This window comes from Chaetodon auriga, chromosome 20, assembly GCF_051107435.1.
Source record: "Chaetodon auriga isolate fChaAug3 chromosome 20, fChaAug3.hap1, whole genome shotgun sequence".
Classification (NCBI taxonomy): Eukaryota; Metazoa; Chordata; class Actinopteri; order Chaetodontiformes; family Chaetodontidae; genus Chaetodon; species Chaetodon auriga.
Genome location: NC_135093.1, coordinates 16,057,459 through 16,166,264, shown reverse-complemented (window position 1 = coordinate 16,166,264; position 108,806 = coordinate 16,057,459). Strand labels below are relative to the sequence as shown.

The following is a 108,806-nucleotide window of genomic DNA, read 5'->3' as shown; positions in this document are numbered from 1 at the left end:
GGAATTGTAGTCATTTTTATATATTATCACCCAATTAAAGGAACAGTTCAATATTTTATGAAACTGACAAATTTGCTTTCTCCGAGAGTGAGACGGGGAAATCACAAACAATCCTACCACTGTGAGGTTTAGAGGATTTATTTTTACCCTGTGGCAGAGCTAGGCTAGCTGTTTGCCCCCCTGCCTCTAGTCTTCATGCTAAGCTAAGGCTAACCATGTTCTGACTCGGGCTCTGCACTTCATACATGGAGATGAGAGCGATGTCAGCGTTCTCATCTCCGTCTGGTGGAACATGGAAAAAATGTTTCACAGAATTTTGAACTATACCATTAACATAAATGTAGTCATTATGTTTAATATGTACTTCCAAACCCGTAGCAGTCTGGTCTCCTGCAGTGGAATGGCCTGAAAAACTGCTTTGTTGCCTTGGCTGTACTTGTAAGATAATTGTCCTGCTGCCAGTGTACATTGTTGTGATTTGTGTGTGTGTGTTTCATATAACTGTTGTTTAATCATCAGTTATATGTGACCTAAACATGCAAAATGTTTTCAGCCAAATTCACCCTGGTTTTAACCTGACATCTCACCAAATTGGTGCTAACTGAAACATCTGTCCATGAAAAACATCCAGTTACATTTTAGTCTCCTAGAATATGGGGACTATACTATAAAACGGGACCTTGAAATACCACAGTTTACTAAGACGGTTGCAGAAGAAATGGAACTCTGTTACAGTTGTTAAGGTGCTGTTAATGTTAATTTTGGTTTAGGTAACCTCTATAGAAAAGCTGCTGATACTGTGTAGAAGCTGATTTCTGCATCGTACTTCCGTGCTTAGTTAATAAGGTAATAAGTGGTATATTTGACAACTTTATCTGATTTGCCTTCTATCACTTGCTGCAATCTGATCTGTTTGGATATTTTCAAATTTGAAATTTCCACCATTTTTACAGAGTCCACCTCCTCATCTGTGGCTTCAGAGGATTAGGTTAGGAGAAGGATTCAGGGAGGACCTTATCACACTCCTGGTAGTTTAGTAGCATTAAACGCATCTTGTGCAAGATTCGTGAAGATAAAATCATTGATACTACTTCAGCAAGGCAAGACTAATGAATTTACTCTGATCTTGTCTACAACTGTGATGAGTTCCCCCAAACTCCATGAAATATAGCGCAGTCACCTGAAACTGCATTTTAACCTTAACCCTTTAAATGGAAGTTGGGCACTTACTTTGATTAACGTTGGTATTTTGGCATCCTTAATAGTATGCAAAAGAACGCACACTGCTTCAGCAGAACTCACCAACTCCACCTTAATCTCATTCCTGACTACGAGATTGTTTATTATCTCTGAAAATTGAAGAAATGTTCTACAATATTAATTATTGTTGTACAATAATTATTTTTCATAGTCTGAGCATGGTGGGCAGAGTACCATGTTGTGCTGATGAGGGAAACTTGGAATCCTAGTACCATTTTGTATCTTAACAATACAATTTTTGAAAAGTGTGTCACTGTCTAAATACTTATGGCCTGCACTGAGAATTTAGAAGGGTCCAGCATTCCAGCACGCACTGACAGAAAATGCCTCTCCCTGAGGAAAGCGCCAGGTAATGAACCCGTTTGATCTCTTCTCTCTCTGTCTCTCCCTCTCTCCTCCATCAGCACCTATTGTTGATCACTCCGAGCTGCACCTCTCACCTTTCCTCCCAAGCATTCACCAGCTGGCCCTGTGAACGGCAGCAGAGCTGTGCGACCTGCCAGATAGAGCTGTATTATTCAGAAGGCACTTTGTGTGTGTGTGTGTGTGTGTGTGTGTGTGTGTGTGTGTGTCAGCACACGCCAGCTCAGCTTTGTTGACGGGGGCATTGTGTGTATGCTTAAACCACACACAATCTTGTATTGCATATGTGGCTGTGTGCCTTTGTGTACAATGTTAGTGGGTGGGATAGTGGTGTGTAACTTCCCCTCATTTCTGAGCATGAGTGCATGTTTGTATCAGTGACACCAGCTCTTGAGGACAAGCCGGAGCACTTTGCAGCCCCCCAGCTATGCCTGGGTTTCACCTGAGAAACCTGGTAAGCTATATTACACTGAAAGAGCTCTCACTGCTCTACCCCCAGGGTGCACAGGCTATACGACTACATTTAGGTGGATCTAAAGATAGTCTTTCACTGCAGTTTAGATTTAACCTGCAGATGATAGCTGTTGTTTGCTGTTATGAAAGGGAGTTATTTTCATCCAGCGTGTAAATGATTGATAGCCATTGTGCATGAATTTTTCTTCATTGTGCTTTTGCCTTTTTCTCAAAATTGATTTATTCTTGAGTTTGTCTTTGCATTGCAGCCTTCAAACTTAGCCAAGCAATGACTGTTAGATTTAAAAAAACAATGAGGTCAGGTGTGGCTAAACTAGGGCTGACCTGGGTGTCTTTAGCCTCAGAACAAGGATCAGAGACTTAAAGAGTGAAACATGGTCTAAACGCCGATAGATTGAGTCAAGGACCTGGTTTCACTGAGTCTGACAGATGTGTTACTCAACTTACAAACAGTAATTGTTCATTTTATCGAGTGGATAAATTATCTGTTGATGTATGCTGCTCATAGATTTAAATTTTCTTATGCTTGAACACTAAAATCTGCATGGCTTTCCATTTTCCCAATCAATATGATTTCAAATTACAAAATAAATATATTGATATGTTATTCTCTAGGTAATTTCAACTGTGAAGAATTGATAGCCATGTCGCCAGTCAAGTCTCAAAGTAGAACAAATGCCACAAAGCAGAGGGCAGAAACAGGAAGAAAAGGAAATCAACAGAAAAATGTGAGGCGGAATGGATCCAAAGCATCTCAGCCTCCCCCTAAAGTGCCTGCTGAAAACTCAACGCTGGAGGACAGAAAAACAGGTGTAGTGAAGAGTAATGGAGGGAATAAAGCAGATCAAAGAAAAAAGAGAAATACAGAACAAAAAGGACCACAGAAACAAGTGGGGAGCACATTAGGAAAAAGGACAACTGCCAATGGTAGAACGCAACTTCATCATGAGAAAGATAGTAAGATTACAGGGGGCACGCACAAGACTGCCAAGCTCAAACCTTCACCGAAAATACCCCCAACCACACAAGGTAGGATCAATAAGCTCCCCACCAAGCCTGACAACAAGAGAAATGAGAGAGTGACAGGGAGTGAGACGGAGGAGGAGCAATCAGAGAGTGATGCAGGAAGCTCAGTGGAGGTGTCGGAAGAGGAAAGTAGTAGCGATGAGGAGGAGGAGGAGGAGGAAGAGGAGGGCAGTAACAAAGAGTCAGCTGAGACGCAGAGGAGTGAGGAAAGCAGTGGGGAGGAGGCTGAGGCTTCAGACACCCAAAGAGATACAGAACAGACAACAAACGAGGAATCAGACAAAGAGCTTTCTGAGGAAGTCAAATCCAAAAGTGGCTCAGTGGTTGAACCGGTCACATCAAGTGAAGAGGAGGAAAACAAGAAGGTCGAACCAGTCACATCAAGTGAAGAAGAAGAAAGCGAGAAGGAAGATGAAGTATCTGAGGCAGTCACCAGTGATGGCAATGAAGAGAAGGAGATAACCCAAGAGGACACATCTGAAAAGCCAACAGCTGCTAAAGCCTGCAGACACCGCAGACAGACTCAGCGTCCCTCAAAGCCTGTGCAAGTGTCGAAATGCAAGATGTTTAAAAAAACAAAGGCAGATAAGCAGGCAGAGAAGGCTGAGAAACAGAGGGCCAAAGCAGAGAAGCAGAGGTTAGAAAAGGAAGCCAAACAGAAAGCCAAGGAAGAAAAAAAGAACAAAAAGAAGACACTGAAAGAGGATAAGCCCAATTCTGCAACAGAGGAGATTCAACCACCAAAAGGTGTTTCCCTCAGCAAGGCTGACACAGCAAAAGGCAAGACCCAGTTCGCAAAGAAAACCAAAAATATTAATGAGAAAGATGCTCTAGTAGAAGCTGATCCAGTTGATCCTGATGACGAGGAAGAGGAGGAAGATGAACCAACATTGACCAAAGCCATTAAAGGCCAAAACCGAATAATGCTTCTCAAAGCCAAAGGTAAAGACCTTAAAGCCATTCTGGAACCGGAGGAGCAGCAGGATGCTGGAAGCGTTGTCAAAGGGCGACCACAGGGCTTGCTCTTGGGGAAGGTCAAGATGGAGTCTCTCAGACAGAAAGCAAATAAGATGCTAGCAAAGCCCAGTGAAGAAACATCAGAGGCTGAGGCCCTTGATGGGGAGCCCAGCAAACCCAAGGATCGTTTGATAGCACGAAGAAAAGGTATGACCACTCTTCGCAGAGTGTCTGGTTGGATTCAGAAAAATGTGCCACCGGGATTAAACTTGAAAAAGAAGCTTTCCGCTTGGAGTAAGGCCATCGGAGTTTCCCGCTGGCTCTCCATTCGAGCAATAAAACTGAAACAAGGTCCCAGAAAATCTAAGGGCAATATCCTCAAACATAGGATGGCCATGAGAGTTGCCAGTAAAACCAGCCTGGCCAGTAAGAAAAATAGGAGTTCCTCTGAGGACAAAATTGGTAAACAGAAAGCCAGCCTACAGGGACAGGTAGGGGAGGGAGGGGAAGAAGTAACTCCAGCTGCGGAGAAAGAGGTAGAGGCCAAATATGCTGTGGTACTCCCCAGGATGAACAAACTGGGTAAAGCAAAGACAGCCGAGGTGCCTCAGGCAGCTCCTGGACCTTCTACTCCATCAAGTATCACTAGATCACCAGGAGAACCCATTACATCAGAGCCCAAACCTCCAAAACCAGGTGCCAGGCTCGTGCTTCCAGTCAAACCAGATCTCAGCCTCTTGAAGTCCATCAAGCAGCCCTTGCTAGGAGGGCTAACATCAGGTGGAGATGTGGCAGAGAGGAGCCCCGGGTCCAGCGGTACCCTTGAAGGATCAACCACTACTGACGACAGAAACGGGAGACCTGCCCTAGACAATCAAGATGGAGTCAGTGTGTTACAGGCTGCAAGAAGGAAACTGGACCCCTCCCAGATCAACCTGACCAAGATTTCCTTGTCGGGAGGAACAACAGGTGGTCGACCGACTCAGGCCAAGGGACCAGAGAGAGAGGCTTCTGCTGGGATACCCACCACTCAGCCCTTTCCAAATGGGGAGGCAAACGCAGTCATGTCAGGCATCCGGTCTTTGTATGAAGAGGAGGCAGACAGGGAAGTGGCCCAGCTTATGGGTGAGAGGGGTATATATAATATCACCCAACCAGAGGTGCATTGGGCTGGCAACCCACGGATGAGTGGAGACCCTCAGGTATGTGTTACATTTTTTGTGGTAGAATGGAAATTAAGTTAATGATTCTGTCACTTATAAAGGTACAAGTTTTGGTTGGATAAGGATAGTGGGAACCTCTTGTTGTGACAAAATTTAGCTGAATAAGAGTGATCCAGCACTTATTTTCTGGTCAGACATCTGTCTTTGCTCTCTGTGTGGTTAAGGACTGGCTGCGTGCTGAGACCCTATTGCCCCACCAGACAGTGGAGAAGCTAACCAAGTGGACAGTCTATGATGATGGAGGCCAGGTCAGGACTGTTCCTGCCCACAATGGCAGGGGCCCGTGGGAATCAGAAGACCCCACTCAGGAGATGCTGGAGAGACGACTGGTCAGCACACAGGTATTACTGGTAATAGTAGTAATTAGTTTCCCCCATATCTCTCTCCATTTAGCTATTGTCTCTGTATTCAGCATTCACCGGTTTGAGACATAACGCCTTATTCTCTTATTCGGCTTATTCTCTTGGGAGATATCTTTGCATGGAAAGCTGATACTGAAATCACTGTAATTGATTCTCTGGGGACCATGAAAGCAAATTTATTGGAATCTTAGTTTACAGAATTGACAATTTTGCTTGAGGATGTTTCTAGTGTAAAACCAAAAACTGTACAAAGTTGAAAGGTATCGTCCTTCTTGTTTGATTACAGCAATCCACTCAGTATACTGCCTTCCAGGGAATCCTGCTTATTTTGTCGAAAGTGAGAACTCCTCCTTTGGTGCAGAAAATGTCATCGAAGCAAAGGCAAATGAACCTAACTAGCTGCACTCCAGGATTTGTATTTCACTGTATTTTATGAACATATGCCATCTAAAGGCCAAAGTGAGAGCAACCATGCTATGTCATGTTATTATAACTATGTTTTAGCAGGTGAGTAAACTAAGCTATAGAGGAACAGACAACAATAGCAGTAGCACACTGATCCTTCAGAAGTAAAAATGTGGTTAACTGTACATGTGCCTGTTGTAGTGTACTTTGTTGTCGTGTGTCAGTACATCTGCTTGACCAGTCATGATTGACAGGACTGCCAGCAGCCGTTGTAGGTACCTGCAACTTGTGTTTAGTATCAGCTCCAGATCAGTGCACATATATAGTTCGAGGGACTCCAAAGCAGGTGGTGAACAGGGGAAACAAAAGCAGAACTAGTGGCAATGGAAACATCTTATGTTACATTTCCTCCAGCAGTGGAAAAACCTAAAAGTGGACCAGAGTGTTTAGGAAGAGTTGATCTTGATGTTTACCTGTTTGTGGCACTAGGCTCAAAGAATCATCTTCTTCATTAATATCCATACCACATTTCATAGCACAATGGCCAGCAGTTGTCCAGATAACTTGCTCTGATTCAAAGTGTTGGACAGACAGAATGACCATCTGACTGATCAACGGGCTGGCTGACAAATGTTCCCATGCTTAAACTCTGCAATTATCAAGGAAAGACTGCTTTGGCCATGTTCAGTGTTACTACAACATTCTAGCACTGGTGAGCCTCGGTATGCAGAAAAGTTCAGTTATGGTTGTCTAATGGCTAAGGGTTGGAGTGTCAGCATATCAGTTCTACTTCATCACTTATAGCCGTTGTGCACACAAGACAATAGTGCATAAAAGGCTTGGTGCTGGTTTATTTATTTCCTGATCCAGATACAATAGAGCATACAACACACCACCGCACACTACTATGAGATTGCAGTATATCAGCTATCACACTGCTCCACTGCTGCAAGTGGATGGGTTACCTGCTGTGCCAATAGCGGAGTGGACCATTAGCAGCAAGAAGTACAGAAACAAAACACGGCTTTAACCATATATGGTTCTTGCAAAGGCTTATTCACTTTTTAAAAGTAAATTAACTCAGTGTTAGCAGGACTAGAGGAAGGCTCTGGAGAGAAGGTAAGGGCAAAGTTGTCTGAGGTTTGTGTTCCTGACTGGAGGGATTTTTCGAATGGAGGGTTGTGGCTTTAATTCTGACTCATGTCCTTATGGCTGCATTTTTCAGGTGGTGATGCCTGGCAACAAAAAAGCTGTAGAGGTTGATGAGGTGGACGATCTGTCCCAGCTGGAGTGAGTTCACACTCAACACATGCAGCACACACACACACAAACACACAGTGTACCTACTCTACAGTCTAAACATGCACTTTTTCCACCTGTTTGTCGAATGTTCTTAGAGAAGTGTGCGAGAGCTCTGTGCTTCTGAATCTGAAGAAGAGGTTTCACCGTGACTGTATTTATGTAAGTTTCATTGTTGACCTAACCTGCTAGTATACTGAAACCAGGCAGAATAAAGTGTTCAACAGACTCACAAGAAAATAGTCAAATAATTCAGGTTTAACTTTAACTATAAATTCCACTGATTTTACTCATAAATGTTTACTCGTCTTGGTCATGTGGTGTATGTTTGCCATGTGTTCCCAGGGTTGGGAATAAACCTCCATACTCATGCTGTATAATGTCTTCATTGCTAAAATAGAATTTTTTTCCCCCCAATACCATTTCTTTTAGTGTGCTTATACTCTGAATGCATGTGTCCTTTTTTCTTTCTTCCCAGACTTACATTGGAAACATGCTGCTGTCTATTAACCCCTTCAAGCCCCTTAACATCTACACAGAGGAGCTCAGACAGAAATATCAAGGCAAAGAGCAGCAGAGAAACCCACCGTGAGCAAACACTTCTCACTCTGCCATGCATTATTCTGGCAGCTTTCAGTCCCTTCAGAACACGTCTCCCTTATGTTTTTCATCACTGGTGACTGTTTCTGTTGTTCTCTGCCTCAGTCATGTCTATGCCATAGCCGACGCTGCTTTCAGCCAGTCTCAAGCCTCCACACAGGAGCAGTGCATCGTCATAAGGTACTAACAGGAACACTGATTTCATCAATTTTATCGCCTACTTTTATGTAGTTTTGCGAAATTCTGTGCTTTTTCTTTGCTGCCTCAGGTTTAAAAACAAATGCTCCTTTCCTTCATCTATAATCTGACAACACTAATCTAACAGATACATGTTTTAAAGAATAAGCTGAAAATAGTCACCAACAAATGCACTATTTCGTCCTTTCTAAGGAATGTTTGGTAAAAACTACAGTGGCCAGCTGTCTAGGAAATTACTGAGCCTTTTAAGATTTACGTCTTCAGTAGGAACCAATGGACTTGGGCCTGAAAGTATTGAGAGACGGACTAACACATTGTGGGTTAAAATATTGGCAAGCATCAGCTGTATAATTGAAAGGCAGAGATATAGTACATTTAGACAGGACTCAAGTGTTCTACCACATGCACTACCATGGCATTTCAACAAGGACCCTGTGAAACGTCAGCACCTTAACATGCATTGTGACCATGTTAGCATGTTAGCATTTATCTCTCTCCCCCTCCATTGGCTGTCATCTCTCCACCATCAGCTAGCTCATAGAGGCATAAAATGCACAAAAGATCATTTGAAAAAAGCTGTCATGTTTATTTTTTTGGGTAGTGGACAGAGTGGTTCAGGGAAGACTGAAGCTACGAAGCTCATCGTCCACTACCTCAGCTCCATGTATCAGGGCAGAAACGACAACCTGCGACAGGTAATTCACTGTGGAAAACTCAAAGGAACACCCTCATTGGCGGACGTACCTGTCAGTCATCCCCCCATGTTTGTCTTTGCTTCACTTTTTTCTTTCTCCTCCTTGACCAGCCCATGGAGGTCTTTCCCATCCTGGAGAGTTTCGGGAATGCCAAGACCATCCTCAACGACAACTCCAGCCGCTTTGGCAAGTACCTTCACATCCACATTCTCCAGTGAGTCAACCTGATGTTGCCGTCTATAGAAATACCCCTTGATGTCTCACCAAACAGTTTGCTCCCTTGTTGCTCTCCCTATTGAGACTGGTTGCAGCTGTTTTATTTGTCGACTGTCTCTCATCTTGGTTGACAGTGGGGTTGTTGTAGGGACCTCGTTGTCCAAATACCTCCTTGAGAAGTCCAGGGTTGTCTTTCAGGTGAGAACATTGAGTGGGGTGTGCTGTGTGCTCAAACAGACATCATGAAGGAGTCCATGATGTTACTTTTGCTGTTAAAGGAAATTTAATGAGGTTCAGACAGACTACAAGACACACATGTGGGAAAAACAACACATCACATTGCCTTTGGCACCTACAACGTGAATTGGACTGCTGGACAATTCTTTATTCATATCACATGGCAGATTGAGTTGTCCTGTAGGAAAATGTCTCAGGTTCCTTTTCTGATTGGGTGCTTTTGCACCTTTGAAAATGAAGGATTTGGAGGCTCAGCTTTCCCAGCTTGATAGAGGACACCTCCACCTATAAACCTGATCAAATAGCTTTTCCATCCTCAGTTTTAAGCAATGCTCCTGATGCAGCTCTATTGATGGAAATGTGATTTGATTGGTCTGTATACCACTTTGGTCCAGACTGAAATAAAATTCTTGAAATCTTATATGTTCAATGGATTACTATGAAATATCTCTCTGAATGAAGCAGCATTAAAAGTGTGAGAAGGATTGGCAAGAACCCTAGAGAATGACTCTTAATGACCTTGATCCATGGACTTTTCACATAGTACCACCCACAGTCAACACATTATTGAATGAAATATGTAAACATCAACTGAACAGCTATTCATGGCTAATTAAAGCCTCACGGAGCTGCTAGCACGTCTCTAGTCTCAAGTTACTTTTAACCTTCATTTTTCCACTCTTTCCTCCCAGCCTGGAATGTAAGTTAGTGAATAACAGCCAAAAATTTGTGCGTGGCCGTATGTTTCATGATGTTGTTGTTTCTGGCAAGGTAGTTTTTATGTTCTAAGCAGATGGAAAATCATCAGAGGTCATGAACTTAGTCATTGTCACTGTCTAGTTCTTGCCTCATTTCCCTTGTAGGCCAGCGAGGAGAGGAGCTACCATGTTTTCTATGAGCTGCTGGCAGGTATGAACGACTGGGACAAACAGGAGCTCTACCTGCAGGGAGCCGAGACCTATTACTACCTAAACCAAGTACATCACACATCAGTGAACACAGAATTATTCTCCAGCTCTGGTTTTTGTCATGTTTTTCCTTCCTCTTCTCTCATTATACATGTTACCAATTCCATTTTTCCCTGTCCTCCTCCAGGGTGGTTCCTGTGAATTGAAGGGCAAGCAGGACAAACAGGACTTCCAGCTCTTGGTCCAGTGCTTTGACACCATCGGTTTGCATGCTGATCAGATCTCCACTGTCTGGGCCATCCTTTCCTCTATCCTGCAGCTCGGCAACATGTGCTTCAGCTCGTATGAGGTGTGTTTGTGTTGGAGACAGAGTGAGAATTAGACAGATCAGACATTGATATCATATGTCACTTGGTGTTTTTGCTTCAGAGTGAGTCATTTGAGGTGGCTCGTATCTTCAGCGAGGCTGAGGCCAGGAGGGTTGGCAGCTTGTTACAGATTTCCTCTGAGGCCCTGCAGACCGTCATCACTCACAGAGTCACAGTCAGTAGCCTCGCATGCTCAGTCAGTTATCATCCATATCTCTGCACATGTGCATACTGATACTCTCTCTTGTCTGCAGGAGACAACCTACGACAGGATCTACTGCCCTCTATCCGTGGAAAGTGCCATAGAATCCAGGTAAGAACATTTCTTCAAATGTTGATGCAGGCTGGATGTTGGACTGGCAGGTAAATAGAGCCTCACCTTCACAACAGTGCAGTGCAGTGCCTACATTACTGCTTATGTTGCACCAGTCTGTCTCACTGCTCATCTCACTGGTTAAAATAACCCACTGCCTGGTCTCGTTAAGATCTTGATCTGGCTTGTGTGTGTATTTGAGTTGGAAGTGAGTGAAATAACTTATTTTTAATGCTATTTTTCTTTTTTAAACTCAGCTGTTTGCAGGATGTGTAGGGATGTATATGGAATAATAATAATGAATACAAAATATGTAGCCTTGATGTTTGGCTCGCTTCAGCACTCACCGCAAGGAAGCACCGAGCTCAGCACAGCAGGGAGTGGGGAGTGATTATAATAACTAACTGGTATGCTAACTTTGAATTAGAGTTTGCGAGGCTGCGTTTGTTAATCAGAGAATGCACGGGTGCATGTAAACAGGTATATTGGTGGAGTATTCATTTTCATTAACCATGTAAACAGCTTAGTGGGAATATTGTCTTTTCAGAATGAGAGCAAAAACTGGAATAGTATGTGCATGTTGACGTAGTCGCTGACATCATCAGGAGTTATTTTCACAGACTGACTTGATCTCTCCGTAATGAGTAAAGTGATCTTGATGTGCAGAATTAGTGGAGTGACCTTGAATTTGTTTAACTTGCATTTAAAGATATGCATCCCCCTTCTCCTCCCTGTCCCCTCTCGCAGAGATGCTATTGCCAAAGCCTTATATTCAGTGCTGTTTGACTGGTTGCTGGAGCAGATCAATGACTGGCTGAGTCCCACAGAGATGGACAGCACTGTGGGCATAGTGGACATCTACGGGTTCGAGGTCGGTATGATGTATGGACTTACACCCGAAAGCTTCAATATAATTGAGCATTTGGATGTGACGTCACAGCTCCTCTATGTTCCTCTGCAGGACCTGGGAGTGAACAGCTTCGAGCAGCTGTGTATCAACTTTGCCAATGAGCAGCTGCAGCACTTTGTCAACAAGGCAGTGATCGCCCAGGAGCAGGTCAGTGGGATCCATGAGGATCAGCAGACCCACAGGAACCACTCTCTAATAAGTCACCCTTTATAAGTGGTCTGTGTGTGTGTGTGTGTGCGTGTGTGTGTGTGTGTGTGTGTGTGTGTGTGTGTGTCCTCTGCAGGAGGAGTACAGTGCAGAACAGATCCCATGGTATCCCATGCCACTCAAGAACTTCCACTCCTGTCTGGAGCTGATCTCCTCAAGACCACATGGCATCCTGCGTATACTGGACGACCAGACCTGTCTCCCTCAAGTACACACACACACGCACACACACACCTACACACACACACCAGTAGAAAACAGGTAGATTATTAAACACAACACAACATGAGTGAATAATACAAGCAATAGTAAACAATAATGTGACGCATTATCTGGTGTTTCCTGTTTTTCCCTGGAAGTTGCTATAAAAACCAGAGGAGGTGAAGGGGAATATGACACCATTGACAGGCAACCAAATGAAATGCACCGTTACCTTGAATATGCATGAATGGTTATGATTATTGACAAGTTAGTACTGATTAACAAATTAGAGACCAATCTCCACTGTAGACCATGTTTCTTGCACAAGGAGTTAATGAAGGTGCAAAACTTATATTTCTTGTTGCCCTTGTTTTATTTTACATCTGTTTTACTAAAGTTATTGTTAGAAATATTGTTCAGTAATCTTCTTGACATGAAGTGTGGTGCGTCCCTGGGGTTTTGGACCAGAGTCCAGGACCATTTTTCATTCTGTCATGGTTTTGCTGATATGACATGTGCCGTGGTTATTCATTTTGAAAAAGCAAAATAATCTGAGCTTTCGCATACATTCACAGGAGTGAGGGAGTGTAAAAATGTACCATTATTGGTATTGTTCCTTGGTGTTTTTTCATCAGGCCACGGACCATACCTTCCTCCAGAAGTGCCACTACCACCATGGGAACAGTTCCTACTATGCCAAGCCCAAAAACCCACTGCCAGTCTTCACTGTTTATCACTATGCCGGAGCTGTCACTTATCAGGTATCAGGCACAGCGCTGCTACGTACAGCAAGGCTGTCAAACAGCAGCCGGTGGAGCGAGACCATGTCTTTCACACTACTCAAATGATTCCTTTTCCAGGTTCACAATTTCCTGAATAAGAACCACGACCAGTTCAGGACAGAAGTGGTGGAGCTTTTTGCCAGGAGTCGTTCAAAGGTGAGCCAGCTGGCATTGCACCCAAGCACGGTGCTAAAATGGACCTTTTTTACATGGCATAGCACAGAAAAATGTTATGGCAGCCACAGAGAAAGCCCTTTACCTGAATTGGCTCTGACAAATAATTCAGATCACATTATGTAATCCGATTGCACAACTCTGTTTATCAATCAGTCAATCAAAGTATATAGTGTTAAGTTCATGCGGTTCAAACTGTTTTACAGGCAGTAAACAAGACTCATAAGATAGGTGAAAGATAAATAGTACAACAGTGACTAATCCACACTGAAGCTGAAATATTTCTGTGTCATGTTATGATGACTTAGCATCTCATATTGGAGAAATTGAGAATAATGACAAATGTATATGAAAAGACCAGAATTAGAACATTTGTATCTGTGATAAAACGCTTCCTCTTCTTCTTCTGTAATATCTCTATCCTGTAATTACAAGAAATTCTGAGATAATTATGAATAACAGACTTTCTATGGTGAAAGATCTTCTGCTTTTGAGATATAGATATGAATTTTCTCCTAACTATGAGATACTGGTTATGACTTTGCGGCTCATAATGATGAGATTTAAAAAAGTCCAAAGGTAAATGTTCATCAGTGTTTATTATTACTAACTGTACTTTAATGACGAGTATAACATTTAAAGATACTGTGAACATGAAATATATCAGGTGCTCCAAAGTCATATCCACAGGCTTTTACAGACACAACTACACAGGTGAACCCTGTGAATCTGCCTGACATGGTCCTGTTTGTCAGATGGTGTCAGAGCTGTTCCGGAAGGTTCAGGACGGTTTCATTCAGCAGAGAGAGCTGGGCTGGAGAGGGAGGGGCCTCCGCCAGCAGCCCTCTACTGCTGCCTCACACTTCCTTCAGTCCCTGAACGAACTCACTACCCGCCTGGAGAGGTACCAACACGCTGACCACACTGACTGATACTGAGCTGTCATTAGCAGAGCTGTGGGCTAGAGTGAAAGCCAACAGTGTGTCATTTGAAGTGATACAGTTTCACTGCATGTGTTTAAACTGGGTTTGGTAAATGTCATGGAAAGAAATATGAGAATAATGATAGCTGGCCGCAAGTTCATGATGTTTTCATTTGGTCTGAATCATCACTGAAAGCAATTCTTCAAGAGACGTTGCAGACTGAGACACATGGTACAGAACTGAATGGCTCCTGGAAACATGTCAATGACACGTAGACCTCTACTGGTTAAAACTCCTTCCAACTGCTTTAAGTTGTCGGTTCTCTTCAGTTCTATAAAACAGCTGTATGATGCTGCTCAGCCTTCAGATGCTCATAGGTCGAATGTTAATAATGTTTCCTGATGAATAACCTCAATATTTTGTCCTTTAACTCGTAGATGCAAAACCACTTTTATTCGTTGCCTGAAGCCAAATTACGTCAAGGTAACATGAGATACTTTACGCTGATGCTAATGAGTATCTTAACACCAGCTGTCAATGTATGACCATGTACTGTATCTCACTTGTCTTCTGTTAGCTTCCTGGGATCTTTGATGTAGACTATGTGTCAGCCCAGCTGAGGCATGCTGGGATGCTGGAGACCATCCACATCAGGAAAGACGGTTTCCCCATACGGATGCAGTACGCCTACTTCATTGAGAGGTGCTGCAAACACACGTCATCCCTGCCTGCACAACACTTCTTTAATGTTTATTAATCTTACTATGAGATTAGATTAGATTCAACTTTATTGTCGTTGCACAGAGTACTGGCACTGAGACAACAATGCGCATTTTAGCTTCTAAGCAGGTCAACTTAATTGTGGGAGGCTGTCACTGAGGTGCAGAATTCAGCAAACTGACAGCTGAGGGGAAGAAGCTGTTCCTGAGCCTGCTGGTCCTGGAGTAGAGAGTCCTATAGTGCCTCCCAGAGGAGAGGAGGGCAGACAGCCTGTGCCTGGGGTGAGAGGTGTCCCTGATGATGCTGCACGCCTTTCACATCATCGCTTGTGCTGGACAGCCTCAGTTGCTCAGTGCTACTAATGTGATGGACATTGTCACCACCCTCTGTGGGGCTTTGTGCTCCGAGACAAAGCGTTTGCTATATCATCCTGTGACACACCGTGTAAGGATGCTCTCAATGGTACAGTGATAGAAGATGACCAGAATCTGAAGAGACAGATGGGCTTTCTTGAGTCTCCCCAGGAAGAAGAGAGGTGTGTCTCTTTTGTTGTGCCTTCTCGGTGGCTTGAAGTGTTGAGGGTCAAAGAGAAGTCCTCACAAATGTGGACACCCAGAACCTTGAAGCTGGCGACACACTCAATCCCTGTCCTGGTGATAGTGAAAGTGGGTGTGTATGTGCATGTGCTATCTTTGGTCTTTCTAACCCTGCTTGGGTTAGTGACAGGCTGATGTTGGTCAGGACCTCATTCAGAGGGAGAGCGTGAAGGGGCTGGTGGTCTGTAGGGAGCGCAGCCTTGATGGCTGCCTCCTAGTTGTCCCTGTCAAAGTGGACATAAAGGCTCTGAAACTCATCAGGGAAGGAGGCATTGTTGGTTGGGAGGGTAGTCAAATTGTGACTTCCTATGGAGCGACGCTCTGTTGGAGGTGATGTTGAGGAGTCATGATGCATGCACCAGCATCTGATTTGGAGCTTCGGAGACCAGTTTGAAGATAGCGTGTGCTTCTGTTTCACAGATACGGGGTGCTCCTGGCCCAGCGTTTGAGCGAGGGGTTGGACAGAGAGCAGACAGTGGTTCTGCTGGACATGGTTGCCGCAGAGGAGGGACAGTACCAGCTGGGACTCACCAAGGTGCCTCTCCGCCCATTCATGACACTGATTGGACATTTTGACTGTGAATATCAACATGTTTAGATATGTGTGTGTATCTGTGTTAGGTGTTCCTCAAGGAGCTTCTGTACCAGCAGCTGGAGGAAAAGTGGAGCAGCACCCAGACCTGGGCTGCCATCACCATCCAGAGGAACATCAGAGGCTTCCTCTGCAGGAGGAATTTCAGGTTCTTCAAAGAGAAAGCCATCATCATCCAGAGCCACATCCGAGGACACCAGGCCAGGTACAGAGTGGAGGGGCAGCAGAGAAGAGAGGACAGTCAGGATACATTATCAAGCTGCATCCAGGAGACATAATGTAGCAATTATTCAAGACTGCCACCTCAGAGGGAGCATGTACGCTCAGTGATGCCATTTTTTCTGTAATCTGATACAGAAAATACTGGTTTACAAGTCCTTAAAATTATATCAGCATGCACTTTACATGCACTCAAGTTTCCAAAGGAAAATTACTTACTGTACTATAAAGAAGAGTAGAGGAAACTACTTGGAAAAAAAATGAAAATAGGAAGAAGGAGAGAGGCTGTTTACCAGAGTCCATGAAAAGCCCAACAATAGCAAAACTGAATAAACAGGAAAATAAGAAACTACAGTTCAGTTCAAAATATGAATGAAAAGTAAGTCCCTCCAGTGGTTTAATGTCTCACCTTGCTGCATGTTCGTGCATGGGTCACATTGGTATGTCAGTAGTTCTGATTACGGACACTTGTCCTCATGCAAACTTGGTGAAAGGGCTTCAGGTTTGTGGTGCATAGAGACTGAACACTGCTTCTCAGTGTCGAGCTTGAACTCTAAAGTAACAGTAAGCAGACCATCTGAGAGGTCTGGACAGTTCTTTATGGAGCTGATCAGAAATATAATCATTTTTTCAGTTTTTTATATGCCAGTAGATGTGTTTTAAAATCGGTTCTTTGACAAACAGGAAGCCAGTGGAAAAATCAGTCCAGTTCTTAATGAGTAGGATCCACATTCCTCAGGTCGTTTTGTTGTTGTCTTAATGCAGATGTACAAGATGCTGGAGTACAACATCCAAAATGTGTGTAGAGTAAAAATAGAGCGTCTGAAGAAACGGAAAATTCAAACAAAGCACCGTATCTCAAAACTGTCTGAAGTGCAACACAGTACTATGTTACGATCCAGGCCTGAATGTGACCACGTTCACTCATTTCAACTGAGAGACGGAGTCTCCACATGTTACACACGTTACTATATCCAGTTAAGTATATGACGTAAAGTCACATAGATGAAAACCTGTTCCGTTTCACCTGAAGCTTGAAACGAGCTAAGAGACTCATACCTGGTATACTCAGGTAGACCCCTGAGTGTCTGTGTGTTGCTGCCCCCTCTCTTCCTCTAGGAAGTACTACAAGCGTCTAAGGCAGTCGTTCACCCAGTTCTGGGCAGTGATGATGATAACCAGGAACACCATCAAGAGACGCCATTGGAGGAAGGTATATATGAGAGAGAGAGAGAGAGAGAGAGAGAGAGAGAGAGAGAGAGAGTGTCCTTGGCTGAGTGTCTTGGCAACCTTGTGTTTGCTGATTTTATTGTGCTATAAATCTTTGCTCAAAATGTCTCTTGCACAACAGCACATGAGTGGCGAGAGGAAAAAAACGTCCATGCCCTCTCATTGATAACGCACTGACATCCATGTTTGGGTTCAAAGTGTACTTTTTATTAGGATCTCCATTCTTTCTCATTTCCCCACAAATGACTTCAGCTGTTGTGCTGCCTGTATTGTTAATGGTCTGTATACATAATTCCATGTACTGGCAATGTGTGCCTCATATAGGATCATATTAGTTTCATCGTTCTAATTCTAACTTCTAGAGTCGTATATCTACCAACTCAATACAATGGATCTGAATGGAATTTAATTTGTAGTGCTCATAACATTAAAAAGATGGCATTTAAAGCCACACTAATCAATAAGTTTCATATAAAAATGGAATCATTGTAATATGAAAGAGAGAATGATCATAAGATCCCCTCTGTTCTATGGATCAATTCCTCAATGTCCTCTCCAGCAGCAGCAACAGCAGACAGACACAATTAACATGGCTGGTTGATCATTTAGTTGCTAAAGAATCAGATATTTGTCTCACAAAAACACCAGAACTAAAGAAAGAGTGAATTTTGGACTTCTGGACAGAAACATGAACCGAGTAAACGCCAGTCTTGCTCTGCTGGATGTGGAAAAAGGCAACTGTTTGCTTTCGCTGTACTGAATGAGGCAATGTTACATCAGTGCTGTGCACTTCTTCATAGCTACAATAAAGAATTACATTCTTTATTTTGCAATGGATCAAATGATTGTGTACTATGAACAGTGACAGAAAACCTCCATCAATTCAGCTGTTCCCCTCCAGTCCACAGAGCCTCTTCGGCCTCTGTTAGCCCTTTGTTTTGTTTTGACAGGCTGCAAATTAAACAGCCTCGTATAAACTGATAAACCCACTGTACACTGCTCATCACACCTCAGCGCCTCAGAGTCTCACCTGAACCTCCTCTCCGAATCTGCTGGGTGTGTTCGCTTCTGCACATGCAGCATTTCTTCCCTCACAATATTACAACCGCTGCATTAAACCTCGTCCCTGTCCTTTAGCTTTCTTATCTTGCATTAATCATGTCACCTGGGCACACACACTCGTACCCACACACACATGTACACACGCACACACGCACACACCCTGCTTACACCTCAGCCACACTCCAGTCTTGGACTTCAACCCCTCTGAGTGAAATTTGAAGCAGCCCTGCATCTCTCCTTCCGCCTTCTGAAACCTGTCTGTCTGACTTCCAGCTGCACAGCTCCAACAGGTAGGCTGCTGTTCCTCCTTTACTCCCTCCGCATCAGATCAGATGCAGAGTCTTCAGGTTATTTTGTTCTTTTTTGTTTGTTCTGTTGCTTCAGTTGTATTGCTGTCAGTGTATGTGGTGCTTTTGTTTTATGAGGCTTGGACTATGAACAGAGGTGCTGTCAGGCCCCTGCTCACAGGCGGCTTATGTCAGCTGTTCAAGCCTAGATGGGCTCGTCATGAGCTGTACTTAAGAATAGCAAGTGTTAGCCATGCTCTCGTCTGTCATCTGAATTAACATTTCAGTCTAATTCCACTCATCCATGGATCTATACTCATTCTTAGCTACAGAGTCTTATCGTTACACTTTTCCTGAATAATTCCCTTTTAAGCAACTGATATGTAACATTATGTTATTTTGTGTTAATCATTGGGAAATGGTTTGCACTCTTGGTACATTCATTAATTTCATTAGATTTCACTCTTTCAGTCTTTCGGTCACTGAACATGTAACAATATTGAAATTGCTTTTGTTTTTCTATGTGGTGCAACATGTAATAGACATTCATACAGTTCAAATATGAACTAATATATTAGTATTAATACTGTATTAATATCTACCAGAATTTAAAGTCATTGAAGGAGCATTTCCCCAATTTTACATGTCAATTGTCATACTACTGCTCGGCCTATGAAAACTGTTATAATAATATATAAGATACATTAAACATTAATATTTTTATTTTTAGCAATTGTTATTAATAATGACAACAATCACATGACAGATTTGTGTTAACAGCAGTTTGATTCAATAATAATCAAGTGAGCCAGTTTTTATCATGTACAGATAATCTATCAGTCATATCTCTAGTGGCACAGAGCAACACAGAACATACATTACATCATAAGCATCATTATATCATTTTTATGAGTAATTTGCAAAAGGAGTAGTAACCTAATCTGTTGTAATTTGGCCCATATGTGCTAAGGGAGTATAATCTCTCAGACCCAATCCTGAAACAAGCACTTTCAGCCTGAACTGAAGTCTTACAAGAAATATAAGGAATGAAAGATATGGTAAGATTTTAGGATGGGCTTTCCGCCTCCCTGTTAAAACACTGGCCCATCCAGTCACCGGTGCTGAAACAGCTCCCCCTAATTGCCTCCACGTCATTACTCAAATGAGTTAGATTGTATTTATGGTGTGTACATGTACAGATCCATGTCTCTATTTTCTCTATAATTAGTATCAAATCAAATAGTTTTAGAAAAAAACAGCCTAAAGAATCATTAAGAATCTCTGAGGTACATAACATAAAGTGCCAGGGTCAGGTGTGTGTTCACCTGCTGTTTTCTGTGGCACACTTGTTTGGTTTGGGAAAGTCAGTCGTTGTAAATCCTCTCATGTGGACGCAGAGCTGGGTTGGGCTGCCGGTGTGTTTGTAGAGACCCATTCTCCAGAGTTATTTGATAACTGTGATTATTGAAGTGAGGCCACGATAAAAGTAAAAGAAATAAAGAGTATTTGCTGCATGAATGCATGTGCACGCCCATGTTTAATCTCAACGGCATACTTGACATTTACACTGGTCTGTTTCCTGTATCCAGTAACAGCAGAGTGAATTAGTGACTATGGAATGTACAAATGTTGTAAATACTGGCAAGGACATCTATAGATGGGATGGTTTGATCATCACCACAGTTCTATCTCAGTGACGCTGTCCTGCTGCATTGAGGTGACTCCTTCCTGTAAGCTGTAAACCTCCTGATAAAAACTTTCTGGACTCTTGACACCTGTTATATGAGGTGGGGCTCTTGCCTGTGGGTGTTGCTGAGTATATAACAGGACATGTATCTAAGAATAGGTCTGATTGATTGAACGCGATCCGAGCGAGAAGGAAGTGTAGAGTGTACTTCATTTATGTACCTCCATAACAAGAGGGGAACTCACCTGAGGAGTTATACACTGAATCAGCGTCAAGCTTCAGGTTAAGGACGCCAAGACAAGGACTGAAGGACTTCAAGATTATGAGATGAAATCATGCTGGTGTAGGCAAGCAGTGTGATCAACCGACGGGCCGTGTATATGTGTGTCAATTTCAGGAATTTCACGAGAAGAGCAAAGAAAAGGCAGTGACAAGGACTAAATCTGTCTCTCCAGGAATGGTAAGAGAATAAAATGACTGATCTAAACCTTTATCATAGAGAGCCTGCCTCAGAAATACACATTCAAACCCCCAGTAGACGGACACACTGAACGTTTACTTCACGTTGTTTTCCTGTAAGGATGTGGGGAGGCTGGAGATCCCTGCTGAGCTGTCAGCCAGACTACGCAGCGCAGCAGGTCAGTTTCATAAAAAGCTCATCTGGAGGATTGACTCTGCTACAGTCTGCACATGTGCCGCTTTGCTGTCATACTGTGTTGTCACTTTCTGATCGTTGTCCCGTGTCTGTCCACCAGGGCAGCAGCATGTGTCAGGGGTCACAGAAATGGCACCACCACTGGTGAAGGCAGAACACAAGCTCGCCCTGCCTCCGGATATAGACAGATACCCGTTCTCCCGCTATGCCAAGTCCATATTAAAGGTGAGCGAGGACTCGATCCTAGATTACAATGACTTAACACTCCAGATGGTTGCCCACACACCGCAAGAAGAGACCAGTGGATGAAAACAAGTAACAAAACATTTCCTTCGTATGACCATAAACCTGCTTTAATGGGTTGGTCACTTGCAGGCAGTACAACAAGCTGTAAACACAACACTGACTTATTATCACCCTTTGATCAATTATATCACAGTTATTATGGCAGCAATTATCATCATTTTTTTCAATCATCTCATACCAACATATTTCTGCTCAATAACGCCTTGGACATCAAGGACTCGGCCCTCCATTAAAATGACTTTAAATGGTGTATTATTCTTGACAATAGTCACACAAATACATCCAACAGACTCACACCTGGATGGATTAGAGAAGAGGGATAGCATTTCTTGTCTCTTGTGAGCTTCCTCATGTTGTGGTCTCCTCAGGATACATGGTGCCAGCCTCAGGGACAGCCCCTCCAGAGACCCCTCACCCCTTTGGATCCTGAAGATGCCAGAACTGCTCTGGAGATTTTCAAACTGGTATATGGAAGTGTTGAGATTGGATTAGACTACCTTTATTGTCATTTGTTTCATTGTTCATTTTCAATCTTTTTCTTCTCAGATATTGCGTTTTACAGGTGAGTCAGACCTCAGCGGCTGGCAGGAGCAGATGTTGGGTAACTACATAGTGGAGAAGGGTCAGAGCCGGCCAGCCTTGAGGGACGAGATCCTGGCCCAGTTGGTTTATCACACGTGGGGCCTGCAGGAGGGGCAGAGCAGTCTGAGAGGCTGGCTGCTGCTGGTCTGCTGCCTCAGTGCCTTCACCCCCTCCCCAACACTGGAAAAACCCCTGCTCAAGTAGGTGCTATGCTTTGATTAGCCTTTTACGGGTTGATGGAGGGTATACAGTGCATCTTTATAGGCTAATCTAAATCTTACATACATACATATATGTATGTATAACAGACAAAATAACACAACCTTCCTCTCAAAAATGAAAATTTGAATTCATAAACACACCCTTGTTCAATTCAGCGCAGGCGGGGCTGTGCTGCTGCCATTTCACTTGCATTAACAGTGATTTATGGTGGCTAGCAAACCTTCAATGGTGCTGTTCGATGTCTTTATGAGTCGTCTCTGCTTGCTGTTACATCACATTTTAGCCCTTGATTGTCCCACCAGCCACAAGTTTACTTACTCACTTTAAAGCTCATTATTGTTTCTATGTACAAAATGAAATAAGTTGGTATGATGTGAAAAGGGTTGCTTCTAGCAACAACCCCTCATTGTTTTACAGTTTAGTTTCAGTAACTAAGCTTTGATAAACCCACTGTTACTCCATGGACAAAGGTGGTGCTGGCTCATAAACATTTTCTCAAGAGCTGGTAGAGACCAAAACAGAGTTTGAAGGAGAGGGAATATTTTATTTTGGCACCTTGCCAGGAATTTGAAACCAGTGAATGCTAAAGTTGCTCCACGCCTGATTTGTAAACAGGAAGTGGTTTGCTAACACATTAGCCATCAACTTTACAAGGCCAAAATATTCAAACCATTAGTCTTATGCCTCTGCTGGGTTTCTGAGAAAAATCTTAAATGACAGGAGAGAAGATATGTGAGGGAAAGCACATACTGTACACTGTTACAAGCTTATGATGATCAGCCATTTTGTTACTATACTGTCTGAAAGCCACTTTATCTGTCTGCACATGACTCAGTTGACAGTGTTTTCTGTGCAGGTATGTGTCTGACCACAGTCCAGGGGAGTACCGCTCACTGTGCCAACACAAACTGCTGACATCTCTGCAGCTCCCAGCTCCTACTACCCGAATCTACCCCCCCACCCAGCTGGAGTGGACCACCAACCAGAGGAAGGGCAAAATGCTGCTGGATGTACACACATTCAACGGTGAGACTGACTGAACAGGAACTTTATCATGAAACTGGACCGATTTCACACCTGCTGTTATGATCTCATAATGAGCCTCTGATGCTTTTCCTCAGATGAGAAGCTGGAAACTGAAGTGGACTCATGGACCACAGGAGAGCAGCTGGCCTCATGGGTTCTTCATTTCAGGTACTCCTCTGCATACAGTGTGTGTATCTCCATTTATTTGATAATGTTTCCACATATATGTGTTAGTTTTCATTCCTCTCCTGTACGTTTTTGTGCCTTAGAGGTGTGCTGGAGGCGGTGCAGGGCTGGTCGGTGTCTCTTCTGACTGATGAAGGCTGGTCAGATCTGGCTGGCTCAGACTTCGTCATGGATCTTCTGGCTGGAGCTGAAGCTGAAGTAATGCCACCATCAGGGACTCCTTCCTCTACACGCTCTGACTATCTGTTCAGCAGCCAGGGAGACAGGTAGAGTCGTGAAAAAGTGACTAGTTTTTGGGGCCAAACCTGGATTGTTTTAACAAAAAAAAAAAAAAAAAAAACGTGTTTACACAGTGATCAAATATGTACCCTTTTCTTTACCTCCAGGATGCCCACTACAGATCTTGATGATGTCATCCCACCAGCACCTCCAATGCAAGCTCCTGGGCTGCCTCCTTTTGAGGGACGCCCCTGGGCAAGACATTATCCACAGGAAGGTAGGTGTTCCATTGTTCCATGTTAAGGTGTCAGTATTCTTCAGATTAAGTGGTTATCAGATCATCAGACAGCATCTGAAGCCCCCTTCCACCTCACCTGTTTGATGTTCGAATTTTGAGTGTGTTTATTTGGTTCTGTAGCCTTTAGAGGGGTTCAACACTCTAATGATTAAAGCATACTGAATGCATCTTCATAGTCTTCCCCAGAGGTTACATCCCACTTGGCATGCCTTCCACCTAACATGCCCACAACCTGAGAGTCTGGCCCCGCAAATTTGACTCACCCGTAGCGGCAGGACTGGACTCTTTACCATCCTTGAAAGTTGACACCCCCCAACAAGGCTGATGATGATAATATGTGTCTGGTTGCTGTTCATTGGCCAGCCTACTGCTCTCTTAATGTGGGCAGGTTAGGTTTTATGTTATTTGTTAAATTGTGGATGCCATATCATTATACAGCCCGAAACCAGAAATCATACTCTTCACCCTTGCACGGTGATCTCACAGTGTGGCTCATCTCAGCAGCTGGTCTGTCATTACTCTGGACTCACTTTCACTCGGTTGTGTTCCAAGTGACTGTGCTCACACTGGCTGACCTTTAAGGTCATGTAACTGAGACTGTTTTGAACTCAGGCACAAATGTAATCAAATGACTTTACGTTGTCCCAACTTAAGGCTCGATTACCAACTGTGTAAAGCACATGTGCCCACAGACAGAATGGGTACATCATCTTAGCAGCGGAGCAAGCAGCTACCTAGATACATCCGTGAAAAACAGCATGAGGCTGATGTAGCTGAACAGGTTGTACAGCTATTAAATACATGCAATTGTTCAATTGTCATGAAGAAATTTGAAACCTGCATTAAATGTTTGTTTTTTGGCCACTTGGGGGCAATGCAACAAGCTGTAAACACAACACGTACATATTCCCGCCTTATAAAGTTAATATGACAATCAATTTATACATCCTACAAACACAGAGAAACATTTAGCATTCACCGACCCCCTGGTAAAAATATCTGGTTGCTAGATACTCAACTCTGTTTAGTAGCTAATTGTTAGCTTTGTCTGTATGCACGTGGGGGTAGTGGCCGTGATGGAGAGGGTTCCACCAGTGAATATTTCCGACCATGACCAGCCACATCCTCACGTTGTTCTAATGTCTCTTCTCCACCTGTTTGCAGGCCGTGGTCAACAGATGGATGCCTATGTTGATGACGTGTTTGACTCTGTGCTGGACCAAGGACCTCCAGTCAGTGATGCCAACAAATTTATTTGATTATTTCACCAGTAACTGTGATTAATGTAAAATCCCTCATGTTTTATACCATAGGGTCTATTAAGCATGCTCATTGGTCTCTGATGGGTTTTGTACCTCTGGTTGTATCTTATTACTTAGAGTGTGAAGTCACTGGGTCATGTTTCCTGCTGTTATTCCAGTAACCGTACTCCACCTGTGTGTATGTGTGTGTGTGTGTGTGTGTGTGTGTGTATGTGTGCATAGGACATGGAAAGAGTTTCCATGCTAAACCGCAGGATGAAAGGAGGAGGAGGGATTGCACCCATGCAGCCCATGTATGGAACTGGTAAGAAAACTGGATCTCCTGTTCCATCTCCACAATACTGTCCACACCACCATGTGGCTCATAATCACTTAGTATCCTATGTGGTTGTATATGACAGTGGGAAATTTATTTTATATAAATTTATATTGAGCAGAGAAGATATTTTTTCTAAGCACAAATTATGTTGAGAAATCATTATCACACAAAGAATAATTAGAGAAAAAAAAAACTTATTCTGTGATTATTTTATTTGCATGTATTTTTCATGCAGTAATAATCTCTCTTCAGTTGTGTGATAATAATTTCTTTACAAAAATAATTTATGTGCATGAAAAGGCTGTTCAGTTTTATGTCTGTGCCAAATAGGGCAGGGCAAAGCAAATTTATTTGTATAGCACAATTCATACACCAGGCAATTCAAAGTGCTTTACAGAAGCATAAAAGTACATTAAAATCATACATTTCAAAGAAAGAAAGAAAGAAAGAAAGAAAGAAAGAAAGAGATTAGAAGAGAATAGAAAAATAAAAATAAAATACAGTTAAAGGAAAATTAAAAGCAGCAGCCAGTAAAAGGCAATAGAAGACAATAGTATAGAATATCGTATATACAAATGTAAAGTGCAATAAGGCTAAGTGTAAATGTTACATAGAAAAATTTCTTTTTGTCAGAGAGCATTTTAACTTCTATAGTCTCACTGCAGGATGAAATGTTTCAGTCTCTGATCATTTTTTTTAGGTATACCTATGACAATGCCAACCTATTCTATGGGTAAGTGAGAAGGTTCCTTTGTATTGCCAACAATCAATGTTCTGTGTTCTTGAAGACATTTTCTCAAGCCTTGAATCCTTGTCATTTCAAGTAAGTGGCAGAAAAAGTTTTCAGTTTTCTAATCTTTATGTTTATTCTGCCGGTTAACCTGTCAGTGCCCAACTATGGTGCAACTCCCATGATGCCAGCCATACCAGCCATGCCAGCCATGCAAGCCATGCCAGCCATGCCAGCCATGCAAGCCATACCAGCCATGCCAGCCATGCAAGCAATGCCAGCCATGCCAGCCATGCCAAGTAATGCCAGCCATGCCAGGGAATCCCTCGACATGAATCTTTCATCCAGTTAATTCAGGAAATGCAGAGACAACTCAAAATTTGACGTAGAGCTTATGTAACACTATGTAGATTAAAGACAAAAAATTCCAGGTTATTAAACGTTTATTAAAATCACTGGACTATTAAAACGAAATAATCAACGGCACATTTCTGTGTTCATCCAAACACCACTGTCAGTTGTAAAAAGTGACAGGGAGTGACTCTGGCAAGAAATACTGTGCATGCAAAGAAGGCAGAGGTCCTTTGTTATGGATTTAAACAAAGCTGATTGCTATCTGAAAAACACTGTCTGAAAACAGTATATAATATTCATTCCTACACAGCCATGATGATGCCTCAGGTTCCCATGCCTGTCCCATCTGTCGCTGACCCCATGCAGATGGCAGCAACACAGCAGGCCCTCATGCACCAGCAGGCTGCTCTCATGGTGAGGACAAGCACACTTACCATACTGTTCATATAGTATGATTGTCAATTGCCCATGTCTACCTTCCCTAACTCCCAGTTGGTGATTTGAGGGGTGATGAGGGAGATGCCATCCCCCTTGTTAACAAAATGATCAAAATGCATCCACCTTGTTAACCGACCGTCTCCCCTCTCCATCCTCTAGTGCAGGGGCAGAAGGATTGTTTAGTTGAATATGTTAGTCCGGTCTGCCTGACTCATTGATATATTATCTGACTGAGGTTTGTGCAAGTTAGAATTTGTGACCCTGACCACGACTCTGACATATCAGTAGCCTAACTGTGCTGTTTATTGATGAATTCATGGTGCTGTCAAAGGTGCTGATGAAAGTCACAATCAAAGTGACAAGTAGAAACATGTAGTCGTGCAAGAGGGAGAGGATCATAGAGACACACTGTAGTATTCCTATAATATTCTGTGGTAATGGGTTAGGGTTAGGGCAAAAATATGTGGTGGTTAGTGGATTGGGGGCAGAGGGTGCTTATTTCAGGCCTTCCCCCTGATCACTGACTGCTAACTCCCTTACCTCGCCTCCAACTCTTTGCTCTATTTTTCTGTACTTTCTCTGTATTTAGGCCCAGCAGATGACCATGCAGGCCATGAATATGTCCCAGCAGCAGACACAGGAGCAACAGAAGAAGCAAGAGAAGGAGAAAAAGCACGAGGAGGAGAGGCCTAGGCGACACCGGAGCGAGCAACGGCCCAGGGAACGCTCGCGCTCACCATCCCCTCGATCTGTCTCGCCCCCACGTGCCAGACACAGAGCACCTGCGCGTAAACACACCTCCAGCCACAGGAAGCCTGAGCCACCGGTATGTCTGTATATAGTATATATTTTCATAGTGTACTCCATTGCTGCTTTTTTACGCATCTTTTTTCACTGCAGTCTTCCACACATCTCTGCAAACTGTCCCTGTTTACATTCAGGTCAATACCTTTCCATTTAGTGCTCAAGTTGTATGCTGATGATGTTCCATATTTTCTTGACAAAAACAAACAAACAAACAAACAAAAAAAACAGAAAATGTGTCAAAAGAATCCAATGAAAAGACCAAAAGAAAAGACCAAAATGTGTTAGCCCACATTATATTCTCATACAAGCTCTGAGGACCAGAAATATGCAGGATTAGGCACAAAACTTCCAGGGACTGAAGCAGCAACAGTCTGCAGGACCTACAGGATGGACCTAAAGCTTTGGCACTGTGCTCATTGTTTCTGTGTTCACTGTTGCTGTTCACTCAAACAAGATGCAGGAGGTTTTCTGTGCATGATGCACCTCCAGTGCATTATGGAGTCAAACTCTGAATATTGAGGGGAACAATTCAATTTTCTTTCAGCTTCATACATTGACCCCCCATCCACTGCAATGATTACACACACAATGACACTCGGGTCAACAGTGTGGCTCATTCATATGTTTTTGACAGTTTTAGGACGACAATGGAGCTCATAGCACACAGTAATAAGATATATGGATACGTACGTGCAACGCTTGTTAATATGTTAGTAGGATAGTAGCTGTTTATAGTATAAGAAAACATAGAATACTGCTTCCATACCTTTAATTCCCTACACATGAAGCACTGATCTCACACTGATCTCACTGGGTCTGCTTCCTCCTCATTTGTGTTGACATGTTGTGTGTCCGTGTCCATTTTCTCTTCAGCCAGAAAGTGAAGCGGATGAAACAGATCCAGGTGAACTGCTGTCTTTCAGAGATAAGAGGGAGCGCTTCCAGAGGATTGGTGAGTGGAGCTGACAGGCAATCATCAGTAATAATGGTAGCCTCCGCTTGTGGCCAAACTATCTTCCAAACTCTCAAACTGCTTCTCACAATCCCTTCCTCACAACTTTGACTTTTAAGACAATTGACGAACATGAACATTCTGGAGACAATTTGTGACCTCACACTGCTTTAATTTTAAACACATATAGTGAGTTGTATAGTAATCTAGGGGACTTTCCATTATGTACCCTATATTCAACTTAATATAAGATGTAAATGCAGGAGAAGTCTTCTCAGGAGAATGTCTTTCTGTCTTAAGATGTTTACAATAGTTTTCCAATGTATGTCATGGATTTCCTCATTCCTCACAATCTATCTCCTCTGCTGTCCTCCAGGTAAATCCAAAACCCCAAAGCATCGGCCAGTCACCCCCAGCCCACCCAGACAGCAGCGACACTCCCCACCACCACCCCCTCCTGTAGCACCTAAGCCTGAGGGTAAGAACATGAAAGAGGTTCAAGGGGCTCGATAATATGTCGTGGAATCTAGAAATATTGGGAGGTGAATGTTTGTATGTCTTAAAATCAACATTGTAAAGGCTCAGTGGTGCTAAATTGATATATGGTGCACTTTAAATCATCATGTTTACAATCATTTTCCAATGTACATCATGGATTTCCTCATTCCTCACTATCTCTCTCCTCTTCTGTCCTCTAGGTAAATCCAAAACCCCAAAGCAACGGCCAGTGACCCCCAGCCCACCCAGACAGCAGCAACCTCCTCCCCCACCACCACCCCCTCCCGTAGCACCTAAGCCTGAAGGTAAGAACATGAAAGAGGTTCAAGGGACTCGATAATATGTTGTGGAATCTAGAAATATTGGGATATAGTTTCTGTCTCTCATCTCCCACAGAGGAAAGTCCTGCTGCAGAAGCAGATCCCCCAGCAGCACCACCTATCCCAACTCCCCTCAAGTCTCAGCCTGAACCTACCTCCAACATCCGGGAAATCATCAAGATGTTCAACAGCCGACCCCCACCAGAACCCAAACCCTTTGAGCCTGTCAGGTCAGTCAATGCTGCCCCCTGTGAGGGCTCCACACGTCCCCAAAATTTCATCTGATCTAATATCTGATCTGCTGGATCACCTTTCCTCTCTCACAAGAAGTTTGAATGACAGTCAGCATGATTCTGTGGTTAAAGAACGTGTTTTTTCCTATTCGCAGACCTCCTGGACGGCATTTTATAAAGATAAGAGACCCCAAAGAGGAAGCTCTGGCCAAACTCAGAAACAATGGACCACTGCCACCAGAGAAGGTCAGGATTGTCTCACTGTAACTACAAATAAAAAGCAAATCAAATCTCTTGAGAAGAGAAAAGTGCTACTGTCAGGTTTGTTAGTCTGTCTCACATTGAGTATCTCTGTTTGGAATATGCTGTGTGCTACATCTTCACATTTTCCAAGTCTTCCTGCTTGCAGAACCAGAGTGTGCCTCCTCCGCCACCTTTAAGCAACCCACCCCCACAGTCCTCTCCCCCTCCCACCGAGGGTGGCCGCGTCATCTCCAACAGCATGAAGCATAGACAGAGCACCCTGGAGAATCTGTTCGGCTCGCAGCTCCCCAGGAACCCTCTGCCTCCTCCACCAGACACCCCGCCACCTCCTCCACCCCCAGCACCCCCAGCACCCATCCTTCAGGACATCCCTGACCCACCACTCATGGCTGCCCCGTCTCTCAGTGGGTGCCGCTTGCATCATTCCTCCCAATGCTACCATGAGTTGACAAATACTGCTAAGCATGCTAAGCATTCCACCCAGTGTTTATCCAATGTGAGGAAGTTCATGTCAGTCAGTGACCTTCATCTGCTTTTCATTAACTGTAGACATGATGCCAGATGAGGAGAACATTCGCTCCCAGTTCTATCGATTCACTGCTGGTGTTTATTTCTCTTGGATCAAGATGGTGGGAAAGCTGTTCCTGCGAAAAGAAGTAAGATACAGACACACACACACACCACACATTTATCAGGTGACCAGTGACCTCAACACTCCGTAGTGTTGTGGTGTCTTTAAGTCATTGTTTTGGAATCATGACCTAAAACTTTGCTGTTGTGGTTCAGTCTCACTAACCTCAAGTACCATTTATTTATGTGCAGGTGTTTTACCCCAGGGAGATATTTGACCGGCCTTACATCCTCAATCTGCTCTGTGAGCAGGTTAGTCTATTTACAGGTGCCATCATGCTGAACCTGATATACTGCAGTTTATTGAGCGATCCTATTAACTTTATCGATGGTACCCGCCCATTCGCATTAGCTCCATTGCACTTCAGAGGCAGTAGACAACAAATATTGTCAAACATTGTGTGATGTGTTTTAGATAATGAGGGACACCTACTCTGACAGCTGTGAGAAGATCAGCCGAGAGGAGAGGAGGAAGATGAAGGACCTGCTGGGTGAGCATTTAGATGGATCATCATAAAACTGGATGCTACAGTTGTTACAGTGCTGATTGAAATGGCTTAATTTATTCTCTCCATTATCCCATTTTAACCATTTGCCCTCCATAGCAAATTTCAATGTGGGAACGAATATAAACACCATCCAGAATGGCACCATGAAGAAGAGGATTGTCATCGCTGCTCGAGACAACTGGGAAAACTACTTCTCTCGCCTGTTCCCTGTGAAGGTGAGCAGGACAAAAAGTCATGGTAAAGTAGGAGATAATGTGGGATTTGTAAGTGTAAAACAACTCATTGTCCATTGTTTTATGACATTTCTTGGCAAGGCAGCTTTATTTATATAGCACAAAGACAGAGGCAATTCAAAGTGCTTTACATAGATAGAAAAATTAATTAGCAAGAGCAGAATTAAGCAGAATTATTCAGTGACAAGGTAAAAAAATGTTTATTGTAATAGATGTAATATTTAAAGGGCTATACAGACTGGCATTTCTGGGATTGACTTAATGTCATTATTTGTTGTCAGACCAGTTCGGAACATTAAAATGCATCTCCTCTATGTGTGGATGTGTTACAGTCGGACAGCGGGGACGCTCAGGTTCTTGGTGTGTCTCATCGTGGCATTCGTCTCCTGAAGGTGGTCAGAGCATCAGGCATCAACCCCAAACACCTCCACCTGCTCAGGAGCTACAGGTAAACATGCGGCCTATGTACATTATTTGGCTTTTTAGCTGCTAAATGCTCCATTATGTTTACCAGCTAGTTGCTAACTGTGTCCGTCTGCTGCTTGGTGCTGAGCAGGTAGCGTACAGGTTTTTTCACTGCCCGCTGGAGAGGATGTATGTGGATGATTTTGATGTCATCACTGTTGACAGTGAGCCAAACCAATAAGGTCCATAGAGTCGCAGAACTGAAGCTTTAAACACATTTCTCGAACTGTCATGCTTCATCCTAACGGTTCCTAGTACAGCCTTATTTTCTGTTAGCATTTTAGAATAAGTTGTGATCTCATATTTCCTGCACAGATAGCTAACTCAGCTCTGCATGAATGTAGCTTTGCAGAGTTGCTGTCAGTTGACCTCCAGGGTGCAGAGAAAGTGGAAGTGGAGGTGAAGAATGAGAAGTTGGTCATGCAGTCGTCCAAGGCTCCTCAGATCGTTGCTATGATCCAACTCTTCCAACAGGAGCTCATCAGGGTACTTCTTCATTCGTTCATCACCATCATTCTCCTCTCCATCTTTTAGCTCATGTGACCCAATACTTGTGTCAGGGCCCCTTCAGTTTCAGTCCATATATCATCCACACATCTTTCTCCCTGCTCACTAGGGCTCAGGCCATGTGGTTGCTCTGAAGAGTTTCGTGACAGATGACAAAAGTCTGCTCAGCTTCAACAAGGGTGACATCATCAAACTGCTGCCAATGGAAGGAGTCCAGACAGGTGAGGTCATTATTAGGATGATAGATGTATTTGTGATAGTATCTTATAGCTTTATTATATTTATTGTTTAACACATATCAAAATCTCTTTCCCATCAAATGACATTGTTGTGTGTGTTCCACCAGGATGGCTTTTTGGCACTGTGGGAGGGCGCTCTGGTCTTTTCCCGGATGACCTCACCCAGCCATCCGCGGCTCCGGACTACCACTGCCTCAACCTTGATCGAAGAGATGAGAGGAGGAAAAGCATGAAGGCCACTAAGCCTGCCACCTTACCAAAGGAGCCATCTCCAGGTCCCATCAGCAAACGCACGGACAGCTCTAGTTCAGAACAGTCCAGCAGAGAGGCCTTGATACCGAGATCACTCCAGAGCTCACGCCAGGGCTCGGTCCAGGAGTTGGACATCCAATCTGCCATGGTTGAGTTTGCCATGAAGTACTTTAGGTATGATAGAGGAATAATGATGAATGTTTGGTGCTAATTATGCTCAGGTGGTTTGGGGTCATATAACATGTCATGGCTAATTTTGTGCTCCCATTGTTTGTTTGTTAAAGAGTGGCGAGTTCAGGTCTGCCAGAAAATGAAAGGAATATTTTGGCAGCTGTTCAGTACACAAAGGTGAGACAGGACAATCTCTGACACATCACATGGTTTATAACTGCTCATACTGCAGTTTTTATACACGTACTTTCAGTCGACTACAAACTGTAAGTTCTAAATGGGTTCTTATTCTGGAACAGAGGTTATTTCTGCTTTCAAAACAGAAAAAAAAACATTATACAGGCCTTTATGTTATCTACACTAGATTATGGAGATATCCTCTATGCTCATGCTGTTAAACCAGTGGATGCTATTCATCACAGTGCCATTCCATTCGTCAGAATACCTGTGATAGGCCATGCTGTCTAAGTTGCAGAGATGTTTAACATCATTAGCTGAGATCAAAGTGAACAACCATGACACCAGATGACTGAACTGTCTTGTGTAGCAGCTAATTTGTTCTCATGTCCATCTTGTAAAAGAGGTCTTGATGTCAGTGAGACTTCCTAAATAAATAAAACTTAACTGACTGCATTGTGTTTTTTTTCCATCCAGGTCCCCATCCAGGAGTCCCTCATTCTCTACAGTGAACCTGAAATTAATGATTTATCTGTCAAGTGCTTCATGAGTGAGTGCATCTACAGAAACCGTACTCATACACACTGAGACCGCTCTGTTCCTCTGTCATCCTCCTATTTATGTGTCCCTCCAGACCTCATGCAGTTCATGGGTGACATGCCACTGAAGAGGAACACCACCCAATCAGACTGCTTGAACCACATCTTAGTGGTGAGTGCTCTTCTGTGCCATACATCCAGCTTTGTGTATCTGTTTCTGTGCATCTCTCAATTTGATGCACTTCAGTAGACTTTGATGGGATTCAGGGAGTTTATCTGTTCTGTTCAGTTAGGGAAGGAAAAGGAGATGCTGAGGGATGAAATCTACTGCCAGGCCATCAAGCAAACCACCAACAACCCAACCAAGTGAGTGTGTGTCATTTAATGGAAGGTTTCGGCAGCATTTTCAATCAGGAAATAAATACATTTAAAAAATAAATCAACCAAATATTGGTGTACTCGTTAAGACTGATATTTGATCAACAAATTAAATAGGTTAGAAGCAAGTCACACATCCATCCACCTGGATTTGAGTATGCTGTATAGCTTAAGTGGTTCCCGCACGTCTCCCGATTTGTACACAGTAATTATGATCTGATTGTTGTCTGCACAGATCCACCTGTACCTACGGCTGGCAACTGCTCACCCTGGTGGCCGGGTTCTTCCCCTGCTCTAATACTCTGCAGCCCTACATCACACATCACCTAGAAGACATCTCTCAGGACTACAACCACCCATACCATGGTAGTAGAAACACATGACAATACATACACATCGATTTCAGTTCCAAATAATCCACTCACTGCCTTTACCAATCATTACACTGTGAAAACATGCCAGCTCTATTTCAGATGAAGCTAATGGCTCTTTGAGTGCACGCTCTCTTCATAACATAACATGTGTCCTTAGAGCTGGCGGGTGTGTGTCAGGATAACCTCAAGCGATCTCTCATTTTTGGCGGGCGCCGTAACATCCCCTCAAATGTGGAGGCGAAGGCCATTCTGGCAAGATAACCTACACACTCCAACACATAAAAGCATGTCTTTCAGGCGTATTTCAGTGGTTACATGCCATCATTATCTGCAACTGAACTGATTTTGAGTCTTTGCTTTCTGTAGGCTGGCAGAACATCTCAAGCTATTGCTGTCCAGCTGCCAGGAGGAGGGAATTTCCCCTTCAATATTCAGAACTTCAGTGTAAGACTTATTTATACCATCGTATCTCGGAACAAACCAGCAGCCTTTCTGGTTATCGTCGATATCTCTGTGGATGTATTTTTTTTCTCTTCCTCTAGGTGGCAGCAGATGTGCTAGCAGAGTTTAGTAAAGAACTGGGCATCTCTGATGTGACAGAAATCAAAGAGTTCGCTGTCCTTGCCAACCAAAAGAAAGGTGAATCACACGGATACCGAATCTTACTGATATAGAAAGCACATTTCAAACATTCATTTTTTCGTTAGATGCTGGTTAAACAGATGAAACAGTTAAGCGACAGAGTGTCCTTCCTCCTCTGCTCCTCCTCTGTCAGATGGGACGGTGCGTCCCCTCCATGCTGAGGAGTATCTCTACGACTTCCTGTTGGATGACGGCTCCATCTTCTTGTCCGTGAGAAGAGTGATGTGGAGAAACCCTCTGTCCTTCAACAGTGACCTCTACATAGAGTTCCACTACCAGCAGGTGACAGCATCAGTTCACAGCCGTCAGGAGCAGTAGCAGTGCATTTGAACTGTAACATTTCTAACTCACGCTGTTATCCATGTGGGCTTCGTGTTTGTGTGTAGCTCCTGAATGATTACCTGAGAGGGGAGCTGATGCTGGCTCCTGCTGCAGGTGGTTCCTCGTCAGTCCAGCAGATCGCAGAGCTGTCAGCCCTGCAGCATCTGGCTAAGGGACTGGTGCACCAGCCCTCACTGTGAGTCACGATAAAACAATACTGACCAAGAGAAGAAAACAAATCCAACACAAGCTTTTCACTGAGATACAGAGTACGCAACCGCCTTAACGGCTTAGAAGTCTCAAACAAACCTGTAGACAGCGTCGTCTTTGATGCGTCCATCACTTTAAAAAATGGATTAGTGACATTGTTCGCACATCAACAGTTTCTTTGTCCGTCCAGTGTTTCTGTGAAGCATCTCACGCTGTAGCGTGGGCTGCTGGGTGCAGTCAGTGAGCACAGATTGTGGTCGCTGATCAGGAACAATGATACCAAACCTGGCAACCTCACTGTGATGATAACACTCCACAGACATGCTCACAGTTGCTGCGCCTGGCTGCTCACCAAGAACTCCTTCCAGCGCACAATTTCTTCTAAAATCACAAATCGTAGTTTTTATGCTTTATTCTACCATCTATCCTGTTGTCATCACCTTTTCTATGTTGACTAATAGGCCAAACTTGTGTGTGTACGTTGGCTCTTGGTGATTGTATTTCTCTGCAAGGTCGGAGATAAAGGAGTACCTGCCCTCTCGGGACGGCCTCAGCGGTAAAGTTGAGGAGATTCACTCCTTCTGTCAGGGCCAGATAGCTGCCATGCAATCCCTCAGCCCTCAAGATGCCAAAATAAAATTTGTTGGTGAGTAGTACCTCCTCTCCCCTCCCCTCCTCCTCTCCTCCCCTCCTCCTCTCTAGCTGATGATAACGGCTGCATACTGTCTGACCCCTGTGTCTTTCAGAGTTTATGTCCACCCTGCCTCTGTTTGGCTCCAACGTTTTCTCGGCGCAGAAGGTCAGCCAGCGTGGTTGTCCTTCCCCATGCATGATCAGCATCAGCCAGGAGGGGGTGCTGTTCCTTCACCCCAAGACACAGGTACCGTCAGTAGATTCATTACTTTCTCACTGCCTGTGTCAGAGTAATTGTATCCCAGTTATCCCTCTGGTTTGGTCCAGTTCCTTTTCTGAGAATCAGCATTGGTGTCTGTCATTTTTGCCGCATTCATAATGATCAAGTTGAATCTTTTTCACACAACCATTCTTTGTTATTTTAAGGCATTTGTGTTTCCGGTGAAACGTATCTTTAAGAGTGTCAGTGGGTCATGAGCTGGAGAAGTTTTACATTTTCTAAATTTAAGGCCTCATATAGAAAACTAGACACCCAAATGTTTCTGCTAACACTAATAACGTTCCAGCAGCTGGTCAGCGTCCCTGGCGGATAACAGAAGTGTGTTACACTCATATCCAACATGCAGCTGTCAGTAAAAAGCCAGAATCATCCTTCTGGTGATTTCTGTTTCCTCTGCAGGAGCGAGTGTTTATGATCCCACTGGCAAATGTGCAGTCCATATCCACCATCAATTCCAAGAAACAAAGCAAAAAGCCAGCTGTGGAGCTCCGTTATGGCAATCCAAGCAATCCCCAAACAATCACCATTCACCTCAAACAGGTAACCACAGTTTTTTACAAACAGGGTCTTATTTTTGTGGTTTTGGCAACTGTCACCATGAAAGGGGTAATGTGGTGGAGGCACAAGAGAAACTATCATCATGGTATGATCCAAATATTGATCCTGCTCATAATTTCTCCATTACGTTGTCAGTTAAATTGGATATTTTACAACAACAACAGAAAAATGCTATGATAAGCAGTGGAAAAGTGCCTTTGGAAATAAATAATGGCATGAGCCATCGTGTGAAATATGAATGAATGACTGACAGAGTGTCTCATGTCAGAGTTTATGTGCTATTCATTAAAACAGGAAGAAGGCATTGATTTATTTTAGTGTTCCTTAATGTGTCTATGAAACATGGCAACAGAAGCTGACACTGAAGAACAGCAGCACTTTGTGGCTTGTTGTATAGCGTACCTGGTTAAGTACATAATTAACCCTGACGTTCATTGTTTTATCAGCTGTGTTGTTGGTGAATTGTGATAGACGTGGATTTGGGAGTACTGCAAATATGTACAGTCAATAGAGAATATCAGTCTTACAGGTGTATGTGAACCTCTGACTTCAGCTGTGTATGTTTGTTAATATATGGGTCAAATAACATGAAATATGTCCTTATTTTGTGTAATAAGTGCTTTATGGTCATTTTATCACCTTTGTCAAATGTGCGAGCCCAGCTGAGACAAAAGGGAGGTTTACAGCTTCAATGCTTTTCTATTAACTGTGTTTTGATATACTTCAAATATGGACCATTTGTAATAATTTAATTGAGATTTGTACATCTGATTTCATCTTTTAATGTCCCTTTCAGGCCAAGGCGCTGTGCCACAGCCTTGCTATGATAATGGAAAGCTCTGTCCAGCCGTCAGTCATCAGCTCCGTTTGAAATTGCTTGTAGACACACACACACACACACACACACACACACACACACACGCACACACGCACAGACATTACTGAAGGTTTTGTTGATCAGTGGCTTCTGTAGCAGACTTTTGTGTATGAGCATGCACACACGATATTGATATTCTGTCCAGTGTTATCTGAGAGGAAGTGATGAACTAGTCTGATCATAGAACGTAAGTGAATGCAGGCGCAGGGTTTAGGGTGATTCACCGGTTATTGTATGAAGAAATCATAAATGAAGAAATGGTGAGAGTTTGTTAATCATTATTGTAAGTTTATGTTGTAATGATATCATGTAACATAAGTGAAAAATTTACAAGCATTAAAGAAATATGTTGATTTATTTAATCTCATGAGTTTCTTTTTTCCTGTTTTTTGCTAAAAGGCTTCCACAACTAAACATTATTTCCAGAAAGATGGTTCTCCGTGGTGGTTCAGAGCACAGCGTGACTCCTGAAATGGGCAGCAGCAGCCAGTCGGCATTCCTCCAGAGACTTTTTAAACAGATTAATCAGTTAATTAGAGACTTTCTGTGGAATGGGAAGAAACCTAGAATAAACATTCACATGCCTCCCATTTAGGCCATTGTGGCACTGTCACAGAAGAGAATGCATACCAGTCCAAGGTGTCAGAGCAGTGGTGTTCAATGTCTGACGCTGCATTTAGATACAATTAATTAGATACAATTAATTTTTTTTTGATACTATCATTTGGAATAACCAGCTGGTTACACAATAATAAGCCCATGCAGTGGAAAACGACTGTGTAACTAAACAAATGAGTCACTGTGCAGTACTAATACAACATATTACATTAGTATGTGATATCACATTATTCTAAACATATAAGAAAACATAAATACCGACACATTATGACCAGTCTCCATGACTACTGTGACAGTAACCCATGCTGACCATGCTGCAGGAGCCTGCAGATCCATCTGCTTACCAAAAGTCTGGATGTTCAGAGCAACTGGAGAAACACAACACGTGCAGGTTAGAGACCCTTTGATCCACAGGTGTAGAGGTGGGGTGGTAACCCTGTTCAACTGTAGAACAGAGCAGATTGTGAGTGTGGATGACGGTAGACCGTTTAGGGAAGTCCTCACGTGGATCGCACAGATCTGTGGTCATTGTTCACAGAACATGGACACTTGATTTCATATGGGAGGGTGTGAAGAAACGTATGTTCTGGTCACTTTGCTGAACTGAATCATTTTGTTCATTTCATTCATTCATAGTCACTGACTATGCAGTTCTTTCACTTTTTGAACAGTAATTGCATCACTGTTTAAATTCACTTCAGTGTGTAGGCCAGTTAGTGAACAAATTTGCTTTCCTTTGAATGTCTCCAACTGGTCGGAGACCCCAGGGTTCACCCAGAACGTGTGGGAGGTTATGATTATATATCTAATCTGGCTTTGCGAAGCCTTTGGAATCCCCAGGAGGCGCTAGAAAACACCGCTGGGGAGGGATATCTCTGGACCACCTCGCCTCACCCGCCCCACCATGACCTGACCCCACCTGATTAATTCATGATGTACAGTTTATTAATGCATATACAATATATGAACGGTGTCTTCAAAGTAGGGTCTCTATTCAGACTTGTTGGAAATATGATTAACTTCCTCTCCAGTATTTTTGGCAGATCACTGTTACTGAAAAATAGAGCCAACTTATCTCCTACTCTGTGTTATGAAAAAGATGATGGCCTCTGAGGAACAGTCATCTTTGGAAAATTGGACAGCAGGCCCAGCCACGGCTGACAGCTATTGATTTATCCACCGAGTGAAATTACACTGTGGAGGCAACCAAGCAGCCTGGCCTCAGTTTCTACTGACGCAGAAGTGACTGCAGGGGTGTAGCCTGAAGGTCAGAGGAGGGCGTTTGCCTGTGTGTGTTCGTGTGTATACAGTCAAGACTACCGCAGTCCAAATCAGGTGCAACACTAAGTTAAAACTAATTATTGTCAAATTTCTTATAGTATACTATAAGATTATTGTTAAATGTTAACAAGTCATTTCCTAATGGGTCTTTGCGTATCGCTATATCAAACTGTATTAATATCAATATCAGCATGTCATTAATAAAGGATCACAGGTTTCTCATCTTTTTCTAAACCAACAGAATAAGTTAATGTTAGTGAGTCCTTAACATGGGATTCTTGCAACAATCTAAATGTTCATTAGGGATTTTGCAGTATTTACAGTACACCCCTGTAGCCACGTCAAGTGATGCTGGATGAGGATAAAGACCGACCAGAGATTTTTCACAAACTGGAAACCCCAAAGTGGATTATTAAAGGTGTATAGCAAATATTTTAACACTTTACTCTTTGTCACACTTTTACAAAAATGCTTAAATACTGTATTAACCATTAACAAAGCCATTATTTGCATCCTATAAAGCCTTTATAAAGTGTTCTTAATAAGAAAGTGGAACCAAAACATATATTTTTTTATGCAACTACTACCCAAAATCTATCATTCATAGAGACTATCCTCTTTCCAGGTACTCTGTTGGACAGTTCTCGACCTCTTTGGATTCCTAAGAAATGAGTCAGCTGTGAATACTGGTCATCCTTGGAAATCTTAAATTTTCCATTTCCTGCAGAAAAGTCCATTTTGTCATTTTTAGTAGAATAAGTCCATGAGGAACTTACCTCATTTGCTTTCCCCTCTTCCATTCTCAGGATTTAGCTTTAGGGATCTGCTCCTATTCAGATCCAAAAGCATCAGTCAGGTCCTACGCTGATGTTGGGTGATCAGTCTCTCAGTCGATGTGACAGTTCAGTTGGATGGGGCTTAGGTCAGGGCTCACTGCAGAACAGTCAACGTCTTCCACACCAAACTGGGAAAATCATTTCTTTATGTAATGGCTTTGTGCATTGTCATGCTGAAACAGGAAAGGGACAAATACAAACTGTTGCCACATAGTCTGAAGATCGCTCTTGTCAAAATATCATTGCATGCTGTAGCACTGTGGCAGGGTTTCCCTTGAAATGAAAAACAGACCAAGAACAAAAGTCCGGTATGCGTAGGTATTAAAGTGTTATCAAAGTGTGAGTCTCAAGGACGTTACAGTTGCAGCAGAGATCTGTGCACCATCCAGGGGACTGGATCTGGTTTCCTGGTCTGCAGTGAGCTCTGTCTGCAGTCGTGCCACAAAGAAGCTGACACTCTCTGTCAGCAGTCCCAGTCACACACACAGACTCTGAAGTTACACTTTACTTTCAGTTGTTTTACTTAGGTTTTACTTGCATAAATTTTAACTTGCTGTCACGTGCAGGGAGCTGGTTGAAACTGAATTCTGTTAGTCTAGCATACATTGACTTATGCTCTCTGCGTCTCCTGACTGCAGATTTGAGCAGTATAATCACAAATAAGCAGACCTAAAAGAGCAATCTTTGATAATTAATTGCTAGATTTTAAAGATGTCATAAAAATGTGATCAGGTAATCCTTGACAATGTAACTATAATCTATTTACGTATTTTTTCAATTGAATCTGGTCTGATTATAGTTCTGATCTGATTACGTATTCCTGATTACACCTAATCCCTTACTCTCCAACCCTGCAGGTCAATTTCGTTTTAAGTTGTTGGATAGTTTAACATTACAGTGTATCACATTCAAAACGCTCTTTTCAAACAGTTTTCCTCATAAACGCAGTTCATCACTGCAATTAAAATGATAATATTATAATATTAATAATTTCCATAAACTAAAATGAGTATTTCCACTCGGTTGTCTTTGAGGTGGTGCATTCATGTCAAATGGGACAAACAGGCACATGTGGAACAGGAAATAGGGTAACAACTTTCATTCATTTGTCGGAGATTTCACAAACATCATACTGTCATCGCGTGTTTTCTGGATTTTCGTTTGTGCATGACAGTTCAGTATTCAATATGCTGTAAAACGTTAGCTTCGCGAAATCTTGCAATATGAAGAAGCTGATGAACAACAGACCACAGAAAACGTTGGGCCATTTTCATAGTAAGTCACAGCTTCTTTAGAAAAAATGTAGTGGTGTTGTTATTTCCATCATATTCTTATCAGTACATCATTAAGTTATAGTCGTAATCGCTCTTATGATTCAATATTCCAATGACTTTAAGTGTCGTGAATTAGTAGTTACTCCTCAGCACGTTAGATGTTTCCTATATCAAGATTGAACCTTAAACAATCTTAGAAAATATAGCTTCGCCTACTCTGATTTCAGCCAATCAGAAGACACAGCACTCTAAGCGCCGTCCAATCATAACGCACAATTCCATCTTCTACACAGGGCGCTCCCCAACATGGCTGCTGGGGGACAGTAAATACACAGAAGTACGTTTGTTCTCGAGGAGAAATCGTAATTTTACAAGGATATCAACAACGACCTGAAAATTATGAAAGGTGAGTTCGCAGATTAGTACTGAAAATCGACGGTTTGTGTTGTTATAGCGAATATTGCAACAGTGTAAGTCGAGTTAGGTCGAAGCGGCTGTCAGCATCTGCCTTTGACATCAAGGGAAGGGGACGTATTAGCCGCGATGCAAGCCACTCATATGGAGAAGACAACATAAACTAGTTCCCACTGATGTTGTATCCGCTCTCACAGTCCACTCGTAACAAACATGACTTGCGATATGTTGTCAAGTTAGAGAAGCATACCTATTTGAAAACCTTGACGTTACATCAGACATCAGGACCTGTCATTTTCGACCTCTTCAGCCTCTCCTGTAATTTCACCCAGTCGTTCACCCAAATAAAAATGTAGGTTTAGTGTGACTTAATGGGCAGTAATCTGCGCAGTTGAAGTGTTTTTTTTAATTCTAATGCAGTATCTTTTCTGATGCCATCGTGCAGTATTTGTACGTTAAAAGGTTCAAAAACATTTGACGCTAATTACTTTTGTTGACAGTGAAAGCCTCATCAAATTTATGGTTAATCTTGCATTAAGCTAGCTATTTAACGTATGGACGTTATCAGCTTTACTTTGATACGACGTTTACACATGTTGTATCACCTGTCTGACGTCAGCTAAGTATTACATAAAAACACGCGATTGTCGGAAGTTTCTGCACATTATTTCAGCAACGTCAGTCTTATTGTTTATATCCTGTAACGTAAAGAGCTAAACAAATCCATTGAAAGTCCTTTAGCTCGGCTGACAAGGATTAGCTCGCTAAATGTATTTGGCTAGTAGTAAACCTGTTCGTGAACGTACCACTCAGTAGGTGACAGTTGAAAAGAGGCCACGTAGTAGCAGTATCGTTATCAGGTCTGGGAATATCTGCTTTGTCACCACACAATTATCGGAAATTGATTATTACAGGTAGAGCTAAACGGAAGACAATTAGCATCCCAAACAGAAAGTATTGGCAGGACTCTTGTGTCGCTAACACAGGCCACAAAACTGGAAGCTATTACCGGACAAACAGCGTGCATGACACTGAAGTTGACTTTTCACACCACGATTGGCCCCTTTCACTGAAGGCAGGTCACAGGAGGAAACGTGTAGGTGTACTCTGACATGAATGATGGCTAGATTCCATTTAGCTGCTTCAGGTTGAGGGTGCTGATGCTGCTCATACTGGCTCACTGTCATGACTTACTGGGACGCCTGAATACTGCAGACCCATGGTTAATATTATGAGTAAAATCTAGAGAGGGCTTTGCACAATTTGAAATAGATATTGCTGAAATTCACACCCCATACTGCCCTTCTTTAAGAATATATATAGCTGCTTTTCTTCAGGATTCATTTCAGCCCTGCTTGACTTTGCCTGCGTTACACCTTCACACCCTGCAGTGAGACTGTTTTTGTGCTTCATCTTACTCGAACAGTCTTACTTTGTAGTCAGTGCACCCGGTCACCGTTCGGTCTGTCTGCCTCTTTTCTCCTCTGTTTGGCTGAGCTCTGTCAACTCTTTGCCAATGGAGACTGCTGACTCGGGAGTTCACTGGGCTTTTCATGCAAGAGGAAGCTGCTTATGTGGTCAGAGCGAGTGGCGAGCCTGGTGTCAGTCGATTGAGGGCCTTGCTCTGCGTTTCAATAGAGCTATTATGCTAACATGTGGGTGCTCTCGCGGTAGCCCCCGACACCATACGGCATGACTAGGCTAACCTTAATGAAGCAGCTTGAACTGATGTGGTAAATGTAAGGATATTTAACAACCAGTGTGTTAATTAAGCATGCCCTGCATTGTACTGCAATATAGGTCAGTTGACTTATGTAATTTGTCATTCCTCCACAGAGCTTTACGTGAATGTGATGAAGAGTACCCCTCTGTCGCGCCTGAGCAACAATTAATCCTCCAAGCAAAAACCCCATATCCCACAGTCCCCCGCTTCTCTCTGCTGGTCCATGCAGGTGTGGGTGTGACTCCTGTCACACTGGCAGAGGAGGCGGGGAAGGAGGTGTTGCCAGGTGGGGGACCAAGGCTGCACCTGCCCGCCGTCTCCATCTACCTCCGGCCGGGTCTGACCCACTCGATTCGCAGCTTCCACAGGCAGCGGGCTGAGAGTGGTCCAGCCGGTGCCTCGGGCGCACGCCGTCCAGCTCGGGACATTGCAGAGTGGCACTGACAGGGCTCTGCCGAGTGGCGCTGGCTGGTTGAAGAGCAGAGCATGTGGAGTGGTTGTGGTTGCCATGGAGCAGCAGGATAAGAAGCAGGTGAGTTTGGTTGCTTAGATCAGCATCTGCCTATGCAGCTGTCCCAGAGGTGGAGGCTTGTTTAATGAACAGATATGGCTCCGGGGATATACACTAAGGGGAGTGCTTTGCTATGTTGCAACGTCTCTTAGCATTAGGTTCATGCTTTTTTTGTGGTACTCTTCTGGGGAAAATGTACTTCATTTCTGAAATGTTTATTAAGCCCCTGTGTGCGATTCGGGGCTGTCTCAGCTTAAATAGTTAGTCAGTTGACTAGTAGAATGAAGGGGAAATGAATTGGCTGCTATCCTGATTGATCAGTTCATTGTTTGGTAATTTTTCAAGGAAAAATGCTGTAATATTTGCTGATTTCAGCTGTTTTTCTTTCTCATATGTGGCATCAAATTGAATATCCTCAGGCCTCGGACCTTCGTCAGTTTGACAGACAGGCATTTCATAGATTAATTGATTCATTTAGAAAATAATCCTCAGATGTCACTCGAGATCACACTGTGAGACATATATGCAGACAGACATTTTAGAGCCTTGGAGGCCACAGATGAGCATCATTAGAAACAGTATCTGGAATTTTGGTCCACATTTTGCAGTGTGACTGCTTCTACAGCCAATGTCTACAACCAGCCTGAATCAGAATCTGGTATGAAATTACACTGTGCCAGTGACCTGCAGTGAACCTGCAGTGAAATGGAGTCGCCAGCAGGGAATTTGGAATCCAGTCACACTGAAGGTCTGAAAAAGTTGTGTCAGTCCTTCTTGGTTGCACAAAGAAAGACTCTTCACCTGCCACAACACTTAAATTGTTTAACCTGGAAACTATGACGAGGTAAAGACACTTAAATAACAATTCAGATTATTTTTGATTGTTTTTTTTATGCTGTTATTGAATAAGTGACAGTAGAGTGACAGGAAATGAGGGGAGAGTGAGGGGGCCATGACATGCACTCCAGGCCTCGGTGGGAGACCTTTACAGTTCGTGGTCTGCACCTAAACCCCTTCCACTGCATCTTGCATCCTAATTTTGTAGATTTGACCATAGTTTAAATAATGAATTGTCATCATCACTCATCAGGGGAACTTTGAGGGAACTTGGCTGCGTCAACTTGGCTGTAAAGTCAGACGTTTTTTTTAAAGTTTTAAACAAGCCAAACGTATAGTCAGGTTATCTGAACTACTTTATTTGGGGGTAAAACTGACAGTGAGTGCACCTGCAGTGCGGGTAAACTGTGTGTGCATTCAACTGTGGTAAAGATCTCCGTGTGCTTCAACAAACTGGGTTGTAAGACCACATCTGAAGGCAAAGTGTTCGTAGCTGTTCTGAGAGCGGTGCGTGTAGTCTGCCATCGTGGAGAGCGCCGAGACACAATGAGCTGTTCAGATGGCCATAATGATGTGCACTCGGTGCTGCGCTCTGTTTTACACGCAAAAAGTAACAGAAGTAGCTGCGTAAAGAATGAAAATGGAGAGTTCGAGAGAAGTTCAACCCTGCCTCCTTTCACTCCTCCACATACCTGGACAGTCACTGCGTGCTGTGGGCGTGGATGTTAGACTGTTGGTTTCAGAAATAGTCAGACAGCCTCATTGATTCCACCACAGGAACAAGGCTTCAAACGCTGTTTCAGATTCCAAGAGCACTTTGTCTAAAGCATGCTGTAAGGGGTAATCATTTCACTCTCAGCTGTCTGCAGATGGTCCACATTGTTAAGTACAGTGTCACTCTTAAGTCCCATCCTGACATTTTCACTTTTTCACGTGAACGCTAATTGTCGCTGATCATTTTCGTTTATTTCTGTTGAAGCTATGCGAAGGGTCAAAAGATCAAGCGCCTTTAGTTAAACATTTAACGTTTCACATTTCACAACAGGGCGCCGCTGGGTCAACTTAACACACGTAGGAACGGAAAACATGGCTGCCACTCGCCCGCCTGTTGCTCAACACGCTCAGAGAAGAACTTTTCACCTAATCTATCGTGGTGTTGTCACGTATGTGCTGTGTTCTCCAATCATTAACTCAGAGCGGTGCGGTCAGGAGCATGCCCTCGTTCTGAAGGAAGTCAGAGATGGAGACATAGTCAAACTGAATTTAAAGTTCGGCCCATTTTTTGGGATTGACTGCTGGCAAGTGGAATTGCCCCAGTCAAATCAGAGCACCAGGCACTGCGTAACAGCAATTAATGCCCCCTGAAAGGTCTAAACAGTACAGAAAATCAGTTATCAGGGAATGGCAGGCCTAATAACAGAATCTCCTCTCTGTGTAATGCAATTCAGTCCAAAAGCACTAAATTCTACATCCTGTTTAAAGACCGTATCAAAGCCAACATTTCATAAAATGCAGCGGATTCCAAGCAAACTAATGAAAAACAAACAGAACGAGTTGATGTTTTGTCTGACGTAATGGCTAACATTGGCACAGTTTGATGACTTTATACGTATTTTGCTATAAAAACTCATCATAAGGTCCCGTTTAGTGGCTGTTCTGGAGCTTTTGATTGTGTCAACACAATCTTCCTCAGCAGATCGAGCCTTGAAAATGTAAAAAAAACCAAAAATTTGTAAAGACTTCTTCTCTGTGTTGGCTTAATTCGGAATCTTAAGTCCTGTTCATAGAGTGATATTGTGGTTATGATTTCAACCATATCAACCAATTCTCTTCATTTTTTTGTTCCCATCTTCTCTACGAATACAAACCCCCCCCATCACTGAAAAATATGCGTGTTGGCAAGTGTGGAAAATAGCCAAATCAGGGTTATACAGGGCAGGTTGGCATTGTTCCTCTCATCAAAAGAGCCTCTTTTTCTCCCCCCACCCATTCCTACCCCCCTGTGTAGTCAGGGTTTTGTTGCTCAGTGTCCCAGCCAGCTGCTGAACTGCGTTGAACTGAATGAGGCTCGGCTCACGCCAGAGAGGCCGCCAGACTTGGTGTTTTTGAATTAAAGTCCAGTTGGCAGCGTGCACTGAGGCTGGGCTCTGTTGTCTGCTGCCCAGTGACGAGGGAAATTTGGGTGAGGTTTTGCAGCATCTCCAGGTCTCTCCTAACTGCAGACATGAGCAGGCTCCCTCTCCAGTTAATTCATATCTTGAGAACTGGTTTCTGAAATGTAACCATTCTCGTCACGTAGCACAGCTATCGTTAGAGACTGCCCTTGTAGCCCAGCAGCAGCAATACAGATTTTAGTGAAGCGGAGCAGAGCAGAGCAGAGCAGGGCTGTCATGGTGTTGAAGATGCGAGAAAAGATCTGCCTCAGGAAGAAGAGCAGCGTAAGTTGTCTCTGGCTTGTTTGTGTCAGTCAGTTTGTGGCTTGTTTGCGTGAGCGACAGCGTCAGTCAGATATCCTGTAGCTGAGGCATGTCTTTTGGAGGCAGTAGTAGTGTTTGCGTTGCTATAATGCCCCCGATTTGCTGGTGATCATCCAAGGTTAAGCCAGATCCTTCTCAGGATGTAGGCGTGCTCTACGCTTTACTAAGGCTCCTTGTGTCTCTGCGTGTTTACGTCTGTCTGGAGGATTTTTGTTGAGGCTTTGTTACTCTGGGAAAACGGGGAGATATTTATAGCTCGGCTGTGTGGGATGTGGAGCTTGAAAGCTGAACCCTGTGTGTTTAAGTGTGTGTGAGCTTTCATATTTGTGTATGTCTTTCTGTTTGTGCGTGCGCAGGCCTCTGCAGACGCACACATCCTCGCAGTGACATGGGGAGTGGGAAAGGTTGCTTTCCCATTAATATGAGATCTGGCTGTTTCCCTTCCTCTGTTATAAACATGTCCTTCTCTTTTTTTATGCAGCTGTTCTGTGTAAGCATGCACTAAGCTTGCATAATTTGAGGAACCAATTAGAATGTGTTGGACACTGTGAAGGCAGCGGGGTACTCTAAGTGAAGCAGTTACATACTCTGGCTCGAGCTTCTCAGTAGAATTGGTCGCTTTTCTCTGTTTTATATTATTGTTAATTGGATATATTATTTTTCTGACATTTTACAGATCAAATCTGCTGCAAATATAAGGCCAAATTGATGTTTTTCCATTGATGGTTGTCCTGTTTAATTAAAGTTAAATATCTATAGATAAATAGGTATATGTGGTCTTGTGAAAGCTGCTTGTTTGGAACCCACATGCCGCCAAAGAGTATTTATGAATTGCCGTGCAGGTCAGATCAAACCATCTTTTAGCTGTATCCTGTATTTATTTATTTACTTTTAACAAGGAAAATCAGTTGATTCGGCATGTTTAAGTCTCTCCTGTCGTAATGTCCGGTGAAAATAATTCCTGAGTTAGTTTAGGAAAATATTCCAGCTCCAGATGTTGTTTTTCGCTGCTTCTCTGATGTCCGCCCTCTATCTCACTTCTCTCCGCACTCTGTGAATTAAGGGTTTATCTCAGCCAAACCAGAATTGATGATGATTATTGGAACAGTGAAAAGATGAACTGAGAAGGTTTTGGTGAGTTTTAGTCAGTTTTGAATGAAGTGTGTTTTACGATGATAAAAATCACTGTTTCTGTGAATGGAGTCTGGTGGCTGTGGTGAGAGCGATGTAACAGCTCTTTCTGGTTAAGTGACAAAAGGTCTGACTCTGCAAGGATCCTTTCCATAATGTTGTCAGACACTTATTATAACAATCTGAGCCTGTCAGCGGCAAAAACAAAGACTTTTAGTGGATGCACACTGATGGGTAGATGGATAGATAGAATCCTGATCACCAGACCAGACACTCTCTTCTCCTTGGCTGTACCTCGGAGCCCAAATGTCTGTAGAGAACATGCTTGATTTACTGCTGACAACCCCAGGCTTATTGACAGTAATCGAAAAGCTCTGAATTCAGTTTCCTCTAAAGAAAGAGGATGCTCAGTCCTTTTTTAAGTCAGCACCACGACATCTGCAGCAAATACTGATACTACTGCTAGCTACATTATCTCAGAGGCTCTTCAGCTCAGAGTAGCTTTCATAAATTACATTTAATTGCTTAATGAATTGGTAGCTAACCTTGCATTTTATGCTTCTTGCTGTATCAGTGTGGAAGGTTGCATCCATTTAATTAATTATATCATTGGAAATAATTGTTATATACTGCTTGGATGCAGTGAAATAATGTGATATAATAAAGAATAACTCAAGGTCATGTCATCCCCTCTGGTTTTCCACCATGCTTTCACATTGGCGTGATGGAACAGGTATCAAATTGCATTCAATGTGATATGAAAACAACCTTAAAAGCCTCAAATTTAGCTTGGTGAACCCTGCAGAAATGCTGAATACAGGCGCAGCTTTCAGGATGGTTTGTGAAAGGGGCCCAGGGCACAGAACAATGATGCTGAACTTAAATTCTACAAACAAATAATTTGATTAAGACTTCAAATTGTGAAGACTGGCAGTTATGGTAATTGTACCAAAGTTGGAGGAATGGTGAAGAAAGTCTGTGTTGTTGCAGGTGGAGAATGCCGTGACTCTGGGCCTGTCGACTGGCCAGGCTCTGGTGAAGCTCCGGGACCAGCTCAGCAGCCTGCTGGAGCAGCACCAAAGAGGTGCACGCAGACGAGCCTCTGCACAGGTACACACACACACACACACACACACACGCACATTTCTATCAGTGCTCTTTGATTAAGTACAGTCACTCCTGAATCTTTAATCCTCACCCTGACCTAAAATGCCATTTATTGTCAATCGAACCCTAAACCCAAATGAGCAAAGTCAGATAAGATTTGAATTTTGTCGTCGTCACGTCCCGGTGGAGATGTTTAGTCCTTATACGCGTGAAAACACACAGAAAGCGATGTGTTCCACATGGCCCTGATCCATCCACTAATAGCAGCACAGTTCCTTAATCGTTCTTTAAATACACGTCACATGTTCGATGCCTTACGTAACAGTCTGCACGGCGCTTCGCTCATGCCTCGTGTTGTCTTTTCATGTTTTCATAGGAACAGTGGGTGAATAGCTTTCTTTACCATGGCAACCGTCACTCCTGTCTCCATTGGCCGGGAGCTGCCCTCACTCTCCTGGTGGTGCTGGGACTCCTCTGTTGCCATGGCAGCCAGCCAGAGGGCAGGTAGGTGAACCGTCCTGTTGTGGAACATCTATGATCCTGAGTGCGCAGCATCGGACCTTTATGCAGCCGTTTAGCATTTGTATTTATTATTATATTATATTATTATACCAGATCAGACTCAGAAGGCTTGCTACTGGCTATAGTTATGGTTCATTGTGTGTAAAAACAGCCCCCCCCCCCCCAATATATAACAGTGAAAATGTGGAGGCAAAAGTTGTTAATTCTGTCAGTTAAAAAGAACAAGCTAAGGACAGTTTTGCTCATCTACGCGTCCGCTTCATTTCATTATTCCCCTGAAAAATAATCAACATGTTGAAGATGAACAGAAGTGAGAAATGGTGACTAATCAGCAGCGACACAAACACCAGCTGCGGCCGTGCTGCTGTGTGCCAAGGCGATCTCACACTCGCCTGGACTTTTCTTCTTTCTCACACACAGCTTGATTAAACGAGTACACTAACTGGCCACTTTAAACACCCATTTGGTTTGAATTTGGATGCATTTGCTGTGATTGTGGAAGTGATGGTTTCTCAGCGGGCATCACTTAAAATTCCTGTTAGAAATGTTTCGCGAAGCTCCAAATGAACTTTTCTGGACCTGTTTGAGACTGAATTCCTGATTTCCTTTTCACCTCCACAGTTCTGGTATCGAGCTGGTGAACGCCGCAGCTCTCCTCCTCCTCTTCCTGTTGAACCTGCTGCTGGTTGGACGTCAGGAGAGGCTGAAGAGGAGTGAGATGGTCCGCCGCCTCAAGGGCATCATCACACAGCTCAGTGGTGAGTCAGGCTTGTTGGCTGGCAACTGGAAATGTAAAGGATTTGTACTTCCTGTAAGAGATGATCTCTGTTTATTTATGCTTGGGAAAATTACTCCTCCTCACTTAACTTTTTTTTTTTCATCTCATTTGTGGTGATGTCTGTAATGAGATTGGTTGCAGCTTCCTTGCTGAACTGTTGTTTGTTAGTTGAATTGTCAAATACTATTAGAAATACTGTGTATTTTCATTACCTTTCCATTGCCTAGCAAAAAAAAACTTGTAATCACAGAATTAACAAAAATGATGCCAATAAAAGAACCTGAAAATACAACTTTTTTTAATTGAAACCCGATCAGACAACATAAGCTACTTAAGCCCTGATATGTGGTACCAAACCACAGTCCATTACGATGCACCGCTGGACCTTGTGTGGTAATGAATTTTGATATCCATCCCTCAGCAGGGGATGTTGAAGTAAATGTGAATAGTCTCTTAATGAAATGGTTGACTGTATAATTAATTGTCAACTGCAGGGATGTCTGGGGTCGATCTGTGAGAGTGCTGTCATGGCTGATCGAGGCGTTTTTGAATTGATTGGCATCAGCGAGATCAAGCTCATGGCGGCTGTTGCACAGCTCTGGATGCAGCAGCTGTCGAAAATGACCTGCTGCTCTCTGTTTACTCTGGAACGTTTTCTTCATGCGTGGTGTTGGAAGCAAGTGAACCGTGGAGCAGCACAAACAAATAAATAGCAGCCACCAGCACCCTCACTCAAGTCATTTTTCAGTCTTTAGCGCTGAATGTTTGGACAGTGATGCTAGACTGTCGCATGCTGTATCTAAAGCACTGACCAGATTCTGACAGTGCTGAGAGATGATGCATCAAACTACGGCAGTGTGCGTTTCCAAAGTTACACTAATCAGTGTACATGAAATCATCCCCACATTCACGCTCTCTCACCCTACGCCTCACTTTCTCTGCCTGTTACTCCAGACCATCTGTCAGGCTGTGTGGGCGACGCTCGGTGGTCTCCATCTCTATACCCTGATCTGTACACGCCCACGTCCCCATCGTGGTCCCTTCACTGGACCTACCGTGACTCCCAGTTGGTGAACCTGCCTGTCAGTCTGCTGGTGGAGGGAGACGTCATTGCTCTGAGACCTGGCCAAGAGGCGTTTGCGTCCCTCCGAGGCATTAAGGTGAGTGTGTGTGTGTGTGTGTGTGTGTGTGTAGATACACATATATGAATATACACATATTGAATTTTGTTTTATGAAATCTAAATCCTACAAATAGAAGTCCTTGACACTCATGATCCTGCAGCTGACTTCATAGCCTCGAATTATTGCCACCTTAGCGGACAGAAAGCGTGCTCTTCTCAGTCCTGCTGCCAAGTAAATAATTCATGTTGACCGCTGAGGTAAATAGTTACATATGAAACAGTCGTGTCAAAGAAAATTTCCACTAAGCCAGGCAGTCTCACGTTGTGAGAAAACCAACTGCACAAGCAAGAAAAAAAAAAAAGAAAACCCAGGGTTACAGTTTATTATATTTCTTTCAGTAAATATTACAGTTATGTATGGATATCAGCACTGTGCTGTGGTGGGGAGATACAGCAGAGGGGACTGTTAAGTTAAATATGGAACCCACAGAGCTCACAAGGCGTTCAAGTGATCGTGCGATAAAGGATAGCTTTCATATTTCACAAGTGACCTGCAGACATTGAGAAACGCCATGTGTGTTCGCTAAGTACAACGTGTAAGATATAGCCAGAATTATAGTTAAAAACATTCAAAAAAATGAGCTTAGCCTAATTAGGTAACAGCAGCTAGTAGCTACAGCCGAGGACAGCTGCAGCAGAGCGTGCAGTGAAGAGCAGTTAGCCTTTACTCTGGTGATGCGCTGCCTCACGCTGTGTTTGCTGTGTAGCTGTATTGATGCTAATTAAGAAACAGAGGGGCCTCATTGTGTGGGATCAACCTGAACACATACTTCCATGGATGAGAGGTTCACATATCCTCTCATATGATTTCTCGAGTCTGCAGGCGCAGACAGAACAAGCAGAGCACAGGCATCACATTCATATGTTTCCCTTATTGTGCCACGTTATCGGTCCAGCTCTTTACAGCTTGTATAAGATGGGTGTTTAGAGCATTTTCCCATTTGGTAAATGATTGATGGAAAAACGAGTGAACTGCAGTTTGTTGTTTATGGACGTGGTGTATTCCTTCTGCCCTTCATTCAAGTGCTTTGTGTTAGATAGAAATGTAGATGCTGGAGCCATCTTGGGAAGAAGCTGCTCTGTGTCATTGCGGTTAGGTTGTGGCTTCCTCCATACTGTCATCCCAGACCCTCCAAACACCCTGAACCATAATCTCTAAGCGTTTGCCCGATGAGACTGTTGATCACTTAGCACAGAGTTCAACCTGAACAGCTTCATCTGTTTCTCTCTCCTCAGGATGATGAGCACATTGTGTTGGAGCCAGGAGATTTATTCCCTCCATTCTCCCCTCCTCCTTCCCCACGGGCCAATGAGAAGAGAGGACCCCAGAGCCCCCAGCAACACCGTCTCTTCAGAGTGGTCCGGACCCCTGTGCTGGACATAGTCAGGTAGTCATTTTGGGTCTGACAATTGAGCACTTGTCTTTGTCACTTACAGTAGATCAGGGCTTTACGCACATTGCACAGATGTTACAGAGGTAGAAAGTTTTGTATCAAATTAAAATGTTTTATTACCACAACAACCACAAATATTGCAGTTCATGACTTAAACAGGCATGTGACTGGCAAAGGACATTAATCTTGCACACAGGGAACCATCCAAACCTTAACAAGAAATGTTTTCAGGCAAACATTTTCTTTATATGCCTGTAATGGTAAACTGCAGGGACAGTTTATAACAGCTCTCGTTATCCAGAACGTCCATATATTATGCCTCAAATGAGCAGCACAAATTCACTCATCACACAGATAGATTTTCTGTAGCATGCAGCACATTCTGTATATGTTGCAATGTTCAGCTCTGTATACCACAAACCACGACTGGCAAGCACCTTATGTGCTATCAGCTCCTTATGAGGAAGACAGAAAAAACTGTGTATTGAATGATAATGAACTTAATTCAAAGACTATAATGCATTAATTTGAATAAAAGTAATGTGTTTCTCCCTCGTCTTCTGTTTTTTTTTTTCCCAACAGGAACAGTTTGGAGTTGGCGTTGACTCGGCCAATCACAGTGCTCGATAATGAGAGGTTTACAGTGCAGTCGGTTATCACCAAGCTCGTCTGTCCTGTTGTGCTGGTGAGCAGTTAACGAAGAGCTTCTGAATCGTCTCAGCAGTGCATTTGGGATCACCGAGTCACCTCGTTGGTGTCTTTCTGCTCTCTCCCTTTAGGTGGCGTTCCTGCTCGTGAACACTGTCCGCTATTTTTGTGACGCGCCCAGCCTCACCCCCACCTGCTACAATTTCTTTCAGCTTCAGGTATAATCTTTTAAATCTATGAATGTGCAGTTTTTCAATGAGTTCAGAGTTTATTGGAATTAAACGTTGCAAACTCGTGTTTGCAGTTGATGGGTGTTCTGCCCATCTTGCCCTTGCTCTTCCCTGTCATGTGGGTGCTGCTGAATGCCTTCGGGGAGGCGCGGGTCCTCTCCGAGTTCAGCCGCGCATCACCAGCTGGTCTGGTAAGGAACACACACACACACACACGCGTGCGCACACACACACACACACACACACACACACACACAGTTATAACTTTGTGATGTGCACTGGCAGAAAAGACAGCTTTAGTTACTAACATGGAGGATTGTGTTCTATGTTAACTCATACACACACACACAAACACACACACACACACACACACACACACACACACGCTGTAGGGTTAGACTGGTATCTTGATTTGATTCCACAAGGCCGACACCAGCAGTGGCGTCCTGACATGTGCTTTAATTGCATATGAAACATATTCATCTGTAAATGTTATGTAGGTGTCTTATGGACACTCTAATCTGCTTCATATGTCCACTGGCTGTATTTCAGCAGCTGTCCTCTTAGTGTAAACTGTTCTTTTGTTTTGTTTTGCATCTCTTGTTGTGAATAAGAGGTAGAGAAATCACTGGAGATAATTAATTATTTGTACATTGTAAAAAAAAAAAAAAGTACTATTTTCATAAAAATAATAGTTTTATTGCCACTACGAGTCATGCTAACACAGAGATTAGATTACACCAGCTGCGCCTCCGTGACGTCACATTGTCAATGTTATTGGTTTTTTTTTTTTACTTTTTTTTTTTTTTTTTTTAAACTCAGATTTTCTGATTTGGTCATTTTTCCTTGATATTTGTGCCTTTGCCATGGATAAGTATTAATTACGTTTATTGTCGATGTACAATCGGGAGGCTGCTTTTATTTTGAAAATGTACCATATTCTCTACACTGTTGTGGTTTCTGTTTTATGACGTTCACATTCTCACGCTTCACTGATATGAAGCTTCAGAATCCTAAAGACAGTAAAAAAGCTGCTCAGCTCACATGCCAGTGGACATTGAAACACACTCTGCAGGAGAGTTCAGACGACATGTAGAGTGTGATCTGCAAGTATTTGGACAAACCGCATTTGGCTCTGTATTCTTGCACATTGGTTTTTGCATTCATACAATGACTATGGGTAAAAGCCAGCCAGTCTTTGCCATAGTTTTTCCAGTGTTTTCCTTCTGGTCTTCTTTTCATTCAAAGTGTTTGAGCTGGAGTACAGAGACAAAAAGACAAAACTCTTGTCTAAATGCTTACAGACTGCACAGTACGCTGTTTCAGACGTTTTCCTGTGCTGCCTTTGGTACCATCGATTAGGAGCAATGATAGTGATGTTAAAAGCCCTATCAGTCTAACCTGAACACACACACACACACACACACACACATGCACACACACACAGAGGAGACGCAGCCAGGGTCTCCCTCTGTGTTTTAACTAGACTCTTCTCTTGCCCCAGCTTGCTAAGTTCTCTGAGGACACTCTAAGCAGCTACACCGAAGTGGTTTCCTCCCAGGTATAACCTCTCGCTGTCTCACTCCTCCCTCTCGTCCTCCACTCGCTTGGCTCCCAACTCCACCTGAACCCGCCTGTCTTCACTCGCTGTCCTCGCCCTTTGCAACTCCCTCTCTGGAACCCACGTACACAGCTCTCGCTCCCCTCCCCCACTCCCTCCCCCTCAATCTCATGACATCTTTGATTTGTCCACCGTGGAAATCTTTATGGACATCTTCTGATTCAGATCACCTCTCAGACTCTCCGTGTGTTCACTACCCTTTTTGTTTTTTTGGCTTTAATTCGAGCACTTTACTTTCTGTTTTGTATTCATCTTGCACGACATGTTATTTTCTCTCCTTTGACTCTTTGGTTTTGGTCACTCTTCATCTGTGGATTATCAGTCAACACGTCTTGACCGAGCACCTTTGGATGTAAGTTTACGCTCCAATGCTTTCAGTCATCTTTGACATGTAATCTCAGCAGTCAGTTCTGTCTCTTTAAGATCATGTTCTCACCTCATGGATACTGCGTCTGTTCGCACAACCTCTCACCGATCCTGACCAAACTCAATCATTGTCCTCCATTGTTGCCGGACTGTGGTCCTCAAGGGAAAACGAAGCAAATCAGTAGACTGGCACCGATCTGATTTTCTAAAACCATGAGTGTTTTGTCTCTGGCTTTGGTATTGCTCCAGATGAACGCATATCGAGTGTTAAACACAGGGAAGAGATCATCCTGAGAGGGACTTTCACTCCAATCTGTGCCTGACCTCCACCTCTGCTTGTCTGCCTGCACTGCATGACTGGAAATCAGCCCCGATATGTCCCTGTGCTGTTAATTCTTTAAGGGTTTCCTCTCCACGTGTCCTTCCTTATCTCCTTTGGAATCGCAGTGAAAATATTTTGGACTCGGGCGCAGCATCTGTATTTGGCAGATCAGTTGATAATAGTCAGTCACTGCACTGTTTGTTATCGTTTTAAAATGCTAGCCTTGGGAATGCTTTTGTTTTATCTGCAAACTTCGTCCCTGCCGGACACAGACTGGACTCAGCCAATCACATCCAACATGCGCCTTATCGGTGCCTGTCGCAGTACTCATGGTCGTGGCGTTAACATTCTTCTCCATCGTCTGGATGGTTCGTTTTACCTTATTTGTAGCACCAGTTGCAGTTACTTCAAATGAATTACAGCCTTGAGTGATTGGGGGATGTTACAGTGTGGTGTAACATTGATATTTGTGCAGTATATTATATTATGTTTCTCCCTCCTGATACAATAAGTCTCAGTCAAATCAAACCACTCTGGCATGTTTCATAACCATCAGGTTCAGACAGTTTTCAGTATCAGAGTGATCAAGGTGATGTCTCTATATCCATGTTTACTGTACAAACAGCTGCTGGATACAGCTAGTAGCTTCCTGTTAGACCCCTCATGTACCAGCCCTTGGCCAGAGAGCCAGAAAAATTCATTTTGGATGCTGCCCGATAAAGAGAGGAGGCAAGGAAGGCCAAGTGATCGTTTACAGTTTGTCCCTTGCTGAACCAGTCATCATGGATTTCATCTGAAAAGAATCAAAATCTGCATGGATGTTTTTTTTTTTTGGATCACTCACAGAATGCTGCGGCTTGCACTTGGCTTCACCTCCTCGCCTTGGGCCACTAGCATTGTAGCATAGACGCTTTGTCCTTTTTCTTTCTTTATATCACAGAGCTGATTAAGATTTATTTGTTTGTATAGCTGCTTTGGTGCTTTTACTATGCTGAGCTGTTAAATCAATTTGCTTCCTCCTCGTTGATGAAAGCTTGTTTTTAATAGCTGTATCGCTTTATTTATAACAGTCTCATTACTTTTGAATTCCATTTTAGTAATTTGTACGTACTGACACATCTCAATCCTCTCATGTGTAGCAGAAGCAGTTTTCTGACTTAATCTATATGTCTGTGCCTCTGTGTGCACGTGTGTGTGTGTGTGTGTGTGCTCATGTGTGCAGGAGATGCTGCGTTGTGTGTGGAGACACCTGGTCGGCGTCCTGAAGGGAGAGTCTCCCACACTCTGTTATACTTCCAGCCTTTTACACACTCTGGGATCAGTCACTGTGAGTATCACAAGGCGAAATGATTTGGGAAAGATATGTAATTACAGTGCAATATTTAGAGAAAAGTTAGCTTTCAGTAAACTCACTGTAGCTAGCGTTTTCTAGAAAAAAGGACAAGTTTTGATATATGTTTCCCAGAATGACAGGACAGACTGTCCCTGCAAGTGTCCCTGCAAGAACACATGATTGTATAAAGGATCTTAATACATGAGCTTGAGAACACTTTGTAAAACTGTTGTTGGTAAACAGCAGATTATTGAATTGTTTTGTATTTAGGTTTTATACAGCATCCCAGCTTTTTTAGAATTGGGATGGTTATTGGCTGAGTCTGCCATTCCTGTTCTGGATTCACATTGGCTTCACATACATGAGGCATTGACAGGAAATGATACAATATGCAATTCAGCCTTGCTCTTTGTAATTTGATCTCATTGATATCATCCTCACTCTTTACTGTTGACTCTCCTACAGCTGTATCAGAGCTCCACGAAGCAATGCTAACTCAACATTTCCATCTGCTGCTAGTTCACAGCACAAATGTTCATCTGGTGAAACACATGGTGGCTTTTATTGAGAAGCGTGTTTTGCATGTTCACAGGTGCTATGCTGTGTGGACAAGCAGGGCATCCTGTCATGGCCTAACCCCAGTCCAGAGACTGTGCTGTTCTTCAGTGGACGGGTGGAGCCTCCTCACAACAGCCAGGATGACCTCAGAGATGACCTGTCTGTCAACTCCTACTGCCGAATGGAGACAGATGATGACAGGGATGAGGTGTGTGTGTGAGGCAGTTCTCAGCCTCAGTAACAGCCTAGCTATAATAATAATTATAGTTGGGATGTGGTCTAATATCTTTAAAAGAAGCTGAAATTCGGGTGTTCATTACTTGATAATGCACAGTGTTGTAACCACTCCTGACTAATTGTGACCACTGTGCAGGCCCAGGAGGTGGAGGCTCTGCTCTGTCTACCAACAGAATCCTCCATCCAGCTGGGGGAGGGGCCCGAGCCCAGCGAGACGTCACACGACACCGCCCGCTCCTCTGACAACCTGCGGCTTCTGCGCTCCTGCCAGTCTGCGCACACTCGCACCAAACACCACTCTGGATCCAACGTGAGCTTCAGCCACGACACCGAGGGAGGCGAGGACGACCAGGCCCAGGTAAAAACCGGACCTGAGACTTCTGAAGCGTGTGAAGATTTGACTTCACGGTTTATGCCACGTTGTGATGTTGTCTTTTCATTTCTGTCCCGTATGTGTTCAGGACTTTGGGATGGGCTGCCCAGACGCGGAGGCCGAGGACTTTGTTTGTGACTACCACCTGGAGATGCTGAGCCTGTCGCAGGACCAGCAGAACCCAGCTAGCATCCAGTTCGATGACCTCTCGTGGCAGTGCCACCTGCCCTCCCTCAAGCCGCTGGGCCTCAACATCATGCTGAACCTCTGCAATGCCAGCGTCACTGAGCAGCTCTGCCGCTTCTCCGACCACCTGTCCAACCTGGCTCTGCAGGAGAGCCACGGCACCGTGCTGCCCGTCTACGTCCCCTGGGGGCTCTGTGAGCTCTCCAGGCTCATAGGTGAGCATGGAATGTTTTTAGGGGTTCTGATACAGCTCGGTGGGTTTTCTTTTTGGGTCATATGACAACACATGATTTTACACATGATGTCCAGTTCATTGGTGACAAGAGGCACTATTCGCCATCAGGTGTGTCATGTTCTCTGTAGGTTAGGGGGTCGGTAGGGGGCCACTTTCTTCATCACCCTGATGATATCACAAGGATATCGCTGTTAGTCTTGATTGGGAAAAAAGGGATGACTAAGTTTAACTAATCTTGTGACCTTAATCAAACAAAGACAGAAACCCTTGTCTTTTGTGTGTGTGTGTCTGTGCGTGTGTGTATCAGGGTTCACTCCTGGTGCCAGGGAGCTGTTCAAACAGGAGAACCACTTGGCTCTGTACCAGCTGCCATCTGGAGAGAAGACCAAGGAGTTCACTTCCCGCCGTCTTCATTACTTCACCAAACGCCAGCCTCCCATCTCCCACCTGATCTCCCTCTTCGTACGGGACTCCTCCTCCAGTGAGTCCACACACACTTCACTAATAATATGAGCTAACTCTTCTTTTCTTTTATGTACTTGTTGCACTTTGCTGTGTTAATTGTCCGTCTGTCTCTTCCTTTTGCCCAATTGACCCTGTGTATCGTGACACTTCTATCATAGATAACGTCCAGATGCTGTCACATGGCTCGGCCGACCTCATCCTGGAGGCCTGCACTGACTTCTGGGATGGAACAGATATCTATCCCCTCTCAGGCTCAGACAGGTACAGCATCTGTCACACTGATCATTTTCACTTCATCCAAATCTCTAACAGTCTTTCCATTTGTAACTCGTATTTTTTTGTTTCTCCTGTTACAGAAAGAAGGTTTTAGATTTCTACCAGCGTGCCTGTCTGTCAGGCAACTGCTCAGCGTTTGCCTACAAACCCATGCAAGTATCATTGTCCAGCCAATTGAATGGGAAGTGTGTGGAGCTCGCCCCCGGTCCGTGCCTCTTCTCTGGAGTGGAGCTGCCCTCCACCACCCCCATCAAACACAACTCCTGCAGGAACAGCTGGAGCTCCGATGGTATGAGTTAGTGATAATAATAATAATAATACCAATAATAATAATACCAATAATAATACTACAGCCTTTCCTTTCATTGTCCCTGTCGTGTCTACAGAGGGTATAGGTGAGGGTGTGGAGCGTGAGGACTGTGTTCAGGCCCTCAGTGGGCAGATCTTCATGGGCATGGTGTCGTCCCAGTACCAGGCAAGGCTGGACACAGTCCGGCTCATCGACGCACTGGTCACAGCTTGTATCCGGTTTGTTTACTTTTCCATGGAGGATGAGCTCCGCAGCAAGGTGAACACACACAAGCTTTCATGTGAACTTTTGATTGTATCCAGTTGGTTATCTTGGCCGAAATGAAATATCTGTGATACTGTTCTAAGGACATGAAATGGGCCTTTTAATCTGTTGTCGCTCTCATCCCATTTACACCTGGAATAAAATGGGATCTGTATCCGAATATGTTGTCTTGATGATAAACAATCCAATCTTACCTTTGTGTTTAAACTGTGTATATTTAATGCATTCTCGTTATCCACAGTGTGAGCCAGACTACCTCCAGATGTAGCCTAGCAGATCCAATCACATAACAACAACAGCGCATTTACACCTTGCATTAACGTGTCCTCTTCCTTATCTAGATAACATGTCTGAATATAGATCACATTTTGATACCGTGTGTAAAGGGGGTCTCTGTGTCTGTGCTGACAACACGTTTATTCCATTATTCACCACAATAGATATTTATTTCCCACCATGCGGTTCCAGTCCACAGTCTCAGTCACAGCACCTTCTTGTATTTGTTGTCATTACAGAAATTATTTTAAAAAACAATTAAAACTACAATAATAGCATATGAAAGAGAAATAAATGATTAACATGCATGAAGAAAATTTACAAAAGATACAGTATATATTTGTTGGAAAATGTGTACAAAATATCACAGGTGGTCTACTGCAAGTCAGAAAAAGTGTGAATACTCGTTTATGTGACTGTGTCTGTGCAGGTTTTTGCAGAGAAGATGGGTTTAGAGACAGGCTGGAACTGTCACATCTCTTTGACTCCAAATGGAGACAGTCCCTGTGATGGAGCGCCATCCAGTCCTAGTCAGGGCTCCCTGCACGAAGACCTGAACCAAGGTACCAAACCTGTGTGTGAACAAACTCGGGTTAATATTAGTTTTGTCTCCCAGTTTACAGTGAGCTAGAAAGAAGAGAGCTTACCCTGCAGCTTCCTCCACATCTCTGATTGAGGCTTGACGCTACATTAGCTGCTAACTAATGTAGCACATCTCAATAGCAATGTGAGACAGTCCATGGTAGAGTCTGACAGTGTTATAGGAGTACAATGCTAAATCTGTGGAGGCTCTTTTAAATCTACTCCATATCAGCTTGTGATCATGTCATTGCTCTGTTCATCAAATTAAGTATGAACAGAAGCTCGAGCGAGAGTTAAAAGCCAAAAAAAGCTAAATTTGTTCTTCAAATTCAGGTGGATGTCGACACTCGTTCCTTAAATCTAGCATCAACAAGACTGAAACTGCCTGTTCTAAAATGTGTGAGTTGTAGAGAGTATCAGACAGCTGTCTTCATACGTGACACAGATTCCCGGGATGAAGCAGAAGGTCCACTGCTGCCAGAGGAGGAAGCCCACTCTGACCTGGCCAGCTTCCAGCCCACAGACAGCGATGTGCCCAGCTTTCTGGAGGACTGCAACAGAGTAACAATACCTTTATTAGAACCAATGAAGCCACTGTTCAGTTCTCCCTACAATGGAGGACGTATCAGCATCTGATGTTGTGTTGCTTTTGACTTGCAGCTGAGTTTTGGAATTGGAGTTTGGAATATGTCAGATTTTATTCCTGCCTCTTGCTTTATCAGTGCATTTGCTTTTTAAGCTGATTATTTGTATGTACTGCTCGTTGCTTGTTTTATTATCAAACTTGAATTAGTCCAGTTAATCTGAAAATATTATTTCTTATTTCTGTCTTGTGTTTTTTGTCCCTGCTCTGTCTCAGGCCAAGCTACCTCGTGGTATCCACCAGGTTCGTCCTCATTTGAAGAACATTGATAATGTGCCTCTGTTGGTGCCACTCTTCACTGACTGCACCCCTGACAGTGAGTCTTCCTCCTGTGTTACGTGTGTTGTCTGCTGTTTGTTGCTTGTTGAGGTGGATTCTATTGAGGAAAGTCAGGGTAAACAACCAGTAAGGCCTATTTCATGGACAGAAATGATCATCTGATTTACTGTGTCTGTCCTAGATGTAGTCAGTGTTTGCCCTAGAGTAACACTGATACTTAGAGTGTTTGTTTTTTCACAGCCATGTGTGAGATGATGAAGATCATGCAGGAGAACAGGGAGGTCACATGCTGTCTGGGAAGCTCCGCCAATTTCCGCAACAGCCGCCTGTTTCTACAGAGTGATGTCAGGTATACACACATCAGTACATTACATCCCTAAACATTTTTTCAATGTATAAATTGTTGGTATTGTGTTATCTCATAGCATTAAGTAAATTTGGATTCTTAACATGTGGGAAAGCCTACTGAAAACCCAAACTCTCCCATAGACGACCAGTGCAGTGCATCATACAGATCAAGCAGAAACAGCTCTCCATATCAGGATAGTATACTCCTGATTGGTCCATATGTGAACTGTACATGTCCTCTTTGCACAGCATCGCTCTGGACCCTCTGTACCCGTCCCAGTGTTCGTGGGAGACGTTTGGCTATGCCACCGGAGGAGGATTTAACGGAGAAGCTGAGGGTCTGTCTCCTCTGAGGCTCTCCGGACAGCTCAACACTCTGGGCTGTTCCGTCACCTTCCACCAAGGAGAGAGCGTCAGCATGGTCAAGCTCATAGAGCAGGTGAGTCACACATGAGTCCTCGCACACACTCGGTAAGTCAGAGGGGGGGGGTGTCACATTTCTGAATTAATCTCCCTTTGGCTGAATCTGTTCCAGGCACGACACACAACCTACGGCATCCGCAAGTGCTTCCTTTTCCTGCTGCAGTGTCAGCTCAGTCTGGTCATCATCCAGGTGAGAGTGGAGACTTCGCGTTTACACTTTTATTAGTGTCTTACTTTCCGTGACAGAGAGACATTTATGATACTGAATGGATGAATGAAGTGCACTGGTGTTTGTCTGCAGTTCTTAGCCTGTCTAGCTCAGCTTCCTCCTCCTATGAACACCACTGACATCCTCTGGCTGTCCTGCTTCAGCTGCCCACTGCTAAGGTACAGACACACTGACACACATTAAAACAATCTGAAGTAGCACTTTGGTTCGTGCATGTTGTGCCATGCTAATGGTCCATTTGTGTTGTGTTGACAGTGTGTCACTTTTGGGGAAGCCACCAGACAGTTCAGTCATGACAGTCGCCACAGGGAAGAACCTAGATGCAATTCCGAGGAAGGTAAGATCACATATCACATATCACATTGGAAACTTCTTCCAACCAGATGAATCACAAAAGCAAGACACACTTGCTCTTTCAGTAATACAGTAACAGTCAGTGTGAATTGCAGTAGATTAACAGTATTAAAATCACTTCATCAGTAGAGAAGGAGTAATATTAATGACATTAGTTCATGTCATTGATGTATATATTTTATTAAATTGACTCGAGCCTGGAAACAAATGTAAAAGCCCATAATTTGAACGAGTCTCACCCTCTCATCATGTTGTCTTCTTTGACCAGACCCAGAACTACTTCCTTGGCTGTTTCCTGTTGAAGTTTGGCCTGACAGTGTGTGCCTACCTGTTGGCCTTTGGGTTCACCCTGCAGGAGGTCTGCCTCAGAAGTAGCAACTTCACCTTAGCTGACAACAACACTGTCCCCAGCCTTCATATACTCACAGCCAGGTAGGAGTTACACTGCCTCTGACGGTGTCGCTGCCATAAGGCCACCAGTTGTTCCCTTCATAGGCTCATTTGTTTACAGTAATTTGAAGGCATCACGGATCATTTTAGCAGGATATTGGTGCTGAAAGTGACAGAATTATGTAATCCTCACTGTTAGCGGAGTAAATGCATATTATATTCACTGCTGAATGGTTTTTATGTGTGGCTGCAGCTCTTCAGATGACGCTCCTCAATGGTTCGGTGAGCTGGCAAACGGCCTGCTGCTGACTCAGAAGGTCATGGCAGGATTCCTCGCCTTACACACAGGTAGAATTCACTCGCACACAGACACATAAACACTGCTCTGACTCTGTCATTATCATTCTTCAAACCAATCCCTTTCTTCTGTCTCCTGCTGTCATTTTCTCAGTGGTGATCTCCCTCAGCTATGTCCACCGCTCTCAGCCTCTGTGGAGAAAGAGTCCCTTCAGCAATACCTGGTGGTGTCTCACTGTACCTGTGGTGTAAGTGATCACCTCCTTTGGATAATTGCTAACTTGAATTACACTCTGTTGGTCAGTTGTATGCTCCATACATGTAGAATTCATCTGTGCTTATATATCATTGAGGTAATACAAGTGTCCCAGTTTCACATTTCCAGTTCATTCAAGGTGCTGAAGCCAGTTTTTAGCATCTTCCCACTGGCTACCAAACAGAAAACGTTTTTAGAGGCTGCTTTAGGTCAAAGTGGTTATAGTTCAGTGTCAGATTTCACCCACTGAATCACCGCAGCACAGCACGGATGTATCGTATAGCCAAATCGTATTTTAATTATATTCCCCACAGTGACTGTGTTTACATTCTTTCATTCACTTTGTGATGGTGGGCTACAGCGTGCTTCTAAAACTGGAGTAATCCAAGTAGGCTCCCTTTCATCTTGTCCCACTACTGAAGAGGAGGCTGCTGCCATTCCGCAGCTTTTTCAGTCACACACATGCCATGGCTGTGGTGATCAGGATGTTTGCACTGAAGATGTGTGTTACTGAGAAGGAGAATCTTTTAGCTTGCTTCACATTGTATTTACTGTCAACAGTGTCTGCTGGCATCATGTGGTCTCAATGTGGTATCTCTTCAGCCCTTGAGCCACACTCACAAGCTCCACAGCTACAATGAACGCTCTTAAGGCACAGCTGTGAATGTGAAGCCTCCTCATTTCAGTAAACCAACAAACACCCTTCACTTGGCTCAACTTTTTCTGCAACTCACTGCAGTATCATGTCAACACACTGTGTTTGTCAGAGAAAAATATGCAAGCTGACATTCCCTCCAGATTACTTTGTAACACAAACTGCATAATTCTATTGATTACCTCCCATTTGTCAAAGCAGAGGATATAATGACTGTCACTATGAAATGTCCCAGAGTTATAAAATCCTGTCTAATTGTTTGATTACATGTTGTAGGGTTCATTATGTTTTGGGACATCTGTGCAAACATCTGGTGCAAACATCCACTTGGACTCATGGATGAACTGATTAGACTTTGGGGGTCAAAGCCACTGTGACCTCACACAATACCTTTTTACCATAATTCAAGAGTTCACATGCTACTAACAAATTTCCCAAAAATGTCTCATTGTCTCTCTCCTCCTCCTCTCCTCTAGTCTGCTCAGCCAGGTTGTTCAGGCCACAGTGGATTACCAGTTGTGGCGCCACCAGGGCAGCCTCCTCACCTTTAACTTGCGTGACATACCCCTGCTATCCTGGCTGCTGGTGTCTCTGTCCCCACTGCTGGTGGTAGTGGTCAACGAAGTGGTGAAGCTACACGAGATACGGTATGAAACAGGACAGAAATGACAAAGAAAGCAGTTTTAGATTGATGGATTGTGACGGAAAAGAATAAAGGAAGAATATTGCGACTCAGTGGCTTGGACTCGAGGGAGATTCTCGAGCAACAGATGGCAGAAAGAAGCTGGAAAAGCATCACATCACAGATTTGTCTTGTAGGAAAAGCAGCAGGGACCAGTTTGGATTATTGAGGATTATTTCATGATCAGATCAGTCTTTGATTTTCTCTCATGCAGAACATGGATGTGTTAAGATGGAAAAATGCAGCAGATTATGTCCCTATCTCAATTATGACCTCTAATTTGAGCTTTTCTGTCCCCTTCAGGGTGCGAGTTCGCTACCAGAAGAGGCAGAAGCTGCAGTTTGAGACAAAGCTGGGGATGAACTCTCCATTCTGATGCGTTCCCTCTGAGGATGTTTGTGTCGTGGCAGCACTGGGAACCAGTCAGTCAGTTCTGGAAAGCAAAGGAAGGGCAGAGTGCAAACACTGTAGAACCCTCCGTTAACACTTCAGCCCAACAGCACTGCAACCGTCAAGTGGAGCAGACATCAACCAAATGTCACGGTGGGGCTTTATGACTTCAGTTTTTAAAATCCTGTGTCTGTTTTCTTAAAACGTTTGATATTCTATCGGTTATCCGGAGGGCAGGAAAAGAAAAATTCCAAAGCGTTGATTTCCTTTGAATAGAAACGAGCCAAAAATAGGCAACTATTTATCGTCTGGTTTTAGCTTAAAAGGCATGAGGAATGTTTTGTGAAGAGGTTTATGCTTTCTCACGATCACTTCTGTTCTCCGTCTCTGAGAGACTTGTGCATGGCCGTTCTCATCTCCAGGAATACCCCAGGTCCCAAACAATCCACTACAAGCAGGTTCACTTTCAAAGGGTGTTTCTGTGAACTTCATTTCACTGTCATCGAGGAGACACATTGAATTGTGTCGTATCATTACACCAGTCCAGCATTTATTCAGTTTAACATGATTCAGTGTATCTTCATTAAAAAGAAAAACACATAGAAAAGAACAGGTAGTCTCTAACTATGGAGTCCCAAGTGTTCCAGTATTAGATAAATAAATAAGTCATTATGAAATAGATAATAAATAAATAAATAAATTATTAAGTCTGTTTTTCCCTCATAATGGCATTTTTCCTAATAACACTTACATTCATAATAATGCCACATTTAATCACAGCAGTGTTGTCACCGCCTCTCACCTTTCAGCCAATCACATGGCCCTCTGCCTCTGCAGCTAGCAAGCTCAACAACTCCTACTAGATTTAGCCAGTTAGCTCCTGTTATCTAGAGTAACAAAAGATTTAAAATCCAAATAATTCTGAATCAGCTATTTAGCTATAAATACAGCCAGATCACAGACACAGAAGGCTGCTCTTGCTGCCTTTGTACCTAGCTTGCTAACTTGGTGGCTTAGCAAGGTACAGTGTCAACAGCAGCAGCTAGCGTTAGCTTGTTGGGTTACCTCATTTCTTTATGGTCACTTAAATCAACAGCAGATAGCTAACATCACTCACACTGTCTCTCAACTTTTAATGCTGATGAACAAGCGAAGCTCATAAATCAGCCTACCTAGCTGGCTGGCTAGGAAGGTAGCACTAGCAGCTTTATTAACGCTTCAAAGCTAAAAAGGGTTAGTTTCGTCTGTGTACAGTGTTTATTTACAGCAGCAGCTTCTAGTTGGTTGATTCAGAATTTGTCATTGCCATTGCTCCGGCTAACAGGAGCTAACTGGCTAAATTTGGTAGCAGCTATGGAGCTTGCTAGAGGCAAGGGGTACATGACAGGTGAGAGGCCGGTGCCAAAACCACTGTCCTGAAAAGTGACATCATGAAAGAAAAATGTGACTGGGGAAGAATACCATCATGGAAGCAGACTTTTCAGTAATGTATTTTTAACAATAATAAAAATAGTGTCCATTGAAAACAATGAAACAATCAGTTGGATTTTTTTTTAATTTCCCAAATTGTTGGTTCATTTCTAGATTTTACATAATGTACTTCTTAATGTATTTTTATCTGTTTAATATTGACAGCTTTGGGGCTCCATATGTAACAAGGTATTAGGTCATTGCTTGACATCTTCAGGATAGTGGAACACTACCTCGGGAAAAATGTGACGGAGACGCTTCTCTGAGCTTTCTCTGTGAACCGTTCAGCCTCTGAGCCACATTTTGATCTTCACTGTGGTAGCCTGCAAGTCAAAGTTCTCTATTATTGTAACGAGTCTGACTGTTGTAACACAGTAAGGAATGAAGATTAAGGATTGAATGGGATTGGCCTCGTTTTATACACACATATCCATGTTTAGACATGCACTGTATACACATTGATCTAGCTGAAGAATGTGCCAGCATGCTACTTTGAACCCATGCAGCCCGCCGTGCTGTGATCTAAGCAGGTCCCTCTGTAATTGATGGATTTACTGAATATATAATGATGTTTCTTCTGGTGTGCTGACATACCAGAGTCTTCTGAAAGGTGCTTCATATCATTCAATTGCCTTCCTCCTCGGGCTGTCTGCCTGTTTCAGCTCTCAACACCTCAGCAGACAGGAGCTCAGGATACTGTTAGGTTTCAAGAGTTAATAGTTGAGTAGAACTTCTAATTTGTCAGGATTACCCCAGATTTCATATTTGATCTGATGAACAGCATATTCCAGCGATCATCTTGAAGTGCTCCCGTTAATCTGTTGTGTTCTGGCCTTTTAATTTGTACACTCTATGTGCAGCATCAGCAGCAGACGTCTGTACTACTGACGGTGTTTTTCAGTCAAACCAGCTTTCCGTGTGGTGCTGTCGTTATGTCAGATGGACATGATTTAATATTGCCACTGAATACAAGCTGGAGGGTGGAATTTACTGGTAATGCTTTACTTCAGAAATGAATTCATGCATTTATGTCTTCACATGAATATGGAACAGTGAAAGTCATTCTGCTGGATGAAGCGTCAGGGCCCCAAGTCATCGGTTTCTCATTTTATTTTCTAGAAAATATATCCCAACATTTTTTATTTTATTTTTTTTAGATTATTTATGTGGAAATTAAGTCACATTTACATATTACAGTGCCACGTATTTCCAGTTTTAAATTCTTTTCCTCTTTCCTCTAAAAGAAATAGTTGTGAGAGAGGATTTTGTCCACATCGCCCACCAGCATTCTAAACAAATTTGCAGTCAGTGAAATGGCCACAAACTGATCGACGCAGTGTAAGTGGGGCTTTTGGGGACCCTGAATTTCACAGCCTCGGTTCTTGTCTACTTTCAGTCTTAATCTAAAGATGGCGTCAAACATGGCATCTGGGGTTTAACCTCAGGGCTGCAGCCACCATCGAGGACACTGAGGCCATGGTCTCATTTTTCAGGAAATTTGGAGGTTTATTTTCCAGGCTGATTCCAGACTCTGTATATTTAAATGTGTCTGCTCTCAGACCAGCAATAACTAGATGAATAAATAACTTAACACTTCCCCAGCAGATGTTTTTTTTTTTTTTCTTCAGGTCATGTTGAGCTTTTGAAACCAAATCTAAATGCTCTTTGCAACATGTATTTTGTAGACGAGTGCATGTTAACAGTTAAAAGATAAAGTAGGAAAAATTCAACAAATTTTATGGACTTAGACCCTTGACCTCAGTATCTTTGCTGTCCTGGCTGCAGCCCTGTTTCACCTGTACTCGCTTTTATACTGTACGTGTGCCTGTTTTAGTTCCTAGCTACAAATGCCCTTTTTAAGTTCCACATTTAAAATGGGGATGTGTGTGATCACTTTCTGGACGGACAGAACAGTCAGCATGAAACCACTGACGACGGTTTGAAGACAAACATTACAATGCAAGAAGACAATTGGGATATTATTTTTTTAGTTGGCCCTATTTTATACTCCACTGTTTCATGGTTTCATGTTTTCATGACAAACATATGGACTATGCTGCATGAATAAGATCCAGTGAATGCTCTGTCTTGTTCAATGTACATGTTATCTATAGTTAAACACTCAAAGGACTCAATCAAGCATGGACTTCATACTGTACGTTACCAGGCCTCTGGTACGATGTGCAGAGACGCTGCTCGGCATTTTGATGACATTATCACACACATGCTAGCAGCTGACGCCTCTGCCAGGTGATTTGTCGTGAGGGGACGGGGGTTGATGGACTATGATGTAGTTGTTCACAAGATACATAAATGTATATTTTGTATTTTTTAAAGCGTCAATGTTCTGGCCTTTTGACAAATTTGTTTGTGTATTGATTATGTCATGTTAATAAATATGCTTTTATTTATGAGATTGTGTTGAAATATTGTTTCATGCAAACATTCAGGATGCCTTCATGCAGTTCACAGTTGTACTTTGAGTATGTTGAGTTTTGTTCTCCCTCAATTTGTGAATTATCTCTAAGTTATGTTTTGCTTTTTCAGTGACATACTTTAAAAGACACACTCCACCAACTTTACACATAGTAGTTCATTTTATTCGACATGGATCCGCTGATACTGAGCTTTGGGTGACCTATCAGTCTTCTGTACTCTTCTGTAAAAACAGTCTCTAAGTGAAAACAGCATGTTTCTCACTGGAGATTCGTTGGAATCATACATGCCAATACAGGTCTTCTTATGAAATGTAATTCTAAATTGCTGGAGTACCTCTTTGATGCATTGCCAAACGTTTGCACGTAGAAAACTTATTCACGCTGAGTTGTATTCATTGGTAAAATGGTTTGGCTTTTATTATGTAGGACTGATGCAGTTGTGATGCCCAGAATTTATTTGCAAATCGTATAGATGCCGTATATATTTCCACTAATTTCTCTTTATTTTTGTGGGTGCATAAACCTGTCGCATCCGACGTCTCCCCGGGTAGTTCAGGTGCCACACTCACGATGTACTGAGGAAGTTGCCAACAGAGCGCCAGACACAAGTGTCAAGTTACAGAGAATAAAGAAAAAATATTCCGCTTGACCTTTCAAAGTAAATGTAGTTGCGCTCACGTTTCTGCTTCACAAATGTCACCGCGTGAATTATTTAGAAAGGACCCTACTCAGTGGCAGTTTAGTAAGAAACCTGTTCAGCGGCAATAGCCACGTTGCTGTTTCTCATTGTTATTCATCTTATACGCATGTTTTAACTTTGAATGTAAGACTAGTTTCCGGTTTTCTTCGGATTTTTCCGGTGAGCTTCACAGCTGAAGCAGACAGGGTCGGTCCGAAAGAGAGCGAGGGTTTGTGTGTAAGTGTCATACATCATTATATGGATTTACTGCTTATTGTAAATGACGTTAGACCTTAAAAACATTCAAAGTCTGCATTTTCGGGGAATGTGTGCGTGCTAAGGACCTTTGGTTACCTGTTCCTAAATATTTGACTTGCTTGCATGTGTCAACCCGCTCCTAGCTAATGTTAGCTTGGCTAGCTCAGAGGAGAAAGTGTGTTTGCGGTCGTTTTGGCAGCTCGACAGAAATAAAATAGACATTCTGGTCGTGTGGAGGTTATACCGGCTGGCGGATTTGTGTTGACAACATAATTGGTCCACAAAAATATGGATTAGAGAGAAGAAACAGCCAAGGTTATTCAGCCAGTTGCGTCGATGTTTCATTGGTTTCGAGAGACGTGACGCCGGAATCCGTTTATAAATCTCAACATTTTACGATGTTTTCCTTATTCTCTAATATGGCTAATTGCCGTAACTGTACTATTAGTAGGAAAACATGTTTCATTGCGGTTCGGCTGAACCGCTATACATCAATTATCCAGCTATTACCCAAACGCAACGTGTTTGCGGGGGTACCAAGCAGCAGAAGCACTTATGACACTTGTAACGTGACTATTTTACTGACACAAGCTGCTGTTTGACGTATCTGCACATGGCCGAAATCACCTAAACACCTTGCCAATTTGAGAAAAGTCTTAAGTTATGTTACCAGATACTTGTACGTCTTTCAATAAGAAACACCACGCCAAATTTTTTTTGCCATTTTTTTCAAGTGAGGATCGCCTCAGAAAAAATCGCAGCATAACTGGGCTGCAGCCTACACGCAGTATGCAGACAGGATCCGATTTTGCAAAAGTCAAGAAAGTGATCAAGTCCTCATACACACACGTTTGAAGGTAGACCTGTATGCAGGGCTGCATTAAGTAAGTCTTCACACACACTGACATCAAAGTACACTGTGACTGAGCAGCTGCTGTCATGAAGTGACTTGAAATGCTGAAACTTTCTTCCCCTTCTACTTGTGTGTCAGTAGTCTTGAACTTGGATGTAAACAAAAAACAGAGCCGGGACTGGAGAAGATTTGTGTCATATTGTCACGATTCTTCCGCGATGGACGTTGGAGTGTCCAAGTCCCATGTGTTTCTCAACTACAGCTCCAGAGCCCTCTTCTCCCAGTGAGACACGCATCTGCATGGTGGTGCCGTGTGCTCCTCGGCCCCGCGTGGTGGCCCCAATACTCTTCACTGTTGGCTTACCTCCAGTGCATTCTGTTTCTGAGTTGTAGTTGTAGCAGGCTGATGTTAAAAGACTCAGGACGAATAAATATTTGATCAATAGAATGGCTGGAGGTCGCCCAAATACAGTAAATGGTATTCAGTGTGCGCAGCAGCTTTCAGTGCATTGCGTCTGGCGGTCAGGGTCAGGGCTGCTGCAGTTTGGCCTGGTGCATTTATACGAAGCGACGTGCTGTGTGTGTGTGTGTGTGTACTCCATATATACTAAATGTTTAATCATTTAGGGGACTCTATTGTGTGCATATGACTGCTTCTGCACGTTATTGCGGGCTAATGGTTTTGGCAAGTGATGTAGTCTTAGATAGTGAAAGGCTACATCGTAAGAATCTCCTGCAGTGGTTCTCAAAGTGGGGTTTTGGAACCTCCAGAGTTATGGAGGGACCCTTGGGGGTCCAAGGGTCCCTCCATAACATGTTCACACAGATAGCGAAGCAAATTTTGACCTTGCATTACTCGTGCGAGTTTTACCACGACATCATTTGTGCTTATTGATGGTTTGTGCCAAACGCAGGATGAGCCATGTGGCCAGAAAATCACATCATAGCCAATCTAAATTGCAATCTTTTTTCTCAGTTTTGAAATACCCTGTAGACCATAGTCAGACTCTATGATGCTCTTTTAGCTACTTCTCTCCAGTCACTCCTTTTCCCCTCTGCTCTCTGTATGTTCATGAAGTAAAGCACATGTCCCCTCCAGTCAGCAGTCAGCATGGACAGAGAGACTAATTACAGTACATCACAGCACCCGACAGTGGAGGTCAGCACCTCGGCTGCTCGCTGCTGCAGACAGGTTGAGAGTGAAAATAAATCTGCTTTTTAATCCCAAAAAAGAAACCCTGAGCTCTCCCTCTGCCGGTAAATGGCTCAGGATCAGAGCAGGATCCGGTGTGAGTGTGCAAGGCCCTAGTTGAATATTTACAACGTATTTCCATTGACTTTATTTGTAATCGCATGAGGCAAAAAATGATCTCTTTGCTTTCTGTGTGAGCATGTTCCAATTCACTTTAATTGACACGATCTCAGTTATAGAATCAATACTGTGACATTAAATGTCACTCTCACCAACCGCCATGCAGCTGAGAGCACAGTCTCACCACACGGTCCATTTAGTCGCTGCTCTGTGTATTTCAGTCACATCACATGGTCTTCATCAGTAGATGGAGCGACAGAGGCGTTAAGTTCTGAAAGTGCTCAGAAAAAACTTTTAACGTTTACAGTTTCTTAAGAACTGGGCAAAGGATGAAGATCATGTTATATGATTGAAAGACGCAGAACAAGGGACTATTGGGTGAAGCTGTTTCTCAGATGCTTTCAGGTCAAGAATGAACTTTGAACTTTATTATCTAGGTCCTTGAGATTCAAGTTTTTTTGGTCAAACTCTCGTTACCAAGGTGAAGAATGGACTTTCTTGTCAACTATCATCCACGTTCTGCTGTAACCGAGACAATTACCCAAATCAATACTACGAAATATGTCTCATACATGTCAGTGGGACAGAATCTCATCATTCGAGGTCTAAATTTAGAAGTGGTCCGGGAAATGACGACGTTTGAGAACACCTGACCTGTTTTGAATTCAGGCTGGCTTACGCTTTGTGCTGCATGACTGTACCGTTGCCCATCAAGCCGACAAATTGCTGAGGATTGTACGTGACACCGGCTCATCCATCCTGACTGCGGCGAGGATCATTGTCACATTTTGCTAAAGCGATGATGTGTGAGTGTTGTGCAGACGCTGATGAACAGCACTGAACAGAGAGACAGTGGAAGGAGGCTGATGTCGTGTTTGCGTTTAGGTGGAGCATCCCGCTGGGTGCACGGCGTGTCATGGAGGCAGTAAAGGAGGGTCACAAGAGCAGCCTGAGCTCAGGCAAAATGGTGGCTCTGGCCGCGGGGCTCTCTGTCGGGGCCACAGTGGGCTACATCATCTATCGTCACATAAGTAGCACCGACAGCAGTGAGTATCTCCTGCTGAAGCTTGAGTTAACAACAACTTTTACAGAAATTGTAAGAGTTAATGTTTACTCTCAGATGACCTGTTGTGTCTGTTTTGCCGTTTACAGGTCAGGGGCCCAACACTGAGCTGTTGAAGATGACACTTCCTATAGAGGTTTATAGGAACATATCCAGATACCAAGCCAAGTTTTTGGATACGGTGAGTCGTTCAGGACCTGATGATGACTTATCTGTCTTCAGGAACCAGCTAGCTCTGGCCCATGCGATCTTAATACCACTTTGTACCCCAAGAGGCAATAGTTCAGCAGCATAGCGCACTGTAATTTCACCTGGGAGACGTATGTGAGCGGCGAGTTTGCTACTGTACACAAGTGCAAAATGTCAAGAAAGGAAATATTCTTACAGCTATTCTCCTTATTAAACAGAAAAATACAACCATCTGAATTCAAGTGTTTCTCATTTACCAACACTAAGACGAGCTTAATCGCCAAGTTAATGCATCATAAAACACACTTCATTACAACTAAACTCTGGTTTGGTTCTGGCTCCAGAATCAACCCGTCAGGTCAAATCAGTTTGCTTGTATAGCCTGAAATCATGTGCCACCCTCTGTCCTCAGAGCCTCCATTTAGAAATGTCATCATCCCATCATCTTATTTTTAGCTATGTTCTATTTTCTGCTCCATCAAGAAGACTCGGTTTCCTGATGGAGCTCAGAATTCAATCTAATTTTTTTTTTTTATCTCCATGGAGATTTGATGTTGTCTCAGTCACAGAGGATGGTTTTCAGTTAACAAGTGAACCTCGTCAAGTACCTCGTTTTCTTAAATCCAGCTAGCGGTTGAGTGAAATCAGGGATTTCAGGCTGCCTAATTCTCTGCTCTCCTGCTGCCTCTTTTTCCCTCAGGTGACCCAGAAATCCGGAGCTCATGTGAGGGTTTTGTCAGACTCAGGGGAGCCTGGATGTAAGACGGCTGTATGTTTCCTGCTGCAGGGCTCTAAAGAGCAGGTCTTGCTGGCCCAGTGTGTCCTGGAGAACCTGGCCACCGACTGTGAGCCGGTGACCGAAGCTTTGGAGGTTCCTCAGACCGCCTTTGGACGTATCATAGGTAGCTGTAATGTGTGTTTTTTCATAGAGGGCTGGATTTGGCCCGATGTGCCGTTAGCTTAACCCAAGTGCCTGTGTGTGCGTGTGTGGCAGGCCGTGGTGGAGAGAGTTTGAAACTGATCACCAGGACCACGGGGGCCAAAGTGGATTGTTCCAAGGAGAAGACACACAGTCCCAGAGCAAAGGGCACCGTGACAGTCACAGGATCCAGACAGGAGGTGAAACAGGCAAAGGTGACTTATAGTACTGGCTGATAAATGTTCACACCCATATAAGTCATACCCTTACCTCTTCTCGTGCAGGTCTGGTGATTAGGATTCACACATTTAGACTACCCATGTGTGGTCAGGCCTCTTATTTAAGCATGCTATTGAGAATAAATGTAACTCCACCTTTGCGATCCGTTTGCAGGAGCTGATTCTCGAAAAAGTCAGAGAGGACACGATGGTGAGGACAAAGATCTCTGAGTCGTCTGCCCTGCGGCAGAAACGTGGCCATACTGCTGTGACTCAGAGGCCAGACAGCGCAGAGACTAAAGCACCAGTGGGCTTGAACAACAACGGTCCCTACCCCCAGGCAGAGAAGAATGGGCTCATCCACGCCAACGGGACCACGGGAGAACCAGAGGCCATTTTAGACACGGTGAAGGAGCTGAAAGTCACCGACACGGACGACAAGCAGGAGGAAGAGAGTTTCTCCACAGACTCGCTCTCTGAAATTTCCAAGTTTGAAAGTAGGTGTTCTCCATAATTCAGCCCCGACTGTCCACACTGCAGCTGCCTCACTGTAGTCTGACCATAAGCATAGTCACGCCATTCAAAGTTTAGATTTGCTCTTTGTCTGCGTTGTCCAGTCCCCAGTCCAGACCTGAGCTTCCAGCCTGACGAACATCTTGAAGTTTTTGTTTCTGCTTATGAGAACCCGAACCATTTCTGGATCCAGATCCTGGGGGTTCGCTCCCTGCAGCTGGACAAACTGATCGAGGAGATGAACCGCTTCTACAACAGTGACAACCCCACAGTGAGAACTCCTGTTGTCTTTACTTTTGTCTTTAAACTGTGAAGCACCTCCAGACAATTGAACAGAATAATATAAAGAGTTACATATCCATTAGTATTAACTTTTTTTTGCCAGTGCTGAAGCTCAGAATGTCCCATCAGCATGGCTCCAAGAATGCTCAGACCCCCCTCTGTCCATCCATACACAGATCTACCTGTGTTATAGACCTGTATAGTATAGTCTGAGGAGGGCCCACAGTACCAGAGTTTGAAAACCCTTGCTCTGTGATGTCCAAGTTAAAACACTTGTGTGTAACTCCCCTGTTTTTCTGTTTTCTAGGAGCAGAGGGTGGAGACCATTGTGGTGGGGGACATTGTGGCTGCTCCATACCAAGACCACGGGACGTGGAACAGGGCCAGAGTTCTGGGAGTCCTGAGCTCTGGACTGGTGGACCTTTACTATGTCGACTTTGGTGACAATGGGGAGCTGCCCAGAGACAGCCTCTGCCGTATGAGGTACAACAGATTCCCTTTAACATCCGGCAGAGTTCAAAGGGACTCTGCAGAACCACTGATCGTGGCCTACTGGCCTTCATTTGATGTTTTTTAGATACCTGTGTTGTTCTACATGCTTCCCACGCTGCTTCTCTGTGCTGTTGCTGGCCCCTTTGTGTTACTTGATTAGCTCGCTGACCAAGTCTGTCGCCCTCACTCATTCTTTGGAGGCAGACCATTAAAATAGCAAAATAAAATGGCATGAATTGCGTCCCCCTTGTGTTTTTGTCAAATATCAGGTGTCGAAGGGGCTCACACCTGTCGACATGCCCTCCTCTCTACCCCTCATAGATCATTTGGTCACACTTCAGGGAGCGTAGGCAGGATCTCTGGGTTCTGGTGTGCTGTAGTGCAGCTGCTGAGGGCATGTTATTGTATGTGTCTTCAAAATGTTTCAGCTGTGTTATTAACAATTTTTGCTTTGCCGCGTTAACATTTCAGGAGTGACTTCCTCAGCTTGCCATTCCAAGCTATTGAGTGCAATTTAGCAGGAGTGAGACCAAAAGGTAAAGCCCTTGATAACTTTATCACACAGGCATATAACTAAGAAAAAGATGAAAATCAATAACGTCTTCTGAAAGCTCAGTTGAACACTCCATGATTTTGTCCTTTTTTCCTCAAACATTATGAGTATATATTCTAAATTGTGCTCCTCCGGTGTCTAAGGAGAGGCGTGGACTGAGGCAGCCCTGGATGATTTTGAGCAGCTGACATATTGCGCCTCCTGGAGACCCCTGCAGGCCAAACTCTGCAGCTACTCTCACTCTGAGATGTCCTCCTGGCCCAGCGTCAAGCTCTATGACAACAGTGAGGGCAAGGTCAGCTCGTGCTTCAAATCTTATTATCTGTATGCATCGGTTTGCTTTGTTTCTCATCCTATCCTCCGCTTCCTTGCACACATCTCGTAAAACAGTTGTCTCTCCCAGACTGTAGATATTGGTGAGGAGCTCATACGGCTGGGGCACGCTGTCAGCTTCCAGGAGGTGGTGAACAGGAGGACTGAGGGAGACAATCTTGGCAGTCTGCAGAGGATGCTTGTGAGTCAAATTTCTATTGGCCTCATTAACACCGGTGATGAAAAAGCTTTTGTTTAAAGGTCCAGTGTGTAAGATTTAGGCGGATCTACCTTAGAATGAACTCTTTATACCTACAGATGGAGCAGGTCCTCTTCCTTTCATGTTTTTAGTGGCCACTGTGGGCGAGGAGTATGTAGTTGACTGCAGTCTGTCACCTCACCACTAGATGCCACTAAATCCTACACACTTTAATACCTGTTTCTTTCTTGTCACAGTAAAAGGGGATTTTAATCTAGATTCAAGAGGCACTTTAGGGACACCTGTCTTTCTCTTGAAGCAGGGCTGTACAGTGCAACGTGTGTGCTGCACGTGTTATGAAAAAATCACTCTGTGCTGTGAATGGGATTACAGCAGTAGGACCCATGTGACACAGCTTTGCAGTGCATGTGAAACAGGCTGGAACAATGTTAAAACGCTCATCTGGGCAGAGATCATTTAAGTTAAAACACTGTTTTAAAATTAAGACATTAGTTTGTAAGATGAGAGTTTGTGTGGGAGGTGAGTCGATTGTGTTTTAACTATGTGTTTGCTTAAAATAAGGACGAGTTGTTGTGATAAGACATGATTTCTTGTGCCTCCGCAGGATGACGTGATAGGAGCATCATCAGAGCTAAGTCTCTCCTGTATCAGCTTATCAGGCGAGTACAGCAAACTGAGCGAATCCATGCAGAGTCTCTCTTTACATGTATTACTGTTGTGTTTGGGGGAGGCGTTGATTAAAAGTGCTCTGCAGCAAAGCGAAGTTCGGTCGTCTGAGGGCATCATCAGTGCCATCTGCAGTGCACGCAGATAGTTTTCACACCTTTTCAAGTTTTCCACATTTTGTTATGTTTCAGAGTCATCTTAGAAAGGATTCAGTTCATTTTTCTCATTCCTCAGTACTCCACAAGGACAAAAACCAGGTTTTTGGAGACTGAAATATCACATTTACAGAAGTGTTCTGACCCTTCACTTAACACTTGGTTAAAGCACCTTTGCAGCAATGACAGCCTCAAGTCTTCTTGGAAATGATCCTCCAAGCTTGGCGCTCGTCTCTTTTCTTCCTGGCAGAATCGTTCAAGCTCAGCCAGGCTGGACTGTGAGCGTCGGTGCACAGACACTGTGCCTTGACACAATCCTGGCTTGCAGGTTTGTGTCAGGGCACAGTTCTCTCCACTTGGCTTGCATTCAGTGCTGAACTCGATGAGGCACAGGTGGACTCCAGTCGACCTGTAGAAGCATCTCGAGGACCATTGATAGTTGTAGGATGCACCAGAGCTCTATTGCGAGTGTCATAACAAAATGTCTGAATACACACTGTATGTAAGGGGAAATGTACTAAACACTCCTAAAACCTGTTTTTGCTTTGTCATAGCGGTGTATTGTTCTGATACTTTAGGCTGTTATATTTGTACATATTGACTAAAACCATCCAAAGTATATTTTCGTTATCAAGTATCCAGATAGTTTTATGGCCCAGCCTGACACTCACTGATGTCTCTGTGCCAACGCCGCAAGCTCACAATCTCACAATCTCGCAACTTCCTTCTGCCTCCTCCTCTTCCTATCTGGCGAGTTCTTCGTGCATTTGGGAGTTAACCACTGATGAGATGATTGGGGAAGGAAGCACTTATGAAGGAGACACAGACAATGAAACGTCGAGTCCAAATAGAACCGCAGTTTCAAATGAAAGCAGATGAGGAAAAGCGCAACAGAAATGTGGAATGAAAACATTTATGGGTGAGAGGCAAACAGGATTTCAGCCTGACCTCGCCCTCATGTACAAACAAACTACACAAGTACAGGTAAATGAATTAGAACTCCTTCATCCACACGCTTTGGGTGATTTCTGCAAGAAGTGAACACATTGGTAGGCGTGTGTATCTCTTTCACACACACACACACACACACACACACGATCTGCAAATATTGTAATCCAGATGTGTTTGCTCGGACTCCTTACGGATGGCACTGGTTTCCAGCTGCAGCAGGAAGCTGTCTGCAGAACAACAGACAAAGTTAGAGACTACGGTGACACATTTCAGTTGGTGTCACTTATGTGTAATTCATCACATTGGCATTCTTGATCAACCTTCTGCATGTGGTGGATAAAAAGAAAGCCCAGTTGTTCACGTTGTTGGTATATTGATTGTTGGATAACCAATAAGTGAGGTGTTTTCTTGTACCGCAGAAGCTGCCTCAATCTCAGGAAGCGTCGATGATGTCATAGAGGATGAGCTCCTTTGAGACCAAAGATGCACATAATATCAAGGTACTGTTTCCTGGCTTGATTACCGAGTTAAACACTCTCTAAAGAGTGGAATTATGAACCATTCTGTCTGTAGAAGTAATGTCCTTTCGTCTTATCTTCCAGCGCTGACCATCCACTCCTCTGCATCAGTTCAAATGAGATGAAGGGGACATTTGCTCGTCTGACCCAAACTCAACCGCATAACTCCTCATCATGAAGCCTTACCTACTTGACAAGCGGCAGTTCTTCCAGCCATATTTACTTTCTTGTTGTTACTTCAGTACAAAATGATGTTTTGCTTTATGCCGTTCTGTTGTCACTGATGCCGCTTTGCTTCTATGTGTTGTTACAGTATTTTGTGTTCAACAATTGCAGATAGGTACAAAAACAATGCCAGTATTATTTCTGAAAAGCACTGTGATATGAGTCACTGGAACCAGAAAGCAGCTGGTTAGCTATCAGTGTCTAGTTTGGTTTCTCTACTTGTATGTGTATTAAGATTAAAAGGCCTATATATTGGGCTTCACAAGTTATTATATTTTGGAAATGAAACCGTACGGTATTATTGAATGTGGTCCTCAGTTTTTGTTCAGTATAAAAATGTGGCGTCTACTGTATCATTAACTAAGGACGGAGGAAAGTGGGAGTTCATCTTCAGAGATGTAATAGACTGCACTATATATAATAAAGGATTTATTTATGTTATTTTATGATCTTTTACTTTGAAATGCTGTTCATACCCTAAATGTATATTTCAAAATAAAAGTGATAATGAGCATTGTGTTAAAAATGAAGATCATTTTCCCCCATCGCTGCCTTTATCAGGTACTTAAAGGAGCAGAAGTTCTTTCTTTAGTGTAAATCTGAATTAGTCATTATGTGCATTTAACTAAGCAGTATGAAACTGAAACAAGTGACTTTAATGTAAAACAGCTAGTTTTACGATTAGTATTCCCTCCGTTTACATTGGTGTTGGTTTGACACGGGAGTGATGTGGAGATGTGTTATTCTATTCTTTTACTGAAGAGGCCATTCATTCATTTCCATTACAGAGTCCACTGTTTTGTTTCTGTGTGGGTCGATGACCTCCATTCCGGTTCGACCAATCACATGAAAGTAGGTTACGATCGCACATGCGCAGAAGAACCAGAGTAATTTGTTGATATCCTGCTTGGTAGTATTCATTTAGACTTTGGTCTTTCAAACCCAAATTTATCCCCAGCACAGGGGATTGATTTGCATTGGGCAGCACAGTTAACTAGAACGTTATCTATATGAAGGGCTGATGGAAGACACAAGGGATTTGGTGAGTGAAGCTGAAACATTTTAGGGCCGCGAGCCTCCCATTACAGAGGATTTGCTTAGGCTAGCGCTCCTTTGTTGTTATCTGTTTATGGTAGCTAGCTAGTGGGGTCAGGCAGCGTTAAATATTAGAAAGCTCTCCAAAAAACCTAAAGGTAGAAATAAAATAACCTCGCGCTTTTTTTGACTGCATATGTGCGAGTGCAGGTTCGCTACGGAAATGAAAAGTGTGGTATGCGTTTGTGAATAAAAACGGGAAAAACAGGTTTCCGCTAGCCATCTGTGCTAATGCTAGTTAGCATTAGGAGCTATTTGTAATAAGGCCGACTCTTATTTTAGCGCATATGTTAGCTAGCTCCTCTATTTTGTACATTTTACTTCAAGCATAGTATGTCTTTACTTGCTAATATATTATATTTTTTCTTTCAGAAGTTTGCTGGGTAAATAATTAGTGTTAGCGCAGCCTGTTAAGATGTCACCTGTGATGCTCAGAGGAGGAAGTAGGCAGGCAATGACAACAGTCAATATTTTTACAAAGTTCCGGATGAGAAAGACGTATTGAATGTTTAAATATTACCGGCTGTAATTATAATTAGGTAGGGCTTTTCCGAACAGTTTTTCTTAACAGATGACATTTAAAGAAATTGTAAAATATCCCCTGGCGGTAAATTGAGAATTTATAATACTTAGAAAAAAACTTCCAATAGCGAGAATCAGTACTACGTTGAACAGACCAATATACATTTGACACAGTATGATGCTAATATATGCTGGTTTCTTTGGTCTTCAGCGATAGTAAACTGAATATATTTGGGCTTTGGGCTGTCAGTTGACACATTCAAACATGTCACCTTGTCACCATTTTGGGAAACTGATGGACAATTTTCACTACTTTCTGGGATTTCACTGGCAAAACAGTTAATAGATTACTTCACAAAACAATCATTGTAATTATTAAGGAAGTTAATCATTAGTCACAGCCTTGAAGCATTCGTTTCATTCAGACTTTTTTTTTTGTCCTGTCATTTCCTTGATCGTAAAGGCTGAACGCACCCCACGTTCAGAGCGTAAGCGGAGAGACTCGTACGGGATGTTTGATGGCTATGACAGCTGCAGCGAGGAGTCCACCAGCAGCTCCAGCTCAGAGGACAGTGAGGATGAGGTGGTGCCCTCCATCCCTGCCAGCCTGCCCATCATCAAGAACAATGGCCAAGTCTACACCTACCCCGATGGCAAGGCTGGAATGGGTCAGTAAATGGAAATATACTTTCTGTGCTTCTCAGGAACCTAATCATGTAAATGAAAATAATTGCCAACATGTACAGCCTGATGATATTAACAGATTATACGTGTCTGTTTTGTGATCTTTGTTTCACCACCAGCCACTTGTGAGATGTGTGGAATGGTTGGAGTACGAGATGCTTTCTACTCAAAAACCAAGCGCTTCTGCAGCGTGTCCTGTTCTAGGAGTTATTCCTCAAATTCCAAAAAAGCTAGCATCTTGGCAAGACTCCAGGTAAGTGATCTCTGTTATGCCTGCTACAAGAAATGTGTTGACATAAAAACTATATTATTGCACAAATATTGACATGTGCTTTGATTTTGCAAGGGCAAACCACCAACAAAAAAGGCGAAAGTCTTACAGAAACAGCCTCTTATGGCAAAGTTGGCAGCTTACGCCCAGTACCAAGCAAGTCAACAGAACCAGGCCAAATCAAAAGCCGGTATGTTATCAAAAAGCACCAATGATGTTGAATAGGATCTGTGTAGATATACTCCAGCTTTACACTGTTTCTTGTTTCTGTCAGTGGTCCCTGCAGAGAGCTTTGACTGGGGTCGGTATATCTGTAGCAGTAACATGGCTGGAGCCCCAGTCAGCTGTTTCAAGCATGTAAGTAAAACTTGGAGTTGAGTAGGTTGAAGGGGTGGGTGAAATGACTTCAAATTTCTATCACTGTATTTTTGTTTGTTTGTTTGTTTGTTTGTTTTTTAAAGCGAGGGTATTATGTCACAGAATCCCACAAATAAAAAGGATTCCCTGCTCTTTCTAAGAGTCAGACAAGGGGTAGGATTAGATTTATTTGTCAAAGCCCAAATATATAAGTACAACAGTCAGTGTACCACAGCACATGTCTAACAAGTACATTTGCATACAGTAACAACAGACACACATACTGACGCAGCAGAGGAGGCTTTCCTGTAACAACAAAACCAGCTGAGTTTGTGTTGCAGTATGAGGTGTGGAGATGACGTTAGCTCTGGCGATATGAGACGCCACAAAATGCAGTGTGAAAAAATCTACATCCATGCTACTACTCTTGTAATTTAATAATTGAATTCACTTCAAATGAGGCTTAAAGTTCATAATTTCTCTTGACTGTCCCTCAGTATTAAATCACTGCTACAGTGTGTGGGTCTACAGTAGATGCTAGTAGCCACAGTAGCCATGGAACGGGTCAAATTCATCACACTAACCAGCAAAATAAACAGTAAAGCAACACAAAAATGGCAGAACCTACAGGCTCTGAGTTTATAATGTCTGTATCGATCCATCCTTGAGCTTCAGGGAATCCTGCTTTGGCATTTTGTGGCAGAACGTCCCACTGGTGACTGTGACGAAACCAGTATTCCACCCACCCCGAGTTGGCAGCGACCACTAATTTGTTGCTTTCTCAACTTAATAACTTCACTGCTTCCTCTACACTTCAGGCCCCTATGGGGACATGCTGGGGAGACATAGAGGAAGGAGTGAGGCTTGAAGTACTCAACTCCGATACCAACCTGTCCACTAAAGTGTACTGGATAGCAGAAATCATTAAGCTAGCAGGTAAGACTACTTCTACAGATAGTCAAAGAAAATTTGTTTAAAGAAGAAATCCACCCTAAAAAGCTCATGTATGTTGATATACATCACACATTCTGACAGTGCAATGATACAAAGTATGTTGACAGCCAAAATAAGAACGTACAGTCAATCACTAATATTAGTTAGCTAATGCAGTGTTGTTTTTGTATTGTCAATGTTTCATGCGTCTTCTTTTTCTGCGTCTTCACTTGTTCAGGACCTTTCAACCACATCACACGCTCTTCATCAGCAGATTGAGTTTGCTCAGTGTCAGGGAACTATAGATATTTAAACTTTGCAATTCTTCTGAGCACTCTTAGGACTTGTGGTCCCTGTTCACTTAAAAGCTGGGCTCCACATGCTCACTGGCCGTCTACAGTTCCATGACAAGCAGAGCTCATCTGCTGATGAAGACCATGCAATATGGTTGAAAGACTAGAACATGCAGGTAACGACTGGTGTTCCCGAGGTCAAGAACGAAATATCTAATCAAGTGTGTTTCATGTTGTGCAGGGTTCAAGGCTCTTCTGCGGTATGAGGGCTTTGACAATGACACCAGTAAGGACTTCTGGTGTAATCTCTGTATCCCTGAGGTGCACCCGGTGGGATGGTGTGCTTCAAGCGGCAAACCCCTTGTACCTCCGAAAAGTGAGCCGTTTCTTCCCAGTCTTGTTCTTGAGTGCCTGTGTTCTGGGACGGTTGGTGGTAATTCTTACTGTTATTTTTGTGGTCTCCTCTACAGCCATACAGCATAAGTACTCTAACTGGAAAGCCTTTCTTGTCAAGCGTCTCACTGGAGCTAAAACACTGCCGCCTGACTTTAATTCCAAGGTGAGACCCACAGTGCCTCATCATTTTAATGATACTGTTTTTGATCTCCAGTGCCAATATCTCAGAGCAAGGAGTCACACACACACACACACACACACACATACACACACACCTGTGCAAATATATCTGCAATGGCCGACTGTTGGGCTGATAGTGGTCAGTTGGAATATTGGTGGAATAACCCCACCATGCATCATTTTTAACCATAGGTACATGAGAACATGCAGTTTCCCTTTAAGAAGCTGATGCGGGTAGAGGTGGTGGATAAGAACTACCTGTGCCGGACACGGGTGGCGCTGGTGGAGCAGGTAATCGGAGGTCGTCTCAGGCTGGTGTATGAGGAGAGCCAGGACAGGTCGGATGACTTCTGGTGCCACATGTTTAGCCCCCTCATCCACAATATAGGCTGGTCGCGCAGCATCGGACACCGCTTCAAACGGTCCGGTGAGTTTGGATAAAATCAGTAACACTGAAGTTTAAGTGTTAAGTGTAAAATCCTTATTTTCAGGTGATTATACACATATAACCATGAATGTTATATATTATGTTGTGAAGTTGTTGTTGCCAAGCCAAAGTCAGCATGTCTTATTGACATCATCATGGTCTTCTGAGACTTGGCAAAGCTCCATCAGAGACACTGAAGGCATTATACAACTGACTTTACAGGTTGAGTAGTACAGCGAGTACGGTAGTACTGACAAATATGCTGATGTTGTGTAAAATGAGACCCGTCCCTTTAAATGTCATGTTTGATGATCATACTGTACAGAAACCCTTACGCTGCAGCACTGATTATCCTTCAAATGCCATTACTGAAATGCACTGTGGGTGTTTACAAAAAGGGTTAAAAATCCTCCTAATATAATGATCGCATCATTTGGCTTTTATGATAACAGATGTGGTGGGCATAGTTTTATGAAAGGCTGCTCTATCTGTGAATGAAAGTTATTCTTATGCTCATAGTGAATCCAGTCGTTCATCTCTTTTCTCATCAAACGGCGTTCCTGAAGCTCAGCTTGTTCTCGGCTTCTTCTGTCTGTCGTCTCTAAACCCTTTAATGCACATGGAGCTCTTTGTTTAATGTGAATCACCTCTTAGCTCCGGCTCAGCGAGTCATTTTGATCTGTCTACTTATTTTTCAGATATTACAAAGAAAATTGAGGGTCAAGTTGATGCTCCTGCGCAGTACTTCCAGAAGGTAATACAAAAGAGAAACTCTCTGTGTTTCTTTCTTAACTGCCTATCCAGAAAGAGTCCCGCAGCTGTTGTTTGATTGATATCTGCTGATCCGAGGCCATCACACAGCTGTTGTGCTGTATGATTGAGACCCATATGCTGACTTCCTTAATGTCTCAGTTTTAAACTAATATGTCTGTAACAAATAATAAAATCCCCAAGTTGACTTTTCTCTCTGCATGTGTGCATCAGGTGAAAGATGTGGACCAGAGTGGGGATTGGTTTAAAGATGGGATGAAGTTAGAAGCCATTGACCCCCTCAACCTCTCAGCTATATGTGTAGCCACTGTAAGAAAGGTAAGTGTGTTGCTGGACTCCACATTCTGGTTGTTAATGTGTCATGAGCTGCTGTGTGTCAGGAAACAGACTTTGTAGAGTAAAAGAACGATTAGCTCTTGTTGATTTTAAAAGGCCAGACTAACTTCGACCGTTGTCTGCTGTTTGCTGCAGGTGTTGGCAGACGGGTACCTCATGATCGGGATCGATGGTTCGGAAGCAGTGGACGGATCAGACTGGTTCTGCTACCACAGCACCTCCCCCTCAATCTTCCCCGTCGGCTTCTGTGAAATCAACGACATTGAACTCACGCCCCCTAGAGGTACCCTTGTTTCTCTGAGCCTCTCAGAAATGTAAATGTGCATTTGCTCCCACCTAGAGGACCACAGGCCTACGGAAGATTTAAAATGCCTCGATAAAAAACAAATCAAATGAAGAAATCCAGTTTGATAAATTGCGCATTGCTTTATTTAGTTTTTGTTACATATACATGTGTCACTATTAAATGCATACATGAACTACACATAACGATTTGTGTCGTGTGTCTCGTCATGTCTGTGTTTGATTTGTTATTTAGGCAATTTAAATCTATGCTCTGTTAAATATTTCTGGACAGGTGAAGTCACTGGTTAGAAGTCGTTAAATAACATTATCTTGATAATGGTTTCACCGTGATCTGGTCTCAACACTGACTCTGCTCCCCAGGGTACACTAAACTGCCATTTAAATGGTTTGACTACCTCAGAGAAACGGGTTCAATAGCTGCTCCTGTCAAGCTCTTTAACAAGGTAGGCTTAATTAACGGGTTCTCCACTCTATTTGTGTTCGTATCATTCTGAGTTTTAATGTCCTGTGGTAGATTTTTCTGATTATAAATAACAACAACAGAGTTTCATATGCCATTATTCATAAACCATTATATTGCAATTACATATCAGCCTGCTCTCTAAATGTCGCCTTTTTTTTTGTTACTGTCCTTGCTGCTGCGCCTCTTCCAGGAGGTTCCCAATCATGGCTTCCGACAAGGCATGAAACTGGAGGCTGTTGATCTAATGGAGCCACGGCTGGTATGTGTTGCCACGGTGACGAGGATTGTGCACCGGCTACTGAGGATCCACTTTGATGGCTGGGAGGATGAGTATGACCAGTGGGTTGACTGCGAGTCACCTGACCTTTACCCTGTGGGCTGGTGTCAGCTGACGGGCTACCAGCTCCAGCCCCCCGCCTCGCAGAGTAAGGACACGACACATTTCAGCCCCCTAACCAGACGTTGTTTTCTTTCATCATTATATATATTATATAGACCAAATAGTCAATTAAGCATCAGAATGATTAAACCCACTGCAATCATCAGACCGTCAGTCTCACTCTGTATTAGCAGCTTTGATTCACGCCGACTATCTAGCAAAGCACTTAACAAAACAGATGGTATATGAGCAAAAAGGAATTAAATGAGAGCCACAGCCTGCCGTCTTATTACGTTTAACAAAGCCATGGCACTGTGTGATTGTAGGCCATAATCTAAATAGCCCAATAAATGAGGACTAAATGGAATAAGGGTGCTGCAGGCCTGATTTGAAGAGTGAGAAGGGGGAGGCGGGCCTCATCCGCACAGAGACAAATATCATCAGAGACAGATATCATCATTTTCTAACCGCTGTTCTCCAACAGTGATATAATTATCTAATATTTTTCATTCATGTACTCCCAGCTAATATTCTGGATACATTTTAATTGTGTGTATTGGTTTGTGCTTTTCTCTCTGGGTAGCTAGTCTGATACGTGAACGAGTACTGATTGTTTTCTCGGCTTGTACCTCGCTGTTGCACTTCACTGTCCACTGTCTTATGGTCTTCTCTCAGGTAACAGGGAAATGCCTCAGTCTGTACCCAAGCAGAAGAAAAAGGCCCAGCAGTACAAAGGACAAAAGAAAAGTAAGTCTTTCTTCCGCTGTCCATTTGTTTCTCTCCACTCCCTCCTTCGCCTTCTCCTGTTGTCATTTTGTCGTTCCTCTTCTTGTCATTGGCTATGCTTGCGGTGGGAACTCTGTTGCTCTCTGGTTGGTCACCTGTTCGGTGTGTCCGGACTATTTTCATCTGACCTCTGTCACACTGCAGGATGTTTTTCCCTTTTGAGTGCCACAGCTATTAACACATGCACACTTGGACAACGTAGTGTGTGAGATTTTGTTTTGGTGTTTGAGATACTGCAGATATTTGAGAGCAGACGGCCTGATTTTGCATCCCTATTGAGGTCCCAAGTTTCAGATGGTAAAAGCAGATGCTGATGCTAAATTGGTGCCGGTTATATGGAAGTTTAAGGCTGCCAATAATGAAATGTAATCATTAAATCAAATTTGCACACTATGTATGACAAAATCCAAATTAAACGTGTAAAATACAATTTGCCCTTTTCTGTTCAAGAATGCATAGTTACTGGCATGAAAACCTCACTGACAAATCGTTTTCAGTGTGCTGTAAATTGCACGTAGAGTGGACTTTTATTTTCAGATTGCAACCTAGGACTAAGATAGTTTTGCAATGCTGTGTGCTGATTTTTAGCTCATATCTAATGAAATAGAACCTTTTTGTGGAGTTCATCAGGAGACTTCAGATGTCTTAAGCATAAGTATTTTTTGCAGTTGATGAGCAATACAACATCAACAAGTGAGCCAAGACAGTGCCACACCAAACCCTGAACATGTCCTCTCTAATGAGGTGTATTTATACACCCAATGTCACATGTTTCTCCCTTCCACTCCTCAAATTATTCCCTACTGGGGATATTCTATATCCATCTCCTACATGTGTGGTACTCTACTAGATACTAAATTCTGATCTTTAGCTCCCACTCTACGTACGTATGCCCTGACTTCCACCCCACCAGCTGAGGATGCTTTGAACAAAGTGCTTATTAAAAATGTGAATACTTGGGCAGTTCTCCTTGAACAGGCCTCTGCATATATACACAGTTTATCTATAAGACCTTGGTTACTCTGAGACGGAGCCAGGGTGTGACCTCCTACTTTTTTTTTTTTTTTTTTTTCAAAATCCAGTTTACACACAGTTTAGGTTGCACATTGTGTGCTAATTTGATAATAAAACATTGATTTCTGCTTCAGTGAAATTTTTCTCGACTATTTTCTGCTTAGGCGAAAATCATTCAATCAATTAATTCTTTTGATTTCAGACATGAAAATGAGAGTATGTAATTTTATCATTATTTATCATTTTATCATTATTTATATTATTGTATTGTCATACATCGTGGGCATGAAAATTGAAAATGTATTCAAATAGTGGCAGCCTCAGACGTCCATACCTTGGGTCCAGTTGCTGCAGTCTTGTTTTGGTATCTAATAGTGCATCTGCTTACTTGGGTCTGGCAGTCTGATTACAGCTTACCAGGGGCTTATTCAGATGGGCATATCAATGCAAGTGACAACAGTGTGAGGTTAAATTAAAAAGTTCACCGTTAACCTTTTTAACTGTCCTTCCTAATATACAATCTAAACATCCAGAACACCTTCCAGTTGAATTGAACCCCTGTGTGTAATAAGCCCCTGGTAGCTTACCCGAGTCTGGCTTGGTGTTTAGAGAGGAAGATTCCGGTTGGTCGGCGGCCCTTCAGTCAGGCAGGCAGGAGGAGGAGCAGCTTCTCGGGAGACGAAGAGCAGAGTCCACCCCCTTACCCTGCCCAGGGGCCCACTCGGCCCCGACCCCGAACACACCTCCACCAAACCCACAAATCAGGTAACATCACACTAATGATCAACCCAGCATGGCACCGAGCCTTCTGAGGCCCACGCTGTTTTTAACAGGACGCAGCGGTCTGGGTCTCGCTCGCAGGGCCTCGCTGTGGATCTGGATGCTGCCGATGCTGCATGTTGGACTGTTAAATCAACCTTTGTTTGTACATGTCATTGTTCTCACATAAATATATTTCCTCATGTCAGTGACGGTCCGTGCAGGAGTTACAGTTTTGGCATTGCCAGCGTTTCGCCTCCACTTTAAAGCGGTCGTAACGCATGTTTGTTTCATTTTAGATTTCAAGTAGTTGTCTTGATGCATGTGGAGTTAACATTATGACCTGGGACAAAGGCCAAGGCTCCTCCTGTATTTCATTCAAAGTGAATGAACACAAGTGGCTCATCTGTGCTGCTGTTCTCTCTCTTATCTGTCTCTGTCCCCGTCTGTAGAGTCTCTCCTGCGAATGAAAGAGGAGACGGCAGAGGTGGATGAGTTTACCTTCTCACAGGGCACCTCCGACCAGGAGAGCAACGGCTCGGGCAGCTACTACATCAAACAGGAACCCTGAGGTCACAGTGTCGGGACAGAGCAGGATGAACCGGGTCAGGACACGCCTCTGGAAACCCCCAGCAAGGATCAGGAATGTGGAGTCAAACTAGCCTTGAATCACACTCAGACCAATGCCACAGGCCTTCAATGGAGTCAGTACAGGAGACGGCGAGGACGAGGAGGGGATCATTTTCATTCTTCTGAAAAATCCTTAAGGGAACAATTTTCTAACCTTGTAGCTGTGTGTGCACATAATCACTCACAAAACCTTTACGATTGAGGGGTTGGAAAGCACCCAGGGTCGGGCCTGGGTCACACATGTTTGGGCATTCTCTTTCGTAATGACGCAACATCGTTCTTTTCCTCTCCAGTCTGAAAGAACCAGCCAGACAGGAGACGTCTGGGTGGATTTTAAAAAAAACAAACAAAAAAACAACAACCCTTTTTCGACAGAAACGGGGGTCCTGCAAGTCGACATCAGCCCACCCTGCCTCTGCCACAATCTGGGCCGCGCACAGAGACCTGTAGAAACTGTGAGAACCATTTATTGAGCCAGGTCTTAAGTTTAGTTTTTTGTTTTTGTTTTTGTTTTCAGGTCAGAGTCAGTCACTGAGTGGCCTGAGGAGAGACGAGAGGCTGGCAGTGAGTGGGACATGAGTTGTGCATATTTTGATTATTTTCTTCTGAACAATTTTGCCAGGTGGACTTTTACTTTGTTAATAGTACTTGAAGTTTTTTGTTTTTGTTTTTTTGTAATGATTTTGGAGTTGTTTTTGTCTTAATGTACTTATTTTGCATTTACATTTTTGGTGGCTGTGTGGGAAACTTATGTGCGTTGTTTCATAAAAGTGATGATATTCATATAGTATGTGGAGACCTATTCAAATAGAAGAGTATAGATATTAAGGGTTGTGGTTTGAAGAGAGATGTCAGCACTGCTGCTCAGCATTACTGATATTGATCTCGTTTTTTTTTTGTTTTGTTTTGTTTTTGTTTCTTCCAGTATTGACCAGAAAACTCCACAGCTGCATTCGTTTCTGATTCAAACATTATGGAGCCAAAGTCTGATCCGAGCTCAGCAGTGTCGTTCACACTAAGGCTTTGTGACCACCGCAGCCTGCAGGTTTTGGCCACTTTTAAATTACTAATCACAAGACTGTTGATACGTTTTCTAATCAAGCGATTAATCTACTAATTGTTTCAGTATTAAGTGTTCATTTTTTTGTGGTTAAGACAGCTGTGAGGTGACATTTAACCCGTTTAGCACGTCTCTACTGTGGCGCCAGTTCGTTCATTGCAGTGATTGGATGGAAAATGTGAATGGACGCGGTGCAGCTTTATACAGTAACCCATGACGTGCATTTGTTGTTGAGATTCGTCTTAACCATTGTCTTATTTAATGACAAAAACCCCCTTGCACATTGCATTGGGCTTTCACTAACACTGTATGGTTCATACATCTTAATATGGCTCAGCTATAAGTGGGCATTGTGGGAAATACCTGTTTTTTACTACTTAAATGTCATTTTGAGCTATATCACCCCACCAAAGCTGACTCAAGCATTCCTTCACGGTCCAGCTGGTGAACCTGCCTGTAGGTTACTATAGATTAAACAAACCAGGATAAGCTTAAATAAGAGAGCTTAAGTCTAATGAGGTAACAGTGTCGGGTGGCTTTGATTGCTCAGAGTGGAGCTTTAGGGACCGATCACAGTAATCACAACTCCCACAATACCACTGACTGTGGATTAGAGGCTGCTGGAGCAAGAATTCAGCAATGCCAGTGAGCCCAGGAGATAAGTTTTCCCCCAGCCCCTGCAGAAATGTACGAGGCATCATTGTGAATATACTGGGCGCTTTGTGCTGTAATGGTGAACAGACGTTATGAAGCTGTGGAGATGAAAAGCTGTTTTCAGTTTAAAAGAAGAATCACCTGAGTTTTAAAGAAATACTAAATGAGAAACAAATTTTGCATAGCGTGACTGTAAAGTGAGCAGCAGGGTATGTTGTACACAAGAGAAACCTTACTGGTATGATAGGGTGCAGTCTGACATGTTATTCCCACTGTCCAACGCTACAGTATGTACTTTGACCTTTACAGTTTGGATGTAGCTGCTGTCAGGAAGCGAGCAGTCTTATAATTGGGCAGACAGACAGCACAACTGACCAATTGTTGTGTATTAAAAGGTTGTGGATGCGGGCAGGTGCATCACTTGTCTAAGGTTGCACGACAGCAGTGAGATTCAGATCGCAGATGCTCCTGTTCTGCTTTGGACCACGTCTGCTGCGTCTGGAGTTTGATACCAGACCTTGACTTACCCCACCTTTAAGCTAAGCTTGACTCAGTGTTAAATTATAGTCAGTTCATACATCGGTTCTTTGGGGAATTGGCTGGTTCATATGAACATTTGTCTTTAAAATCTGAATTTGATTTAAGACATGATGCCTCTATGTTGTGCCTCTGTCTGCAGGAGGCCTAATTGGCCAACTGTCATGTGTTTACAGGACTCAAAATCCTTTAGAAATATGATTTTTTTAAAAGGTTAAAAACCCCCAAATACTACTACTAATGCACTTATTTAGAACAGAAGATATATATATTATTGAGGACATATTCACTTTTATTTTGATGCATCCATGTCTAATTGCTTTTAAAACATTCTACATGTATTCATTGACTATAATCCAACACTGAAAATGTGGCACACTCAAAACTCCATACATTCAGCATTTGTAGCATCAAACTTTGGTTTCTGTCATTGAAGAGACGAGGTTGGACTCCTGTCACATTGAGCGAACGGAAGGAAAAATCTGCCTCGGTCAAAGGCTCTCATCATCAGGCAGTTTTGTGCAAACGCGACAAAGAATATGTTCAATATGTTATTAGGTTTAATATGCAAAGCATTAGTGTTTTTCTATTGCTTAGATTGATCTCATGTCAGAGCCATATGTATGCAAGCTAGTTTATGATTCACCTGAGCCACAGAATAACAGGTTTGTTGTTGATAATGAAACATGAACAATGCACTGCTTTTCCAATAGTCTCTGAGGGCAGCATTCACACAAGACGACAGGATCTAAAAGTGGCAGAAATACATAGATTCTATATATACATATACATATATATATATATATATAAAAATATATCCTTCATGACTATGATGGTATGGAGTAACAAATCCTGACTAGTCAGAAGTCCATGCTCGGCCGTGGAAAAGACGAGACTCCTTTCATTCTTCTTAGAGCTAGATTTTTTGCAGCTGTTTATCTACTACCTCCTGATGCTAGCCACGTTTAGCTAAAACAAGAGTATGACATAGACTATGGCAGTGTGTTAGCATATGCAAATGAAAAAATGATTACCGGAAATGGTCCACTTGAAGACTAGGCACCAAACATGGAAGAATTTTATCACAGCACATGAGGTAGTCTTCTAATTTGAATGATGCAATAATAATAGATCCCATATTATTTTGCTATGTTGAATAAAATAAGACTTATAGCACCCTCAAATGTCATGATCACTACATTAATATAATTAACATATGAGATAATTTAACAAAATGGTATTGTATAACTGTGTTTTTTGTGAGCAAGGGTTGATATACAGAGTACTCGGTGTATGGCCAAAGGCTGTATTGAAATGCAGAGCAGATTTAAACTTCTCAGTAACGGTAAAAGATCCATAATTTCTCTTTCTACCAGTAAGGTTCATGATTAAATTCTCAGGAAGTTCGTGTTTCTTTTTTTCGGTTGTAGGGGTCATAAGTACAAATCTGAATCGGCGTCTACATCTTGTGCATGTCGCTGTGGGTGCAGAGAAGCGCTGCAATGAGTAGAATCTTTAAAGCAACTGAAGTAACAGCAGTGAGATTTAAATACCACTGAATTTACAGCTTTGAAATATGTCACTCTGGAAACCAGCTGGATTAATTTAGGTGGTTTTAATTCCCATCTTTGGAATTTCCAGTTCAACTTCCACTTCAAAAATCAGGTTGCTGAAATAATGTGGGTGAAATTCAAACATGCTCATCTGGACTACCAGGGTTACTCAGCAACTCCAGAAAGATGGATTTTTTTTTTTTTAAACTAGCTAAAGATAAGTTGTGTACACGAGAATAAAAAAAAAGAGATGTTTTTTTTGACTTGAATTTTCCATTTGAGTTGGTGAAAAATCAATATTCAGCAATGTCAAATTCAGGTATTCGGTTGCTTTCAGGATTCTAAATATTTGGGCGTTTTTTTGCTTCCATACTATTCAAACAACAAAGGTCTTATCACTTACAGTTTCATGTATTTTTGTCGATTGCTTTTGAACCTGTCTTCATGTTAAATTCTACATTTGAGTGACAAAAATCACATCGATGTTTGTTGCTTTTTTTGGGGTTTGATTTGCTTTTCCTATCTTCCTGTTTTCCTTTCATTTCGAAATGTGATGTGAGATTTTTTATTTTTATTTTTCTCCCAGTCTCCTTTTTACTTTGTCTCCTGATCAGATTGGATACAAAGCTCAGCTCAAACGCTAAGCTTCTCAGACCAAAATGAGCAATAAAAGACAGAGTCCCACAATCATTGGAAGCAGATGGGTTTCAGGTTCGGATCTGTCGCAGGACTTATTTTCCTCTGATGTTGGAAGACAGAAAGAAGCATTAAAATACTTCACGACCAAACTGCATTAATATCTTAGTACAGAAATGAAAGACTGTTCTATGGGCTAACTGCTGCTACCCTCCTCTAGATTAACCCTAAATAATCAAATGCACAATCAACACTGTTTTGGATCTTCTTTTTCTCACTTTTCCTTGTAGATATTAAACTTTCGTGTTTCACCTTGATCCCAAAATCGAAAAATGGAACAAGTTTGACCTCCATCCACTTGTAGCTGTGTTCTTAGAGTGTTTGGGTGTCAGTAGCTGGAGATGGAAGCAATGAGCTGACTTGGGAATGGGTGCACTGATCAGCTGAATGCATGTAGAACAGAACTTGTTGTGCCGATGTCGTGCAGAGCTTGTTTTTTTCTTTCTTTCTTTTTTTTTTTTGTTGTTACCGTCATTGGTTGTTCTTCAGTCTGTCTGTGTTTTTCCTCCTCCACTGTGATCAGAAAATGTATGGGAGCCCATTTCTGCCAAGAAAAAAAAAACTGACGTTAAGTCGAAACTTTGACTAAAGCAAAATTTTAAGTCTGAATTTTGTCTTTCATCATTTTGATCTAAATTTAGGCGTATAATTTCATGATTTTGACTTAAATTTAGACATAATATTTCATGAGTTTGACTTAAATTTAGACGTACAATTTCATGATTTTGACTCAAAATATAATTTTGGCTGAGTCATCAAAACTGTGTTTTTCACTCCATGTTTTGCGTACTATCATGGTTTGTCTAGTAATCCAAAATTCTGAAAGTCCACGTCAACACATCTCATGACCTGACTTGCGATCTCCTAATTTCTTTTTCCGACTTTTCAGCGCATTTTTTTTCCTTCTCTGGCGTTAATGGGCTGGCTTGTAGTTGTGGAGTTCTTCCTGGCACTCGTTCTGCCAGCTGTGGGCAGTGATGAGGAGCAGGCCGGAGTTGGATATTTGTTTTGTTCTTGGATACTAACACGGGTCTTTTGTATGTGATAACCCCCCCTCCCCCTCCCCCCATTATATTAAACCATTATATTGTGGTGCTATATATATTTGATAAAAATGACTAAATGTATCGGGATTACTATTGTCTGAAAATAATTGTGAGTTGAGAGGGTTATGGTGCAAAATTTATTTTGGATACAAATGAAAAAAAAAAATCTATGTTAATAGTTATAAATCTATTGATATTAACACTGACCCCTGAGGTACATTATTAGATTGCAGTTTAAAGTTTGTACATCTTTTTGATAGTGTATACCAGTTTCCTTTCATATGGTAAATTTGTGCTGTGATCAAGCTTTGATAGACTTTGTAAATAAAGCCAAATGTTTGGATCATAATATTGGTTGTAATGAATGGCTTCTTTGTTTACAAGCATTGCAAACTGTTTCCGCATGGCTGTGAAAGTTTATCTGGTGATTTTTGTAAGATCTGACTTTTACACTGAATAAAAAGGCTTATGACTTCAAACTCTGTGGAAATGTTTTGTCAGAGTTCACCACTTGAGTCCTTCAAGGCCACTTGTGAAGATGTTTAAAGGACCATACCAGTGTGTTAGCAAGTGTTAGCTTCATTCATTTTCAGATAAGATACACAATTTTGTACTTCTGGATGCACCATATTTTTGTTCATTCACTATAAAACAGGTTTCTTGAAGTTTGTTTAATTAGTCTGCATTAACTTTGATCAGCATAAGGTTTTTTCATGTAGGCCAAGTGCAGATTTGAAATTCCAGTATTGGAGGAAGTAAACAGATCCTTTACTTAAATGACCGGAGTGTAAGATTTACGAGGACCAGCTGGCAGAAATGGAATGTCATATTCATAAGTATGTTTTCATCAGCTGAAAGAAAATGAATGAGGGCCCTCTTCTGTGGAATCCACCATGTCCTACAGTGGCCCAGAAGGAACAAACCAGACACTCATAGAAAGCACCTTTCATGTTTTTTTGTGAGTTTTGTGGCCAGCAGAGGTTCTCCTACATACTTGAAAAGGGAGGGCTAAGGCGAATGGTATTCAGGTTGTTGCAATCTGGAACCTCACCACTAGATGCCACTAAAACCAACGATCTTGTCCTTTAAGTAAAAGCACAAATACAACTGTAAAATAATCCATTACAGGTTGAAGTCCTGCTTTCATTATCTAGATAAAAGTCCAGATGTATTATTAGCAAATGGAATTAAAGTATGAGAAGTTTGCAGGAACATGAAAAAATATTCTGACAATAATACAGATGCATAAATGCATAAACAGTATTTTACTGATGTAGCTGTTAGGGTGGAGCTCATTTTAAATATCAAATATTAGATAATTTGACCTCTTGGGGTCTAAAACAGTTGTTGAAATGAAACCATGTGAGAAGTTCAGACACAAAGTTACTCTTTGGTGGAACTGCAAACACCTTACAGACTTCTGAGATGTGGCAAAGCACCAAGCAGATTTCCTTCAGGATGTGCACACATGGCATGACACACAATCTGTATACACAAGCTGAATGTTCATCCATTACACTCAGCTATGGAGGCTCCTGGATGCTAACGAGCTTTCACACACAAACACAGCATGTGGTGTTCACAGGGGTGTAAAGCAGCAGAGTAAAGGCTTCACAGTCAGGACGGTGGCTGTCTTTCAACCTGGCTGCATCTCCATGGTAACTGATGCTGCACACCTCACCTGCTCAGAGTTTGGGTAAAAACAGGCTATAAAAGCGTCATCCTTTCTTGAGATCTATGAGCGATAGGGACTCTCAGGTGAGATGTATAAAAACTTGAGTCATGCTTTTTTTTGCCACATGAACCTACATATATACACACACAATGGATTGTAACTTCATTAATACTTTAATTCAGAAAGCGGTCGGTAAGTGCTCATGTTGTGAAAATGCATTCTGGATCTGAAGCCAGTATGAGGCCTCTGGAGTCCTTCACAGGTTTCAGATGAACTCCAGGATGCATTTTTACACCAGTACAGGATTCTGAGGAGACATGATAAACAACAGCTGTCATCTGGCAGCCTGTTGGTGTCATCACAGCACAAAGCACATCTGAAAGCAGACCGCCTAATCTCAGATTATGGCTCCCTCCAATCCTGCCTGGAAGTAGATATGAGCCACTGCATTAAATATGCCATTAACTAATCCCGTCCATTAGAGTAGAGGAGGTCACCTTCGGATCATATCTACACATTAGTGCTGTGTGTAATCCGACCAATGAAGGGAGAGACGGCTGGTATTGTGTGTGTTTTATTGGAAAGCAGATCACCATTTAACAAAACTGACAGTCAAGTCATTAACTGTACATTCAAGGGATGAATGGAATGCTTCTAAAAGGAATGGAGCTCAGGAATGAATCTGGACTGGACCTGGACCTCTGCAGAGACCACATCAAAGTACAGTATGATGATGAGTGGAGGGTGGGAGGGGACGTGACAACTGTGGGACATGAAGAACTTCACATCAGGTCTCCCCTCTAGGCTACGGGCAAAAACAGGAAATCTCGGGCAGAAATTTTACTGGTCTCCAACCAGCGTGAGGACTGCTGCCGAGAGGCTTAGTAGAGCCAGCTGAAGGCACAGCTAGTGTAGCTGACCAGCTCTTCGGGCTTGAACCACAGACCAATCTCGTTCTTGGCACTGGTCACTGAGTCACTGCCGTGGATGATGTTCCTGTGAAGACAAGGACAAAAAGTGAGGAACAGAACATCTGAGAATTCAGTGCAAACTTTGATATCCCAAAAAGCACGCATTACTCACTTGCCGACGAAGATGCAGAAGTCTCCCCTGATGGTTCCGGGCAACGAATCGGCGGGGTTGGTCGCACCGAGCATCATCCTGCCGGTCTTCACTGCACCCATGCCTTCCCACACCTGGAAAACAAGAACAGAGGATGATGGAGATGACGTAAGCTGCTCCATGAGCGTTTCCCCAGTAGGCCTTAAAATTAACACGTTTCACTGACAGTGGTCAAATCACAGGCGTCATTTTCCACAACAGCCAGGCAACGGAGCAGATATTAGGCTTCATACCCCGTCTCCAGGAGCCAGGCACACTACAGTCTTATGCAGTCTGTTGTGTTTTCTTACCATGGCAACCACTGGACCAGAGCTCATGTAGCTGATGAGGGAAGGAAAGAATGGCCTGTCCTTCAGGTCAGCGTAGTGTGCCTTTAGGAGGTCATCAGAGGCCTGCAGCAGGGAGACAGACAGACAGACAGACATCACTGCATGATTCTATTATACACTTAGTATTTCTTCAACTTATTTTCACTACAGAACACATTTAATTTAGAGTTTCAGTCATGCATTGGCTTCATTTGGAACAGAGCATCTTGCTCATTTTTATACCCTAAAATGCAAATTCAACCTTTCTACATGAACAATGTTAGTTTTAATCTTGGCTCATTCCAAAAATGGGTTTTCTCAAGAATCAACTATCGGCACTACAGACAGTTAATCTGAAACCAGTAATCACGAGGGACTGCACTGCTGTCTCAAAGACCAGCTTTAGCATCTACAGTTGAAGGCTCATCAGGTAAGTTGTGGACCTTACTTGGTGTGTTCATTTAGCCTGAAGACATCACAGAACAGACCTGACATCAATCTCTGGGTAGCACCAATCAGATCTGATTGTTTGGTGCCGATACTGACTTCATTAAGCAGATCAGGCACTGGGCCTGGTGTGACCAAACCATATTAAATGATGCTTCTTTGAAAAACTATTCCCAGTATTAGTTACATTAATCTTGTCACAGGTTGAGGCCAAATGAGTTTTTAAAGCTACAGTCAATCCTGGCCCCATGTTGGATAAAACCAATTGATTCTGCCACTGTGAGTTATGCACAATTTAATAAGAGGGAAAGGCCACTGGCATCTGACCAGTAGACTGCATCAGCAGCTACCTGGACGCTGAGAATCTAGAGGAAAGGTTGATGGTGTACGCCTGTCTCCATCATTAGGGAGTTGCGTGCTCCATGCATAATCCACAACCAGCCCTCAGCCCTTTACAGACCACAGTGAGCACTGACCAACAAGCCTCTGGAGAAGACCCCGCCTCCACCCGAGTACCATGTCCTTGACCTTACAACACACGTGGTCACATGGTCAAGACATCCCACTCCAACGTTAAGACTCCAGTCACACAAGTTGAATAACTAGAAATCTTTAAGCAGAGACCTCAACCAATCCGACCACCCTGACGCTGCAGGACAAATGCCCAACTACTCTACTGCAACGCTAATGAAGTCAGGCAGCTCTGACTAATTCACCTTCCTGCCCTGCTGATTCAGACTACTTGGCTCACATTCTGATTTCACTTCCACCACACCAGGAGTTAACAGGAGCAATTAGGGTTAATCTCCTTCACCTCAGTTGTCTGGAATGAGACACATTCTGGATCCTGACTGAGAAAATATTGGATGGGTGATATTTTTACATCAGTTCTTGATAGTGCAGTTTATAAATGAACATGGCTTCATGATGAGGCATCCCACTTTGTCACAGATAAGATGTTAGGAGATCAGGAGACCTCGACTCAGCGCTAATCGGTTATGCTACAGTCAGGAATAGACAAGGAGGCTAATGAGCTCACCGGAGGTCTTAACCATCACTCCGCACACAGACAAGATCATATGTACACACACACACACACACACACACACAGTAGATGGTTAAAATGAACACCAGTGACTGTTATGAAAGCAGCTTTTTCCAAACCCTTTGCCTTTAAGGTCAATAAAAGCCAATGCATTATAGACTGGGGAAAAAAAAAAAAAAGTTTACTTACCTGGATCATCTTCATGCCCACAAGTTTGAAGCCCTTCATCTCAAATCTCTTGATAATATCTCCAATGATGCCCCTCTGCACACCATCGGGCTTGATGGCAATGAAGGTGCGCTCCTGTTCGGCCTCCATGATTCTGAAAGCAGGGAAAAAAGGAGGAGGATGAAGGGACAATAAATACAGCCTGCAGGAAGAACAAGCCTCGGGAGTCACTCACGTTTCTTGGTGGCATTTGGCACAGTCAGCGGTGGGGCCGGCTGCCGAGGGCCCCGACCCCATTGCACAGAGAATGCATAGACGACACACGACTCGGGTTAGCGTTGATCTGACAGTGTGATCGCCTAAACTGGACGACTGTGACTTTGGCTGCCAGCCCCTCCCACAGAGTAAAGACCTTTATCCTCCTATGGTGCACTGGACAGCAACTCGCCTGACAGTTTCATTACTCAAACCTCGTAAATACGTTAGAAGACAAGGTCAACAACTTTAGACTAAATGTAATGTACTTTTCATTACTATTTACTACCAATATCCAGATGATTTCCTAGGAACTACAGAATTTGGGGGGTTTTGTACTTCCAACTGTAAGTGAAATAGAGAGTGCTCAATTGGTGCGCTTCCAATTAATTATTGCTAATCAATTTCTGGTGTAATCGACCAAGGCTACAGCTGGCTTTTTCTAAAGGCAAGCACGAAATTCAGCACAAGCAATCAAGGAATATGTGACTCTTCCAGGAAAGGAGGAAATGTTTGAAAATTACAGCCAGTTTAAAAAGAAAAGATTTGATCAGATCAATTGTTTACTGCAGCCCTACATTGACTAACACACACCACAAGCTGCAGTGCATCATTTTTCTGTGCAGCTAGGCACATTACACCATAATTTACACTGAACCACAATGCATAGCTGAGGTTAAGAGCGCACGATAGTACACACAGTACACGATCGCTGATTCCCAAGGGCGGCTCCTCAGGTATGCAGCATTACCTAATGTGATTCCCAAACAGGAAGAAAAGGGGCCTTTAAGTCTATTAAAAAAACAACAAGAACTACAGATGAACATGGAAACCACTGTCACTGAAGATCACAAAATGCTCTACATGAGTGCATACCAGCACATCCCGAATATGACAAAGGCACAGACAAACTGACACACAAGACTTAAGGTTGTGTTTCCTGGCAACCCCCTCTGTTGTTAATGATAAAATCATATTACTACTTGTTTTCTCTTGGTACTGCAGACAGAATGGCATTTCAAATTAGTCACAACTGCAGCAAGCTGACGTAGCCTCCTTATTGCTGCAGGCCTACTGACACCGCAACTTCAATGATCCTGCACAATTTTTAATAGCGGACATACCCCAATTTCACACAAAAACATAATGCATAACAGGATTTACCAGATCCACATAAAAATGATTGCATGTTCCTGTCCACTCTTTATTTTCTGCTGTTATCCAACTGAATCTCCCCTCTATTAAGCTATCCTGCTAATTTCCCTCCATCGTCATCACTAGAACTGATGAAACTTGTAAATGACTGAACGTGTTAATCCCTGCAGGTCAGTCTTATGTCCAGTCTAGGCCAGTTGTCATTTATAAATTCATTAAACGGGATTGTTGGACTGGTGCAAGGCCGAATTTGAGGCACTGTTACATTAGCATTAGCTTTCCTGACAGCGTTTCCTTGCACGTGCGCTACGTAAAGGAGGACGCAGATGGATTTTCGCTCTGTCTACTCCATGACGTTGATGACGTTTCTCCGGCCGGCTGCACTTGACAGCCGCCCTTAAGCCTGGCCGGTGATCTCCTGCCAGAGAAAAAGCGGTTTCACCCGCCCGAGGCGTCCACTCATTGTCGCCCTGGAAAGTGCCCACACGCCGAAGCAGCCCACTGCTCTCAGGACAGAGCGGCGCTGCACCACGCTGGTCTCTGTAGAGGACTAGGCCTTCAGACAGCCACATGGCCTTTTGTTCGGAAGAATCACTTCCAGCGGGACACGTCAGGGCTGCGGCGCGGAAAACGCTTCACTCCGCCCGACCGCTCCTCAACAGCATAACCCACAGCGTCAGTTATTCCACGTCCTCCTAACATGAACGCGTCACTCAGAAGTTTAAATATGCAAAAACCGAGTAACACATTAACTACGTCCTATTGGACGCTAGCTTAAACCTCAGCCGTGTGAACAACACGCGGAACTGAAAGAGTAATTACATAAATACAAACACACATTATACGAGTAAAAGAAGAACAATACACTCACATTACCTTGACTATATAGCTCCTGTGGTACGGTAGGCAGCGCGTGCTCCGGCTGACGTCGTAGAGACCCTACGAAGAGTAGGCATCCGCGTTTTATTCAGGAAGGCGGAGACTAGCGCGACGGCAACCCAATGGAGCCAAAAGTAAGAAAGCCGTTTGCTTGGACCACGAGACCATCCATACCGCAATTTATATTTAGGATTTCAAGTGTTGTGAATCTGGACTGGAACCTGACAAAAGAGTACATTTTTATACCAATGATACATATGACAAATTTAAGATCCACTCAAGTCATATAACAAATACTCTTTAAATGATGCTTTAAATGATCATTTCGGTCTAGTAGAGTTTTTCAGCAAAAAAAGTAAATGAAAATATGTTTCTAAAAGGTGTCTACTACTTCAACTGAAAATACTATTATTGTGCTGGAGGCTTAAAACTTAAACACATATGTTTAAGTTGCATTCTGGACCATGAATGGCCTCGATACTAGCTGTTAGCTCACACATCATGCTTGTAGGTACACACATTAAACTAGATTAAAGACACAGACAAACTTTCTGCAGAGCCATCAGGAGAAAAAATTCCTGTATCATCAGCACAGAATTCAGGATCAGAAGTTTGCAGAGGAACATTAAGCAAGATTGATGCATTTTGGGAACAAGTAGAGCTTTTTGTTCACAATGAGCAAAGGTATGTTTGAAGAAAGAAGGGTGCAGACTTTCATGAAAAGAACACCTCTCCAACTGTCAAGCACGGGGTAGATTGATCATGCTCTGGGCCTGTGTTACAGCCAGTGCCACAGGGAACATTTCACTGAAAGAATGGATTCAATTCAATACCAAATTCAATAACAAATTCTGGACTCAAACATTACACCATCTGTAAAAAAGCAGAAGATGAAAAGAGGACGGCTCCTACAACAGGATAATGATCTCAAGAGGCACAAGCTGAAGGTTTTGCCATGGCCCAACATCATTGAAAATCTGTGTATAGATCTCAAAAGACCAGTCCATGCAAGACGGTCCAATAATGTCACAGAACTAGAAGCCTTTTGCAGAAAGAATGGGTGAAAATCCCCCAAACAAGTACTGAAAGACTCTTAGGTGGTGACAAAAAAAGCCTTTACAAGGTGTGATACTTGCCAAAGGGGGTGTTGCTGAGCCTGACCATGTGAGGACCCAAACTTTAACTTCTGGACCTTTTCCTTTTTTACAAGATGGAAATAAAAAAGTAATCTTGCTTGAAATATTAAAAAAATGTGTTTAACTTTATGTCTTTTCAAATCAGGCCACCTTTTACTTGATTAGCTATTCACAGGCTAAGGACAAGCTACAAACAGAGTGTGGGGAGCGGTTGAAGTGGACACTTGTCTTCATCATGGTTTATGATAATAAAGCACTTACTGCTTTATTATTCCAAGGAATAAACAGTGTTTTTACAGTGCAGAGAGTCGTCATGTCTGTTGTCAGTCAATCATCATACTCAACATTCAGGCTACTGTTACATAAAAGCTACTCACCAGTGCCATCATGATAAGATAATGCCTTGATGGTTTGCTCACACATGATGCATGTACACATGTACTTTAAGTACACTCTCGTGTCTGCAGGCTGTGGCCTATAAAAGGAAGCTTTGAGAGGACTTAGAGGTTGAAATCTGCAGCTCATGGCTTTTATGTTATGAGCTACATACTGGTCCTACAGTCACTGGGCATTGCATAACATTAATGGACATAACTGTAATGTATCCTGGGATATTGAAGCTGTAAAGAACTGTATCTCTTACCTAAAGCACTAGTATTCCCACCTCCCTCACTTCACTCACTGGAGATGAATGGAGTTTTTCTGAGCCCGACTTCCCAGCAGTATGAAAATATTAGCTATGTGGGCCCAAACCAAATCTCCCTCTGAGATTGAATCTGCTTTGAAACATTAAGTTTTCACCCTTTGCTTCATTGGCTGGCTGCCACTGGCTTTAATGAATACTGAGGTAGCAGCAGTGAGTGAGACCCAGAGGTAAAGTGTCCTCCACACCGGCGCTGTGTGACTCCGCTGCCTGTGATTAACTCTGATTATTAGATGGTTGGAAGACAAAACATTAATTTCCTGGAGACCTACACTAACCCTATTCATAACCACTAGTTAACTGTAACCCTCACCCTAACCCAAGACTTCACCCTAAAATTCAGTGATTTATGTTATGGGGGCTTGCATTTGTCCTGAAAAGGAAGGCGAGTCCCCACAATGTGACTGTGAAAACAGATTTAAGTCCCCACAACTTAGTAATAGATGCACACACACAAATACACAACTGCACACACACACACACAAACACACACACACATACATTATGCATCAGATGCTCTCTCTCTCTCACACACACATATATGAAAGGTGGGAAATTCAATCAAAGGCACAAGTCATTGATGTTTCATTGATGCCTGCAGTCATTGAGTGCAAAAATGAAAGATTTAAAGCCAATGCTGGCAACAGTGCCCCTCCCCTGCCCCCGCCCCATTTTTAGGCACATTGCATAGACTTGAATTCATTTCCTGGAGACCCTAACCATAACCATAACAACCATTTGCCTCAACCCAGGTCTTCACCCTAGAATTTAATAATTTACATGACTTGTATTTTGCACACACACACACACACACACACACACACACACACACACCCATCATCTTTCCCATGTGCTTTCCTTTCCTCTCCTGTTTCATCTTCCTCCACCTCCTCTTGTTTTCTTTCCTTTCTCCTCTTTTACTGCCCTCCTCCTCCTCCTCCTCCTTTCAATTCCTGTCTTATTTCCTGTCCTTTCCTGTTCTGTCCGTGTCCCATTTTCTCCTTTCCTTTCCTTTCCTTTCCTTTCCTTTCCTTTCCTTTCCTTTCCTTTCCTGTCCTTTCCTTTCCTCTTGCACCTCCAGCAGCGGATGCTCTTAGAAAACAAATGGAGAGTTAATCCCTTGGCCTAATCTCCTGCGTTCTACTCCCAGTCCTATTTTTACCAGGGCTTAGGGCCAGGATTAAACCGTCTTCCTTTTCTCCCTCTCTCTCTCTCACCGCGTTATTCAGGAGGATGAAACTATTGACGGTTAAGTGCTGTTCACACCACTCATGAAAGCTTGTTAGCTGGGCGTGTACTGTATGTGTGTTGTCATGGAGTGTTGTGCTGCTGTTGCCATCTTACTACAAAGGCCTCCTAGGGAGCGCAGGCTCGGCACACTGAGGATGCAGCGTAATTGGCGTCGTCTCAGCGTTTTGTGATGTGCTCTTTCTTGTGCTTAATACAGAGGGCAGGGCACATCACTCGCAGAAAAGTGAAGCGGGAAGCTGTTTGCGCTGTAATGGATTGTAATACAGAGTCATTATTTTGCTTTTAGAGGCAGCTCTCTCAGTCTGTGAGAGGGTGAAGCTGTTTTGCCGAATTACTTCGGATGTAAAATGGTGTTGACAAAAATTTCTTGCAGGCAAAAAGGTTGGTTTATTGCCTCAAATTGCTCCTACACAGAGGCAGATGAGTGATTTCAGGTGTCATATTGGAGGTTTTTAGTGGCAGCCAGCCAATGTTCCTCTAAATCCTCCCTGCAGCTTGAAGATGGGTGTCTGGACGAGGCTTCACACCCATGAACACACACCTGCCAACACCTAAACTCACATCTCCACACCTGCCAGCCTTATCTATCACTCCACTGCTCAGGGTGCAGAGTTACACCAGCTTCCAGAGTCTCTGACAGAGATAAAAAGTGTCATTTTTGGCTGGGTTCACTTTTATGAGGCCTGTAGATCTCTGCAGCCTCCACCTGCCCACAGGGGATTATTATACAGCTGAGAATCATTACTGTAATATA

General features: G+C 43.1%; 5 protein-coding genes across 13 annotated transcripts; 4 read left to right on the top strand and 1 right to left on the bottom strand.

Annotated features, from left to right (window-relative positions):
• The first annotated feature begins 2,741 nt into the window (after positions 1–2,741).
• On the top strand, positions 2,742–38,515 carry myo15b (myosin XVB). The gene is made up of 67 exons (XM_076760481.1): positions 2,742–5,282; positions 5,468–5,644; positions 7,296–7,360; positions 7,468–7,531; positions 7,848–7,957; positions 8,075–8,149; positions 8,769–8,862; positions 8,973–9,076; positions 9,213–9,276; positions 10,179–10,292; positions 10,411–10,572; positions 10,653–10,766; positions 10,846–10,904; positions 11,652–11,775; positions 11,866–11,961; positions 12,098–12,229; positions 12,858–12,983; positions 13,083–13,160; positions 13,934–14,082; positions 14,539–14,584; positions 14,679–14,803; positions 15,838–15,952; positions 16,039–16,214; positions 17,348–17,441; positions 20,892–20,954; positions 21,075–21,132; positions 21,250–21,374; positions 21,824–21,919; positions 22,002–22,237; positions 23,116–23,285; positions 23,381–23,453; positions 23,555–23,737; positions 23,858–23,967; positions 25,153–25,220; positions 25,473–25,554; positions 26,270–26,302; positions 26,458–26,598; positions 26,964–27,067; positions 27,681–27,917; positions 28,772–28,850; positions 29,227–29,328; positions 29,549–29,653; positions 29,745–29,898; positions 30,057–30,147; positions 30,311–30,569; positions 30,715–30,821; positions 30,988–31,047; positions 31,211–31,286; positions 31,401–31,519; positions 31,870–31,985; positions 32,347–32,488; positions 32,619–32,730; positions 32,856–33,174; positions 33,285–33,348; positions 33,826–33,898; positions 33,983–34,059; positions 34,177–34,253; positions 34,501–34,631; positions 34,797–34,891; positions 35,006–35,083; positions 35,182–35,278; positions 35,415–35,563; positions 35,668–35,798; positions 36,325–36,458; positions 36,559–36,692; positions 37,125–37,265; positions 38,080–38,515. Exons 1-67 carry the CDS (start codon positions 2,742–2,744, stop codon positions 38,152–38,154), a joined length of 10,080 nt encoding a protein of 3,359 aa, XP_076616596.1. The 3' UTR covers positions 38,155–38,515.
• Positions 38,516–42,461: 3,946 nt separating this feature from the next.
• Positions 42,462–71,358, top strand: tmem94 (transmembrane protein 94). 5 transcript variants are annotated; one of them, XM_076759581.1, is made up of 33 exons: positions 42,462–42,575; positions 44,420–44,838; positions 50,253–50,372; positions 50,746–50,873; positions 51,513–51,649; positions 52,624–52,829; positions 54,089–54,240; positions 54,829–54,931; positions 55,026–55,112; positions 55,199–55,315; positions 56,629–56,685; positions 57,068–57,097; positions 58,656–58,760; positions 59,359–59,532; positions 59,698–59,919; positions 60,023–60,335; positions 60,663–60,836; positions 60,979–61,081; positions 61,177–61,385; positions 61,483–61,664; positions 62,377–62,509; positions 62,974–63,089; positions 63,388–63,487; positions 63,691–63,799; positions 64,048–64,237; positions 64,334–64,411; positions 64,523–64,608; positions 64,706–64,787; positions 65,073–65,236; positions 65,448–65,542; positions 65,646–65,739; positions 66,879–67,049; positions 67,388–71,358. In XM_076759581.1, the coding sequence occupies exons 2-33, from the start codon at positions 44,815–44,817 to the stop codon at positions 67,458–67,460; spliced, it is 4,134 nt and encodes a 1,377-aa protein (XP_076615696.1). In that variant the 5' UTR covers positions 42,462–42,575; positions 44,420–44,814; the 3' UTR covers positions 67,461–71,358. The 5 variants fall into 5 exon arrangements, with proteins under 5 accessions (XP_076615696.1, XP_076615698.1, XP_076615695.1 ...); XM_076759583.1 differs by lacking the exon at positions 57,068–57,097; XM_076759580.1 differs by lacking the exons at positions 42,462–42,575; positions 44,420–44,838 and adding an exon at positions 47,970–48,092.
• An 890-nt stretch (positions 71,359–72,248) lies between these two features.
• Positions 72,249–82,201, top strand: tdrkh (tudor and KH domain containing). 2 transcript variants are annotated; one of them, XM_076760499.1, is made up of 14 exons: positions 72,249–72,298; positions 75,370–75,530; positions 75,637–75,728; positions 76,437–76,638; positions 76,731–76,870; positions 77,049–77,370; positions 77,491–77,657; positions 77,976–78,151; positions 78,632–78,696; positions 78,857–79,008; positions 79,117–79,227; positions 79,850–79,904; positions 81,437–81,517; positions 81,620–82,201. In XM_076760499.1, the coding sequence occupies exons 2-13, from the start codon at positions 75,401–75,403 to the stop codon at positions 81,490–81,492; spliced, it is 1,668 nt and encodes a 555-aa protein (XP_076616614.1). In that variant the 5' UTR covers positions 72,249–72,298; positions 75,370–75,400; the 3' UTR covers positions 81,493–81,517; positions 81,620–82,201. The 2 variants fall into 2 exon arrangements, with proteins under 2 accessions (XP_076616614.1, XP_076616613.1); XM_076760498.1 differs by lacking the exon at positions 72,249–72,298 and adding an exon at positions 73,314–73,455.
• A 421-nt stretch (positions 82,202–82,622) lies between these two features.
• Positions 82,623–92,697, top strand: mbtd1 (mbt domain containing 1). Of its 2 annotated transcripts, XM_076759747.1 has the most exons (17): positions 82,623–82,802; positions 83,841–84,045; positions 84,181–84,314; positions 84,408–84,522; positions 84,607–84,689; positions 85,508–85,625; positions 86,157–86,291; positions 86,386–86,474; positions 86,684–86,918; positions 87,617–87,672; positions 87,903–88,007; positions 88,161–88,308; positions 88,692–88,774; positions 88,985–89,219; positions 89,849–89,920; positions 91,583–91,738; positions 92,185–92,697. In XM_076759747.1, exons 1-17 carry the CDS (start codon positions 82,782–82,784, stop codon positions 92,301–92,303), a joined length of 2,109 nt encoding a protein of 702 aa, XP_076615862.1. In that variant the 5' UTR covers positions 82,623–82,781; the 3' UTR covers positions 92,304–92,697. The 2 variants fall into 2 exon arrangements, with proteins under 2 accessions (XP_076615862.1, XP_076615863.1); XM_076759748.1 differs by lacking the exon at positions 91,583–91,738 and having other exon boundaries at positions 82,634–82,802.
• Positions 92,698–100,141: 7,444 nt separating this feature from the next.
• On the bottom strand, positions 100,142–105,076 carry nme2a (NME/NM23 nucleoside diphosphate kinase 2a). 3 transcript variants are annotated; one of them, XM_076760056.1, is made up of 5 exons: positions 104,960–105,076; positions 102,695–102,827; positions 100,996–101,097; positions 100,667–100,779; positions 100,142–100,579 (listed from the first exon to the last, which is right to left on the bottom strand). In XM_076760056.1, the coding sequence occupies exons 2-5, from the start codon at positions 102,821–102,823 to the stop codon at positions 100,465–100,467; spliced, it is 459 nt and encodes a 152-aa protein (XP_076616171.1). In that variant the 5' UTR covers positions 102,824–102,827; positions 104,960–105,076; the 3' UTR covers positions 100,142–100,464. The 3 variants fall into 3 exon arrangements, with proteins under 3 accessions (XP_076616171.1, XP_076616172.1, XP_076616170.1); XM_076760057.1 differs by having other exon boundaries at positions 104,955–105,036; XM_076760055.1 differs by lacking the exon at positions 104,960–105,076 and adding an exon at positions 102,909–104,780.
• Positions 105,077–108,806: the final 3,730 nt, after the last annotated feature.

Bases quoted from the DNA above. Each gene is read 5' to 3' on its own strand.
- nme2a (XM_076760055.1), bottom strand. From the start codon at position 102,970: ATGGGGTCGGGGCCCTCGGCAGCCGGCCCCACCGCTGACTGTGCCAAA. The intron at 102,828-102,908 runs GTGAGTGACTCC...CCCTGCTTTCAG, and splicing joins GCCAAATGCCACCAAGAAAC to AATCATGGAGGCCGAACAGG. The intron at 100,780-100,995 runs GTAAGAAAACAC...CTTGTTTTCCAG, and splicing joins CTGGTCCAGTGGTTGCCATG to GTGTGGGAAGGCATGGGTGC.
- tdrkh (XM_076760498.1), top strand. From the start codon at position 73,391: ATGGACGTTGGAGTGTCCAAGTCCCATGTGTTTCTCAACTACAGCTCC. The intron at 75,531-75,636 runs GTGAGTATCTCC...TGCCGTTTACAG, and splicing joins CATAAGTAGCACCGACAGCA to GTCAGGGGCCCAACACTGAG. The intron at 75,729-76,436 runs GTGAGTCGTTCA...TTTTTCCCTCAG, and splicing joins AAGCCAAGTTTTTGGATACG to GTGACCCAGAAATCCGGAGC.
- myo15b (XM_076760481.1), top strand. From the start codon at position 2,742: ATGTCGCCAGTCAAGTCTCAAAGTAGAACAAATGCCACAAAGCAGAGG. The intron at 33,175-33,284 runs GTATGATAGAGG...TGTTTGTTAAAG, and splicing joins TTTGCCATGAAGTACTTTAG to AGTGGCGAGTTCAGGTCTGC. The intron at 33,899-33,982 runs GTGAGTGCATCT...GTGTCCCTCCAG, and splicing joins ATCTGTCAAGTGCTTCATGA to ACCTCATGCAGTTCATGGGT.
- tmem94 (XM_076759580.1), top strand. From the start codon at position 48,045: ATGGTGTTGAAGATGCGAGAAAAGATCTGCCTCAGGAAGAAGAGCAGC. The intron at 56,686-57,067 runs GTATAACCTCTC...GTGGATTATCAG, and splicing joins CCGAAGTGGTTTCCTCCCAG to TCAACACGTCTTGACCGAGC. The intron at 61,665-62,376 runs GTGAACACACAC...GTGTCTGTGCAG, and splicing joins AGGATGAGCTCCGCAGCAAG to GTTTTTGCAGAGAAGATGGG.
- mbtd1 (XM_076759747.1), top strand. From the start codon at position 82,782: ATGGAAGACACAAGGGATTTG. The intron at 84,690-85,507 runs GTAAGTAAAACT...TCTACACTTCAG, and splicing joins CAGTCAGCTGTTTCAAGCAT to GCCCCTATGGGGACATGCTG. The intron at 88,008-88,160 runs GTAAGTGTGTTG...TGTTTGCTGCAG, and splicing joins GTGTAGCCACTGTAAGAAAG to GTGTTGGCAGACGGGTACCT.